At 52.4% G+C, this 105414-nt stretch overlaps 2 protein-coding genes across 6 annotated transcripts; one reads left to right on the plus strand and one right to left on the minus strand.

The window, feature by feature from the left end:
• Positions 1-9515: 9515 nt before the first annotated feature.
• Positions 9516-15721, minus strand: STING1 (stimulator of interferon response cGAMP interactor 1). Its single transcript, XM_054842303.1, has 7 exons — positions 15453-15721; positions 14873-15117; positions 14076-14256; positions 13058-13166; positions 12662-12900; positions 10861-11047; positions 9516-9993 (listed from the first exon to the last, which is right to left on the minus strand). The coding sequence occupies exons 2-7, from the start codon at positions 15115-15117 to the stop codon at positions 9800-9802; spliced, it is 1155 nt and encodes a 384-aa protein (XP_054698278.1). The 5' UTR covers positions 15453-15721; the 3' UTR covers positions 9516-9799.
• Positions 15722-34618: 18897 nt separating this feature from the next.
• UBE2D2 (ubiquitin conjugating enzyme E2 D2) lies at positions 34619-65026 on the plus strand. Of its 5 annotated transcripts, none has more exons than XM_054842306.1 (8): positions 34894-35116; positions 44523-44586; positions 48384-48452; positions 49126-49157; positions 49249-49326; positions 49415-49520; positions 61382-61475; positions 63385-65026. In XM_054842306.1, exons 3-8 carry the CDS (start codon positions 48443-48445, stop codon positions 63428-63430), a joined length of 366 nt encoding a protein of 121 aa, XP_054698281.1. In that variant the 5' UTR covers positions 34894-35116; positions 44523-44586; positions 48384-48442; the 3' UTR covers positions 63431-65026. The 5 variants fall into 5 exon arrangements, with proteins under 5 accessions (XP_054698280.1, XP_054698281.1, XP_054698282.1 ...); XM_054842307.1 differs by lacking the exon at positions 34894-35116 and adding an exon at positions 35754-35907; XM_054842305.1 differs by lacking the exon at positions 48384-48452 and having other exon boundaries at positions 34619-35116.
• The last annotated feature ends 40388 nt before the right edge of the window (positions 65027-105414 follow it).

The raw sequence follows: 105414 nt of genomic DNA on the forward strand, positions 1-105414 counted from the left end.
TTGATGAGCAAAGAACAAAAATGACTCCCTAAAACTAACACCTTGAAGTTACTATCTAAAGGCTAGAGCTGGCAGCTCTCTCTTTGCTAGTAAGAGGCTTGGCTTAGTAAAGCCCTGCCACAAGAAGGGACCCCTAAACCACCTGTGAACCCGAACTGGCACCCAGAAATAATTCCTGCTTCCCTACTTGGGGCTTTCGGTTGTTTTTCCATGTTTTTGTTCACCTTTCCGTGAGACCTAAGCACCGCTGGGAACTGTACTCCATCTAACAAATCTGTTGAAGGTGCTAGTGAAACACAAGCTGCAGCACTGTCAGCTTGGGAAGTTGGCACTACAGAACTACGAGCAAGGCTGAGGAATTCTGCAAAGTGCATATTTCAGATGCTTGGGTAACAATTTAATTAAAAATTGGGATGTTGGGATTTATGTATGTGTTACCCCCATGGATGCTACACCAGGATTTAAAGGCTCAAGGACTTAAAGGTGTGAATTTTCAGGCAGAGCTGTGTACTAAAACAGGCAGCACGCAAGAGCATTGAGACAGCCCTGTAAAGGCTTCTGGACTGTCAGAGAGTGGCTCTCAAATTTAATTTATACACACTCCCCATATATATTATACTGCTCCCACCGAACCACTGGGAGGAGGAAATGAAAGGGACTGCGGAGTCAGTAGCAGGTGCACAACGAAGCAGAGGCAGTTAATTAATAGACGGTTTAAGTCCAAGAGATGTGAGAGTCCAGCTGTGGCTGACAGCTGAAGCACTGAGCTGCTGTTTTCCTTGCTTCGCAGGATGCCAGACTTCAACCACAGACAGGCATGAACTTGGTGAACCTGCCATTTTCCTCAGCCACTTCAAATGAGCCCGCTTTCCAAGCAGGATTTTTGCTACATGAAAAGTTAAAAAAAATAAAAATCGATGTGATTGAAGGGCCTTTCTTGGAGAACAACCACAAAACTTGAAAAGCGCAACTTAGTGCACTTGTTTGAAAATGTGGATATTGTTAAAAAAGCAACACTTGAGGGCAGCATAGCACTGTTGAACCGTCATGGCTGCTCGCTTGCTGTAGTTGTTTCCTCATGAAAGGTGTACCCATCACCAACCCCACAAGCACTATTCTGCAGCAGACAACGCGCGCGTTTTTCTCCATCGAAGCACACAACACTCCCTGGCTGGCATGCACACCTGTTTCCCAATAACTTGTTTTATTTCAGCCTCACGAGGTGACCACCGCTGCACGAGCTGGTTGTAAAAGTGTTCTTTGCTCTGGATCTGCAGTTATTAACCAAACTCAGCTGCTCTTTAGAAACTACATGGATATGAGATTTAAGGGCACAAATAAAAGTAGGTCCTGAGGAATCTTTTTAGCTATTGTCAGACTTCAGAAATTGTTACCTTTGGCGGCTTCTCCCCCAGATACAGAAGCATCCTGTATTTGCAAGGCTCCATAATTTGACCTTTTTCAAACAATCAGAAGGTTTCTGCCCAAAGGCCTCAGGGCCCAAGTGTCAGGATGGGTTTGTAGCTCTCGAAGGTGGAGGGGTGGGAGCACAAGCAAAACTGAGAACACTTCCTACCTCAGCGCCAGTGATGGCCTTACCCTGAGTCAGGTTTGGGGGTGTTCTGGGAGATCAGTTTTGTTAATGCCAACATTTATAATCAAGCCACTGCATAACATTTTTAAAGCATCAGAACTGACTCTGGCTCTTCAGTGAGAAAGAAACATTACAGCCAAAATGCATACTTGGCATAAGACTTCAGCAGACAGTAGTTACTGGGAATGTAAGCAAAAATGAGAAATCTCAGCACATATTCCATGATCCAGTCGCATTTTAAGAATACTCTTTACCAGGTCCCACAAGCACAGACAGCAAGAGGGCGAAAACCAGCATCTGGATCAGCTGCTCATACTCATGCATCACTAAGTGGGAGTATAGCCAAGAGCAAGGACTGCTGCATCTTTTCTTTTAAGCCACGTGTCTTTCCTGAAGCTGCTAATAATGATACGTGAGTATGTAAGCATTTTGTACAGCACTTGATCAACTCCAGTTCTCACCACAAACAGTGAATTCAAATGACTCAGTAAGTTCTTCTGATTCTGAGTGAAGCAGTGACTTAAGCACAGTCTTAGGGCTAGAGAAACTGTGCAAATGCTTAAATCTGGACACAAAAAGGGTCATTTCCACATGGCAAATAGTAACGCACTCCCAAACTGTGAGTGACGCTGGATGCCAAGGAACTGATATCTAGATATGTTTAAGAGGACTTAAAAAATGTCACTGCTGAAGAAGATGTCACTGCCAAGAAGAGTCACCAGATTGAAGGAACCAGTCTGCAGTAAGGGCCACGTTCTGCTGTTGATGAGCAACATGACATGACTTTTAAAAGTTTTCTTGCTGTTCAGCACTGGAGCAGAAGCAATCCAAACCAGTTTCAGGTGCCCACATCCATTGCAAACCAGCAACAAAATGGATGAGATTTCCCAGAAGAACTGTATAGTGTTTCCTGCTTCAAATCATTGTGTCCCTCGCAGAGCACATCCCATAGCAGAGGACCATATGCACAGGGGATGCAATCACTCCCATGACCATGCATGATACTGCTCTGATACTGCTTCCTGTGAGCATCTGCCACATGAGTAACGGTTTCTTCATCTCAATGCAGGTTCTGCATAGTTCAGGTTGAACTGCAGTTCTGCACCATCTCCTGTTTGAGGGGATTTGCAAAAGGAACCAGGTGACTCCAGTTTATTGGTACGTTCAGTCACAACGCATTCAAAGTGGAAATTGGACAGTTAAAACAAGCAGGTACCTGCAAGAAAGATGACAGTTTGCTATCTTTTATGTGAATCAAAGCCCAGATGGGCCAGGTTTGCTGAGGTCAAACAGCAATGTGACCCTAGAGATCAGTGATTTGCAGTGGTGACAGGGAACCTCGTCCTCCCACACCAAGCAAACATTTGCCAACAGAGGGATGAGACCATTCCCAAGTCTCCAAAGCAGCAGAAAAACACCAGCAGGGAAGTTTCTCTGCTGATGTGCCAGTGCTTTTTTTGTGTCATAGAAAGAAGCAGGAAGCCAGGGACCTGGATGGCATGGGGCATCTTTTAATTACCAGTAGTTCTTCCTGAAATTATTTAGCACTGGGCTGAATGATGGTACCTGCTACCACTGTCATTTACAGGGGTGGGCTCTTGAGGGTCATACAGACACTGACCTCTCAACCCCAAAACCCAGCAGTAAAACAGAAGCAGAGGAACTCTCTTTTCTGGCCTTAAAACCCAGAGTCATGAAGATGTCAGCATTAGCTGGGATGCTGACAACTCTTACCTGCACCAGAGGTAAGAGTTAAAAAAAAATCCCAAAGGACACCTGGGAAAGGCAGCTTCTCAGAGGTGCTGCCCTGCTTTCAGCAGACTGCACCCTCCTGGGCAATGTGTTCGCCCTCCAAAAGGGTGCTTATGTGCCTGACGCCAGGCTGGTGAGGAGTGCCCGGTGCTCCTGCTGACTTCTGCCATCCACCATGGCCGTGTCAGTTGGAACTGGCTCCTGAGCCAAAACCACTTCTTGTCCTGAACCTAGCGAGAACAAGGCAGCTTTCAGCTTGATCCCCTGCTTTAAATATCACTCCATGTAGCTCAAGTCATCCTGAAAATTCCCAGGACTTCCAGTACAGTGATCTTTAATATACACATCCCTCCAGAGAATAAACTGTTCAGAAAGTTCAGAGAGATTTTAGGCAGTAAGGGGAATGCGACCAAATCCTAAATTCACCATTCCCAAACCAAAAGGCAAGAATTTGGGAGCACTCTGCTTCCATCCTCCCCATCCCTCTGTCCCAGTCAGTTGCTGTATTCATGCAAATATGAATGCACTGGTCTGCACTGGTGGCTTTTCATTTGAGGTAAAGGACAAGACGTACAAGAGCAGGAGTAAAGACACTCTTGTGATAGGCACGTGCATCTCTTGCAGAAAAACTGAAGATCAGTTTTTCTAAGTTCATGGTGAAAGCCTGAGCACCTGCTCTGCAATGGGTCTTTGAGACAAGTCATATATCAGCCACCCTGAGGTTAAAAAATAAGTCTTTTCTTTGCTGTATGGAGCAGGACGGATGGATCACTACAGACAGTTAATAGTGATTTCTGGTCACACACAAGGAGAAAAGACCAAAGCACGCCTCAGAAAGGACTGCTGACCTGGCCAGCTCCGTGATTGCAAATGAACAGGAGCTGGGCTTATTTACATCCAAATGCACTAACAAAACCTAATGGGAAAACAGCTTGGATGTGAGGAAGAGCTTCAAAGAGGCCTCACCCTTGCTCCGGAGCTGTGTCCAAGCTCAGCGGTGGCCCTAGCCCTGGCTGGAGGGAGGGTAAAGCTGTGCTGTGCCTTGCTTACCTGGACCCTGACTGCAAACATACCTCCCTGCTCCACTTTGGACCTGCCTCATTGTTGCTGGATGGTGGTGGACCTTGGACCTGCTCAGCTCACCTTGCTGAGGTATGGTGGCATTGCTGCTCCATATGGCTCAGGCATGGGTGTGCTGCTCCCTGATGCCTCTCCTTCATCCTGAGGGCAGAGAAGAGCTGCTCAGGCTCTGGAGCAGTCAGGGTGTTGGGAGAAAGGTAGGGTGAGAGCAGTGCCAGCCACCTCTCACTGCTACACCGAGCCCATCCATGTGTCACATCCCATTTGCACCGGGGATGAGCAATAGCTGGGGGTTGTAGCCCTGTACCAGGCACCTCTCCATGGCTTGGGGCCATGCTTCTGTCCCCACAGCTTGTGCTTTGGTGGCTCAGGTTGAAGATGTCCCCTAAATCTGCTCATTACCTCTCACGGCCCTGGCAGTCCCTGCATGTTTGGCTCCAGATCAGGGCAGTGCCTGGCTGTGCCCCTCGCATACCCCTATGTCCCACTGGCAGCCATGGTACTGGAGCATGGGGCATCGCTGAAGCAAGACCGTGTCCAAGCACTGTGTGGTGACCAGGGACATGTGGGGCTTTTGCCCCCTCATGGCAGGGGGCACAGTGGTGATGAGGGCACGGGGCTGTGCAGGGAGCACCACTGCCTTGCTGGTGCATGCCAGCAGCGGGCCAGGCTGTGTCTGGGCTGCCGACACCCTGCGGCACCTTCAGCCGCCCCAGAAGCTGGGGAGTCCTGAGTCAGGTCTGATGGGGAACACTGCAATTAGAGCAAAAAGTCAGCTGACTTGTGCTGTTAGGGAGCTCAAGGGGAAAATTATTATCATCTGCCAGCTTGGGCAGCAAGCTTCCACTTCTTGTGAGGTTTGATTTTCCTGCCTCTGATTCAGCTCTGCCTGTGATTCACTCTGCTAGCAAAGGCTTTCACCTTGCCATTTGCTTGGCCCTGGCTTTGCCCTTGAGCAGCGGCAGGAGCTGAGCCTTTGGCTGGCAGCAGGTTTTCTGCTGGAACAAGGTTGCGCTGTCAGATTTCCTCTGGTTTTGTGCCTGTCTTTCTACCTGTCCCCTGCTAATATGGGCTGAGCTAATCAGTTGTCTTCAGCCCAATCTGACTGAAGGTGGTAATGGGCAAGATAAGAAGCATCCATATGGGAAGGGAGCAGGAAGTTAGAAAGGAGACAGTGTTCATGCCCCACGAGGATCCCCACTGGATTTGAAGGTGCAAACCCTCGAGTACTGTGGTGGCGCTGGCTTTGCTGCTCATGCAGCTGCTTCTGGCTGTGCCCTGGTTGCTGAGCTCAGCCCTGATGCCATGCATTTACCTCTAATTTCAGCAGGTGCCCACAGCATATGCTCTGTGCCCTTGGGAACACTGCTCTGAAGCAGGAGGTGGGTGATCAGGACACACGTCCAACTGCCCGCGCCCCAGGGCCAGACCCCTCGGGTGCAGCACTCTGCTCGATGCACCCAGGGGTAACATTTCTCCTACCACGAGCAGGAGGTCCTTTGCCTGCAGCAGCACAGCTCTCCCCTCTCCGGCCAGTGCAGCACCAGGTACTTGGAACATCCGAGAGGCTTTGACAAAGGTCCCCGACGCTCCTGCAAACCAGCAGGCCAAGAGGAGCTGGCTCTTTGCAGTGGCCTTTGCTGTCACAAACCCTCCCTTAACAGCCCTTTCATCTGTCATTTTTGTCTTTTGCACAGATGCAGTACCCAGAGATTAGGCTGCAGATTAAGGTTTTACTGAATCCTGAAATGGGTTCCAATTCCCAGTCCCAGCGGGACCAACTTGCGGCTGAATCTCCTCTGTAAGCTTGCTGGGCTGGCATTGGGGAGAGGCATCTCCCACCGTGTTCTCCCATGTGTGTGAAAGGTAGAGCCCTGATATTCACCTGGAGTGCTTTGCTGAGAGGCAGCTGCCAGGTAAGAGCAGTTTTGTCCTGGGAAGAAAAGCTAGGGAGAGACAGAAGGAACTGGAGCTGTTTCATGAGTGGCTTTAGATGAGAGGAATAAGCTGTAGCTGAATCCTCTTTACTCAGGGTCACACTGGGGGCAGAAGGTCTCAGCACCAAGTGTACTTCCAGGCTGAGAGCGTGGTACCAGCCTGCGAGGGCCAGCAAACGCTGTCGTGCAGGTCTCAGAGGGCTCGCAGGCATCCCTGGAGCCTTGCTGCACTGGCACTGCATGAGGGGAAGGATGTCGAGGTGCTCGCTGGCCCTGGGCTTATTGCTTGGGAGCCTGAGCAGGTCCCAGGGCCCTACTGAATCCCAGAGGCTTCAAACGGTGGTTAAGGGCCTGAGTTATAGGCCCTTTGTGCCTTGGTTTGCCAGCTGGATGTAACAGTGCTGCTAGGTCTCTGGGTGGCTGCGAAGTGCTCAGCTCTGCAGGCTTCATGTGGCTGAGCCACTGGTGGCCGCTGGTGGCTGACTGCAGCAGGAGGGTTTTCCAGGCTGCCTTCTTCCCAGCAGAAATTGCAGTCATCCAAGCTTTCATCCATCTGCTCAAAATAGTACGTCCCATTTTTTCTCCATCCACTCAGAGGGCAATACTGGGTGGTGAGGCTACGCTTCTGAGATGAGCCCAGTGGGCTTTGTGGAGCAAACAAGGCTGAAGCAGCACTGTCATGGCAGAGCCCTTTGAGCTGCCCTTGGAGGCAGCCCAGGCAGGCTGCTCTTAAACCAGGCTCCCAGCATCTGCTGCTGTGTCGTGCTGCCCACTGGAGCTGCATTCTTGCCTGCTGGGAGGCCCATGCACACAGCCCCCCACCAGCACCAAGGCTCTTGTACCAGGTACGTGAGGAAGTGGTAACACAAATGTCTGGCTGTTTAGTTTGTCTCAGGGTTGTTCCCCAGGCACCTCTGCCTCCCAGGCTGGGTGTCTGGCTGGGGCACCCACCTTCCTGCTGAAGGGTAAAACATCGGCCTATTCCCAGCTCAGGGTGGTGCAAGTTGTCCAAGAGTGTCCCAGTGTGACCATTCCCTTGGGAGCCATGGGCAGAGGAAAGTGCATTCAGCATCTTTGGGACGGGTCTGCAAGCACAAATAGGTATCGGAGTAAAAGGAGCTGGGCAGCCAAGGGCAGGAGTGGGGGCGTGGGCTCAGCCCCAGCCTGTACCCACTCAGCCCTTTCCATCAGCATCTCTCCGTCTTGGGTGAGCCTGCTCAGCCACAAACACTTCCACCTTGGCCTGGGAGTGACAGAGAAACCCAGTGCCCTGCTGTGATCCTGACAGCTGCGGCTGGCCCTGGTTTTGTTATCCTTCAGTGCATCATAGCCCTTGCACAGGCTGTGCATGCTCACACCAGTGGAAGCTGGGCTCCTGGAAGGAGCAGCTTGCTGGGTGCTGCTGACAGGAGCCACGAGGCAAGGACATGGCAAGGCTGGGCAGCCACAGCTCCAGTGAGGAGCCTGAGCCTGCTGTTAGAGAGATCACATACCTGGCACCAGGCCATCGTCCACCAGGTCCAGACAGGACTTGAGGGACCCGAACGACATTGGAAAAATAGTGGCAGAGAGTCTGGCTTAGCTGGAGACTCACCAGTATCCACAGAGGTGGTAGCATCCTAGGGCTTTTGTGTGTCTGGATCTGGGCAGAGTCACCCAGGAAGCTGTGAGTTGAGCCAGGAGGGAACCAGGCATGGCACTCTTGTTGCCATCCTCAGCCACATGGCTGGGTCACCTCTGCTGGGCCCCTGGACTCCACAGTCCCCTCAGGGTTTCCATGGCTAGCCCAAAGGATGGTCGCAGCTGTGGCTGGGCCCAGGTGCTGGAAGTTCAGGCTGAGGGTGAATGGGAGCTTTCAAGGGACATCAGTCCTGGGAGCTGGGAGGGACCAAAGGGGTCGTATCCGTGTAGGGGTGCTGCAACATCAGAGGGTCACAAGCCAACTGAGCTGCCTTCTGCCCCTCTTCCCTCCCAGGGCAGAACTGGCCGGCTAGATCCTCCTTCAGCTCTTGGCAAAAGGGGAAACTGAGGCATGGAGCAGTGGGCGCACAGCTCTGGCCCCTGCTTTGTGACCTTGCCAAGCTGCACCACAGCAAAGCTATGCCGTGATCTCTGGCAAGCAATAAGCCCTGGAGCCACCATTCTGCCTCACGGCACACAGCTCTGGCCATGCTGCATCACTCGTGCTTGGTTGCCTGAGGGACTGGCTGGCTCCCCTGCCCCATGGCTGGCCCAGGTCATGTGGAGCACCTTTGGGATTTTGCTGTCTTCCCAGCTGGGATGGCTCCTGGCAGTAGCCCACCATGGGGACTGTATTTCTCAGCTGCTTGCTTGGCCCTGGCAGTGTCCCCAGAGGAGGTTCCGTCCCTCACAAGCTGGGTCTCTCCAGCAAATGTGGCATGGGTGCAGCCCCTTTTTTTAGCCTGGGCATCTCCAGCCAGATCCTGGAGGAGCATCTAGATGAGCAGAGCCAGGAAATTGTCTGTCTCAGCCATGCTGAGCAGACCTGCTGCACGTCCTCTGCCCTGCTTCTACCTGATGAACTGGGGCCCGAGTAGGCAGGGAGGGCCTGGGTTGCTGGGCTTGTTGGGGGTACCTTACCCCCAGGCACAGAGGGCTGAGCAGCCCAACATGTGATGTCTTGCACCAAAAAACCTCATGCAGGACTGCACCTTGCCCCTTTCCCAGAGCTCCAGGTGGTCTGGCACATCCTTTGGGGCCGGAGAAACACTTCTGCAGAGTGCTTGGGAGAAATATGGGCATGAAGGACATCAGCAGGCACCACAGATGGCTCTCAGCATGAAATTACTGGATAGAGCAAAGGCAGGGAGGTTTCCCACACTGTGGTACCACCGAATGTCAGAGTTCCCCATGCCTGACCTCCTCTTTCACCTCCACATCCAGTGAGGATGTTGGGGTGTGACTGCACAGTCCGTCAGGCTGGAGGGTACCCTGGAAGTCCTGCACATGCTCCTCGTGCCTGCAGAAGCCATCAGACTAGCCAGGCCATGCTGGCTGGATGTGTTGGACCCAGCGCACACATGCACACTTGTGGCTGGGATTTCCAAAGCCCTGTCCAACACTACAGGATGTCCAAGGCCAGACTGCACATCATGCCCGAGATTCAGGATAATGCAACTCATTCCAGAGGAAAATGCTTTATATGATATGAATCAAAGCAGATTTAAAAAAAAAAAATAATCCATGGATTAATATATGAGATATACATAACAAAGAAAATGGGAAGTATGTCACAGGATTGTGGTTTGAGTCAGCTATTTCCAGTGAACATGATGCAAAGGAAGTTTTGGTGGGTAGTTCCTGCAGGAGGCTGGGGATCGCTGCCATGGGTGGCACTTGCTGCAAGAAGAAAAGGCTTGGGGAAGGGGTACCGGAGCCCTGAGGCAGCGGTGTGGGGCTGGGCATCGCGGGCGCTTTAGAAGCCGTCACTTCGCAGAGGCTGTGGCAGGTCTGACTGACTTATCTGGAGGTTGAGCTCTGTTGAGCTGAGGGTTGTGTTTGGGTTGTGCGGCTGGTTCCCCTCGTACATGGTGTACTCCTCACGATGCTGCTGCTGGAGGTGCCAGAGGATCTCTCTGGACAAGAAGTGGCTCTCTGCTTCGCCCGACTCTGAAACAGAAGGAAGACAAAACCTACCCTCACTGGCCTGGCCTGAGGCAGGAGTCTGGGCAGGGAGCAGAGCAGAGTCTCTGGGACATGCCCCAAAATAGGGAAAATTTCTTGAGAAATCAAAATACGGTTCTCACTTCCCCCTTTTAGCACACCAGAAGAAAGAAAATAAAACACAAAGTACAGGAAGGAGAGTAAATTATAGGCACTGTGTGCTGGTTTCCCAGTAGTGCTTTTTGTGATGGGAACTACCTTGCTAACCCATCAGGGAGAGCGCTGAATTTCCTCTGAAAAACAATGAGATTAATTTCAGCAAGAATCAGCAAGCTGTTTTCAAGCTCTGCTGCTCTGGCAGAGGTGAGCAGAAGTGAAATTAAAAGGGAGAAGGGATAGCGTTGCTCCTTGTCCCCTGTCAGGAGGAATGCCACTGAGCCAGCACACACACCAACACTGATCCCAGTGCTGGGGAGGGCTTGACGGCCCCAGGGTTTCTCCCAGGAACGTCAGCAGTGAAGGGAGCTGCACCTTCTCCTGGAAGCCCGCTGTTTATTTAACCCTTGAGGGAGCGTTCTTGCTGCCCCAGCAGAAGACTGATTGTCTCAGATGCCTCTGGGGACTTCAACAGGGACCAGGTCTGTCAGCATCCTCCCCACTCCTCCAAGACCTGCAGCAAGCAGTCCTTCTCTGTCAGGAAGCAGCCCCTTCCTCCCACTGCAGCAGGGACCCCCATGCCTGTGCAAGTGGGGATACCGTGGGTACCAGGATCCTGCCTACTTCCCCTTGTTAGCTCTGATCTGAGGTCACTCGGGGCTGGAGGAGCACAGCCGCTGTGCTGGGCACTCCTGCCCTCTTCTCCTCTGCACTCACCCTCATACGCAATGAGCCGGTAGGTACCCGTGCACTCCTTGGAGCCTTTCAGGATCTCCTCCAACGTCCTGTAGAACAGCTTGGCCTGCTCCAGGCGGTCCTCCCGGCTGAAGGCAGCACACTCATCCTGGGACATGGCATAGAGGGACTGCAGCGGAGTGGCATACTCCACTGCGCAGTGCCAGAGCTGCAGGGACAGAAGAAAAAGACACGGGGTCAGGAGTGCATCCGGCAAAGGGCTGCTGGGGGCCCTGGTGATGGGCAGAGCCCTCAAGACCCCTCGGCAGCTCCCCGCCCTGCCCTGGTGCTGTGTGCTGTGCCCCCGGGATGGGGACACTGGTTCTGGCCCCTGTGTCCCCTTGCCCTGTGTTGAGCAGGGAAAGAGCAATTGGCCTGGCAGGGAGGCAGGTATGGCTGTGTCCCGTGCACCGGGTGGGCTCAGCAAGCTGCCTCCCTCCCGCAGGGCCCCAGGGTGCAGCCACTGGCTTTGGCAGCACTCCCAAGCCTGGGGAGTGATTTTTCCCATGGAGTTTGGTCCTCCATGGAGACGCCCCTTGCCCGTGTCTGATCACACCTTCTTGGTGGCTTTTCTGCTAGAGAAGGGGAAGTCTGAGCATCCTAACGGAGAGTAGGAGAATGGAGAAGAGGATAAACGTTGGCAAATGAATGCACAGCCAGAAGGAAGCTGATCAAACAAATGAGGAGAGATTTGTTAAGGCCATAAAAATTCTAAGGAGGAGCAGGGTTACCAGTTAGTCTTGTACTGGGCAAACTGGAAAGTTTAATAAAGTGTATTAGATGGAAGAGGGATGAGATCCCTGGGTAAATGCAGAGTAGCAGGAAGAGCTACCACCCTCGGAGGGCAGTTGCCACAGTGACCCGGAGGAGGTGCCAAGGATGGGAGCTTGCATCGCTGCCATGCACGCGTTCACCAGCGACTGGGTGGCAAGCTGAGGGACAGATTTTACTTACAACATGCAGCGGGTCAGGACAGGTCCATGCTGCAGAGCTGCTCGAGCTCACTTGGTGCTGAGTGACTCAGCAGAAGACCAGCAGATAAAACAGCGTCAGTGCATGCATCATAGCAGGAAGAACCCAATGCTGACTGTACTTCCCCAGTAGCAGGGCCAGGAAAGAGGCTCTGGAGTCCCTGCAGGCAGGGCTTTGAAAGCAGCAGCTCAACGCTCAGCCACCATCAAAGCACAAATTGGGGAGTCTCTGCCGATGCTTCTGTCCACAGCTGTGTCAGCAGGACCAGTGTGTTCCCTCCTCCAAGGGAGCAGGGGCAGAGGCCCATCTGCCTGGAGATGTGGCAGGAGATGAATGCAATGTGAGATGGAGGGATTTTAGGGCTCATCGGCCTGTAAAAGAGGTGACTGGGGGAAAGGGAGAGAGTCATATTATATAATGACTCACACGGACATTTTCAAGCACCTCTTCACAACAAAAGGAAATATTCATTCGTCCCATGGGAACTGGTGCTCTGGAGCCCACATCTGCTTTTTTTCTGCTCAGCTTTCTGCTGTTTTCTAGACTTAAATCGACTGCAGGAGGGGTTAAGTGAGCCCAACATCCCTGCAAGGGCTGAGCCAGGGGCGAGGCAGCCACGAGGAAGGGATGCAGATGGCCAGCACGGACAGGACCTCTCCATCTTGCAGAAGTCTGCTGAAAGCTGGGTGTATCTAATAGGAGAGGGGACACTATCCTGCCCTCACGGCCACTTCTGGGCTGGGATCTGAGGCCAGGAAGACCTTTGGGCTGATGCATGCCGCCTGCTCTCCCAATGCTGTGCTCAATATACCTTCTTGTCTTCATCCCTGATTGTGTAGAGGCTGTGCTTGTAGACCCTTTTCTTGGTGCCAGCTCGGGTCAGGGTGGTTTCAGTGAGGTCTGTCAGGTACTTGATATTGCTGTCAGCTTTCTCCAGGTCATCATAGATGTCACAGCTCAGAGGGACCAAGATGTGGAGCTTCCAGGTCTCCCTGTATGCCAGCAAATTGGGGTTGGCTCTGCTGAATTCCTCCATTGACTTTTTCACCCCTGGTGGAAGACAGCGTCGGGCAGAGGTGCCTAGCGTGAGCACAGCTGCTTTCTACCTTGCTCCCCATTTCCCTGCTAACACTGTAAAAGTGGGAGGATTGTTATTAGGAGCTATTTCTATCTGTAGGCATGATAATGCAGGGAAACAGCTACGTACGTGGCAGGACTATTTTTAGGTACCCAATGTAATAAGACCAGGCAAGCCCATGAGCGACGTTCTGCTTGGACCTCTCAGACATCTCAGATATTTCCACTGCTGAGGGCTTCTGTGGAGGGAAGGAAAGACAGACCAGTGGTGATGAAAGCAGCCACCTGGGCTTTTCTGCAACAGTCGGTTCTCTGCAGGGATCAGAGAGCAGCCGCCCTCTCCAAAGAGATCTGCAGGGTGACCAGCTCTGCTGCCTCCTTCCACCACCATGTTGGGCAGCGAGGCCAAGAGTCCTCGATGGCCCACACAGCCCCTGCAGATGAGGAAGCTGATGCTGGAGTGAGCTGGACACATTTCTGGCTGCACCCTCCACTGGGATTGCGTGTCCCAGTGCAGCTTGTGCATCAGCCCAGTACTTCCAGCATGCGGGAGGAGACATCCCAGTGTCTGATGGGGGATTTCCAGGGCCACCGGTGGCCCTTGCCAGCTCTATGTGTTCATTTAGGTGGAAACAGGTGTTGAAACTCCACACGCACCTGAGAGCTGCCCTCCCCAAAGCACCTTTCTGTAGCTTGTGTGACCCCACTCCCCTTCCAGCTCCACCAATGCTGCAGAGGTACCTGGAGCTTGGCTCTGCCACCCCCAGCGTGCCTGATAATTAACCCTGTGGAGACCACACAGGTCTACCCTTTCCCCCCAAGCACCAGCTTGATTGACAGATTTAAAAATACCCATTTTTTGTGTCAGCGGGGCTCTGGCTGCAGCAGGGCTGCTGCCAGTGCCCCGGGGTGGCAGTGCTCATTAAAAGGCAGCCTGCCCCTCCTGCCGGTACGTGTGGCAGCATGAGGCCGAGGAGATCAGCTCTTTGGGGCTGAGCTAACAAGAGTGTTTCTCCCGCTGCGGAGCTGCATGCAGGTGGGCTGTACATGCAGGGGCTGCGCAGAGCTGGGCCACGTGCCCCCATGAACGCTCAGGGCTGCTGCACTCCCTGGGATGCCTGGCCAGGCTAGAGATATCAGTGCCTTACGTGGAGCCCCAGAGCGAGGATGAGGAGCTGGCACAGGCTGGTCAGGCTGAGGTGCAGGATGAGCGGCTGCCCATCTCCATCGAGAAGAGCCACGTAGGCTGAGCCACAGATGAGCAGCATGAGTGCATGCCAGTGCAGGGGGAAGCAGGCGCTCAGGGCCCTCCAGAAGCTGCCATGGTACCTGGGAGGGAGAGGGAGACACAAGACAGGCTGGTGGCTGTCTGCCTGCCATCTCCATCTGCAGGCCACAGGGCACTGGTCAGGGGATGCTCCCACCTCCCTGCCAGTGCTGCTGACCGCCCAGTGCAGTTCGGAGCCAGGGATCCCTGTGAGACCCAGCTCAGTGCACCCCGGGGGACCCAGCCAGGAGAGGGCTTGGGTGTCTTGCAGCACCCATGGGTCTCAGAGATGCAATGTTGCCCCAGACAGTGGGGGGAGATCATCTCCAACAGCCCCGTGCCCTCTGGCACTGGGAGGTGGGGGAAGGCTGGGGGCTGAGATCTGCTCCCCAGGTAAAGGGCACATGAGGGAGCTACAGCAGAGAGGAGAGGGAGAGGTCCATGGGCATAATGGGGCAGCTGGGCAGGCAGGAGAAGGGAGAGGAGGAGGAGCTGAGAAAGACAGAAGGCTGATGGAGAGCAGCGTGTGCTGCTGGACACAGCAGAGCATTGCCACAAGAGGGTACACGTGGGAGTAGTAAGAAGGAGCAGCTCCCTCCCGACACCCAGAGGCTGCTACGCCCTTCTCCCCAGGGCGGCCCCAGGAGCCCCAGAGGCAGCCTCCTCCACCCTGCTCACCTGGATTGGAGGTGGAAGATCTCTTCAGCCAGGTAGCAGGTGCCCTTGAGCAGCACCCCAGTCTGCAGGGCCACAAAGTGGGAGGTGAGGCTGCGGGCGGTGGGCACGAGGGGCTCCCCGGTGATGTACAGTGCTGCGGCGCACAGAGCCAGGAGCAAGTACATGGCATACTGCGCTCGCCTTCCCCGGGCCTTGGGGATGAGCAAGGTGATGGGGTGGCTCGGCTGCCATGATTCCCGAGACATCTGTGGCAGAGAGGGGGGGTCAGCAGCAATTGTTGCCCCCTGTGCCCACAGCAGCGCAGTGGGGAGTGGAGAAGGGGGATGCACATGCACATCCAGCGCTTGCAGCACCCCAAAGCATGCAACAGAGCCGTCCCTTTCTTTGCATGCTGCTGAGAGGCAGCCACTTCTGGGGCCTGTGCACGCTGCACAGGCCACCTTGGGGCTGGCCCCCGTGCCCAGATGGGCTCGGCAAGGCAAAGCCTGGCTGGCCACCCCACTCCAAAATCGATGCCATCCCTATGCCAACCCTCCCTGCTCCGCAGCCATGGGGCCATCACTCCTCGTGCCACACTCACCAGAGCAGTTACCAGCCGCGATACCTGACGCTGCCTGCGTTTCCTGCACTATGGTTAATGGGCTCTGTGCTCCAGCCTGAGCAGCTGCGGCTCTTTTTGGAGGCTGCTGCCACAGACAGAGACCCGGAGCCTCTGCACCGTACAGGCTTCTTCTGCCACGGGTGGAGCTGCAGTTCCCGGCAATGAGAAAAATCAAAATGAAAGGAACGATTGTGGCTGCAGGCAGCTTGCGGAAAGCAGCAGAGCCCTCCCACACAGGACACCCATGAAGTCTCACAGCCCGCAGGAAATCCGGGTGCTGGCCAGCGCTGTCTGGATGTGGCAGGTTTCGATATTCATGAGCTTACACCTCTGGAAAGCCCCAACACGTCTGTCAGGTCATAATGGGGCTGAGCTGAGCTGGAATGAGGAAGGAAACCAGAATTTATTGAGACTGAATTTATTAAGTGCAGCAGGTTTCCAGGGGTGAAACAGAAGCAAATTCCTTCTAGCAGAGAGGGTGACTCACAGCACCCTGGATCCCCCCCACCCCACGCAGTTCTGGGAGATGCTGGCTCAGGAGGCAGTACCTGCAGGCATGGCGACACAGCAGTGGCTTCCTGCAGCCAGGCTCTTGCTGGCCAGAAAGGCCCTGAAGCCTCTCAGGTCCTGGTCCTAGTGACCACAGACCCAGGGCAGCTGAACTGCTCGAAGCTTTCTTTGATTCAGTTGTTATTGCTGAGGTTTGCCCTCAAGCTGCCCAGGTCCCTGGTCCTAGCAGTGGAGTCTGCAGCGGTGAGGCATTACCCATGCTAGAGGAAAATTGACTTAGGGCACACTTGAGCCATCTGAACATACACAAGCCCATAGGACCAGGTGGGATGTGCTTGAAGATGCTGAGGGAGCTGGCTGATGCCATGGCGAGGCTCCTCTCTGATCTCTTTGGAAGGTTGTAGCAATCGGGAGGTTCCTGATGAGTGGGAGAAGGCCAATGTCACACACAACTTTGAGCAGGGTGAGAAAGAGAGTTTGGTGACCTACAGCCTGGCCAATGTCACCTCTGTCCCTGGGATGGTGATTGAGCAAATCCTCCTGCAGTCACTGCCAAGCACCTGAAGGGCAAGAAGGGAACAGCCAGCAGGGAGTTACATCGTGCCTGACCAACCTGACTACTGGAGTGGCAAGAAAACTGGCTGTGTGGAATGGGGGAGAACCTTCACTTCAACAAAGCTTTCAGTGTGGTCTTCCATGGCCTCTGTGTGGCCAAACTGTAGATACAGGCTGGGTGAGGGGGTCACCGTCCAGAACGTGCCCTGGGTTCAATTGCTTTCCACCCAGGAATGCCCGTGGACGCAGGGAGGCTGCCAAGGGGCCTTCACAGTCCCTGCAGACCCGCAGGCACCTTTCTGGAGGTGTCCACAGGCTGCAGCGGGCACACAGCACAAGGATCTAGATTCAGACATGCCCACAGGTCACATTTAATTCAAGCGTTTGCAAACCCAGAGGTTTGCCAGAGGAGGAAGGAATAGATGCCCAGACAGACTGGCAGTGTGCTACTTGTGCTCATCTCAAGGTTATTGGAGTGGTACTTTTCAAACTGCAGCAAACCCGCTTTACAGGGCATCTGACCCGTGTTCCTAGCCTGGGGAGGGCCTGTGGATATAGCCAACGTGGTGTTTGCCTCTTCAACACCAAGGCTGGCTAAAACATCAAGCGAATCACTTCCTCTTCCTGTGCTGGGTTGTCCCTGGTGGCCAGGCTTCACTGACCAGCTCCAGCTGGCTCCTGTGGTGCGATGGAGGAGTCTGCCTGGCTGCCCAGACCACCTCCCATGGGTCTCTCCGCAGATGGGTGGCTCTCCTGCCCATGGAGCCTGGCCTCCTGCTTTCAGTTCTACTCCAGCACGCTAACACCTGTGGTATTTTTCTCTTTCACTTCTGCTCCAAGCCAGCCTTTGCCCCACAGCCCCAGACCCGCCTCGTACGTAGCTGTTGCTGGGGTGCTAACTGCGATAAAAAAGCAGCATGGAAGAGCCGTTTTGTCTGCCAGAGCCTGCAGAAGCAGATGACAAGGCTGGAGGGAGGCGAGGATCGGAGCAAAGAGGAATTGCATCTGCAGCTTGCAGGCCAGCTGCGGATGGGGACAAAAAGAGAGCTCCCATGCTCTCCACCATGCCGCATCACCTCCACACCACTTTGCTCCTGAACAATCCTCCCAGCCGCCCCCAGCCTGTCCAGGCTCCCTGCTACACTGTGGATGGGACTGTGCTTGTGGTGCGCAGCTCAGAGCAGAGCTGTGGTGCCTGGTCCAAGAACTGAGCCTGAACTCCAGGAATGAGATTTGAATGTCACCAGTGGAGGCTGGACATCTGCGATATCTGAGCTTGCCTGGGGACGGAGAGCCCAGTGCTGCTCAGTGCCTCTGCACAGCCAACAAGAAGCAGGAGCACCAAAACTGCCTCTTTGTCCTTCCTGAACTTTTGTCCAGCCAACAATTTGCATTTCAAGATTGTGCCTTGACTACAGTTCTCTTTTTCCCTGCTTGCTGCTAGTCCCTCAAGGGGATGTGTGCTGGTTTTGGCTGGGATAGGGTTAATTTTCTTCATAGTAGCTAGTACAGGGCTGTGCTTTGGATTTGTACTGAAACACGGGGATGTTTTTGTTCCTGCTGAGCAGTACTTACACAGAGCCAAGGGCTGTTCTGCTCCTCAACCCACCCCACCAGTGAGCAGGCTGGGGGTGCACAAGGGGCTGGAGGGGACACAGCCGGGACAGCTGACCCCAGTGACCAAAGGGATATTCCGTACCATATGACGTCAGGCTCAGCATATAAAGCTGGGGGAAGAAGAAGGAAGGGGGGGACATTTGGAGTGATGGCATTTGTCTTCCCAAGTCATTGTTACACGTGATGGAGCCCTGCTTTTCTGGGGATGGCTGAACACCTGCCTGCCATGGGAAGTGGGGAATGGATTCCTTGGTTTGCTTTGCTTGTGTGCACGGCTTTTGCTTTACTTATTAAACTGTCTTTATCTCAACCCATGAGTTTTCTCACTTTTACCCTTCCGTTTCTCTCCCCCATCCCACCCGAGGGAGTGAGTGAGCAGCTGCATGGGGCTGAGTTGCCGGCTGGGGTTGAACCACGACACGAAGGAACAAGAAGTCACGCATGATGCCAAAAGATTTTAGATGTATAAAAAAACCTGGCAAGCAACCTCCCCAGACCAGTGCCATGGCACTTCCAACCAGGCTGGTGCTGACACCTCTGAGATTTAGTTGGGCAAAGAAATCAACTCTCTGTAAAGCAATCTATAAATCAAACCTACACTGCACACCTCACTGAGATTAGTAGTTTCTCACCCTAGAGGTTTTTTTGCGGGGATAACCCCAGCACTGGACAGCTTAGTTCTTGCTTGTGGTCCAAACTGACTGTCCAAACCACCCATGGTTTAATCACTGTCCAAATGCAGCAATAACTAAACTGTCTGCTGAGCTGGCAAAGGTGCTCGCAAAGGCAGGGAGCCATAGAATCATACGAATCACAGAATACCGGATTGGAAGAGACCTCAAGGATCATCTGGTACAACCTTTCTTTGCAAAAGCAGGGTCTAGACAAGGTGGCCCAGCACCCTGTCCAGCCAAATCTTCAAAGTGTCCAATGTTGGGGAATCCACCACTGTTCTGGGGATATTATTCCCATGGCTGATTGTTCTCATTGTGAAAAATTTTCCTCGTGTCCAGTCAGAATCTCCCCAGGAGCAACTTGCACCTGTTACCCCTTGTCTTTTCCATGTGACTCCTTGTAGAAAGGGAGTCTCCATCTGCCTTGTAGCCACCCTTTAAGTACTGGACTACAGTGATGAGGTCTCCCCTAAGCCTTCTTTTCTTAAGGCTGAACAAACCCAGTTCCCTCAGCCTTTCCTCATACGACAGGCTTTCCAGTCCTTGGATCATCCTGGTGGCCCTTTTCTGGGCCCTCTCCAGCCTGTCCACATCTTTTTTGTACAGCGGGGACCAAAACTGAACACAGTATTCCAGGTGTGGCCTGACAACTGCTGAGTAGAGTGGGATAATGACATCTTTATCTCTGCTGGTGATGCCCTGGTTGATGCAACCCAGCATCCTGTTAGCTTGCTTTGTCACTGCAGCACACATATTGAGCTTGCTGTCCACCAGGACCCCCAGGTCCCTCTCCACAGAGCTGCTCTCCAGCTGGGTAGATCCCAGCCTGTGCTGCACTCCGGGATTGTGTTTTCCGAGGTGCAAGACCTTACACTTGTCCTTGTTGAACTTCATAAGGTTCTTGTTAGCCCACTCTTCCAGCCTATCCAGGTCTTCCTGCAGGGTGGCTCTCCCCTCTGAAGTGTCCACTTCCCCACTCAGTTCAGTATCATCTGCAAATGTCATCAGGGTGCACTTGATCCCATCATCCAGATCATTCATGAAGACATTAAACAGCCTTGGGCCCAGTATGGATCCCTGAGGGACCCCACTTGTGACAGGTCATCAGTTTGAAAAGGAGCTATTTAGCACCACCCTCTGCAGCCTGTCTGCCAGTTCCCCACCCACTGCATGGGCCACTTGTCTAGACCGTAACACATCAGTTTCTCCAGGAGGAGGCTGTGGGGAACCGTATCAAAAGCCCTGGAGAAATCCAGGTAGATAATGTCCACTGCTCACCCCACATCACCTGAGCAGGTTACTTTGTCATAGAAGGTGATACAGTTTATCAAGCACGACTTGCCCTCAGTCAATCTGTGCTGGCTTTTCCCAGCCATGTGCTTCATTCGACTTGTGGTAGCCCCCAGGAGCATTCCGTCCATAACTTTCCCAGGGATTGAAGTAACACTGTGTTGGGTTTGCGTGACAAGGTTTTGGTGGCGGGGGGGCTACAGGGGTGCCTTCTGTGAGAAGCTGCTAGAAGCTCCCCCTGTGTCTGACAGAGCCAATGCCAGCCGGCTCCAAGACGGACTCGCCGCTGGCCAAGGCCAAGCCAATCAGCGCCTCTGTGATAACATATTTAAGAAGAAAAAAAACAGTTAGAGAGAGCTTTTGCAGCCGGAGAGAGGAGTGAGAAGATGTAAGAAACTCTGCAGACACGCAGGTCAGTGCAGATGGAGGGGGAGGAGGAGCTCCAGGTGCCAGAGCAGAGATCCCCCTGCAGCCCGTGGTGAAGACCATGGTGAAGCAGGCTGTCCCCCTGCAGCCCATGGAGGAAGGATGAGGGGGTGTAGAGATTCCACCTGCAGCCCGTGGAGGACCCCACACTGGAGCAGGTGGAGGCACCTGAAGGAGGCTGTGGCCAGTGGGAAGCCCACGCTGGAGCAAGTTCCTGGCAGGACCTGTGGCCCCGTGGAGAGAGGAGCCCACGCCAGAGCAGGTTTGCTGGCAGGACTTGTGACCCCGTGGGGGACCCCACGCTGGAGCAGTTTGCTCCTGAAGGTCTGCACCCCGTGGGAGAGGCCCACGCTGGAGCAATTCGTGAAGGACTGTAGCCCGTGGGAGAGACTCACGTTGGAGAAGTTCGTGAAGGACTGTCTCCCGTGAGAGGGACTCCATGCTGGAGCAGGGGAACGATGAGAGGAGTCCTCCCCCTGAGGATGAAGAAGCGGCAGAAACACCATGCGACGAACTGACCGTAACCCCCATTCCCTGTCCCCCTGTGCCGCTGAGGGGGGGAAGGTTGAAGCCGGGAGTGAAGTCGAGCCCGGGAAGATGGGAGGGGTGGGGGGAGGTGTTTTAAGAGTTGATTTTATTTCTCATTCCTCTACTCTGTTTTGCTTGGTAATAAATTAGATGAATTCCTTAAGTTCAGTCTGTTTTGCTCGTGACGATAATTAGTGAATGATCTCTCCCTGTCCTTATCTCGACCCATAGGCTTTTCGTTGTACTTTTTCTCCCCTGTCTAGTGAAGGAGGGGAGTGATAGAGTGGCTCTGGTGGGCACTTGGCCCCCAGCCAGGGTCAACCCACCACAAACACTGATGGGCCTGTAATTTCCTGGATCTTCCTCTAAGCCCTTCTTGTAGCTGGGGAGACATTAGCCCTCTTCCAGTCTTCTGGGAGGTCCCCCGATCTCCATGACTTCTAAAGATTATGGAGAGCAGCCTCACCACAATGTCAGCCAGCTGTCTTACTGTCAGGTGGATATTGTCAGGGTCCATCGATTTGTAGGGGTCAAGCTCCTGTAACAATTCTCATACCAACTCTTCCTTCACTGACGGTGGGTCTGTGTTTGCATTGACCTAGATTTTTGTTCCCAAGGCCTTGGCCCAACAGTGCTGGTAGAGACTGAAGTGAAGAAAGTGTTGAGAACCTCTGCCTTGTCAGCACTGTGGGTGACTAATTCACCTCTCCTATTTGACAGTTGGCCAATATTATCCTTCTGTTTCTACTTGTTGTTTACGTACCTGAAGAACCCTTTCTTGTAGTTTTTGACATCTCTGGCCAATTTCAATTCGAGCTGAGCTTTTGCTTTTCTGACTGCATCTCTGCAGGCCCTGGCAATGCTCTTGTTGTTCTCAATGGGTATTCCTCCACTTTTCCATCTCTGCTATGCTTCCCTTTTGGTTTTGAGCAGACTCAGAAGCTCACAGTTAAGCCAAGGGGGTCTCTTGCTCTGCCTACTTCCCTTACCTTTAAAGAGGGTGAACTGTTTTTGTGCTTCCAGGAGAGCATTCTTGAAAAACTACTAGCACTTGCTAGCTCCTTTATCCTCCACGGAAGCTTCCCATGGAATCCCTCCCAACTGAGTTCTGAGCGAGCTGAAGTTTGCTCTTCTAAAATCTAAAACCTTTATCTTAGTACTAACCTTCAGCGTGTTCAGCAGGACCCCAAACTCCACAACATTGTGATCACTGCAGCCAGGACTATCACTAACTGAGATATTACAAAGCAGGTTTTCTGGGTTTGTGAGTAGCACGTCCAGCAGCGCCTCCTCGTTCCTGGTTGGCCCACCTAGCATTTGTATGAGGAAGCAGTCCCCTACGCTTTCCCAGAACTGTAGTGTTCTTCCAATAAATATCTGGGCAGTTGAAGTCGCCCATAAGAACCAGGTGCTGTTGGCACTTGCTTAAGCGACCCAAATATTGCTTTGTTGGCTTTATTGTCTTGGTTTGGAGGTCGGTAGCAGATGCCTGTTGTAAGATGCCCCTTGGAGATAACCCCTCTGATCTTGACCCAGAGGCTTTCACAATCACCGTAGCTGACTTCTGTACACTCAAGGTTCTCCTTAACATAGAGCGTGACAACTTCCACCCTTGGGAGCATCCAGAAGAGCAGAGCTGGCCCCTGACACAACATGGGCTGGTTTCTAGAAGGGCCGTGGTGTACTGGTTGGGGCTGGGGAAGGGATCAGCCTCCCCTGACATCCCAGTGCCGTGGGCAGAGTGGACAGCTGTAGCCAGGACTTGGTTTAGACAGGGAAGGGTCTCAGTGAAATGCCTGAGAATTTGTAATAACCTGGAAAAAGAATATAAAAATCCTGCAGCAAGAGGAGGTGAGATCCCTTGCAGGCAGCCAGATGCTGTGAATTTGCTTGAAGTCTCCCCCACCTCTGGAGACCTGCTGGCTGCTCTCTATGAGATGCCTTAGGTATGAGGTGGATTAAGGCAGGAGCTGGGCCTGGCCGCCGGCCCTGTGCAGGCTGGAGGCAGTTAGGAGCAGGTGCTGGATGCACGTGGCACGTCCCCAGCCAAAAGCCAGGCCAGGAACGCAGTGCTTTCCCTGGTATCTCCTGGGTAAAGGATTGCTCCCGGCGAGCGGGCAGGCAGCAGGCGTAACAAGATGGGCCCTGCAGCAGCACTTGCTCCTTGTTTCTTGCATCACATGCTGTTGCCCTGCAAAAGCTGGTAGCGCTGCTGGCTTCAGCTGAAAGGCAGGCTGCCCAGTGACAGCTTTACACCGGGAGGCCTGTGGGGATGGGGTTCGGGTGCCAGGGTGGTGTTAAAAGTGGCTTTGGTTGCTTGGCTAAAAAGTGCTGCAGTTGGTGTATTTAGTGCTGCAGTGGCACCACCAGTGTGCCCTCAGAGGTCCTGCACACTGACGGGGCTTGCTTTATTGCCTGCCCTAGCAAAAATAAAGTGCTCTGTGATATTCTGTGTTGCACTGGGTTGTGTGAACTGGATGTCTCTCTCTGATGCAGTGAGGAGCCATCTGTGTGCTGGGTAAAATCTCGCAGAAGCAGGAGAGCTGCTTCCTCCAGCTCCCAAGCACACGTCGTCTCTCACTCGTTCAGCAAAGCAGTTTTGTTGCGGGACAAAAGAGGTGACAGTCAGGGGAGCCAGGGAGGTGTCCTGGCCAAAGGATTTGGTAATTGCCCTGTCTCCAGATTATGCAGGGTCCTGATCTTCACTCATAAAGTCCATGTGGAGATGGGATGCTTTTCCAGGGATGTGCCCAGCTTGGGAGAGCCGTTGCCTTGCCTGGACCCCAGGCTGTGATGTCTCAGCAATGATGAGTTTAAAATCCTGACGGCAGCATGGACCATCCCTCCATCCCCAGATCGTGGGGCTGCTCTGAGTGCTGCATGCCCCTTAGCCATTAAAGTTCTTCCTTCCTTTGTGGCACCAGAACTTCCTGCCTAAGAGAGAGTTTTTATCCATTTAATAAACATTAGTGGATCAATCTGTGATTTATGCAGTCTTCTTTTGATCCCCTGTAAACTGTCAGCACCCACAGTGTCCTGTGGCACTGAGGCCCAATTACACGTTGGGTGAAGTCATTTTTGCTTGTTTTGAAGCTGTCACAGGCTAGTGCTGCTTGGCGTGCCACTGTTCTTGTGCTGGGAGAGACATGAACAACCAGCCCTTTCCTCCTCCGCAGACCACTGATGGCTTCAGACCTCAGCCACCTCTTTCCCAGGCTGCAGCATCTCAGATACTCAGTTGTTCTTTGAAAAGAAGCTGTTTTCTACTTGATTGTGCTGGTCAAAATACTTTGAATGGCTCCTCCAGGTCCCTTCCAGGTCTGACCCTTCTAGGTCATGTGTCTTAAGCTGCCCAGGTCTCAGCACAGATCCTTGGGGGGCTCCTGCTGGGACCCCTCCACTCACACACGTGAACTCTGGCTCTCTGTCCTCCAACAGTCAATGTACTTTCCTGCCCTTTGTCACCAGTCACGCTGGCACTGAGACTGCGGAAAGGGAAGTGGTGGGCTGTGTCTCCTCTGGCCTCCCACCACGTGTCCCCCGGGGACCCGACCGGGCTGAGCTGAGAACAAGTGAAACTAGCATGGAACGAATGGCTGTGTACGCACCTGCCTTTTGGTCACTTTGGGGGGGGGTTCTTTACAGGTATCTTCCAGCCTGCAGGACAGGCAAAGCTGGCTTGGGGATGGAGCCACCAAAAGCTTGTTGACAGCGAGTGGCTGGTCAGTGCTGCAGTCCCAGGGACTCCTGGAAGCTGCGCTTCCCCTAACGCATCCTGACTCCCACCTCTGCAGCAAGGACAATCTTTCCAGACAGGATCCTGTGACTGTGGAGCCACAGAGCATCTTCTGAACCGGGCGTGAGACCTCGAGTAAAATGGCGGTCTTTGCCCGGATGTTCCCCCTTCCTCTGCAGCAGCAGGCTTGCAGCTTCGCTGGGATCGTCCTGTGCAACGGGGCGGCACAGAAACCCCAAGTGAGGCCAGTTCTCCCTGGGGCAGTGCAATAAAGCCACAGAAGACAACCCGTCAGCTGACCCTAGAAGACTGTCATTCATACAGCCAAGGAGGATGAAAGGGGGATAAAACAACTTGGGGATGAAGAGAGGAGAAGGTGAGCGTGTGGTATGGAGGGAGATTGTCTCTCTGAAAAAAGTACTGTGGGGAATTGAAAGTGGGAGGGAGCAGCATGGGAACTGTGCTTGCAGCTCCTGCTCCCAGGAGGAGGCAGCCATGACGGGGAGATGCTGTCCGGAGGGGAGGAGGTGCAGGCACGAGTGGGGGTCTCCAGCGCGCAGTGCCTGGGCAGCGCGTGCCTCTCCAGGCACACAGCTGGGCTGAGCAGGGCAGCCCCTGGGGTGGGAGCAAGGGACAATGGCTAGGTGGAAAACGGAGCCAGAACCTGACTGACAGAGGGAAGTGCCAGGCTTTTCTTTTTCCATGCAAGCAGGTGTAATGACATGTATGAATACCCTATTTCTTTCCTGGTTTCTCCTCTCTCACCCACTTACAGGAAATTTATTGTTGCCTTCTTGGTCAGGACATGCATCCAAGGGAGATTTATTTGCGCTCTCATGGATAGAGAGAGATTTATAGGAGCCCGTCCCCACAGCACAGACAGGTAGACCCAGGATATAATGGCCAATGATGGAGATATAAGCAGGCTGACTAGCATGGCTGGGATGCTCCCTCAAATACCCACTGAAGACCAAACTGCCCAGGAGGTTTTTAGCAAGCTGAGAACATGGGAATGAACAATTCAGGGCCTGCCTATAGCTGACAGCACTGCCTGGATTTCTGCCTGAACAGCTCCTGTTGTTTCTCTTTGACTGTGTTTAACCATCCCATGACTGCCATGTCATTGTCCTCAGTATCCCATGAAGAGGTCTGCAATGCTGGCTGAGCTCAGCAGCTTCCCAGCCTGGGACAGAGCTGGAAGATCTGGGTTTATCCCCCTTCTTCTGTTTTCTGCCTCTGATGTCAATCCCCCAGCCTCCTGCTGAGATTGGCACGGCCGCAAGCTTGAAGCAGGGCAAGACTCTGTGATCGTTTTCTTCAGAAACATGCACCTCAAGGAGGGGAGTTGGAGAGGATGAGTCTGACCTTGAGCGATGGGGAAGCTTTTGATCGTCTTGGTCAAGCAAAGTCTTGGTATTCAAGTTTGTCTCCTCATCCCACACAGTGGCAGTGGCAGGCCGAGATCTGCACTGTGCCCCCCATGCTCACAGCTGTCTGTGGGGCTGTGCTGTGAGCTACATCCATGTTTGCATCAAAAACAGCAAAAGCCTACAATAGAAAAATCGGAGTTGGAGCGAAGATGGGGTGGTGAATATCAAAAAAGAAAACCACATCAACAATACAGCAAGATGAGCTTCTTGAATCTGTAAAACCTGGCAATACTTTTTACAGGTTTGGATCTTTTTACACTGAAATTTCCATTAAGACCTTTTTTTTATTGTAGAACAATCCATTGAGTTTAAAATTAAAATTGAAACCCCCCAACCCCTGCTTTATTTAAAGAATAAAAGTTTTCACAGTTTTTCAGACTTAGTTTTAAACACATTTAACTGAGAACAAAACCAAATCACTTTAAATATTATGTTAGGTTTTAAAATTGTGACAGTTCTGGATTTGATTCATTCAGCACAGGGCAAAGGGCTCTAGAAATGGAAAATCACTTTGGAGCAGGGGCACGTGACACTGTGGGGTTTGTTAAAGACCCTCCAACTTGTTTGGCCACTGCCGGACTTCTGCTGCAGGGTGCCTCTGCAAATCCAACCCCTCTACACACCTCTGCAGCTGGATCTGTGTGAGGGGCTCTGGCAGCTACTCTGGGTATCTGTTGACCAGGCAAAGAGGGGCAAGAAGGTGGGGAGGAGATGTTCTGCAAGCCCCAGCAGAGGCTGCTGCTGCTGGGCAGCTTCAGGAGGGCAGATGACAATGTGGTGAGGGGCTAAGGGGGCCCAAACAGAGACTGCAAGTATGGAAACAGGCAGAATAAAAGCTAACGGGGGGCAAGGAGAGAAGAAGGAAGGAAGTGTAGCTCAAGGAGGAGACGTCAGACCTGGCAGACCTGGTGAGCAGGAACATAGAACAGTCCTGGGTGCAAGGGTATGTGCTGCAGGCAGAGGAGGTGGGCTCAGCACCAGGGACTCTGAGGCTCGGCCGCTGGCGTTGCCTTCACAAACCAGACTTTGCTGGTGAATGGCAGGTTTGGTGACTGCTGATGGGAACCTTCTCTGGGACACCTCCAAGCAGCCTGAAATGCACCTGAGGCAGTTCCTCAGTGCTCCTCTTTGCATTGCATAAAAAAGACGGCTTTGTCGTCTTCTGGGGGGCTTCCTCCAGCCTCTTTCCTTGTGTTGGCATGAATGATTTCTAAGAGAACCAGATTAGCCCACAGCCCTAGACACAGAGTAACGCTGGGCAAAGGTAGAAATTACTTTTGGGTCAGATGATCCAGCTTAAGCACATCTGCAGGTCAGAGACCAGCTAGCCATTTGCTTGGCAGATGGGTGGGCAGAACTGCTTCCTGCAGCAACAGTTTGTAGTTAGTTCATTTAAAGTCATTTGTGAATTTGTGTCTCCTGCCTCCAATGCCAGAGACTACGATGCATAATAATACACAAGGAGAAGAGTTACGTCCTGCTAGGAGAAGCTTTTTACAACAGGTCCAGGATATCCAGCATCCTGAGAGAGCTAGAGATGGGCACCACACCTCTCCCATGGCAACGGTGGAAGTGCCACTGAGATTTATGGTATATGATACCTTCAGCCCACAGCAATGCATTGCCTGCTGGAAATTTTCTTGTGGACAAGGTGGTGGTAACTTGTGGATTTTGCTTTGTGGTTGTTTCAGTTTGTTCTTTGCCTTTCTCTGAAGTTTAAAATCCCAGGTTGTTCTGTAGCAGGGTGGCAGACTGCAAGAGTTTATAATGATGTGTTATGAGAAATACTATCTTCTATGTTCCTACACTCGGCAATCTCTTGGTCATGTTCAAGCCTGGGATAGCTGGTGCTGCAGGACAGATCAGCAGAGACCTCACTGCTGTGTTGCCTCCATGGGTGATGGAGAGCACATCTGTGGGGCTCAGGTGGCCAGTTTCCCTGCCATATACCATCATGAACTCAGGGCACCCCGACTGTTCCCAAGCTTCTGTTTTCAGTTGTGACTCGGAGAACAATCTTGAAAGGAGTCCAGTCATTTTCTAGTAAGACTCATCTGCAGATTTCAAAACTAATATGGGAATGATTCCATGTATTTTCTTCCTCGTTGTGATCTCCCATGTTCCACTCACACACTGTCATGGACACACACTCGGCAGGATTGGGCCAAGACTAAAAAGAGCATTTCTAGAGCTCTTCACCTGGACTGAAACCCCACAGAATTAGCTCCTTGATAACTGTTGCTGTGGATACTGATTCATCTGATCTCTTGATAGAGGACAAGGGAGGAACAATGCCATAGCTGACTTACAGGTTGCCCTGGCATCTGAGTGCAGCCAAGCCTAGAATTTGCAGCAGGAGAAAGAGGGAAAAGGTGTTTTATGTGTTGGGAGTCTCCACATGACATACATGACAACTTATGTATGTAAGTTTGGTCCAGAAGTTTTTTGGGGTTTTTTGGTTGGTTGGTTTGTTTGTTTAGAAATGTTTTGAAGTGAGGTGCTGAGGAATCCCCTTTGAGCCTGAAAGGCTTTTAGCTGCTGGCCTGGCCAACTCATCCCAGGATCTGCAAGCTTCTGCACTGGAATTGCCATGGTTCCTGCTTCTGTGGATAACTATGAACCAGACTGGACCTCAGCTCACTCTCCCATTGGTAAATGACTCTGTGGGGCGTAACACTGGGAAGGAGCTGTGTAAAGTTGCACATTTGGGTGGTACTGCAGGGCAGAGCACCTTTGGGACAGGAGCTGTGTGGCTATAGCTGAGAGCAGTCTGCACTACACCAGCTCTTCTGCCCGCAGTCAGCAGACAGCTGCTAGGGAGGAATAACCCCAGGCACCAGTGCAAGTTGGGGTTGACCTGCTGGGAAGCACTGCTGCAGAGAAGGACCTGGGAGTCCTGGTGGACAACAAGCTCTCCATGACCAGCAGTGTGCCCTCGTGGCCAAGAAGGCCAATGGTACCTGGGGTGCATTGAGAAGAGCATGGCCAGCAGGTCGAGGGAGGTTCTCCTCCCCCTCTACTCTGCCCTGGTGAGGCCACATCTGGAGTTCTGTGTCCAGTTCTGGAGAGTCCAGCCGAGGGCTACGAGGATGATGAGGGGACTGGAGCATCTCTCGTATGAGAAAAGGCTGAGAGAGCTGGGTCTGTTTAGCCTGGAGAAGAGAAGACTGAGAGGGGACCTCATCAATGCTTATAAATATCTAAAGGGTGGGTGTCAAGAGGAAGGGGCTTGGTTCTGTTCAGTGGTGCCCAGTGACAGGTCAAGGGGCAAGGGGCACAAACTGGAACACAGGAAGTTCCATCTCAACATGAGGAAAAAACTTCTTCCCTCTGAGGGTGACCGAGCACTGGAACAGGCTGCCCAGAGAGGTTCTGGAGTCTCCTTCTCTGGAGAGATTCAAAACCCGCCTGGACACGATCCTGTGCAACCTGCTCTGGGTGATCCTGCTCTAGCAGGGGGGTTGGACTAAATGATCTCCAGACGTCCCTTCCAAGCCCCACCATTCTGTGATTCTGTCATTCTGTGATTCTGATTCCTGGAGGAAACACCAAGGAGCAAGGGGAAAAAGTGGCCTCTGTGTCTGTTTTTTAAAGACACAAAGGTTTTAGCAGCAGCTATGGAGACAAGCAATTCTCCTCAGTTCATGCCTGCAGAAAGGGATGGAGGTCCTTTGCTGTTTGCTGAGGGGCAGAGGTAGAGCTTTCTTCTCCCTAACCCCTCACTTCGCTTTCTCCACTGCTCCAGGTCTGTTTTCCTGGGAGTCTTTTTTTTCCTTTGAAGCTTGCCCACTAGAGTGTGCCCAACATTGGTAAGTGTGGGTTTTTTCTTTACCAGATGTGTCCTACCTCCTTTAGCGTTACCTTTTTCTACCTTCTAACAAAGGCCTCACTGGTTACCAATGCCTAGAAAAATCAGATTTAGCCAGCTAGGGTGGGAAGTTTGTACTCCTTTAAATTTTTGTGCCTTTGCCTGAGCACCTCTATTTTTTTTTCCCCTAATAAAGGACTGCAGCCTGACCCTGTTGAGCAGAGCCGATCAGAGGAGGATGGTGAAGGAAAGACACGTGGAGGCAGGAGTCATCTGAGGATAAGGCAGGGCTCAGCTAACTCCTCCAGTGACTCTCTGCTGTTTTGTAGCGGGTGATGTTGGCACGGGATGACGTTGGCAGGCATGGACAGCAGATCACTCAGTGCATCTCTTTGGAACAGAAGCTAAGAGCACAGCACTGCCCCCAGGATGAGAGACCACAGTGCCCCACAGCGCCCTGGGTCTGCAGGACCAGCCCTCCCCCTGGGACAGAGAAGGCAAAGAGCAGTAGGTGGAACACCTCCTAAAATGCTGTGGTGGGGTGCTGCACAAGGGGCCAGCAGCAACTGGCGTGGGGAGACAGCATCTGCCCAAGAAGGAACACTTCCCCTGCAGCCGGGGCTGCTATGGATGGGACCAGCCATGAATTTTCACAGCAGATGCAGCCCAAAGCATCTTCTCTGGTGCTGGTGAGCAGAACTCATCCTTCTGGAGAAGAGGACCAGGACATGATCTCACATGGGATACAGAAAAGTGCATATGGGTCAATCCCACCATCTTCCTGTTTGGGCAGGAGCGGAAAGAGACCTGCAAAAGTCGCAGGTGAGGTGGAAGAGAAGCAAGGGAGAAAGGCAGCAGGTGGGATAAGGAAGTCCTAAAAAGGGAAAGTAGAAATCAAGAGACAGCAGGGAGATGGGGAGTGAGAAAGTGCTGCGGACAGGACCGTGAAGGGGAAATCTAAACAACAAATCTCAGCAAAGAGAGAAAGCAAAGGGGAAGAGAATGCAAAGGAGATGAAAACCATAGCATGAGGTGGCAAAAAGCCAGGAGGGGAAATCCTGACCTCGAGTTCAACAGGGCCACGTATTCCCTGGCTCTGCTCCCCATGATCTCACGTTAATCTTCATTTGTGCCTGATCATTCTTGTATCTCATGGCATTTTTAGACATGCCTGAGCTCCAGTGGAAAGCGTTTAATCTATCGCCACGTCAGACAAAGATCTAACTGTGAATGTTGAATAAAATACCTTCTGGATAAGACATGTCCCAGTCTTCAATTCCATGCAGCCTACACCAAGTTAACATCTATCTGTTCACAGCTACAGGCCAGATCTCAGAAGCTGCAGCTGAGATTTGCATTTCAGCAGTTCTAAGGGGACTGGCCTTGTGACCAACAACGATGAAAATTACTTTTCTACTTCCATTTCTTATCTCTTAGAGAAGTTCACGTCCATCTGGTAAAAAACAGCCGGTCATAGTTATCCCTGGCACTAAAACCACAACAGAACTATTTTGCTATCTCTTTTTATTTTTACAATTGTTTATTCTCTGGATTGAGTTTTACAATGCTTTACTACTCAGATGGGACTTTTCAAAGTTTGACAAGGAAAAAGTAGCAATCCAGACTGTTTCTCTTGCTACTGTGAGCCAAAAAAAATTTTCCAATTTGCGGTCAAAATCCAACACTTTTTCTAAGAATACTGGGAAAAGGTTACTTTAATCTTGGATGATGTGCAGCCTCTGAGAATGAAGTCCTCAGAGGCTGTGACTTGAAGGTATTTTGAAAACAGCCCCAGAAACACGAGCAGGTTGCTTCCAGAGAGATGCCAGAGGAGTGGGAAGCGTTTTGTGCCCCCAGCAGCCACCGGTATGACTGCAGTGCCAGGCATGATGTTCACCCTGTCAAGGGATGCGCCAAATTTGAGCGAGGCACAAAGCTATCTGGCTGTACTGCTCTTGGGGACCAAGGGAGCATCTCCTAGTAAAGAGGAATTTGCGATGTCGTTTCTCATAAGCAGGATCAGACTGCCAGATCAGGATCAGACATTGGCTGAGCAGTAAGAGAGGAAAGCAGAAAATGCTGGAAGAACAGCAGTTTTGCCTCTGCCCCAGGACTGGGCAGAGCTTTCAGGGCCAGGACTCTGTGGGACGAGTACTTGAGCATTTCCAGCTCCCCGTGCTGGTAGAGACTGGTGTGGCAAGGGAGAACTGTGGGGGATGGCAGAGCAACGAGCTGGCATGGGGTTGGTGCCTGCTCTTCTGCCATCGAGGGGTGTCCAGCAACCTAAAAGAGGGAAAAGAGCGAGAAGCCACAATATGAACTAAAGTAGTTAAAAACAAACCCCCAGAAAACCAGTTTTATGAATCTGTGATATATTTTCTCCATACCCAGTGTGAAGGAGGAAAGAGAAATTAATTCAAAACATACCCTATGCTAAATCCACCAGAAGAGAAAGCTTGAATTATTGCAGATTTCAGCATGAGAACGGAGCGCAGCTATTGCCAAGAGGCAGTGGTCCCCAGGCTCCTGAGAGGCCCGGGCGAGCACTACCAGAGATCCTCACCTCTGCCCTGAGCAGCAGCTCTGCAGCAGGAGGAAGGAGCAGGTGCTTGGGGAGGAGCAGGCATGAGTTTGTCATCACCAACACATCCAAAGTAGCGTGGGGTTTCCAAACCTTGCCTGCTCAAAAGCAGCAAGCAAACCAATCCTGCGGGTAGCGCTGCTGGCTACAGGCACCAGCCGGCAGAAGGGTGCTTTAGGAAAGGGACAGTCTGACCCCACGGGAAGTTTTGGAGCTGAGCTCCAAGCCCAGAGCTGCTTCTTGCTGCTTGGAGTTGAGTATTTTACTTACCTCTGAAGTGTCCTGTTTAAGCCTTTCATCCCTCTCTGCCAAGAGACGCACAGGAGGTGTGGGATTGACTAGAACAGTGGAAAACAACCCTGCTGCAGTACTAGGTGAGGAGAAGACAGACAATAACAGAAAATCGTAGTGTTATTCACTAAAAATGCTAGTTTCACAAGAGAGAAATCCATAGGAAACCAGGCTTTCCTGTAAAGGAACAAAACCTGATGCCTTCTTGGAAAGTCTTATGACTTCCAACCCTGATTAAAAATGCTCTTGGCATTTTTCTTACTCGACTCGGTAGCAGGGCTGCCAGCTTGGAAGGGTCCAGACAGCACAAGGGACTGGCCACCACAAGCCCAAGATGGAGGAGCAAGCGTCCAGTCCCAATTCACGATCCAAAGCCAGCAATGCGAAGAGAAGCAGGGCCAGCAAAAGACACCAATTTGATGTAGATTTTAAAATGTCTTACTATTACAAGATGTCCCACGGGTTTGTGTACGTGTGGGCAGTTTGGTTGTTAGGCAGAGGTACCTTGTTTGAACGTGTGCATGACGTCCTTACCCTGAGCAGTGTCCTGTTCCCAGCCTCCTTTGCTCAGGTTCTGATGATCGAGACCTGAAAGGAAGCAGCCCTTTGGTTGGAGCTGGCTGTTTACGGTGATCGCCCACTCCTGCTTGGATCGTGCAGTGACACAAACAGTGGTTTGGGGGCTCGGAGGTTCGCTGAAGCTGCACAGAACCCTTCAGCTCAATGGTAGCCATCAGGAAGATTATTTGATGAACTTTTTTTTGATACAAGCTGCTCAGTCATCTGAGAAAAATTGTTATTTTTGCCCATATCAGTGTTCTCCATGGGGATGCTGGATGGAACTGAATTTTCCGTCCATCTGTGGCCACCGGAGCTATGGATGCTGTCACTGCTGGAGAACCTTCGCCTCCCTCCATGCTGCTTGCTGGCCTGCTGGGTACTGAGCCCTCAGTCGCTTGCCTTGTGTTCTTCACTCAACACTGTATGCTCGGTAAGCCTGGTATTTCAGATAGTTCGCTATATAAATAAAAGCCTGTTTGATGGTTTAAAGCTTTATTACGCAGCCACGCTGTGATCTACCTGGTCCATGTGTCCTCCCAGGCCTAAAAATGAACTACTGCACGCCAGCCCGTGCCACTACCGACGGGTAAGGGATGCTGAGCCAGCAGCACCGCTCTCGGTGCCACTTAACGTGCTCCCAGAGGGCCTCTGCCTGCCCGGGTGCCCTCCCAGCCTCCCCAGGGAGGGCACACCGCCAGCCCGTGCCCCACAGGCCCCGGCCCTCCTCCGGGGAGGGGCCTCGGACCCTCTGCGGCCTCCACCCAGGCACCCGGGGCCAGCCACCATCTCCCGGGGCAGGGAGCGCCGTAGAGGAGGCGGCGGCGGCTCCCCCCCAGGCTGCCGGGGCGCAGGACCCGTCCCGCCCGGCCCCAGGCCCGGCCCTCAGCGCCTCAGGCCCTCACCGGCCCCACGGCGGCGGCGCGGCCGGAACTTCTTCCCGTCCCACCTTCTCGCGAGAAGCCACCGTCACGCGCAGCGTTAGCAAATCGCGCCGCCACCGCCGCTGTATCCTTCCGCGCTCTCCCCCTCCCCCTTCTGGAGAGTTCTGCACGGCGGCCACAGGACAAATAATCCCCGCCGTCCCGTCCCCCCCGCCCCCGCTCCTCCTCTCTCTCGCCCGGCCCTCCCACTTCGCTCCCAGCCCGGTCTCAGCCTCCATCGCAGCGTCCTCCTCCGCGCCGCCAACCGCGCGCCATCCGGCGGCAGCGGAGCGCGGCGGGGGTAGGAACGCCGCGGCGGAGTGATACGCGGAAGGCCGGCGAGGAGGCGCCAGCGCATAAAGAGGCGGCGGAGGGATGCGGTAGGAGCTGCGGCAGCGGCAGCGAGCTCCAGCCCAGCGGCCGCCGCCAGGGGAGCAGCGCGCCAGGCCGGCCCGCCCGTAGGCCCCCCGCCCCCCCCCCCCCTCCGCCGCCGCCTTCTGGGGGGGCCCCCTTCCTTCCCTCCCTCCTTCCCTCCCCCCTTCTCTCTCTCCTTCCCCTCCCCCCCTTCCCCTCCCCCCCCTTCCGCGCCGCCGCCACCTCCGCGCTCCTCCTCTCCCCCCCTCCCCCTCGGAAAATAGTCCCCGCGGGCTGCCCCCTCCCCGCCCGCCCCTCCTCGCCGCCTCGCGCACACAATGGCGCTGAAGAGAATCCATAAGGTAAGGGCAGGGCCCCGCCGCACCGCGCCCGGCCCCGCCGCGCCGGCCTGCCGCTCGCCTTACATAACCTGGGTAGACCGCCGCCGCCCCGGGCCCGTCGGGGAGGGAGGGAGGGAGGGAAGGCCAGGCCGGGCCGGGCCCTGCCCCGGCGGCGCGGGGTCCCGCCGGTGCCCGCCTCGGCTGGGGGCGGGGGGTTATGGGCACCTTTCCCCGCCCGCGCTGAGGGGACGGGCGGCCCCGGCGTGAGGAGAGGCGGCAGCCGGGCCTGGGGAGGTGGGAGCGGAGGAGAAGTTCCCCGCGGCGGTGTGGGCCGCGGCTGCCGGAGCGGGCGCGGGGGGCTCTGGCCCAGCCTGCCGGGGCGCTTTGTTCGTTCCCCCGGGCAGGTCCCGCTCCTCCTCGGGGCTGAGCTGGCTGTGCCCTGTCCCCGGGGGCCGTTGCCCGCGGTGCGGGCCGGAGGAGGTTGGCTGAGGGCGGCGGTGGTCGCAGCGGCCGGGCCCCTCCGAAGCAACGTGGCCCCCGGAGCCCAGGCTCTGGGGCCGCGAGGGGGCGCCGGCGCCGGGGCAGGGCCGCGGACCCGGGGGTGGGCAGCAGCCGCCGCCAGCTGTTGCAGCCGAAGGGGGTGCTCCTCGCCCTCCGGAATCGCTCGGGCCTGGAAGTGGACACGGTGGGGACAGCGAGGAAGGAGAAGGTGCCTGGAGGAGCAAGACGCTGCTCGCGCTGGAAGTTTTGGGGTGGCTCGTTCGGGAGCTTCGTGGTGAAAGGCTCTTCGTCCTCAAGGAGCGACAGTTTCGGTATTGGATACTGAAGCACTAGGCATAGTAAACTTGTCACGTTCAACTAGTCAAAATAGTGTGATTTATTGTTTTAATGGAGCCAGTGCTGTTCTACAACCTGAGTCATCTCATAAGAGTTGTAGGGAATGGCATGTGAGGTGAGCAGGAGGTGCACCACGCTCGGTCTCCTAGCCTTGGAGAAAAACACTGCTGCTGAATCTCCTGTAGTCCTAAAACTGTACTTTGCTCGATCATCATGGTATCTTTTACCAGGAAAAAAACCCCTCTATTCAAGAGAGGTTTATTGAGGTATACTTTTATTGCGTTGGTGAGTCAGGCAAGGAAATTTGTATCCTTGTCCCTGCAAAACATGTAGCTGTCAGTTTGGAGTCTCCATGCAAGGTTCAGGTGTGGAAGCCAGTCCTCCCATACGGTTTCTGGTCTTGATGATTATGTAAATCTGACTTTTGTATAGACCCAGATGTGAACTTGCTACCTAGTATTTAAGATCAGCTCACTAGTTCTGTTTTGTTACGTATGTAGCGTTGGATTTGGATTGTATGTTAACACTTTTGCTTTGATTGTAGGTTATCTGGAAGTTTTTGTGAAGCTTTGGGTGTCGTACTGATCAAATTAAAGCTGAGGTGGAGAAGAACATTGAAGAGAGCTTGAAGGCTCACGTATGCTCGTGGAGTAGGTAGAGCTGGAAAGGAAAGGATTTTGAGTATAATTTTAGCATATTGAAATTTCCAGATAAGCGTACGGTGATGGGTTACATAAGGACATTGTGCTCCAGCTGAGTATAACCTGTCTGCAATGTTCTGTCACTTATTTTGGTGACACTCAATATGATGTGAAGGCTGTTCTGCAGTGTGTTTGTGGGCTCACAGGTGTTTTGAAAGGGCACTTTCTCCTTGGCTTGTGTGCCTGCCATCCGAACAGACCTAGGGGGCATGGCAGGGAAAGGTGAGCAGGATAAATGTGACCACGGGGAGCAGGGAGGACACACAGATAGTGCAGGGCTTTTGTGGGGAGGGTGTATCTTCTATTGGGTGACTAGGGAAGCAGGGAAAGCTGCTTTGTTGTCATTCAGTGCATGCGGAGTTTCGGGATTCAGCACTCTCGGAGCACTTCTGTTTCTAGTCTGTGTTTTTTAGTAGGAGAGAAGCGGAATGTGTGGAGTCTTTGTTAACGCTGGATGCTCATGGACTGATTCTTCATGCTGCTTTTTGAAGATAAAGAATCCTGAGGGATAATGGGGACTGTGTAAGGTTGCGAGAGTCTCTTAAAGCCTTGGGAAGCGGCGCGAGAGCATCGCCGAAGCAGTGTGGTGTATATTGAGCTCTGCAAAGTATCAAGTATTTCAGGGGAGTAAGAGTGGTGGGCCTCGAGAAGGGAGACAGTAGGGCTGTAGGCAACATTTCCAACAGAAACAAACCATTTTTTCTAGCAGTCCAGATGCTTTAAAAGTTAGATGGGAGTTCAGCTCCAGACTAGAAAGGAGCGCTCTTAATTTGAGTTACTGTGGTTGTCTTAATTAAATGCTTAAGTAATAGTGACTGGTTGTTTACACTCCAGCTACTTTAAACCCTGTGGAGAGTGTTTGTATCATTGTCTTGTTTTTGTTCTGGTCTCTGGGAAAAGCAGCGATATCTTGTGCATAGTGACCGTCCTTGTTGGGATAACGAGGGGAACAGCAAGCTTCCGACCTTTGCTGTTGTACCTTGTGGCAGGAACAAAAGCCTACAGAATGTGGATTAAGTAGAAATAATCCCAACAGGCTCGAGTACAAAGAAGCGATGGGAAGAAAAGCTGCTGCTTAGGCATCTGTAGAGGGTATTATCAGCCTTGATATATTAGTGTTCAAGTCTCAATCTTGGCCGCTGTCTCGTGTGCTTGGCAGTTTGGGTTTTATGCTCGACTGCAGACTATGAGTTGTTCTCCAAAGTTTTCTGTGTCCTTGGATAATACAGAGATGAGAATTTGGAAACAAGCAGAAAATCCTGAGAGTAAACCTTTGATATAGTGTTACCTGAAGTGTTGAATCCCTCTGGGCTGGAAGAGGGGCAGAACAAGAAGCTGTTTGCAGCTGGGTAAGTAGTGGTGTTGCTGGCGCATGAGGAAGCGCAAGAGCCTGCACAGTTGGTCCCAGCGTGTCTCTGGCAGTGTGGTTGCTCTTGGGGTTGTCCAGAGACTCCAGCCGGGGTAATGCCTATGTGAAACAGCAGCTGTTCTTTAAGCAGATGCTCTGAAAGAGCTCAGACTTGAGCTGCTCTCAGGTTGCTGTTTCTATTATTCACCGCAGTCTTTCAGGCAGTGTTCTTCGTTCTTGCTTTGGTGCTTACTGGCTTGCAGGTCTAAAACTTGGAACTCTGCTCTTACAAGAAATGTTTGGGATGTATGCGATGGTGCCAGCCAGAGTCCCTGTGAAGTGTGGGGATAACAATGAAGGATAACGGTTCAACTGTTCTTTTTATATATATAACAATGACCTATTTTATGAGAAATGCAATGTGAGATTGGGATAGGAGTGATACTGGAGGACCATAACGAATAGTTTCTGTTTTAAGGCTTAAGCCGAAGCACTTTGGATTCAACCACAACCCCCTTTAGGAAATGCGTTACCTATAAGTAGGACCCTGTTTGGAGTTGCTTTGGATGGGAAAGCGAGGAAAAGGTTAATTCACTCTCTTTTATGGGTTTTCCCATATGAACTGTGTGATGGACCCTACAGTGAGGGGGAAGGGGAAATTGAAAGCTCTGCTTTAACCCTGAAGATAAACATTTTCTTACAGTGGAGGAATGGTGGCTTATTACTGCTTATAATGCAGAGGCCCAAAAACCAGGTAATGCTTTACAGAACTGAACTACATTCCATAGTGATGTCCCTGTTCAGCTGCAGAAAATGATGGACTTGCTTGTAGTCCAGAGCTGCTTGACCTTCTGAGATGCTGAAGTGTCACTTCTGCCAAAGTGAACACTATCTGCAGATAGGATGCATTAGATATTCTGGCTAATTGAATGATGTTAGCATTAACTGAGTTGTACGTGCACTACCTGTGCCGAGCAAATCTTGTGTTATTTCTGCGCTACCAGTCCTGCTTCACAGCAGCCAGTGGGAACAACTTGGTCCTTCCGTTACGGCCTCTTGCTGTGTTTGTGGAGCTGCCAGCACAGCCCATCTGTGTTAAGTATCTTGTGTGTCGCCAGTACAGAGACTACTGGTTAAGCTTTTGCTAGCTAGCTAGGCTTTTTGATACTCAGATTCCACACCAGGAGGAAGTTGTACATTGCTTTGGTGTTCTTGCTGTTCAGGCTTTAAAAAAAAAAAAAAAGGTGACGACTACATCAGAGCTTGTTTATAACATGTACCTTGGTTATTCCTGTACAGGTTGACTTTTGTCATGTTACTCACTTAACTGCTTGCCTTCTAACTTTTGCAGAGTCTTGTAAGAAGTCAAAGTCAGTGGATCTGAGCCGTTTCAAGTATTGAAAAAGCAGATTCTGTCAAAGGGAAAGGATTAAAATTGTTCTGAAGAGTAAAATGCTTCTGTTAATGAGAGGCTGTCTTAGAATGGCAGATACTCTGACATCACAAAAGTCTTGTAGACCAGGAGAGCACCTATGGATGCTGTAGGGAATTGGTGATCTGACCTTGGTGTGCACGTGCGAGCACTACCTTGTACAGAGGGACTGCTTGGCAAGTAGAGACAGAGCTGTGTGAAATCCCCGGTGGATATAGGTTTTTGCACGCGGTACTGCCTGCCACAGGTAAAGGTAGAACCTGCTGCCCGAGGAACATGCAGCAGACTCATGCCCACCTGAATGCCTGCATTCGACCTGTGCAGGTTGTTGGCAGCTGCTCGTCAGTGCTCTGGTCCTGCTGCTGAGGCGAGGCAGAGTCTGTTGATTTGACTTGGGCCCCGATTCAGTGTTGTTTGGCACTGCTCTGTTGAAAGTTACTACAATTCATAGTGAAGTGGCTGAGATAAATCACACTTTTGTAATGAAGCCCTAACCTGCCTGTCACAGAAGGGCTCAGGGGCTTCAGGCAATGAAACTTGCTAAAGTCGGATTAAAAGCTTGTTCTGCTGTCAGGTTGCTGCTGTAAGTGAAAATTAGGCTTATAATGAAGCTAATGATGTGGTCTCTGAGTAAATTAGAGTTTGATAACAGCTCAAAGTGGAGTAGGGAGGAAAGATCATGGAGTCTGAGCTGAAAGGACTTTGGATAACCTTTGACTGGAGTCGTACATCTAGTGTGTTGGTGTGATTTGGGGAACTCTGCTGCCTACGAAGGTTTATTAAAATTGCTGGAACTGACTGCTAAAGGATGCTGGCTTTTTACTCACTTCATTGGCTTCTTGATGTTGCCAGTTATGTTGGTTATTCTTACTAGAGGCTAGGCTGTATGAGCATTAACTTAATCCATAAAACTAGCCTTATCTTCTGGCTGGAGTAGTTTTTACCAGGAACATGTTAGTCTGGGGGAGGGAATTGTTTAGAGGAATAAATTTGAACTTCTGTAAAAGTGTCTTTGGAGTTTATAATTAAAACTAATTATAACTTGAAACATGGGCAGGGTGAAACTTCAAGGTAAGACTTGTGTGTGTTAGCATTTTAAAAACTTCTGATCTTTATGCAGTTTGTGAACTCCTCGCTCAAGATGTGTTTTAAATGCAGTGTGCTAGCTGCTGGAGGCTGGCAAGGGTGTTGCAGCTGATGGTAGCCCAGGTCTGAGTGCGACTGGTGGCACTGGCTTTCCCGTGTGCCGTGAGGCCTCTGGAAGCTGATGCCTTCCATGACTTGGGAAGCACAGTGAGAGGATTTGAGGCATAAGCACATTCCATCTTCCTTAAAGTGCTTTCCTGGAACCACTGAGTAGAGCTGCATTTTGTTGGGAGCTGACAGACATGATTAAATCTGCTTTTGGAGCCTAAATGACAGTTTCTTGTGCAAGTTTTGTAGCTTTTAGGATATGTAATGCATATGGATGTAATGGTGGTAGTTTCATACAACTTGGCCTTTGGGTAAGACGCCTCAAACCGTGCTTTGTGCCATGCTTCCGCTTCCTCATTTTTGCGGAGGAACTAATTATATTTTTATCTGTAAGATGGGTCAGGTTAATGGTATAATCTTCAGCAGCGGGCCCAACCCCAAGGGTGTTTTGCTGTAGGGGGGATGGCAGAAATGTTAAGTTCTGTAAGTTGGCTTTCCAGCTGAAGGCGAGGTAGCCTTCTAGGAGCTGGATAACTCAAACTTCATCTAAAGGCTGCTTGAGCCTTTGCTTTTCCTAAAGCAAAACCTTCTGCATGGATCAGAAAATGTCTCGAATAGTAACCAGCTATGGCTTTCTTCAGGGTTTGGTTTAAAATCAGCATTGTCAAGATCAGACTTGATCATTGACTAGCAAGCCTTCCCAGCTTGCAGGGAAATGGAGCAGGCCTTGCAGCTGAGGGTTTGATACGTACAGTAGTGCCTGGTTTGTAGATGATGTCAAACCGAATCCTGCTTGTATTACGAGTTCCAGTTTTATGTGAACTCCAGACTCATTTGTTCTGAGTTACAAACCAGCTGGTTCTCAGTCTCCCTCAGCAACATCTGGAAGCAAAGACCTCACTAGGTCTGGTGTTGTGCTAGCGGTACCTTGGAAACCGCGCAGGAGTGAGTTTTCAAAAGGCAAAGTAACCTCTCGGCATGATGCTGGAGTAGTGGATGCTCCTCTCAGTTTGTACCTGGATAAATGCAGCTGTATGTAGCTACTGTTCCTGTTTTTAAACTTGGCTCCGCAGGTCTGACAAGTGAGTAGTGGGAGTTGTACTAGCATGTCAGCAGCTTGAAGAGAACGGTATGTTAAAGCGATCATCTGTGCCCTGCCAGGAAATCCGGTAATGTGTTTGCCTCTGGTGTGCAGAGGCAACTGGCGGTCTACTGCAGCTGCTGGCTGTGCTCCAGAGGTGCCTTGTGGAGGTTAAACTAACGTGTTATCAGAGCTGTTGTTCTGCAAAAGCTGGGAGGCTTTGTATCACAGGGGCTTGAATTGGGAGTTGTTGCTAAACTTTTCCAAGTGCAAGAAGCTTATGCATTGCTTTTTACACTGGTCTTTTGATCTGTGATGTTTCAATCTGTGAATATAGTAGGGAAGGTGTATGCTAGGTTCTTAAACATAATCCGTAGAAGGTTGTGGTCTTACATGGAAAACATGGATTCTTACAATTGTACTCTGAAGAAGTCTAGTGTTGTTGCATCGTATTTATGCACAAAACAGGAGTGAAGGGGATGAGAAGTGGTAAGGAAGAAAGGTTTAGAGGTGTTTGGGGTTTTTTTAATAGATGTGTTTGGGGTTTTGAGTACTGTAGCATTAAATTGTGTTTTCCGAAAGATTAGAGTCCAATAGCATTTGGAATTGGACTGTACTCTATACAACTTTAGAAAGAATAAGTGTATTCATGTTTTTGTTTTCATGCCCATGCTTCTGAATTTGTGCATGCGGAGACTCAGTTCATTCTTTGTAGCCACGACTAGTCTGACCACGAAGAACGTGTGGCCTTTCGGGTGCCAGTGGAGTTGCGCGTAGGTGACTGCGTGTTCCTTTGCGGCTCTCACTGCATGGGGTGGCTCTCAGCTTACTGATGCTGAAGCAGAGCACAGTGCAGTCTGCTGCTCTATTTTTTTTTTTCAGGCTGTCTATCCGAAAACCTTTAGTGTATGTGCACTTCTCCATGGTGGAGCAGTATTCTGTTGATCAGGATGATACTCAGCATACCTGATGTTCCAGAGTTAAAGCAGAGAGGTGTACAGTGGGTGGTGTGAAGCGTGCTGGTGGGGTGACAGCGCATTACTGATCTTCTTGCTAGCTGATACTTGCAACCAGGAGGGAATCCTCACTTGGCTACTCTGACATCATGACTGATAATGCTGAAGGTCTTTCCTCCTTCAGAGGATATCTGGAGATGTTCCCCACCTTCAGGAGGGAGCAGGCTCTTCAGCAGTTGCTGCATGCTCAGTATCTACTCCTGTCTGAGTCCATGCTGAGCCACAAAGTGTGGGAGCAAGGTTTTCTTGGCTGAGCGCTGTAAGAAGCTCAGTAGGAGCACTAGGAAAGTCTCAGTAGGCTGTGGTGGCTGTGTGTGGAGGCTTTTGGCTGGGATCTTTAGAGACTTGGAGCTGCTGAGGGCAAAATCAAACTTGTGTATGCTTTACAGCAGTCAGGGTATGTGCAGCTTTGTTTCTCCACCGCAAGACTTCTGGGGGGGGACTCGATACTGAGGGGGAAATCCAAGTTTTACCTGTTTGATGTAATGTGACTTTCTTTTGTAACAGAAGAGGGTTTAGTTCATGTTGGCCTCCCAATTCGTGGGAAATAGAAGCTGGAAGTCCCAGAGATCGTCTATTCAAGAGCTTAAATATGTAAATAACAAAAGGCTGTTAAGCAACAAGCTTTTTCCATTCCTGCAATCAGCTTGTCTTGATGATTGTCCTTAGATGTTTTGTCTATCAAAAGCCTCAGATAAGTCTGGTATCTGCGACTCCAGTGTGGCCTGTTGCTGGTAACCCTTGCAGGCTGCGAGGGGAAAAGCTGAACACGCCGTGGGCCGGGAACAGCACGGGAATGTTTCCTGAATGCTAGATTTAGTTGTCGACGTAATGGTTGTCTGGTGTTTATGTTTAGCTTTCTAGACTGAGCTAGCACAGAAAAAAGTTAGTATGTTTGGGCCCATCATGCAAAGCAGGTCACTAGCTGAGCCAGAAATAGAGCAGAGTTTGACTTAAAGCTGTGCTCTACTTGCACTTCCCACTAAATGTCCACTTCCTGAGCAAATGGCTAATATGAGTTACTGGTGACAATGTGTGGACTCTCTTTCTCATTTGGGCTGAAGCTTTGCTTCAAATTGAAACTTGGTGTCATTCAGAAATATTCTGAATTACTCAACCTGCTCAGCCAGAGCAATTGAGACTCATAATAGGATTTCTTAAGAGAAAAATTTGACTGACATGGGTACTTGAAAAGTGAGGATTTCCATTCACGGGCTAGCAGTTTGATAGGTACAGAGGCCTTGTGTTTTATTCCACTTAACCAGCTATATTCACTGATGCATACATCTGGAGATGAAACAGGTTATTGAAGTTTTGTATAGTGCAAAAAGGCTATTGTAGGTGTGAGATGATAAACTGGATCGCTGTAGTTGGGGCAACCAGGGAGCTGTTACAATACAGGGTATAAAATAAGGCCGGTACTGAGAGTCGTTGGATTGAGGCCATCTTATCTCTCTGTGACCTAGACATAGTGGAGTATATAATTCCTTGATAATGCTTGGGATTTCTAAGTTATATTATCAATGAAGGCAAACCTGACAGACCCTGTGACTTAACAGCATATGGAAACCTAGAGAAGAAACTGATGTGTATGCTAAAGAAGTTACCTGGATTGAAGATGCAACTTTGCTTTCTGGGGCCCTGGCTATTAGTTTTGTGGTGTTGCCATTCCTGTGGTTTCGGGAGACCCACTAAATCCACTGATGTGAGTGTTATGTTCATGAGCAAGGATGATAGCCAAAGTGCCACTAGCAGCTTTTTTGGCAATAACATGATCTGTTTTGAAATGAAATGAAATAAACTGTTCCTGTTTTTTAGGAGTTGAACGATCTGGCACGTGATCCTCCAGCACAGTGTTCAGCAGGGCCTGTTGGTGATGACAGTAAGTATGCTGCTATCAGCAAACACCTGCAGTCCCTAACTTTTTTCTTCTTTCTTCTAAAATGGGATGTCCCAGTTCCTTATCAAGGGGAACCCTTCTGTTTCTTTTGATTAGAGTACTAGATACTACTCCCCATACTAATCTTGTTGCCCTTCTGTTTCTCTTAATACCTTCCTTGTGTATCACTGGAGATCTGTAACTCCCATTTTATTGATTGGGTAACTCTGCACTGAGGACACCTGAAGTTACACCTTTAGAATTAACTGTTCTGGCATTCTCATGGCCAAACCAGCGAGCAGCTGCATCCAGCTTTCTGAACTCTGATATCTAACCTGTACATGGTGTAGTCACATAGTCCTGTAGAAGTAAAACAATCTACTACTAATCCTAGATGCTACTACAGCAAGGTCAGGATTAATTGTATTTTACACAGGAGTTAGTTAACACTGCATTTTTTAAGAGGGTTACATATGGTCCTTAGGGGTAGGAGGTTCAAATGTGAATGGAAGGAAAACTAGTTGGTAAATTAAAGCTTGAGTTACTAAGTAATGTTGGTGTTGTTTTTAAAGTTTAATAGTTACTGTGGTCAAATGAGTTACAGGAATGCTGGAAACATTGCTTGTTCTTCAATCTGTTTCATGCTATTGTAATATAGAGCACACCAGAGTATAAGAACTGAAAACCAGATTTGGATCCTAATTTTTAGGCAAGATTTCACTCAATTTGGAATACTACTTGTGGTTTTCTCAATAAGCAAAATCAGAATGTCTAAACCCTGCTGTCATGACGAACATGTAGCTTGATTTGGGCATAGCTGCTTAGGTATGAGATGGGAAGTGCAGATGCAGCATCCTTAAATCACACGTACTACTGTGCTGGAGAACTGTACTCAGATCAGTTGGTCCTGCCAGGTTCTGTGTCGGGGATAGCCTAGGACGATCTTCTTGGCCTGCACATCAGCTGGTTGTCTTTCCTGTGCAAGGTTGTTGACCTGGTGTGCGATTTGGAGTTGTTATTCTGTCCTTTTGAAGTTCAAGGAGCTGTGTTAAAGCAGAAGAAAAGCAGTTATCCCTTAAAGTCCTACCCTCATTTTTTTTTCTGTCTAGCATTGTTTTATGCTAAGATGATCTAATGTCATCTTGTACATGTATTTTTTGCCTAGGCAGGAGGGTGAGATACATTGTGTGACTTGACTTAATGATGTTTATATGGATACTTCTTTATTTTAGCTGTAGGTAATGTTCCTCAGTCTGGTTTGATTAGTTTGAATGAGGTAACTTAGTTGTTGCCCTGTCCTTTATGGGATTTCTTGTAAGTCCTTTAAACTGCAGTGGTTTTGCAAGCTGTAAAGTCCTCTCCATATTGACTAGCATTTTACGCTTTTCTGGTGAACTACTTTTTTATCTTGGCCATAGCTTAGGTGAGCAAGATCAGTAGGATATTTGCAATGAGACAAGAACATGTGTAAATTCACCTTTTGCTTTACAATGGGCATTGGCATTTAATGCATAAAATGCCTGAGATGAGGGAATGTGTTTACACTTTCTTGTAGCAGCTCTGCTGTATAGAAAAGGCTATGTAAAAACACTTGGAAGCTCTGACTGGGATGACAGTTAAACAGCATGCATTGAACTTGCTATTTGGTGAAGCATCCAAGCTTGTGAGAGTAGGGGATATTTAAGTAGGGAAAGCCTCCATCTACGCATGAAGAACTCTAAGCTTAGGTATCCCTTCTAAAAGGGAAGAACTAGCTGCCAAGATATGAATAGTTTAGAAATGATTCAGAAAGTGAAGTGTATTAAAACTTATACATTCCCATAGAAATCTAGGACTAGATTTAAAAAGCACTTGAAACCTGAGAATGAAAATACTGAGATTAGTGGAGAAGCTACTGTTGAGCAATCCTTTCAAACAAGTGAAACCTGTGTTTGGATTTGAGGGTTTTTAGCAGTAGTGTCAAGCTTCTAGTTCCTCCACAACTTATTTTTGCTTTCAGAATAGTATTTCAAAGCAGCTTGTTTCATGGAAGAGAAATTACTAAGATGTAGAGCCACTCTGAGGCTTTTCTTCCCCTAAATAAGCAAGTGTGATTTGTGCCATGATAAACTACTTTGTAGTTTCCAAAGGCTGTGAGAGGTGATGGAGATCGTCTGGTGGAGGAGATGGAAACATAAGTTGGTGAATGCTTATAATGGAAAGTTACTACTGAATACAGAAAGCTTTAAAGTAATAGTCAATTATTCTTGTGCCACCTTTTTGAAAGACCTCTAATGAAAGACTGTTGCTATTGAGAGCAACACTTCAGGTGTTTGTAAGTGGATAGCAGTGGCAGCAACAGGAAGGTGCCCTCTCCGAGATACCTGTACTCCAGGTCTGCCTTGGTTGCCTTGTCAGAATGACATTTCTCAGAGTTCAGGACATGCTGTGCCTGCAAGGTGGTGTCTTGCAGCTAGTCCAGCCAGTGTAAACTGTCCCCAGTTGTAAGCTGCTTGTCCTTGTAGTTCACAAACTTTGTGAAGAGCTGTTCTACTTTGTTGATTGTAGGAACAGGATTTTCTTTCTCTTGGTCGTGTAGTTTTAGCCCTCTTCGACCCACCACTGGCCTTTGTTTTGGAAACATGCTTGGGACTGGATTACACTAGTATACCTCCAGAGTGCTATGCAGTGGCCTAGCTCACTTCCAAACACATACCTGCGCTTAGCTACTGCAAGTCGGCAACCCCCTTACTTTGTCCATAACTTTTTGAATGGCTAATTTCAAAATAAAGAATTAATTGGAATAAGCTCTGCATGATGAATCCATCTTTTAGTTCCTCAAACTTGTTCTGGATGTTGTGAGAATCTAAAGCTTAGGTTAAACAAGCACTTCAGTGTAGGGTGGAAGTTTGGCGCAAAAAAAAAGCCAACAAAACAATCAAACCACCCTTCTAGCTCGTAAAATGTTAAGATTCACTGTGGAAGTGTTTTCTTTCTGGTTTCTTGTTGGGTTTAAGACAATAGCTGGTTATATCAGCTTCTCTTTTTGGTGTGCAGAGGTATGCAGCTTAACATCCAGTGCTGTCTGTGCTCCAGTGCAGTCATGGTGAATCTTATCAGCATCTACTGATGCCTGTGAAATTCTTGGTGGTTTTTCTGTGATTGGCCACGCTCTTCACTGCTGGGTTTCTGCTGCCCCTTTGTCCCCTTCTTGGTTTCTCACTGTCCTGCTACAGATGATACGGACCCTGTGAAGTTGTCAGAACCTTTTAAAATGGGTGAATGCTACATATGAACACATGAGCCACTGTCTTGATTTCTGGACTCTACACTGAGTGTAGGGCTCTAACCAAATGCTCTTCTCCCCATGCTTTGGCAGGGCTGTTCACGCTCTGCTTTTTTTTCCCCTTCCTTGTATGAGATCATTCCCAGTTGCAGTGCCTGTACCATGTGTAATTAAAAACTGCTTGTGCTAGATTAGAACAAGTAATACCACTCTGGGCCAAAATTACTTTTGGCACAGGTAGCCTTGAAAGCTGTAGGCACCACTTGTGAGTTAAGTACGTAGCTGCAGGTGGCTTCAACTTCTGTGTCTCGAAGACTTACCTTGCAGTCACTGGAGTCTTCTGTACAGCTCCCCAGTTCTGAAGATGCCATGTAGCTGACGGGAAACTTCCCACAGTACTGTTCCACAAATCATTTGTTAAGCTGGTGCTCTTGGCACAACCTAGCAGTAGAGCCTTCAGAGAACACAGGAACCCCGAGAACTTCCTAACGTGCCTCATACAGATTAACAGCTTTGATTTCCTTATGTTCTGCAGCGTAAAGACATTCTTCACGAATCTTCTGTATTACCAGATTAAGATGTTCTCTTGGACAGATGCATACGAGTGAGACTTATTTTTTGTCCATTTAACCTAAGCGTGTACTAGCACATCCTGGTCACAAGTGTTGAGCAGACTGGCATTCCTGCATTCTGTTAAGACTTGTATTGCTTTCTGCTGCTTTAATGAAATTTTGAGGCCTCTGTGGAGACTAAGCTTAAACATTCAGTTGAGGTAACACTGGCGTAGGTTACCTCTTTATTTATGGTATATACAAAGCTTAGGCTTACCCTCCATTTAACTAAGGATCTGTGTAGCAGGGGTGTTACCTAAGAAAGGTATTAGGTCATACTGTACCTTTGCTGTAGCCTGCTCTGAGGGCAGCGCAGTCATTGGAAACTGGGCTTGGACTCAGGTGCTTCACTGGAAACAAAAAAGTTGAACTCATAAATTTGTCAGGACTGAAATGTTGACTGTAACTGCCTGGATTTTTATTGTAAAGTGATTTTTTGCAGGGCACAACATGTGTGTGGTATCACAGCAATCCCAAAGTGTGGAGCAAGTGAATGTGGAGCGTTCAGTACTTTGCTCTGTCTCTGTTTAATTCTTTGGCTTGCTTCCCTACAGCCTTTCAGAAGGCTTTGTTTTTAAAATAGACTTTTCTGTGCTGCTTTTTCTGGAAGTAAGTAGTTCATTACTTGAGCTTCTCCAAACTGAAGTAAATCTTTCTCTTTTTCAGTGTTCCATTGGCAAGCTACAATAATGGGACCAGTAAGTATGAGAGAATTGATGTTCATAGCTTTTTATGACCAGTTGTCTTGTAATAACTCCTCAAACTGTAATGATTCTTTCTCATGAACAGAATGACAGTCCCTATCAAGGTGGAGTATTTTTCTTGACAATTCACTTCCCAACAGATTATCCCTTCAAACCACCTAAGGTGAGTGGCTTGTACCGTAAATCTATTCATTACTATATGGTGTAATGTACATTTGTGAGCCTACACTGAAATTTTCCTTCTTCTGCAGGTTGCATTTACAACAAGAATCTATCATCCAAATATTAACAGTAATGGCAGCATTTGTCTTGATATTCTACGATCACAGTGGTCCCCAGCACTAACTATTTCAAAAGGTACCTCCAATGCTCACTTAATTTTACTCTGCTGAAATGAATTACTGATTTGATTTAGAATTTAAAAACTGCTGCATTTCTGTCGTCAGCCATTTCTGTGGTCGCTGCTTTAGTCCTGTGACTCGGCACCTAGCTTGCAGCCAATTCATGAGTGCAGGGTGCTCATGAAGTCCAGTTTCCCTGTGACCACAGGAGGACTGTTCAACTTGGCCAGTGGATCCGAGAAGTCTTGCTACAAGTACCCAGTCTTGCCACCTCACCTCAGAGTCTAAATGCTTTAGCTAAAAAAACCCACACCAAAATCAAACCTAGTACATGACAGTGGAAGACTTCAGTGTTCAAAATGCACACCAAGTAAAATGTGTAAGGGAACAGCTGTGGCTTTTAAAAAAACACAAAACCTGCTTTGATTCTGTCATCTTAAAAAAATAAATAGTCGCTTTTTCAAGGGAACAGTAGAACTCCATGTTGGTCTCTTTTAACAAAACTTTTCAGTGACACGGACTACTATAATGTTTTAAAACTTAACAAGCTTGCATTATCTGAATTTTTTTTTAAGCTAGAAACATCTTGATCCCTGTGAACTGTGTTAGTTTGTGGGGCACTGGAATGTCCTTTGCCTGGTAGAGCAATATTCCTATTAATTAATGCAAATAGGAGCTTTTAAACACCTTGAAAGAATACCCAGGATTGAATTTCATTGGTGGGTTTTTTTTCTGGCTATTGAAAGTGTAGGTGTATGGCTTGTAGATCTAGCCATGGCAATTAAGAATATTTTTGGTTGCTTCTGTGCATGAACCATGTCCTGACCATTCCATTTTTGTAGCCATGTGCTGTAATTAAATGCTACAGATACCACACTTAATTGCAGCATCCTTCACACTGTGTCCCAGCTCTCAGGCTATCCTGCTGCCTGTAATTCTTCTCTCCAACTACATGTGATGTTCCTGGACACTTTCTTTTTGATTCAGACTCTTGGTACCCCTCCCTTGCACATCTGAACTGTCTCCCTTTTACTCAACGCAGAAAAGTTCCTGCCTTCTCTGTCCAGCTACAGGCTTCTGCATTTTTAAAAACAGATGAAAAGGCAAAACAGTATCTTGACTTATCTCTTGACAGAAGTGAATCTGCTAGTGCACAAAGCTGCAAGTCTTCACTGTGAGTTGAAAGAACTCAAGTGTCAGTCAAGGGAAAATGATTGTCAGGCTGATGCAGCTTTCCTTACAAGTGCTTTCAGTCAAGTACTGGCTGCTGTTGGAAGCACTAAGTTAGTACTAAGTGCTGACGTCTATTATGCTTTGATTAAATTGCCGTATAACTGGTTAGAATACTGTAGTGGGAGAATGTATAATGTGGCACAGTATCTTATATTTGTTTGAGAGTCCTAAAATGACCGTATAGGCAGTGGGGTAGTAGATAGCACATTTGAAAATACTGGAGGATAGATTGGAATTAGGATGGTTGGAAAAAGATGGGGCAAGAATTTAAGAGGCTAGTTAAGGGCATCAGCAGACTGCCTATTAATGACTGTCAGCTTTAATCACAAAATATATCTTAATTTTGCAACCCAAATACACTTGCAGTATGCTCTTAACATCTCCATCTCCTTCTGTTCTCTGCCTTGAACTCTTTTTTTTTTTCTTATCCTCTTCAAACTGCGTCCTTGTAGCTTAGCTAAAGTAAGCCATGGGATCAGTGTGACCATTCTGTGCTTCTTAACCCTTTCTATCACCCTATCTCCCTCTCAAAGGACTCTCCCTGAAATTAGGTGTCTTCATACTGTTTTTTTCATGCATTGCAGAAGTGTTAATCTGAATGCAAAACCCTGCTATAGCATGAAAGACATACAAATGGCACCAGTGAGAAAACAATCTTGTCCATGTTCCCTCGGTGTTCATTTCATGAAGGAGTTAAAGGCAGCAAAAGAAGTTCAGGGGTGACTTTATAGAAATTCAGAATACTTCCCTCAGAAATAACAGGGATGTCTTGTCAGAAAATAGACCTCAGCTTGATAAGAAGCAAGAGTTGATACTTAAAAGAAGCATTCTTTCTGTCTTGAGCAACATAAATAAATTCCACAAAGGCAACTTCAATCATTTAGGGTGGAAATCTTGGTTTTGGTCAGTCTAGAGCTGTATGTTTGTAGACTTTAAAGCTATTTCAGCTCTCTACTAATTCTTTGATTAGCCTTATCAAAGAATAAGTATATTTCTAGTAGGAAAAGCTGTTGTGTCAGGTAATTAAAAGTGAGTAACAAGATAGAAGTTACTCAACATGAAGCTTACATCCCTTCCAAAACAGCAATTTAGTATTTGTAGTGCAGATTTCTTAGAGTATTTCCTAAACTGTGCTGCTCTTTAGGAGGATGCTATTGGGAGCAAGCTGTTTGAATTTAAAATCTGTAAGCAGATAACTAGAACACAGCTATTACAAAAAAAGTATTGACAGAGAAGTCAGGGAAGACTAGAAACAGTCCTTCTAGGAAACAGCTTATGATACACGGCTTCCTCCTCCTGAGGCATCTGGCAGGCAAGGTTGTCAGCAGCTTACATGGGCGAGATGTTATGCTGCAATTAATGTGTAGTACATAAACATGTTTTTCACCCTGACCTGCAAGAGGAAAGCTGAAGGGGTAGGCAGCGACTTACTTTTAATTTATAGTGCTACTTTTTTGGTGGAAAGACTGTGGGGGGAAAAATTGTGTTGGTGCTACTTAATCATCCTGGTTTAGTGGTAAAGATCTTGGCTCCTCACGCTCTGGAGGATGGTAGGGTGTTCCAGACAGCACTTGGAATGTCTCTGGAGCCTGCCCCGTCCTCTCCGCTGGGTAAGATGCTGAAGGCCCGAGTGTGGGGGCTATTGAAGCAGTGTTATTTGAGACTGCTAAATAAATAAGGAAGTTTCTCTCCCTCCCCCTGTAAGCAGCTTGGCAAAGTGATCTTTGCTACCGTAGTAGAGGTGACTAGCATTTTGGGGTTTTGTTCTGTCTCTCTAAATGTTTGTCCCTCCTAGACTTGTTAAAACGGGTTCTGAAGAATTGGGAGAACACTGAATGTCTCAGTAGAATAGTTAACTTGCTTATATTAGTAATTCTGAAGTAAGTGTTCCTAAAAGAAAACATATTGTAGAATAAATCATCCCAAAACAGTCTTAAACACACCTTGGTGATTAATTTAAACTCCAAAGCTTAAGCAAAATTCATAGGCTTAAATTAAAAATGTTATCTCAAAGTCTGCATAAATAAGAAACCCTGTTGCCTTAAGCAGGAGAATAAAGTATTTTAATGTGATTATGACTGTTCTCAGCCATTTTTTGGGAAACCTACTTTCTCCTGAATTTGGGAAGCAGATGTGCAAGAGTTAATGCTAAACTGAAGCCCTTCAGTAAAGGTTGGGCTGACTTGCTCTGTCCTGTCCCACTTCTCCCCACCACTGTGTCTTTAACTAATGAACCATGGAGCTTAATTAAAGTGCATTGGAAGACCCTGCCTGGTGAATGGCAGTGAGTGGCTTCAGTCTCGTTCATTCAAGAGTTGAGCTCACGCTGTTCAAACTCTGCCATGCCCAGTGCAGTGTGAATTTTCTGTGGTGCTGCTCTTACAGGTGTTCAAGAATCACTTTATTAAGACTTACAGGTGGGAATTCCCAAGTACCCCACAACCTAAATGAACTTGATCTTCACAGTGGAGTTCTCAATCAGGAAGTTGGTTTCTGATCATCTTGGCTTTTAGTTTGCCTGTTGCAGTGCTTACCCAAATGACTTTGTCCCATAGCATGGGTCAGTCTCTCCCATATGTGCTGAGTTAGGGTTGTAAGAGAGACCTTCAGTCTAGTGCTTCCAACTCCTCTGCAACTTTAATGCAGCTACTTGTGTAACTTCCCAGATGTTGCCCTTGCTGCAAAGAAGGTGGCACTAGGAGGACAGTTGCCAGCAGAGTGAGGGAGACAGTCTTTTCCTTCTGCTTGGCACTGGTGAAGCCACAGTTGGAGCACTCTGTCCAGTGCTGGGCTCTCTGGAACAAGAGATGTATATGTACTGGAGAGAGTCCAGAAGGATCATGAACATGTTGAAGGGACTGGAGCATCTCCCATCATAAGGACAGGCTGGGAGAGCTGGGACTGCTCAGCCTGGAGAAGAGGAGGCTCAGGGGGCCTTACCAATGCATATAAATACCTGGAGGGAGGGCGCAGAGATGAGAGCCAGGCTCTTCTCAGTGGTGCCTTGTCACAAGAGGCAGTGGCCACAAACTGAAACACAGGAGGGTCCCTCTGAACATCAGGAAACATCAGGAGTTTGTTTTTAGTGGTTTTTTATTTGTTTGGGTGTGTTCATTGTTTTTTTTTTCTCTGAGGATGCCAAGCACTGGCACAGATTGCCTTGGGAGGTCTCCCACACTCAAGATATTCAGAAGCCATCTGGACATGGGCATCCTCCTCTAGGCAGCCCTGCTTGAGCAGGAGGGTTGGACAACATGATCTCTAGAGATCCTTTCCAAACTCAACCAGCCTGTGATACCTTGGGCAAAACTTAACTCTTGTTCTCTTGTCACCAGAAATTGTTGAGCTGACTTAGCAGGAATTCAAGTTGCTTTGAAGCAAGAAGTTAAAACTGCTCAGATTTAAAGGTACACTTCCTGTGAGACTAGGTAAGATTGCTGGAAGAGTTTGAAATGGGACTATAGCTAAGAAATAGGATTTAACTTCAGCAGAGTCTGGAGTTGCTTTAATTTACTCAGATGCATCTTGCCCATTCAGATCAGAAGCCAGTCATTTGGTAGTTAGCGCTCCAGCTGGTTGGACAGTAGTGTTTTCAGTTGTGTCTTAATGTTACAAGCTTAACATTTGTCAGTGCAATGAAACTTTCTGATGATTGTATGCCTCAGAAGTTTCAAGGGTCTGGAGCCTGAAGCTCAAACATAGTGATCGTATAGGTGAATGGTCCTTCCAGGAGTCAGCTTTCTTCCTGTTTTTGAAGAGCAGTGATGTAAGTAGTAGTGGACCTTGATGTGGAGGCTTTTGGCTGTCAGGCTGATGATTAGCAAAGGAGGGGGCCTAGCTGGTGTGAGAACTAGGACAGCTGGATAAAGCCTCTGAAATGGAATTAAGAATTCCTCAGCAGCAGTGTGTGTCCAAAATTCAAATTTATGCTAGCAGAGATGTTTCATAATCCCTAGAGTATCAGGCTGAATTAAACCTGAGCTGACAAACTTTGTTATTTTCATATTAAGAAACTTGGCTGGAAGAGCTGGATGAAGAAGCCCAGCACTGCCTGTGGGAACGTGTGGCCTGGTCTCCAGGAGGGTGGCAAATTGCTTTCTAGAGAAAGAACTTACTGGCATAATATTTGTCATTCACCTGGGGCAGAGCAGGTGGGATGGACTGCTTCTGTCACTGTGAGCTCCTGATACTGGCATGGCATGCAGGAACTGATACTTCCCTGTTTTATCTGACTGCTCCATGTCAGTGCATGAGCTTTGTGATGATATGGTGATCTTGAGGCTACTGTGTGACTTCAGATAGGACAGACAGCTGAGTAAGTATTGTCCTGACAATCTGGCATATGAAGTAACTGTCTCATCACCTTCTTGGTACTTTAACAAAAACATTGTTGGTGCAGTCTTTATGCTTGCTTAGAGATGGATTTTTCCTTTGGTGGGAGAAGACCGGCTTGGGCTCTGCTGAGGCCTTTTGCCCCATGCAGGAGTTGAGCCTGCAGGAATAACTTTTTTTTTAAAAAGGCAATTTATCCCCATAATTTTATTGATTCAGAGTGATGTGCTCTTTGCCTAAAGATAAAAGTTAAGATAGCAGGGGCCTTCAAGGAGAGAGCTGAGGCTTGCACTCATCTCTTTGTGACCTAAGCCGCTTCAGTGCCTAAGAAAACCCTTTACTCCCAGATGAATTCTAGATTGGCTCTAGAGATGAGCAGTAACTGCACCAAAAAGCTGTTGAATCAGAACACAACCTATTAAGATGTTTTTTCTGGGTGCCTTGGAAGAATTGATGCTTGCTTTTTATCTCCCTGCTGTGATTCAACTCCTGAGTCTCTTCTATGCTGAAGTGTCCTGTAGATGAGTGCTTTAGTGCAGCAAGTTCTGTTTGCAATTTCAGCTAGATATAAATAGTAGTATGTGTAGTGGCTAGTACCCTATATTAATGGGACAGCTGGATGGATACTAGACCCATTCAGACTTTGCAAACAAAGTAAATGATTTGAGTTTTGAAGATGACTTCTGTATTGAGAAAGTGGGGATAATCATAAGCTCCTTAGGCAATCTTTGGGAAGCCTGTGCCTTACAGGTCATGTCTTCAGCTTCTGCATCAAAAACATCTACGCTTCTAGATTAACTGGGATCACTGTCTCGGTCCAGGGTGATCAGGCAGAACTAATACCTTTCTAGCGCTGATATCTAAGGAAACCAGAAGGTGTGGCTTTTGAGTCTTACGTCATGCCCTAGTAAGGCTTAAATAAAGTTTTCCAGTGACAACCTGGACTGTTGAGCTCCTGTAGAAATCAACTTAGCCCAGTTGACTTGCACATCAACACAGTGTGTGCAAAGGTGTGTTAAACGCTGTGGCTTGTACAGAGCTGCTTCTGGCTCCAAGAGACCACTTTGAGGTGCAACTACATGCTCTGGACATACGAGGGTGTGTCATAGCTGCATGATGCACTTGTCATCCCTGACATCAACAGAAGCTAATTGCCATGTATAAATCGTTAAGCACCTTTGACTTCCTTCCCCTGTTGACGCTCTGTGGAAGGTGTCTTTCTCTTCTGGCTGTGGAGTTTATTCCCTGCACCTGGAGCTGGGGGCTTGTAGCTTTTAAAAGAGTCTATTCCCCTCCTGAATTCCAGGAGCTGTGACATACCTCTTAAATTTGTGTGGGCCAATAGATGTTCCAGTAGACAGGTGGAAGTTTACATTGTTTTCCCTATTGCTCATTTGGCTAATGCTGGAAGGATCTGTGGAGAGCTGGCTTCATGAATTGTCCTGACAAATGACTGAGCTGCTTCATAGCAGAAGAAACTCAGCCATGGAGTTTACATATTGAATTTGCATCTACCCACACATTCAGTCAGGTGTGGCAGAACCAGGAAGATGAAGTTGCTCATTGGAAATGGCAGACTACTCTTCATGATGTAAGAGCACAGAAGCCTGAGAAGATGAGGTCGATCTTGCAGCAAGAAGCTGTAGCTAAACTTGTTGACAAGCTGTAAATGGCATGATTCTCTGCACAGAGGAGCTGTCTTGAAAGGATTGTCCTTTCATTTTGGAGTGTTGTGTGCTCTGTAAAGGGAAGTTTGCAGTGGAAACTGATCAGAGTGGTGCTGTGTTGCACTAGTAGACCTCATTTTGCCTCAAAGAGCATGTTGCTGGAGCATTCTTAACATTACGTGTTAAGTGGTTGTTCTGTTTGAGCGTGCGTTTGTATCACCGCTCCTTGGGGCAGCGAAGCCCGTTACTTTTAGAAACATTTTGTTAGCAGTCTTTCTGTTTGATTAGTTTGGTTCTTCTGGTTCTGTGGTCATTGCAAAGTACTCATTCCTTGCTAGTCTGTAGCAGTAGAAAGCCCACTAAAGAATAAGTTGTTCTCGTTGTCTGCAGTAGGTAGATGGGGATCATGAGTGAAGTATTAGAGTTGAATAGGCCGTGTGGTTGGTCAAATAAAGCTGAAGCAAAGCCAATTTTTGAATGAAAGGGACCTTTTAAACTGTTTTTAAGTTCCTTAACGTTTTGCTACAGACTGGACTGCTTTGACTGGTAAGAGTGAAGAGATGTGAAATAACTCTGTACTTGAACCCCTTGACTCAATGTGAAGACATCTATTTTGCTATTACTGACAAAAATCCAAACTTGAATTCTGAGGAGTGCACACTTCTGTACCTCTGTCAGTGGAAGACTCGAGAAGGGATGCTGTCACACTGATACCACTAGAGCAGCTTCACTGTGGTCACACAGGATGAGTAGGACAAGGTGTAAAACAATGTCACTTACCTGTCTCGTATTCAACCAGAGTCTGTGTTTTTTGTGAACTATTTTGTAATTGTCTCCTGCTAATCTTGTAGTCATTTGACTAGTAAATGTCAAGGCTTTGCTATGAAATTCATTGCAATAATACTTCACTGCAGAAGCAGGTGGTCTGGTGTTTCTTCCACAGTGTTGGTGTGATTAGTTACTATAGTTATTCTGATGCATCAAAGAACTCCTATACATAACTAATGTTTTTACGGATTACTTCCTCTCTTCTCTTGTACTTGGCTCCTAAACCTTGATGAGAAGGTGAGCCTCTTTTTCCAAGGGTTTTTTTGTAGTGGTCTGGAGGCTGCTTACATTGGTTGGTCTAAAACATGCAAGTGTATACAGTCTTCTGGTGGAAAACCTCAAGAGAGAAACTTTCTGAATTTATTTTGGACAAATAGCTGGGTTCAGCAGGCTATTAAAACTAGACCAGTTTAGATAACTCTCAGTTAATATTTCTCTTGCTGAGGCTATACAGATAAAAAGGGAAAGATGTGAAATTACCAGCAAGAGCAAGCATAATGGAGAATAGTTTTGATTAATGAAGACTTACAAAAATAAAACAAAGCAGCTGAATGTGGTGGTGCAGTTTGAAGCCAAATAACTCTGTTGATTTTTATTCAAGGTTTTTGGAGTGATGCTTCTTACAAAACAAGTGAACTGCTGAGGAACAAAATCTAGAAGTGTTTCTTGGAGTGTCTAGACTGCCAGAATTCATCATGGGAAACATTTAGCTACTGATCGAGTTCTAACAAACCACAGCCCATTTTAGTAAAGACTATTAGTGGCATGGGATTTTTTTGTAATGGCCAGCAAGTAGCAATGATACACTCATGTTGATAGCCTGTAAACCAAGAATTAAAACTCCTGGACTGGGGCAGGGGTTAACTCTTTCAGCAGAGGAGGTGCTGCTCAAGGCAGACGTGCGTCTTGCCAGACAAAACTGGCTTATGGGCAACGTCAGCCTGTTGGACATGAACTGCTCTGGAGGACATGAAACAGCACCCTGGTTATCTTGGTGCCTGCACTCACCAACAGCTGAACACACCTTTGGTGCTTCAAGCAGATGGTGGGGGGGTGTGAGGTGTGTGAGGAGGAACTTCCACCCAGTGCCGTGGGTGTTGGGGAAAGGGGGTTTTAGTGGTTGGGGAAGGCGGTCAGGGAGGACTGGACAGACTTGCAACTTAGTTCTGCTGATGAAGGGTGAGCCATCTTGTTCAGTGAAGTTCTTGATTATTAAAGGACTGTGGTAAGATAAAACTTGAGGGGGTAGTTGTAATAGTTGACCAGAAAACTTTGATTAGATTTCCTGTGGATTCTGTTAAAGGGAGGGAACAGATGTTAGCTGTTTCCTCATACTACCAGCTGAAGAAACTTCAGTGACCCAGGCAGTGGAGTCTGACAAATACAAACAAGCTACAGGAAAATAGCTGGAGAAACAACTGTGTTGAAGCTGAACTGGCAGCAGCTGAGCATAAGGGGGCAGAGAGATTCCTGATGGAAAGCACTATAGGTGCTAGATGTGCTGTGTCCCTTGCTAAGGGACAGCAGTTCAGGACTAGTGGCTTCTACATGCCTCCAGCATAAATTCAAGTCCTCACACTCTGAAGCTATGTTCTGAGAGGTAGTTGAGTAAATGGTCTGAGTGGCAGTTGATGGTAGAGAATCATTAAGCTCTTAACTCTGACAAGTGTATAGTAAAAAATGAGGAAAAGGATGAAGAGGTTGTTCTTTGTTTTAGAATAAGAAATATGTTAACTTAAGTCAGCAGTTTATTACTAAAACTTGTTCTAGAAGCTTTTAACTTTTGAAATTGATAATTCATTAGTGAAGGGTCTACAGAACTATGTAGGAAAACTGAACTAACTGGGTTTTTGGGTTCTTGGTCCTCTCATCACTGAGCAAGTGGCTCAGTTAAGACCTAGTGAAGCTTTCACTTTTGTTCTGCTTTGAAAATTTTATCCAGTTTGCATGAACATTGGCCAAGAAGGCCAACAGCATCCTGGCTTGTATCAGAACTAGCGTGGCCAGCAGGACCAGACAGTGACTGTCCCCCTGTACTGGGCACTGGTGAGGCCACTCCTCAAGTTCTGTGTTCAGTTTTGGGCCCCTCACTACAAGAAGGACATTGAGGTGCTGGAGTGTCCAGTGAAGGGTCTGGAGCACAAGTCTGATGGGAGCGGCTGAGGGAACTGGGGCTGTTTAGCCTGGAGAAAAGGAGGCTGAGGAGAGACCTGATCGTTCTCTGCAACTACCTGAAAGGAGGGTGTAGCCAGGTGGGTGTTGGTCTCTTCTCCCAAGTAACAAGTGACAGGACAAGAAATGGCCTCAAGTTGTGCCGGGGAGGTTTAGATTGGATATTAGGAAAAAATTCTTCACCAAAAGGATTGTCAAGCACTGGACCAGGCTGCCCAGGGCAGTGGTGCAGTCACCATCCCTGGAGGGATTTAAAAGATGTGTAGATGTGGTGCTTGGATGTGGCTTAGTGGTGGGCTTGGCAGTGCTGGGTTAATGGTTGGACTCAATGGTCTCAAGGGTATTTTCCAACTTAAATTATTCTGTGATTCTATGAATATCAGACCTGTTCTCCCCTTTTTTTTTCTCTGGCTGTATCTAGCTGTTCTTTGTTTTGTAATCTCTGTTTTAAACTGTCTTAAAAAAAAAACCCCACAAACCCAACCACCACCCCTGCCCTCCCCCAAGCAGAGCAGTGGAATGCATGTTGTTCTCTGTTATTCTTTAGCTGATGTCTTTCAGCACGGTGGCTCTGCGTCCTGCTCCACAGCACAGTAGCAACTGATGGAAGTTTAAGCAGATTTAAGGCAGTTTAGTGCCTTCAAACTAGTAACTGCTGCCATTTCTAACTTGCTTGGAGGATGTGATGTGACAACTCCGCTGTTGCTACTACTGGTGAAGGGACATATGGTGCAGCAGTGGAAGAAAAGCAATACAAAGGGGTGTTTGGCATTTCTTAGGGGAGGCAAGATGTCCCTGACATGCCTCATGTAGTGTTGTCCCAGTAATCTTTGCTTGTAACTTACCACCTTCTCATCTCTCCTACTTTGGTGTGAACATAGGAATGTGCACGTGCTATTTGTAGCTTTGCAGGCAGCCTCCTGACTCCTTATATGGATGAAGGCTGATGCTACACTGAATAGCATCATGAGTGGGATGTGGCTTCTGGGATATATTCAGTATTTATTTATACTGAAACTAAAGTTCAGGGCTTTGTGGCTGGTATGAGTGCAGTAAGCTGTGCTTTCTTGATTCATTTTGAATACTATTCTGCAGTTAATCCATCTCAACCTACCTTATGCTCAGAAAATAATTGGATAAAGCTTCTTAATTCTCTGCAAGACTAGATTTTTTTTAAAATAGTTCTTAAGTATCTGTGAGCAGCTCAGCTTCCTCCATCTCAGTTGGATCTGTCTGCTGTTTGACTTTTAGTGCTTCTGCAAATCACGAGTAATTAGGTTGTTTGGTTTAGCGAAAAGTTGAATTTCAAGTGCAAAAGCAGTGATGCTTTCTGAGAAGGCTTTCAGGTTCGATTTAAGAAATAACACTTCAGCCTTGTGATTTAAGGCTGTTATCAGATACTCTTGTTCCAGGAGGTTCCCAGTTGTGGTGATATTTAAAAACTTGTGGTCATGCAAAGTTGCATAGTTAAATGGTAAGGATTTCTGTTTAAAATAACTTGGTGAAATATGTGGGATTACTGATCCTTGGCATTTTAAAAAATGATGTTAATACAGCTAGAGGGGAAGAAAGTGGGCAGACTGACTTCTACAGGTGTATTCATCTGCGCTTAAACTCTAATTCAGTATCTTTTTTCTCTCCCTAGTACTTTTGTCCATCTGTTCTCTGTTGTGTGATCCCAATCCAGATGATCCTTTAGTGCCTGAGATTGCACGGATCTACAAAACAGATAGAGAAAAGTGAGTATGGAAGTTAAAAAAACCATGTAACACTCCTGGCAGAGCAAAATCCACACTTGAGCAGTAAAGGGGAGCTGAAAGAACCTGCTTCTTGGAAAAGAGCATGAACTTTGACTTGCCTGTTTCACCTTAACTGTGGTCTTTTTAGAGATTATTTTTTCTTCCTGCTGGGATCAGGAGTACAGCTATCTAACAGCACTGCCTTGCTGTAGGAAAAAGGTATATGTGCCAGTAAAAGTGAAGGATGTAGAGGCCTTGTGCTTCTGTGGGTTTGTTACTGCAGTTTTCATTCCACACAATGGTCTTTCATTAGTGTTGTAGCTGTTAATTATAGGTTTTCTTGATTTAATGGAAACATGAAGTGATGAAGCTCCTGAGTTGGATGTAACCAGCTTGTAAGAGCCATCACTGCCTGCTTTACCTCTACATAACCAGCAGAGGGAGAACAAGTTACTCTAGTTGGAGGATATTTCCGTGCTAGCTATTAGTGCTGGAGTCATACAAGCAAAGAAATAACAAAAATACCCTGTTTCATCTTCACTTGACAACACAAGGGAAGAATAAGTGGTGTAGAGGTGGGGTGGGAGGACTGCAAGCTTCTAAGAAGTAAACAGCAAGAATGGCGAGAACTCTAGCACTAATGAGAATATTTAAATTGCTTTATTTAAAAGCAACACCTTAATGACCATTGTAAATGCTTTCCTACCTCGCTGTTCCCTTCCAGATCTGATCAGTAGTGTTAATTTCTGAAGCTACATGGTCATCTGAGAACAAGATAGGAAGGAAGGGAAAATGATCCACAAACTTGCTTTTCTACTGCATACTTGAGAAGCAGTGTTAGAGAAGTTCATGCATCCTGTTATTTGAGGGCTGCAAGAGTAGCAGTATGTATTTCGAGATGCAGCTAACAGTGACTGCACTTGATGCATGCAGGACTTTCCTATTTTTTTTCCAAAAATAGGGAAATAAATTTTGTGCTTAAACATCACTGGACTTGCTTCTCGAGTAGTCTCAGAACAGTGAAGGAGCAAATCCTTTTGCTTTCATGAGTGGATTGTCAGATTCTTTAAGCTAAAGAACACTGTCTACAGACTAAACTCCAGCACAAGAACCTAGTCAGTGTACACAACTGGAAACTTCTTGTTCTAAGTGTCTTTACAATTTTTCTATAAATTCTGTAGAACAAGAACAACTCGCCTTCCATTGTCAGCAGCACAGCTCTTAGCAGTACTGTAAATCAGAATGACTGCTTTGTTTTACATAAGTATCCTGAGCTGCTTCTAGCAGTGGCTCTGGCTATAAAAGGGTATTTGGGTGCAAAAGATACAGGTGGTTTGGGAAATGGAGCATATTGTGCCTTGGGAATAAAAAAAAATTCTGTTGGACAAATCTTTGTGTCCTGATAGTCATTGAAATGGCCAAATGCAACATCTAGCATGAGACAAGCCTGTCAGGGTTTGGCAGCCTAGTAGATACCAGGTACTAGGCTTAACTTTCTAAGGCAAAAAGAAGAAGAATGGAGTGGAATGGGAAATGTGAATCTATTTTTTTCCAGAATGCCAAAATTAAAACCTGCAGTAATAGTTTCCCCAGGGATGTAGCAGTTTTGGGGGCTGAAGGAGGTGCAGGTAAAGACTTCCCTGAAACTTCTTCCCCTCAGAGCTGCGCTAGTTCTATTTTGTGGCTTGAATCGCAAAGATCTCATATTCCTGTTGTAAATATGACTAGTTATTTCTTTTCCAAGAAGTACTGTGGCCTTTCATGCTTCTCCTGTTTGCCTAATATTTCAATTTGCTCTTTAATTTTATAAATGCTTGATACTACTGGAGCCAATTTAAGTTCATGCCATGTGTAGACTAGACTGCTGTTTGGATGTTATGTTAAGTAAATCCTCTTTTTATACATACAGGTACAACAGAATAGCTCGGGAATGGACTCAGAAGTATGCGATGTAATTAAAGAAATTATTGGATAACCTCTACAAATAAAGATAGGGGAACTCTGAAAGAGAAAGTCCTTTTGATTTCCATTTGACTGCTTTCTATGAGCCCACGCCTCATCTTCCCCTGTGCACATGTTTACCTGATACAGCAGTGCTGCGTGTTGTACATACTTGGAACAACAAAATAGAAATACTGTATTTCCCCGTACCAACATTGACTCCTAGCAAAGAAGTGTGTGTGTGAAAAGCTGGTTCTTCAGTCATAACTTTGTGAGCCTAAAAGCATTCCTTCTTGATTTAAATTGGGTAATAAAATGTGACTGGGAGAGTTACGGTAGATCTTGTATTTCTAGGGACAGTGTTGCTGATCCGTGAAGGATTTTAAGTGGAATCCTTTTAAACTCATAACAGTTATGAAAAGCAAGGTGAAGAACTTGAAGCTGTTTCTGTATTCATTTTATTCTGAAGGACCTACACCTTAGGTAAATGTTATGACCAATGAGATAAACTGTACCCACATCCTGTGTTTAAGGTCTAAGTTTAACCGGTCAACATTTAAATGGATTTGAGCTATTAGTGCATCAAGTGATGTTGATTTGTTTCAACTCTATCCCCTCCTTCATACTTTTTTTGGTTTGTATGTGGTTTCTCAGTTAATACATAGCTAATAGCTCTTATTTTTCTTAAGTTTTTTTAACTGCTTAGGTCTTTCTGGATGTAAGGGTGAAAATCCATTTGACAGAAAACTTGTGTATATTTAAAGACCCAACTGCTCCCCTGGAGCTTGTACGTTCAAGAATGATTAATCTGTGTAATAAACTGATTACTACAGTCATTACATATAACTTTGTGTGAATAGGCTTTTAATTTTAAGAGCAGTTTGTTACAGGCTAAAACTAATGGTGGATTTCTCAAACTTTTGCATTCACGAATGGTTGCATTTGGAGGTCATGAAGCAGTTGTGTTTGCATCACACGAGGCTGTGCACCTGAACCAGACAAACATAAGCTTAAGCACTTACATGAAATCAGGATGTGTAGTGTGCCAGGAACTTGACTGTTAAACCAAATAAGCAGTTTACTAAATGAGAATCTGAGTGACATTTTACAAAGCCTAATGGTATTATTCCCACTTGCATGGGACCTAACACAATGCGTATGTACTGTAGGTAAGTGAAACCTTATGTAACTAAAATAATGGATGTAAAAGGGTAAAAAAGAAAAAACCTACCAAACACATCAGCACAAACTTTCATAAAATGTAGCTTTTACATAATTACTTTGCACTAAACATTTGCAAATGTTCATACAGTTTTAAATTGTACTTGTATGTGTCTTTTTTTTTTGGAACAAAGTCTTCACTTGAATCTAGTGAAAAATGTAGTTTGAATTTTTCTTTGTATACAAGTGTATTTGCCAGCATCGTTGGTGTGAAATAGGTGAGTCTGCAAGTTTATCTCCTCTTAGAATTGTAAACAAAGCCATCGACTATGAAGGAGAGGCTGTAGCCTCCAGCTCTCCAGCCACAGGGGTCTGTCCCATCCATTTTCAAATGCATCTTTACACTCTTGCACAAACGAGGAATAAATGTCCACTGCTTTTGGTCTAAATCTGTTCCACTTGTCTCATCTCTCAATGTCCTCGTGTCCGCAGCACTGGATGTAAGTGTTGGCAGTGTTTCTTGGAGTCCTCTGGCAGGTGTAGATGAATCTGGGGTGCGTGTGCAGGCACAGGGACACCGCTCTGGCCATGTGCCGCTGCTGTGGGGATGAAGCGGGTCTGAAGCAGTGGAGCAGAGCTTCACTGGAAAAGAAATGGAGCATGCAGCTGTGTCTCTTGACTTGAGTGACAATGTAGGGCTGACGGCTACTGGGGAGGGGGAGAAAGGCGGTGTGCAGGAATAGGGGCCTGCTGTTGAGTCACCTGAAACTCTTGGTGTTTGTGTTATGCCACAGGGCGTTGGTGTCTTTACTGGTTCAGAAATCAGCATGTGGCCTGTGGCTGAAGTGTGGCGCTGGGTGGGAACAAGTTGAGTTGTTGAGACGAGAATGTAAGGTAGCTGCCACTGGCATGCCTGGTTTTGTGTTAGCCTTTAACTGTGCCTGGCCTTGCCTTTTCCTAAACTAGCCTAATGTGCAAGCTAATGCTCCTGCTAGACCTGCTGTGACCAAGGGAGGGAATGTGGAGCTGTCCGTGTTCCGCAGTGGGTCACCAGGTACTTCTGAGAGGTACAGGGAGGGTGGGTTGGAGTGGTGGCAAACCTGCAGCAAGCTCTTTTTTTGGGGTTTCCCCCTACATGCTTTACAAGTGAGCCACCCAAGAAGGATTTTTTGTAGCAGATTTGGCTGGGTTTTGACATTTTGACAGTTATGGGAGGAGCTTGGAGGCCTGCACAGGAGAGAAAGAGAAGGGAGCAGTAACAAGTGTAGCAGTTGAGGAGGAGGATGGTGATGATGATTTTCCTTTCTGGTGGGGCAGAAGTCATATACGCTAGGTGGCAAGAAAAATACAGCCATACAGGAATTGAAATGGTCCTGAGTGTTGTAAGAGCATCTCAGCTGAAGCTGTTTTAATGCATCCGCCTGTGTCGGGATGGTTGTCTCGTACTTGCAATGAAGTGTTTGAATGGTTCAGGCTTCCTTGCTGGTGGCACGACAGAGGCTGTGGTACAGTAAAAGTGAGGGTGGTAATCCTAAAGTAGGGAGTATGTATGCTGCCCCTCCTGTCGGCTGAGCATTTGTTGTTGGAGGTTGTACTGTGAGCTAGATGAATGAGCCTTCTTTCTAGGATTTAACTTAAAACCTGATCCAGCTTTTGGGACTAGAATCTTGCTCTTGAGACCGTGTATTGCATGTGTTCTAATGTAAAACAGCACAAGAAGCCAGGGGCTCTGGTTGTTGCCTTTCTAGGAACTCTGAACTTGTCACGTCATGAACTTTTTCAGTCCTTGTCCAATTTTTTTACTTGATTTAGTATTTTAAGTTGACTACTTCACTTTGCATGGCTTTCTTTGCGCTGGGACTTCTATGGATGTAGACTGTACATGCGATTTCCCTTTTTTCCTGTTGTGTGCTAAGCAAATATGTTTTAATAAATAAAATGCTGGCCTGCTTGGATTCCTCCAGCTCTGGCAATGCCGTAAAGCTGAAACACCGTGACTGGATGCATTGCTTTTCATCTGAGCCCATCCACTGCAACAGGGTGAACCAGAAGACAAGTAACTCCGAGTTCAGCGAGCTGTACTACATGTAACTTGTGGGACCAGCTGCCTCCATCACAGCTGGTGTTACTTGACAGAGCATATACCTGCTGTGGTGTGCATTGCCTGTTACTGGAGTTTTCAGGGGCTGCTCGTGTGCTTGCTTGCATACGAGAGAACATGATCCAATGATTTCAGAAACTCTTGCAGCTCAGTGCTGAGTACCACTTGTGCAGGAGCTGCAAGTTGCCTTAACCGTCACCGTGGGTTAGAGTCCAACGTCCGTGGACCGATGGACTGGGATGGAGCTGAGTCTGGGCAGTGCTGGGGAGCTGATCACTGTGCTTGAAATACTCAGCTTGTCCCTTGGTAGTATGTGCTGCTACATTTCTTTAAGAGCTTTTTGGCAATGCAAGAGTGGTACTTTTTGGTGGCCTTTTTTTTGCGTTACTACCTTGCTGTACCAGTGCTTTCAAGTATGCTATGTACTGAAGCATCTACAGACCTGTCTTTTCAGTCTGTACACATTGAATGATGTAGAAAAAACAGTGGGACTAAGTTGGATGTGATCCTCTGTCCCTAGTGTGCTCAGTAAAGCAAACTGACCTGTCCCTTTGCCACTGAAGGCAGTGGCTTTCCTTGCTGTTGGTAGCTGCAGCCACTGACAAATGCCTGGCTGCATTTTTTGACAGTCTTAGTCATCATCTTGCTCTTCACAGCAGCAAAACGGCTCTAGAGCTGTTCTTGTTCCCAGTTCCGATGCACAGAAGAAGATGAGAAGCCTGAAGGAAGGACATTGGAAGTGGCTGCCCAGTTAAGGACAGGTTTCCTTGTGCTCTGAGCAGCTCTTGCTGGGGAGAGCATGGCAGAAGACCTGGGCATGTGGGAGGTGCAGAAGAAAGCTACTGCTCAAAGCAAGTTAAAGCTTCCACATATGTCACTTTGCTCTAAAGAACTGGGATAACATAACAAAACATCTCAGAATGTGCTCAGCACTCCTATGCTGGGTGGAGGAGCCCTTGGGCTCAGGCTCCAGGTGTCCCTGCTTGCCCAGGCACAGCTTGGAAGTCAAGTCCCACAAGAATAAAAACCCCATGGTATATCTGAGCAGAAGGAAGGCCATTCTCTGCAAATAACCTTGGAGCAGTTCTGCTCTCATCCCTTCAGTGTTAGGGCAGCCTACCTCTGTCTCCTACAGACAGTAGAAAAGTGTTTTGTCCCCCCAGTTACTGTTTCCTTCCATTCCTTGGCTCCTTGTGTAGTCTTAGACCAAGTCTGTGATCAAAGTTGGAAATCAGTTGTTTGGGGTTTGGCAGAAGCTGTTTCCTACAGGGAGTGCACAGGGACAGGTGGTGTGTTGAGGGCACCTGGGAAGGGTTAAAAACAGGGAGCAACCTGCTGTCCAGCTTTGTGGATGCGTGGAGACCAGCCCTGTGTGAGTAGCAGCGGTCGGAGGTGCTGGGCGGGATTCCTGCAGCCGCTGCTCCCTGCCCTCGCCTGGAAGCATGTGACTACATCTGTGCTAATGCCACTTGTACTGTTGTAACGTGTTGCAATTTGATCACCATTAAATAATCCCTTAAACTTACTGTGCCTTGATTGCTTTTTTTTTTTGCTTTACCTGTGCCTTTCACCCATAATTTTTTCTTTGGCTCATTTTGTTTTCTTTCCTTTTGTGGCCTCTCTCTCCCTTCTCCCCGATGATCCAGTTCTGCACTGTCCTCTGCTCAGCTGTCTCCAGTCACCTTCACCGTGGTTTTTTTAACTTCCCGCGGAGCCTGGCCTGCTCTCTGAACACGGACGGTATTTTGGGCTATGCCGAGTAGCCTTGGTGGTCTTCTGCCTACTTCTTGATGTAGAAACATGTGTGTTCTCACCAAGCCCAATGCTGCCCTCTTCCTTGTGCAAAACTGATGGAGTATCAAGCTTGTTAGTGCTTTGATTTCATAGCAAGCTGCTGCCAACACGTGTGTCCTTGATTTGGTGAGCTCGCTGTTAGTTCCATAGCTGGGATCAGCTTGGTGCAAGACCTCCAGGCACGTATGGCATTGGAGGAAACCAGAACCATCTGGACTGCTCAGGGGTTCCTGCAACTTGTGACTCACCCTTGTGCCTTACTCTTCCTCCAATTTGGCATCTACAGGTTTTGTTTTATTGTTGTGTTTCTGCTTCTCAGCACCCCCCCCCTTTCCTGCCCTGTGTGAGAATATTTCCTTTTTATTGTTGTATAGTTGGGTCAAAGCATCTCGGGGTGAGTGGGGATCAGATGTATTTACAATTCTTGGCCTTTCATGAACAAATGTATTTGTAATGAATACTCTTATAATGGATAAATCTCCAAGTTGCTCGATGTGAGATTTATCAGTATCTCTGCAAGTTGGTCGGCTGTATACATTTCTTTCTGGCTCCATCTACGGGGAAAGGTTGTTCAGCTTCCACTGATAGAAGCTCTTGCTGGTCTGGAGCTTCTTGTAGGTAGTAGCTGGGTCCACTGAGCCTGCAGAGCAGATTCAGGGTGGAATTGCAAAGGATTGGGTTGAAAGACCAAGTCACAGGGTGTAGGTGTAACTTGCTGTTTTGGATAAGCTGGGAACTCACGTTCGATGGTTGCTGCAAGCACTAGCGTTAGTTCTCGGGCTCTGCGCTGCCTTCCTAGGTAAGAGAAATAGTGTATTGGCACTGGAAGTCCAGCTAGACCCTGTTCTTTCTCCAACAATGACCAAAATAAAAGGCCTGTGTGAGAAGACAGGAACAGGATGGGCAGCTGTGGTGCTTGATCTGCATCTGAAGAGCTTCCCGAGGGGGAGTGTGGGTTCTGCAACCTCTCTGGTTATCTTGAATAGGCTTCTGCGAATGTGTCCTCTGCGTCCTTAGGTTTGTGTCATCTCTTACTGTTTGTATTTGATCTTGTCAGTGCGAAGTAGTTCAGTGGAACTGGTGACGATTGCAGGGTTTGGGGGAAGCACGGCTTCTCGCAGGTGTCAGCAACAGTTGGGTAGAGGGACCTTGGGTGACTTGGAACGGCATTGCTGGTTAGAGATGGTATTACAACAGAATTGCTGTTAAACTTCTGCCCTAGAAAACTCTTTGGTGATGCCTGTGATAGAAAAGTATTTTTTTCTTAACTGAAGGCAAACAGAGGGAGCAGCTTCCGAAGCGTGGTGGAGGGCAGTCTGTGCCGTGGTGCCCCTGCCCTCAGCCGAGAGCCTGCTTCGCTTCACCACCTTTTGGTCTTGACAAGAGTGAGTTTCCAGTCTGCAAAGACTGAAGATTTTGTAGGGCTTTTTTCTTGCTGGTCTTTGATGTCCTCCCCCCAACCAGAAGACAACCTAGTTTGGGGATGGTTTTTTTTTTTGTTTTGGTTTGATTTTTTGGGGGGATTTGGTTTTTTTAAATACTGAGTTGTGTGGCACCCTTCATAAGTTGGTACTGAAAAGAGGGCCCAACAGACCGGGGGGAGCTGTGGACCTGTGTACTCTCAGACTGTTGTTACACAATCAACGTGTAAAGCACCGCATCAGAGTTGCTGGGGAATTACCCCTGAAAGCAAAATTTTGGAAGAGAGTATGAAGCAGGGTAACCAGGACCACAATAGAGGCCAAAGTCTTAAACTTGGACGAGCTCGCAGAAGGAGGGAAGGTGTCAGGGTGCGAAGCTGTGGTGCCAGCGGTCTGGCTGTGGGCACGCTGTGCTGCAGGGCTTTCCCCGTTGTCCCAGCGCGGGCTGCTGGGGAGCATAAGCTCTTCATCCAAGTGTGTTTTCCAAGTTCCTCTGATATGAGGCGATAGGTGTCCTGAAGCCACAAACACTGTACCTCTAATTTCCCTCTTGCCTGTGTACGTGGTCCCTGTGTCTGGCTGAAATTGCGTGGTCCTGCCCTCGCCCAGCCCTGGCTGCCGGAGTGGCTCAGGAGACAGCCCGGCTGCAGCGTCTTGCTCCCCGCTCTCAGCAGTGGAGGAGGCGTTGGGTGGGGGGAAAGGAACAAGCCGGCCTTGGGCCACCACAGCTGGCAGCAAGGTGGGGAGAAGTGCCCATGGTAGTGTTCTGGGGGAGGGGGGAGATTAATTTCTTGGTCTGATGAAGCAAAGGGGAACCTGGAGTTACCATTGCAGAGGTTTCTGACCCCCTTTCCCTTGAACAAAACTAGTGTTTTATGTCTCTTTGCTCACTTGCCGAGGCACCCCCAGCAGTTGTGGTTCTTGGGAGATTTGATTTCCCTGCCTTGTGTCTGCTCTTGGGCTTTTAGCAAGTTTTAATAAAACTCTCGTATAGCTTGGGAGCGTGACTTATTTTTTTTTTATTTAATCTTGACCTAGAGCTTTGTGAATTGATGCAGTCACACTGTTTGTGGGGTCTGTGCACTGCCAGTTCAACATGGGACTCGGTAATTCTGCATTTCTGCAGGGCGTCATGCATGTCCCTCACTCCATGCTTGGGAGCAGCCCCAGGAAATTTAGCGGTCCTGTTGTGAGTTGTGTTGAGCAGATGAGTGACTCGGCATCGCCAGAGCTTCAAGAAAAACATCGCTGTACCTTATGGCTGAGCCTTGGCTGTTGCATGGCTTCCTTATGTGGACCTGCCTCCTGCTCAGCTGGAGGAAAGGTGCTCTGAAATGTCCAATCCCATATCCTCCTGTTGATTCTGTGCATGGCTTCCATGATTTGCACCCCTTCTTTTTTTTCTTTTTTTTTTATAACCCCTTGGCTGACACCTTGCAGGATAACAGCCCAGATTTTCAGGAAAACAAATGCAATTGAGCAGAGCAGTTGAAGATGCATGAGGGGGGTGATGCAGGATGGTGTTGTGACAGCCTGCTCCTGGACGTACCCGGGCTGTTTGCTGTAACTAAGCAGGTGTAAGCGGCAACTCAGCTGCAGAGATAAAGGCTGCGTGCACAGCCCGGACGTGGCACCTCGGTCCCTGGCGAGCTGTCAGCAGCATGTGCTGCACGCTGATCTTGCCGAGTTAGTGACTGGGATTGACCCTGGTGGATTTATCACTTGTGTAAAGCTCCGTGTGAGTTTTTTTTCCTGTTGTAACCCTAAATACCAACATAAAGTACTTGGTGTTTCAACTTGCAATCCCTTCTTGGAAAATGCTGATGAAAAAGCTGTAGGAACTTCTCCAAATCCACACTGGATGCCTCACGGGAGGATAGGCCTTTGCCAAGTGGATTTTATTGGGTTCGTTGTGGTGTAACTGTTCAAATGCTGCGGTCTGAGATGACGTACAACAGGTAAGCATAGATGCTCTGTATTTAAATGCTACAATTTTTCCTCAAGTCAAATCTTGCCTCAGCCAAGTAACTCAACTCACAAATGATGTGTTGGCCTCTCTAAGGCACCCACCAGGAAAACCCTACTCCTTGTCCAGAGGCTTCTTTGTAAGACATCCCCATGCCGGTGCCTCCTCCAGAGGAGCGGTTGTCCTGGCTGGGTGTCTGGGAGTTGATGCAGCCCCAGCTCAGCCCCATCGAGGAGTGGATGCGGCAGACCTGGGAGCACCTTGAGCCCCGTGCTAAGGACGTGTGCCCTGCGTGGAGATGACACGGGACGTGCCTCAGGGAGCTGTTGGTGCAAAGCCAAAGGGCCTTCACTGTGGGACTTGAACCTCTTCTGCTTTGACTGGTTCCTTTCATGCCGTAGCAATGTGCTCCAGCCCCACCGGGGTGAGTTGCATTGCCTTCCCACAAACTGCACAAAATTCCTTCAGGCTGCTCAGCCCCATTTGTCCTTTCTATTGCTGTCTCTTTTTCTCTTTTCTCCTAGGAAGCTTGACTTTCTGCCAGGCTGTATATGTCCCAGCCCTTACCCAAGCCCTTGGCTGCATCTGCAGCGTCTGAGCGCAGACGTCCTCTCGGCCAAGCCCTTGGCTGGGTAACAGCAACACTCTGGGCTGGCCAAGTGGCAAATGCAAATCCGAGGCCGTCGCTCTGGTTGTAGCTGACGGAGCTGCTCTGGGTGCAAGGCAGGCAGGGGGAAGGTGTGGGAAGGAGACACTTTGCTTTTGCCGTGTGCTTGAAGACCAGCTCTGAGCTGGGCACTGAGGGTGAAATTCCTGTCTCTGCCTGGATGCTGCTCCTGAGTCCATCCTAGGAAGGCACGTGTGCCGAATATCTGCTTTGACTGCGCTGTGGGGACGCTCGTGGCAGCCTGGGAAAGGGGCCCGGCCCCCGGGCGATCCAGCCTGCCACTGGGGCAGCCTGGCCCTTGCCTCCCCACCGCGGCTCAGCAAGGCTTGGGCTGATGCTGCGGAGGGTTCTTCTGCTTCACTTGCGGAAGGGCAGCCACAGCAAGAGCCATGGGACCATTTTCCTTGTGTAGGTTGGTATAGGACTGGGGGGGGGACGCACGGACCTGGAAGCTTCTTGGGGCTGTCCAGCCACTGAGGGAGAATCTGCTTGTACAACTGCTGTAAAAACTGCTTGGTGTTTCTAGGTTTGGGAGTTTTGTTGTGGTGGGGGTTTTTTGTTTGTTTGGAAGTTTTTTTTTTCCCCCCCTAGCTCTGCCTTTCAGCCTATGCCAATAACTCTTGCAATTTTGTTTGCTGGGAGAGGAGCCGGAGTTGATGATGAGACCAGGAGTCCTTGAACCTCTCAGTGTACATAGGGGATCTGCTGAATTCATGCCCCTTTCTTGGAGCCCAAGTCAAATCTGCCCTGAAGCTAAATGGCCCAGACTGAGACACATGGGAAGAAACCCAGCCAGAAACTCCTCCTAAAGAGAAACCATCCTTCCTGCCCTGAGGCTCCCTGTCTCTGGGTACCACCGGAAGCTTGAGGGCTTCCCCAGGAAGGATGGAGAACAATTTCCTTCCCCACAGCCTGCAAGGGCTGGGGGGGCTGAGGCAGAGCTGGTGCTGCCTCTTGCTGAGCTGGGGTTCACAAGCCCCTGCCTCATGCTGGCCCTGAGCTCGCAGCTCCCTCGGCCCCTGGCCAGGCAGGAGTGTCATGTCCTTCCTGCCTGTGGCTTTGCCCAGCAGAAGTGGGGGGATGCTGGGGCATCTGTTCCCAGGCAGCTGCCTGCAGTGGGGAGGCTGGTGGTGCTGCTGGCATGTGGCACGCTGGGCGGCTGTCACACTTTCACCAAGGGTCTGGGGGAGGCTGCAAGTGACCCCTTGAGTGCCAGGGGGTTGTGGTGCAAAAGTTGCCTCTGCAGCTGGGGAAGCAGGGATGTGGGAAGGGGCAGGCTGGGGTGATGTGGGGGGAAGTGGCTTGACCCCCCTGGGGAAGAGATGTTTATCACTTGGGTGTGATTTGTCAGGCCAAGTTTGGGCTTTCCAGCTGCCAGGGAAGCTGGGCACAAGGGGACTCCCAAAGATGCTGCGAGTTGGGGGGTGGTGAGGGGAAGGGGGCTGGGGGACAGCGGGGTGCCCCAGCTGGGGACTGGCCGTGCCACTGGTGAGCCCACTGCATTGCTCCGTGTGGGTGAAAAAAAAACCAGCTGAAAATAGAAAATAACCCTCCCAACAGGGCCAAAAATAGGAAATATACCCCCAGTAAGGCGGTGGCTCCCGACCCCCCCGTCCTCCCGGCAGCGGGGCAGGGCTGGGCAGCGGGACCCCCCCTCATCCCTCCCGGCGGCGGGGACCGGGCTGTCCCCGGGCGGGGAGCGGAGCCAGCGCTCTGCCGCGCTGCCAGGGGATGGCAGCAGAGGCCGGGGGAAGGCGGCGGAGGCCCGGGGGAGGCAGCGCTGCCGGCCGACGGACCCCGGACCCTGCTGCGGCCGCGGCCGGCTCCCCCCTACCCCGCCGCAGGGGCGCGGGGTCCCCCCCATCTCCTCCCTGCAGCCCCAGGCTGGCAGCGGGGCGGGCACAGAAACCCCTTTTATTTAGGAACCTGCTATTATTATTAGTTTTATTATTTTTTTTATTATTATTATTACAAAAAGCGAGCTGCAGTGCCCCAAATCCCGCCCCCCCCCCCCCCGCCCCCGACGAGTGTCTCCTGGCGATGCAGAGCGCTTGTCCTGCTGCTGTGATGGCGGGGGGACCGGCTGCTGCTCAGCAGCTCCTGGGAAACCCGCTGAGTGATACAGAGGAGCCCATGGGGTGCCCCCAGCGCAGGGGACGTGGGACATCACCTTATTGCAGTCCTCTCTTGCAGAGCCAAGGCCAGGATGGGGGGTGCTGGACCTGCCCACCACCCCCTGTCTGGCAGGAGCACCCGCAGCCCAGCCACCCCTCTCCCTCCAGCAGCCGTCCTGGCAGCCTGGTGCTGAGGACGTGGCGCAGGCAGACCAGTGCCGGCCATCTGCTGCAACCGCCACTGGCAGGAGGCACCTCGGGGCTCCGCAGTGCCAGGCTGGGGTGCAGCCAGGGTGGCATGTCCTCCCGGGGCCTTCGCACCTCTGCTAAGGGTCCTGGCATGCGGGAGCCCCTCCTGATGCCCTGTGCCCCATGGCTGGGCTCTGGCTTAGGGTGCCCCCATAGTGCTGGCTCCCCTCTCCCCAGCCTGGCTTGCTCCGTGTCCTGCCATCTTGTGCCTGTGAATAATTCACCGCCTCTGTCCCCGTTGTTTCCTTGCAGGTATTTATAGCCTGTGATCACGTCTCCTTGGAGGCAGCTTGCTTCGCGGCGGTGTAAATTTAGCTCCCGCCGTCTCTCGCATGTCATGCCCTCCAGTCCTTGCGGGAGCCCTTCTGCGCAGCTCCTTGCTGGCAGATGCTGGAGCCCCAGTGTTCCCCCCTCTGCTGCCATGACCCCATTGCTACCCCCCGTGGCTGCCTGTTGCCCACCCTGGACCATGGGCAGCGGTCCTGGGGTGGAGCAGGGACATGCCATGCCAGGCCATGCAGTGCGTTCTCCTCTCGGCAGCCCGGCCCTGGACGCCAGGGCAGCTCAGCTCGCCTCCGGCAGCTGCACGGGGCCGCTGAGCCATTCAGCTGCTGCTGCACGGGGGATGCTTTGAAATTCCTGGGCTGCCATCTGTGCTATGCAAATCCCCCAATCTGACGGCTGCGTGTGGACCCGCTTCCGGACCCAGCGACGGGAGCTGTTATTATCTCGCTCCTCCTCCATTCCAGCACCCAGCGGCAGATTCGGAGCAGCACAAACATCCCCCTTCCCTGCGGGAAGAAATCTGACATCCTTTGCCAAAAGGCCTTTGCTCTGCCCGAGCTGGGCCACCGAGTCAGGAGGGGATGGGTCGACCGTGGGGATGGTTGTGCTGCCGGGTCATCGGTCACCTCAAGTCCCCAGGGTGCCAGGTCTGGCTGCCGGGATCATGGCGCCCTGTGAGCATCACCACCAAGCAGGAGATATGAAGCCAGGGCTGGGGATGAGGGGCAGCAGGCTCAGCGCCTGGGGACAGAGCCAGGCGCATGGCTCAGCTGTGTTGCCCGCAGGTGGGCTCCGAGGATGGGGACCAGTGCAGACTGCAGTGTGCTCAGCCACTGGAGCAGATGGCACAGCCGGTGGGGCAGGGTCCGTGGGCTGAAGGGTGCAACAGGGTCCCTGGGAACCGGGCAGGAGGAGCACGCAGCCCCAGAAGCAGCACGGATGTGCCGGGTGCAGGGTGGGCACTGACCGGGTGCAGGGTGGCACTCAGGGCTGAGCTGTTCCCATAGCACAGCCCACTCCCCCACCCCAGGGACACTGTCCCCAGCCTGGGGTCTGCATGAACCACATGCAGACACAAATAACACTGAACCAAGCACCCTCTCCCCCTTCTTTCCCCACCGTGGAGCTGGTGTGCAAACACCTCAGTGAGCTGCCCCAGCTTTCCCCTGAGCTGACCCCGAGGTGGGTCGGGAGGATGAGGCTGTACCCAAAGGTGCCAAAATGGCAGCGAGGGGGCCACCTTCCCCAGCACAGCCCCCTGCTACGTGCTCTTTAAACGTCGAGCTGGTGGGAAGGCAGCATTCCCCTGCCAGGGTCGGAGCAGCCGTGGCTCCCTGGGGTGGCGAGGGAAGCGGGGGGCACGTTTGCCAGCACCGAGCTCGGAAGGTAATTAGTGAGCATCCTGCACTGCTCCCCACTGCGCCTCCGTCCCCCCGGGGACCCCCCGACCGGCAACGCGGGTGCTGCCTGCTCCTGCCAGCATTGGGGGCCGGGGGACCCGGCGGCACGGGGCCTCGTTAATATTTTAGGAGCTCTTTTGTCCACAGGGGATGGGGAGGCTCACTCGCAATCGCCTTTCATCTCTGTGAGGCCTCAGCGCGGGCTCCAGCCTCTTATCTGCCGCCTCCTCGCCGCTTTGCTACAGCCAGCTTGTTATGGGGCTTGGTTTGTTTTTTTTTTTTTTTTTTCCCTGGTCAGGGCTGGGAAAAAAGCCTGGCTGCTCCTGGCCAAAGGGCATCCCCTAACCATGCCGGAGCATCCCTGCCTGCCTCCTGCCTGCCGCCACCCCTCAGCCGCCTGTTTCTGAGCTGAGCCCCTACCCAGGCAGGGTACCCAAGGGGCTGGATGTGGCCCCCAAGACCCTGGGGAGGGCTCAGAGGTGGCTGCTGTGGGCCCCTGTGGAGGCAGGGAGAGGAGGTTTGGGGAGGGGGGTGGGTGTGCACTGCCCGCCAGGTCCCTGGCCACGGGTGAAGCTGGGGTGGGATGTGCTGGGGCGGCTGTGTCCCCAGGGCTGTGCCAGTGGGTGCACTGAAGCCCTGTTCCCCGTGGGGATGCTCAGGGAAACACCAGCCCTGGTGCTTCCCAGCCTGCTGGGATGGGGCAGAGTCAAGGGGCAGAGCTGGGCTGGTGTGAGGAGGAAGAGGGTGACAAAGAAGCTCGTGGCTGCAGGGGGGAACGGGGGCTGTGCTGCATTTCTGCTCCCCCAGAGCTGGAGAGCGTGAGCAAAGCTGGAAGAGCAGAGGGTGTCCTGGGAACTCGTCCACCTTGGACCTGGGGCTTTTTCCAGCCATGGCCTACGGACGGTCCTCTCTTGGTCCTCTCCTTGGTCCTCTCGCCAGCTCGGCTGACACCCGGCTGTCCCCAGCTCCCACTCTCACGGGCTCAGCCCCTCTTGGCTTCCTCAGCCAGCGTTGCTTGTGGTGCCAGTCCGAGATCACCGAGAGTTGTGGGCTGCTTGGGGTCCTTGCTGGGGGTCCCTGGGAACTCTCCAAGTAACCCCCCCCCACACACACATGGGCTCTGCTGGGGACAGTGTTGCACATCTCTTGCTGACTCTGTCCACCATCCATCCCATGTCACAGAGGAAGGATGCAGCAGGACTCACCTTGCCCTGGAAGAAACCCAACCCATGTGCCTGGCCATCCCCAAGTGTAGGGAACAGCTCTGGCAAGGACACGACGCAGCTGCCCACGTGTCTGTCCCACTGGGGTCAAACCCATCTGTCTGTCCCTTTGCCCAACCAAGAACTTGGGTCCCAGAAGGAGATCTGGCTGAAGGCCTTCAGGGGACTTTGCCAGCCACGTCCTGCCAGGGTGGCAGCTTCTTCCCATGGGAAAGTCCTTCATCATGCCCCAGTGATGTACGCTGGGGTTCAAAGCTCCTCCATCCTGCACCAGCTGCCGGCACACCGGCGGGGACCACTGCCGTCCCCCGGGGAGGCGGGCATCCCTCCCGGCACTGGCCGGGCTCGGGGACCACAGGGACGGCTGGCGCCTGCGCTCAGAGAGGTGGTGAGCTCACGGGTTTAATTTTCTCAAGGCTTCATTCGGCTCTGACATGTGATCCTCGTTACAGGAAGGACGCGGCAAGCGCGTTGTCCCCCGGGGCTGCCTGGCTCGACCTTGTGGGAAGAGGTAAGAGCACATCACGGCTTTTCCGCCCCACTGGTGTTGCTTCCAACGGCAATTTAATATCTCCCTGATAACCCAGGCCAAGTTTCAGGCACAGTTAAAAAAAAAAAAAAAAAAAAGAGGCATCTGCTGACAAAAGTACACGTCCTCAGTCGAAGTCCCCAGGTGTGGGTGTGCACGGCTGGCCCCATGCCGCGGCTGACCAGTGCTGCCCATCGCTGGCCCTGGGCCTGTCCTTGTCCTCTGGCAGGGAGCTGGTTCCCCCAGCCAGGGACCCAATGCCCTCCCGGGGAGGTGAGCAGGACTGCGGGGGCTCCTGGCACAGGGGCCATCTCCCCATGGCTCTGTGCCCTGTGCAGGGGGAATGGCCACCGGCCTCATCCCAGCTCCAGCCCACCCCATGGCGAAGCACCCTGACTGTCCCTGTGCCATCCCCCCAGCCCTTGCCCCGGGGCAGATGCACGGGGCCTTTCCCCAGCCCTGGGGCAGTGCCGGAGAAGGCGGGGATGCTCCCGTGGCTGTTGCACAGCACTGAGCACAGCTGCTAGCCATGCCGGTGGCCAACTCGGGCAGCAGGGATGGACTTTGGATGAAACAGGACTGGAGACCGGCTTGTCTGCTCAGGCATGGGACTCCGGATTTGGCTCTCTGGGCTGGTCTAGCCAGGCATGGCTCTCCAGGTCTTTAACCACGGCTGCCCAGACTTGGCTCTCTGAGCTCGGTTCTCCAGACTCAGTTTCCCAGCTTCCCTTCCTTGGGCGCAGTTCCCTGTGCTCACCTCTGCGACGTCTCCAGGCTTGGTTCCTTGGACATGGCATGCTGGACATGGCTTGCCAAGCTTGGCCCCCCAGGGTATGACTCTCCAGGCTTGGTTCTCCTGGCACAGCTTGCGGGAGGTGGATCTTCAGGCTCAGCTCTCCAGGCACCACTTGCTGGAGTGTGTCTCCAGGCATGGTGTCTCCTTGGTGGTTCCCCAGCCGGCTCTCTGGGCCAGGCTCCCTGGCCAGCCCAATGCCAGCAGAGGGCCTCCCTTACCAAACAGAGCACTGTGCCGACACAAAATTATAAAACACATTATCTATTTGGCAAAACTTTTTGCAGCGACCAGGAAATGGGCTGGAGTTCATTCTCCTCCAGAAGACCGGAGACAACGTGTCCCCCTCGCTTCTTTTTTTAATGCCAGCACTCGAGACGCTTTAAAGCTGCGGGAGTGTTCATCATTAAAAAGGCAATTGCGAAGCGAGGCAATAAATTTAACATCATAAAAGGCACTGGGAGGGTCTCGCTCATCTATTGCTCTTCAAAGAAAAGTGTTAGTTGCTTCCGAAAAAAAAAAATAAATTGGGAAGAAACAGGTGAGAGGGACAGGGGTGGCTGGCAGCCCTCCCTGGCTGCTGGGACGCTGCAGGGGAGCCAGCGGTGGGGCTTTGGCCGGGGAGACGCGATCTTTTGGGCTGGGGCTGCTGGAGGAGGGAGTGTTCGGGCTGTGACTCTGTGCAGGTGATGGAGAAGCGCGGCTGGACCTCCCGGCAGCTCTCCCCGCTGGCGTTTTCCTCTCTGGGTCTGCACATCACAGGGGGGGCGAGCGGAGGAGAGAGGCTGTGCTGTGAACATCTCCCCTTCTCCTGGCTGGGGTGGCTCCGTCCTCCACCCCGACGGCCGGTGGCAGCAGGAGGGGATGTGAAAAACCCAGCAGCCAGGGTGGAAACCAGGCAGGGACCCCCCCGCTCTGCCCCTAACTGCTGTGGCACCGGTGGGTGCCCCGGCTGGCTCCCACCACCAGTGCCCGCCGCACCGGCCCTTGCTGATAGCCATCTCCCAACGCCAGGCTCCAGCAGCCAGCGTCTGCCGGCAGAATTAGCCCGTCGTATTGGAACCGTTTGCTAAATAATTCAGGAGATTTCTTTTTTTTTTTTGGTGAGAAAGCTGTTTTCTTTTCTTTTTTTCCCCTTAAGGTCGTAGTATTTTCCAAGCCGGGTTTCAAGCCGGGGGGGGGTGGGGGGGGCACGGACACGCTCAGGCAATACCGCCATGTGTTTACAGCTCAGCTCCCGGCGTTATTTAGGGATTGTAAAACCACAGCAGCTCGCTCGCTCCCTCTCTCTCGCCGCAGCCAATTTTTTTCCTCCATGCAGCTCTCATTGCAGCGGCAAAGGTCAGCCCTGCTCCTTTGAAAGCAGCCCCCCCCCGTTATCAGATTTAGGAATCCTAGGGGGAGGCTGAAGTCGAACCGTGGGCAAAGCCGGCTGGCCGTGGCTCGGCGAGCTGGGGTGCCGGGTGCCGGCCGGGGGGGGGACGGTCAGGCTGGAGGAAGGATGGAGGAGGCTGCTGTGGAGGCGGAGGGGGGTGGGATGAGCCCCCAAGCCCAGGCAGCACCAGGAGCAGTGGGGCTGTGAGGGCCGACAGCAGCGAGAGCGTGAATAATGGGGGCGAAGATAATATAGCTGATTAGAGGCGGCTATAGCGAGGAGACGCTGAGCCGGTCTCTGGCCGGGGGTGGGGGGGTATGCTGCGAGGATAAAAATCTCTGTCAGGGTGAAGTGAGCATGGCTCTGGGGGGGTGCAGGGTGGGTGGGTGAGCCCCACGGAGGAGGAATGGGGTTCTGGCAGAGGGGTGAGCCCCACAGAGGAGGGTTGAGGGGTCATGGTGATGGGATGAGCCTTGTGGAAGAGGTTTGGGGATCGCATCAATGGGAGCCCCACAGAAGAGGGTTGGGGGGGTCACGGTAACAGGATGAGCCTCGTGGGAGGGGTCACAGCAATGGGATGAGCCCTACGGAGAGGGATGGAGGTCACAGTGGGGGGACAGGGCCCACGGCAAAGGGCTGGGGACCATGGCAGGGGGCTGGGAGCGGGTGGTCCCCCGGGGTGCTCTGCGGATGGATGGTCAAGGGGCATAGCCAGCCCTCTGCCCCCCCCGAGCTGGGCACACCAGGCACCTCAGCGAGGTGGGGGGGACACGGCCATCAATGGAGTGACCAGGGGATGGCAGGGCAGTGGCCCTGGGGGGTCCCTGGAGAGAGGGAACGAGGCAGGGGGGAGCAAAGGAAGGGGTGAGGGCAGAGCCCTGGCGTGGGGCAGGACCCCGGCATGGGGCAGGGGGTCCTGGCAGCTCTGTGGGCAGCCCCGGTGCCGGTCACTCCCCTGGAGCCATTCCCTGCTGGTCCTGTCCTAGCCCAGGCACCGCTCACGCCTTCAAACTTTGCCAGCAGATGGTTTTTAATTAAAACCAGAAGACGTTGCACCACGGCCCGGCCCTTCAGGGATGACCACTGCTCACATCCTCCGGCTTTGGTCTTCCTGGCTGCACAGCTTGATGCAGGGAGATGAAAGTCCCCCTTGCCAAAAAAGTACCAGAAAAAAGGCAGTCATAAAATCCTCATCCGAGGGTCCGGCGAGGTGCTGGCTACTGTCAGCCATGGCCGGAGCCGAGCGACAGCCTGGGGAGCGGGGCCGTCGCCTTCAGCCCTTCTAAAAATAACATCTCGGAGCATGGCGAGTGCCGGGCGCCTAACTGGAACCAGCTTTCCAAACTCCCAGCTGGAAGCGGCTTTCGAAGCCTACACCAGCCTTTCTGGGAAAGAGCAATTAAAAATAGCGAAGGACTGAAAGCGGCATCCCTGCCGCCCGTCCTGCCCCTGCCTGGGGGGGACACGTGCAGAGCTAGGTTCAGAGGGCAGGCACTTCCCCTCACTCAGCTTGGAAAGACCAGCAGGGCTTGGAGCAATGGGGATGGGGATGGAGGATTGTCATGGAGGGTGTTCAGCCTCCCCGATCCCGGGACAAGCTGGGCAGCGGGGCCAGACATCCCCCTGGGGAGAGTTGCTGGGGCTACTCCAGCCTTTTCGCCAGCCAGTTGCCAGCACACTGGAGCTGGAGCTGGTGTGCAGCTGGGGCCACATCCAGGCTGGAGCCCAGAAGGGCAAAGGCTAGGCTGTCCCTGGGGGGGGTTGGATAGAGCAACATCCTGCAGCCCCCTCTCCAGCCGGCCAGGGTGGGAGGGCAGCTCTGGGGCTGGGCAGGGGGCTCCGAGCAACCCGCACGGGCTTCAGCCCATCCTCTCTGGGTCTCAGCCCCACCACTTCTGTGGGTGCCCACGGGTGGGATGGGTGCTGGGCCCCTGCTCGCACTGAGGCTGGAGATGGCCCCATGCAGGTACAGCCAGTGGCGCTCGCCCGATGCCCCATGCCAAGCCCATCACCTCCTTGGTCAATGCTCCATCATGCTGGTGTGGAGACCACAAGCCCGAGCGTTCCTGCTCCCACCGCACCCCCAGCTCCACGATCACCCACCTTCCCCACCACCAGACTTGCAGCTCAGACCACCCCCGATGAGGCTTGGCTGTCCCCTTGGCTGGGCACCCCCTTGGATTGCAGGGCTGCTCTGGGCATCCGTGCTGTCACGCTTTCCCCAAGCTGTGAGTTCCCTGCCAGAATCTGCCTACGTTTCCTTCCACCTCCCTAACGAGAGCAAATGGGGCCAGGGCAGAGCCCCCGAAACGCCCCCAGCAGCGGTTCCCCTGGCGTTCGTTTCCTCTCCGCTGCATTCGTCTCGTTACGTTCTAATTCTCTAACGAAGGGCCATGAGAGAGGAAGTCTTGCGGAAGCCCGTCCTGGCAACAGTCTTCCTGCTACCAGCCCTCGCATCGGCTCCGACAGAACACAATTTCCTCAGGATTGGACGAGACCTAGTTTGTGTATTTGGACCGGCATACACCACGCAGCCCTCCTTCCCCTCAGGGAACAGGGCCCCAGGCACCCTCTGATTTTGCATTTAGCAAGGTCACAAATGAGGGTGTCCCACATGCTCCTTTAAAATACCAGCAAAATACTCATTTTTTCCTGTGCCATCAGCATTCAATGGATTTCAAGGCGCCTCTGAGCATCCCAAGCTCTCCCCACATGCAGCTGAGTGGCCACTGTTGGTACCCACGCCAGACAAAGTCCTTGTGGTGCCTGTGGGCACATTTTGTCATCATCATGGGATAGTGACTGTCCCGTCCCAGTGGGGTTTCTGAACACAAATGTGAACATCCACCATCACAGGTTCTCCTTAGCAGTGTGCTAATGCCCCCAATCACCTCTTCTTTATTGCTGCTAGGGAGAAACCCTTGGCCTTTCCGTTTTCTCCATGGTCCAGGGAGCTCCTACATCCCTTGGCTTCCCTCACCAACTTCTTCTAGCTCCTGCAGACTCCTTTTCCTGCCTCATCGCCTGATAATGGCCTTCAGATCTGTGAGAAATGGCCATGTGAGCCCATCGGGGCTGGGGCAGGGGGCTGGGGGAGGTATGGATGAACAGACACCACCGAGGTTGTGCAGTTGGTGAGGAGCAGATCTGCCACCCCTTGGCGTGGTGCTCAGCCTGGCTGCCTGCTAACCATCCCTGCCAGCTCAAACAATGGACGCACTGCCACTTCTCAGTAATAAAATCCTTCCTCCCCATGCATACACGCACAATCAGGGGCTTTTATTGGGTTTTTTTGTTTTCTTTTAGAGCCAGCCGCGTCCATGCAGTGACACGGGAGACACCGGGCAGGCAGAGCAATGTAGGCAGGTCTTCTCTGCTGCTGCCACAAGACCATGGTGTCCCAGCAGGGATGGATGCACACGTGAGCGGGCACAATTGGTTTGGTAATGAGTTTAATGGTCTAGAAGCCTCTTCTGGGGATGTGTGGGAAAAAGTAAAGCCTTGCAAAGTGGCAAACACTGGGGTGTCTGCCAGCCGGGAAACATCCCTGTGATGGTCCCGGCTTGCTGCTCAGCTGGGGTGGCCCAGCAAAGCTCAGGAGAACGGGAGGATCTGCCCCTGCACCCCTTCCTCAGGAAGCTTTGCTCCTGCAAAGAGCCAAGGAAAAGCCCAGGGCAGGGGGCTCAGCCGAGAAGGGGATGTCCCGGAGCGGATGCCCACAGCAGTGATGGCCCTGCAAGGTTCACAGGTGGGTCACTGCGGGGGGGGGCAGCTCACGGGGGGGGCTGCACCAGGTCAGTGGAGACCAGCTCTGGAGCCTGGCAGAGATCAAAGAGGGAGACGGGGCTTCTCCTGCCTCTTCTGTGCTCGCTGCCTTCCCGAGCACGGCTCGGCCCCGGCAGGTGAAGGCAGGAAGGCGGCAGGCAGCCACGCAGGCTGTGCAGGCAGGAGCACAGCAGGGGCAGTGGGAGTAACATGGTGGGGGGCCCAGCTGGTGCGTAGGCCCACAGAGAGGCTGCACGGAGGAAGGAGAAATGGGAAAACGGCTTCTTGAAATCCCCGGGCTCTGGGCACCGTGGGAAGACAGGAGGGGGGCAAGGCAGGGAGGGCAGAGCCCGTGGGGAGCCCCTGCCTCTGGCCCGGGAGGAGACGGAGAGCCAGCGTCCAGGCAGGGAGCTGGGCCGGAGGGCAGAGCCTGAGGGGCTGGACCCAGCTCCAGTGACCGAGCTCCACCGATGACCACGGGCACTGCCAATGGACTAGGAGCAGGACTCTCCCAGTAGCCCACAAACCCCACCGAAGCTTGGTCCCCAGGAGCCGCCAACATACAGACTAAGTCCCAGCACCCCCCCAGCCCAGGGTGAGGTCCTGGGCGGTGAGGGGCAGGCAGGAGCCACCATCCTGCCCTGCCCAGGGAGGAGCTGGGACCTGCCCGAGGAACTGGCTCCCACTCCAGCATTGTCAGACCTTCTGGGCTGGGATCCTCACTCCCAATGGACCCTCTGGCTCGCGAGGGGGGCGGGGGGGGGGGGCAGACCTCCAGCTCTACAGGGTGGCAGTGGGAGATCTCTTCCAGACCATCAGGTACATGCTCGGATGATACATGTATGGTCCAGGGAGGGGGGGCATGCTGCTAATCTGGATCTGTTCTTCTGTACATTGACATCCACCTGTCCATCCTTCCCCTCCTGTCCAGCACCATGCGTTTCTCTGATTGAGGGTGATGGCCAATGGCAGACTCCTTCCTTGCCCTGTGAGTGCCGATACCCATTCCCAAGGGGACAGGAGCTCTGGTGAGGGAGCACAGCCAGCTTGCTGTTGACCACAAGAACTCAGCTCTTCCCAAGGAACACCCCTCTGGCTGCTTTGGAAGCAAAGCCAGAAGCCCAGGAAAGTCATGGGATGGTGGTCAAAAGCTGGAGCTGGCCCCGCAGTGGCCTGGAGGCATTTTGTGTTGACAAGACATCCAGCACTGAGAAGACATCCAGCACACTTGGGACATGGAGACAGTCCCACTACAAGATGACCACTTGGTAATACCTTCAAGAGTCTTCAGAGCTGCCAGCTCGGCTCCTTGAGCATGTCACCACATCTGCCTTGCTTCAAGCCACCTGCATGGCTTCCTGCCTATGGAGGAGCCAGTCCCCTGGGGCAAATACCCCCAAGAGCTGCTGAAATGCCATGATCAGGGTCATGACATGGGCAACCACTTCTCAGGACAGCATGTCCTCCTGGGGACAGCAGCTGATGGAGGGTGGGCTGAGACTGAACTGTGAGCTGGGCTTGACCTAAAGGGGTTGTTTCAATGAGGTGCAGGAAAAAATAAGCCAGGGTGGGAGCCCTTCGACCATGGGAGACAGTGAGAGAGGGTGCGGAGGAATGGCAAGGGAGGAGATGGCACCCTGAGAGGAGGAGCCCGCGTTGGTGGGAGGTTGGAGGGGTGAAGGTGCCTCAAGGTGTATTTAATTCCCTGGATGGCTTCAGCAAAGGACGCCCTAGCAGCGCAGCGCAGCGCAGTTTCTCCCAGCTGTGCTTGTCTGCAATACAGCCATTCCTGCTTCCCCAAAATACTTGGGAGGGCTGGAGTAGGCCAACTCCACCACCCTCATCGATGCTGCAGGGAGCCTATTTTAAGCCTTGCTAACGTAGGAGGATTAAATTTGGCTGGCTGAGACACGTCCTGCTCCCAGCTGTCCCCCAGCCTCCCCTGAGGTTGGCAGCTCTGCTGCAGGCACAGCTCATGATGCAGGAGGCTGCCCTGGACCTCCAGGGTCGGCTGCCCTGCACAAAGGGAACCCAAAACTGGGGCATCTTCTCAGCCACAGAGGCACCCAGCTCGGAGTGACAGCAAAAGCTCTTCCAGGCATTGGTGTCAACAGGTTGACCCACAGGAACCTGGTGGGAAGCACTGTGGGATGGACCCTGGTGAAATGGATGGGTTTGAAGTGAGCCGAGGTCGCCATTCCCACAGTCCCCTCTGCAGGGACCAGTGCCCTTACTGGGGGGAGATGAGTGACGCGGGGGCGGTCCATGCTTTCCCCCACCCCAGCCAGCCCACTGCCAGGGTGAGGGCAGAGAGCCAGCCCCTGCCCTGCCTCCCAAGGATGCAGGTGCTCAGGGAACCCTGCCAAGACCAACTTGGTGATCCACCTCCACAGGCATCGGGCTCCCCGTGGCCATGCGGTCCTCTCGCTTGCCCTCGCTCCTCCGGACCCCCACATACGCTATACGTTCCTGGTCAAGCATGTTGTTTTATTAATTTATAGAGTGCTTGTTGCTGGAGGCCTTGCAGAAGAGCCTCATGGAAAATTGCATTTTGCCTGCACAGATTTATCTGCCCAGAGCCGGCAGTGTGTATATTTAAGCGAGCGTCACACCCAGCCATCGCTGGCTGCATTACCAAATGCCGTCTGGAGGCTGGGCAGCGAGGGACAAATGTTCGGCCGGAGGAAATGAGGCAAGCGGTGGAGGGGAGAGTGCTGATTTACACCCGGCGGGGCAGCCCACGACCTCCTCCCGAGCACCGCACCGGCCTCGGTCGCCGATTCCTGCTGCCACAGGGAACATCACTCGATGGCTCTTCCTCCATTTGCTCATTTGGAAGACGGGGGGTAATAATACCCATCACCTATTTGCGAGGCTGTTGTGAATTTTCATGAGCTACCATCTGAACGGGGCTTTGAGCAGGAAAACTGCTGTATCAGCTCTAGGCAATGATAAACAATACTCAGCATTTACATATTCAAAGCACTTTGATTAACTCTTGGGGTTTAAGGACTTGAGTCGATTCCCACCCAACCGTAATGGCAGCTGGACGGGGTTAGCGGCGGTGCTGGGTGCGAGCTGGGGGGAGAGCTGGGGCTTCACCCCGCTGGGCAGAGGCAGGGGAAACCCCTCGCCAAAGTCACGCAAAGCAACTCCCGCCTTACATCCCTGCCTAATAAAGGAGAAATAAGTAAGGCTTGTCCCCGCCTGCGGGAAGGGGCGAGATCCTGCGATGCGAAGCGAGTGCCGAGCATGGAGTATCATCGGTTCTGCCGCAAAAGCTGTAACCAGGTGTTAAATAGCTGTGAAATTCTAACTTGATTCATGCAGGAGTTGCCAAATAAAGGGATTTTTTTTCCCTTTTCGTAGATACGGTGTGACCTCCTCCCCAGCCTGCCTGCTAATGCCACGGGGGCAAAAAGCGGAGACCAAACCCAGGAGCACGATTTACCATTTTATTCAGCAGATTTTTTTTTTCTTTCTTACCAAGTCTTTTCAGTCCCCTGATTTTAAATGCCCCCCCCCGCCCCTGCCCCCCCGCGGTCCAGCAGATGATCAGTCTCCCCCGGGGTGCCCGCTGCAAAAGGATCCTACAGCATTATTATTAAAATCACTGTCAAACAAGAGCAAAACCTGGCGAAACTTTGGTCCCGCCGTCACCCAGTGACTTCGGATCAGGCAGCGGCCAGGGGCTGCCTGCACAGGGCAGGGGGTGTCTGCGGGGAACTGCTACGTCCGGGGCTAAAACCCTTCCTAAAGCCGCCAAGCCGCCCCGCCAGCTCCTTCTGCCCTTAATTAAAGGCACCCTTGGAAAAAGTAGCTCTCCAGCACTGGGGGACAGCCATCATCCCGCACCATGTGGTTTTGGTGTATCCCCCCCACCCCGAAGAAGATAAGGAGACGCTGCTGCGATGTCCAACACCATCGTTTTACATCACCACGGTGTTGCCGGCACTGGCGGGGAAAGATAAAAGGCAGAGGCACAGCCATCGCTCCCGGGCCGCTGCAAGCGGTGAGCTGGGCTGCGCTGGCCGCGACGCATGTGCACTGCAAGCCAGTTTCTTTGGTTTCCTATATTAAAAAGGTTTCCCTGCCGCCAGGAAGGAAACTTTGGGCAACGTCCCCTTGTGCAGCAGCCTGAAAGCAGCAGCCGGAGCAAAGCCCTTGCCAGCTCCGGGGATGGCAGATGCTCAGAGCTGGCAGGGATGGGGCGAGCGTGGGGGTCTGCATGGGCACAACTGCTCCAGTCCTCGTCCCAGTGCCGGTGGCTGGTCGTGGAGCTCTTTGCACTCGGTGGTGGAGACACCTGCGAGGAGCTGCAAGGCCCAGGGCGGTGGAACGGGACCAGCGGGACGGTCGGATCCTGCTGCCGTGCCTGAAACGGCTCCGTGAACTGGGGGAGGGAGAGACCCCAAGCGAAATATCCCAGCTGGTGCCTTCTGCAGGAGGGAGGACCTGGGAGGGCAGGGGGGTGGCTCAGGCTGGGTTTGGGGTACGGGGCTGATCCCATCCCCGCTGGGCACCGAGGACCCGGTGACAGGACACCGTCACCGCAGCAAAACTCGCTGCCGGCTCCCGGAGTCCCGGGGGCCCGTGTCCCCCCCTCCGCCCCCCCCCCCCCCGCCAAGCGGGTCCCCCCAGCCTGGCAGGACCTCCCCGGCGCTGGGCTCTGGCGTTCATCCCCCGCGCGGTCCCGGGGGCGGCGCATCCCCCCGGGGCGGCTGCCCGCTGCCCGCCGCTGCCCCCCGCGCCCTCAGCGCGGCCCCTTCCGCGGGGGCGCCCCGGGGAGCCACCAGCGGGGCTGCGGGGCGATGCTGAGCGGGGACACCGCGGTGGGGAGGAACCGAGAGCGGGGGACCGGGGGGGACCGGGGTGCCGGGTGCCGTGCCGTGCCGTGCCGCGGTGCCGCCCGCGCCGCGATCGATCCGCATCGACCGTCCCCGCCGCGCTGCTCCACTTTCCAGCCAATGTCAGGCGGCGGCGGCGGCGGCCCGGGGAGCCCCGCCGGTGGCACCGCACACCCCGCCTGGCGCGCCGCCCGCGCCGCGCTGCCCCGAAGAGCCGGCCTGGACCGCGCCGCGCCGCGGAGCCGCACTGCCGGGCCGGCAGCGCCGCCACGCACCGGGCAAACAACCGGGCGCCGGACCCGGCACCGAACTCGGCACCGGACCGGGCACCGAAACCGGCACCGAACCGCGCACTGAACCGAGCACAAAACCGGGAACTGAACCGAGCACAGAACCGGACATCGGACCGGGCACCAGACCGAGCAAATAACCGGGCGCCGGACCGGGCACCGAACCCAGCACCGGACCGGGCAAACAGCCGGGCGTCACACCAGGCACCGGACCGGGCACAGAACCCGGCACCACACCGGGCACCACTGCAGCGGGCACTGAGCCGGGTACTGGACCAGGCAAAGAACTGGGCACTGGGCTGGGCACTGCTGCACCGGGCAGGGCACTGGGCACCGGGCACCGGGCTGAGCACCGAACCAGGCGCTGCTGAAGCAGGCACTGAATCGGGCATCGGGCCGGGCAGTATCATGCCAGGAAAGAAACCAGGCACTGAATGAGGCACTGCATCAGGCAGAACCGTGCCAGCACCGAACTGGGCAGCGCCACACCAGGCACCGAACCAGACAACCAGCACTGTGCTGGGCACAAAACATAATTGGGCACTGTGCTGGGCAGCACCCTGGCAGCACCAAACTGGGTACTGCCGCACCAGGCACCAAACTGGGCGCTGAACCAGGCACAGTGCCAAGGCAGCACCACACCAGCACCAAACTGGGCAGCGCTGTACTGGGCACTGTGCTGGGTAGTGCTGTGCCGGACACCGCACTGGGCACTGCCGCACTGGGCACCATGCTGGGCACCATGGCACCAGGCACTGCACTGGGCATCACCACGGCAGCACTGCACCAGGCTGCACTGCACCAGGCGTAACCACGCCGGGCATAACCACTGCGCTCCACTGGGCACTGCACTGCAGTGGGCATGACAGTGGGCACCGCTGCACCCGGTACCGCACTGCCACCCTACACCACACCACCATCCCGCAGCATCACCCAACACCCTACACCACTACTCCCAGTCCACACCATCCCACTCTTCCCCCAGTCCCAACCCTGCACCCCACCCTGCCACCCAGGGTGCCACTGTGCCAGGTCTGCACCCTGCACCCTGCTGCCCTTCACACTTGCTCCCCGTGCCAGCACACCCCCAGGAAGGTGCACCTGTGCTCCCCAGGACACCAACACTGCAGCTCTGTCCCCTTAGCACCCGCGAGGGACTGCTCCTACAACCGCCCAGCCCTGCCACCCTGAGAGTCTGTCCCAAGGGTGCCCATGGTTAACTGGGTGCCATCCCCGGGCTGCCAGGATGAGTGCGGAAGTACCCCACCGCCCTTAATGCCTTTGGGATTTCGGGAAGGGGACTGACCCGCAGCTTCACCCAGCTTTATCCCAGCAACCTCCGCAGCATGGCTAGGCCTGCATTCCCCCCCAAGTGCCCGTGGCACCCGGAGGGTGCTGTGGCCGTCGTGCAGCTGCAGGAGGCTTGCCGGCTTGCGTTATTTCCGTGATAGCGCCGAAATATGTCCAAACACTGCCTCCATTATCTCCTCCTCAGTTCTCGGCATAAGCGGGAGAGCGACCCGGGCATGTTTTGAAACGCAGCCTTTGCGCTAGGTACACAAACCAGCGACTTTTGCTTACCACGGAAACGCTTGCTGCCGACTTAATAGAGCAGCTTTTGATTGTGTGGGTAACGCTTTCGAAACCTGTCCGCTGCTCGCCTCAACCGCTTTACAATGCAAACAGTTGAAAAATAAGGCTGGCCAGAGCCTGATTTGAAATAAGCTCCTAATAAAGGTCCCGCCGGAGGAGCTGCTCTTTGACCGTGTGTTAAGAGGGACGGAGATGCGTTTTTTTTCGAGGCATCCTTTATGAAAAAGCCAGGAAAGGGGGATTTTTAAGTATCTAATGCCACGACACTGAGAACTTCAGAGGATGGTTTTAAGGAGCAGGGAGTAGCAGGAGGGACCGGGAGAGAGAGAAGTGTTGGGAGCAGCAGGAAAAGTGGGAAGCTGGGGGCTCCCAGGCTGCGTTCGGAGCTGTGGGGCACCTCTCCCCACTGACGGACCTCAACCCGGGGCTGGCACCACCCGGCTCCTGCTGGCATGCCCTGTGCTGCTCCCCGAGGCCAGGAGTGCCCCTCCACTCCTGGGCAGGCTGGAGGGGCTGGCTCAGGTTGACTGCCCATGTGGGACCATGCCAGCACCCCGGCAGGGCCCCTATAGATCATATAGTGTCTTGGGTAAGTGCTGCCTGCAACCAGTCTTCCCAGCAAGAAGGCAATGGGTGCCAGCCGAAGCAGGCAGCGAGGGGGGCGGTGGGTCTCAAGGGTGGGTTGGAGCACCCCCGACGTGCCATCATCACATGTGGCCAGGGCCAGGGGAGGTGAAGCCAGGACCTCGGGGTAGCTTTGGGAGGTGACTCAGTTTCCCTGCACTGGCGCCGGCGGGGGGCCCAGCTGCCCCCGCCTGCTTGCCGGGAGGCCGGTGGCGGTCGTGGCAGTGGTGGTGGCCGTTGGGCTGGCAGGCGGGCGGTTGCAGAGGCTTCCTGTTTCTGCAGGATCCGGCTGGCATTGTGCCGCACAGCGAGGGGGGCAGAGCCTCTTCTTGCACCTGCCCAGAGCATCTGCTAGGGAGAAAAATCTCCATGGCAACTCTGCCGGTTCCTCCATCCCTGTTCCACGGGGGACAGGGGGCTCTGCCTCTGCCTCTGCCTCCCTTTACTCAGCCAGGATGTCCCCATGGTGGAGACAAGCCACCGGTGCCCTGGGAGCTTTGCTCCTGGGAAAGGAAGGCTTTGCTGCAGGGCAGTCCCTTGCCATCGAAGCCTGCAGATCCCTCCCTGTGGGGGCTCCAGGTCCCAGACCATCAGCGATGGGAGGTGAGATCCAGGCTTCACCACATTTAGGGGTTGGTTCTCCACTTTGTTCCCAGCTTCAGGGAGGGTGGATGGTTTCCCATCTTCCCAGACACATCCCATCAAGACACACCAAACCTCCCTGCGCTTCAGCTGGAGTTGAGACCTTTGCCCTTTCCAGAGGCGGGGGCAATTTTGTGGAGGTGACCTGAGGTCCAACACAAATGGGGCCAGGGCTCCTGAGCCTGGAGCTAGCAGTGAGCCTGGCTACAGAATGCAAAGTCCACACTGCTCATTTGGTCATCCTCCCCTGGGACCCTGATGGGGGTTGCTGGCAGTAATGAGGAGCCCCAGCATCTCCCCCTCACCTCATACAGGTGCAGGGGCAGAGATGGGAGATGCTCTCTTGGGCATGGAGGTCCTTGCATGTCTGGTGTCCCTTGGGAAGCTGAGCAGGGTGAGCACCCTCAGCCAGCTCCCATGCACCCCGAGCATCCATGGTCTTCTCTGCCCTTGCTGCAGGGGCTCGCCAAGGGACTGTGGGTCGGGGCTCCATGAGCTGTGGGAACTGGAAGAGGCCACGGGCGAGGTGGGAGGAGATGGTTTTCAGCCGAGACCGGAGAGGAAATGGAGGGAAATGAAACTGGAAGCAGCATTCGTGAGGGCTGTGGAGACTGTCCTCACATCATCTGGCCCTGCCGTTTAAAAAGGCACAGATGCACTGAGGGAAATACTGATTTTTTTGAAGGGCTGGAGCGACTCAGTCCTTGCAAACCCTCTCCTGGTTCCAGGAGCGACTGGGATGCTGGGGGATAACCCCACCTCTCCAAAGGCCACCAGTCCCACCAGACCCTCTGGGGACCTGCCAGCCCCACAGCCCCAGCCAGGCTGTTGGCACCTTGTCTGCTCCTTCCTGGGACAGCCGAGCCCTGGGGGACGTGCCCTCCATCCCTTGCCTCCTCGCTGAGCCCCTTTCCCAGATCAGGGCATTTAGGCAACTCCTCAGCGGCTGGAAAACCACAGTCCGTGTGTTTTTAAAAGGGGAAAAGCAAATTGCCGTGCCAAGTGATTGAACGAGGGAAGCCCAGCCCTCACTCTGGGTGAGGGTAGGACCATTTCCCAAGTGCAGACAGATTGCCCGCTACAGCAGGATGCCTGCAGGTTTCATTTCTGCAGCCAGTCCCCACGATGAGAGGCAGCCTCTGCCCTGGAGGGTTTGCAAAGGGAGGTTAAAGAGTAGGACAACTAAAGGAACAGCCTCTGTGTTTTATAAAGGGGAAAACTGAGGCACGGGATGATTTAAGGACTCAGTCAAGCCATGTGTGACATGGGTGGTAACTGATGTCAAATGCAGATGGCCCAAATCCCAGGCTCTTGTCTGAATTGCTGCTGAATTTTCCCAGAGGCAAAAAATAGCAATTTTGATTGCCTCTGAAGCACCCATTGAGGATGCTGAGCCCTCAGGAAGGAGGGAGCTGTTAGAGGAAAGTTTCCCAGGGCACCAACCTGAGCACAGGAAGATGGTCCAGCCAGGGGGAGCAGGGAATGGAGATGATGTCCTCCTCAGGACCATGTTTGAGATGGGTATTTGGGATCATCCGCGAACTGGAGCAAGTGTCAGCAGGCAGATCTTCATGGAGCATCTGCTAGGACACGTGGCGGTCCCCTTCCAGGAGGTCATTTGTGCCTGGAGAGCTCAGGGCAGCTTATACAACCTGCCAGTGCCACGTGTAGATGGCGTCCTTGCTGGGACGGTCCCTGTACCCATCCCCAGACTGGCCCAGGAGCATGCAGTGGTCAAAGCAGCACCAAAGCACTGCTCCTGGGATATGGACCCGGATGCTCTGGGACCCATAAATCTGACCCCAGACCCAGGGCACTGCTTGAAAGAACTTGGTTTCTACCTCTGGGCAGCGTTTGTCCCTTCCTGCGGACCTTGCTGGTGGGCTCAAACTGGGTGCTGGGGACGGGGTGTCCCTTTTCCTGGCTGCTTGAGGGACGTGTGTGCTCAGCCCGGCTTTGCCCCCGTCCCGGCTTACGTGCCAGGTGGTGCAAGAGTTTGGCCTTTGCTGCAGGCAGAGCAAAGCGCTTGTTGAGAACTGCCCATGTGTGAAGCTAAAATGAAGGGAATGTCACGTCCTGGAGCTGCCGTCTCCAGGAGCGGCCGAGGGGGCTGGGACGTGCTGGAGGTCAGCGCCACTGGTGCCTGAGCAACATGAGGAGCTGTGATGGGCTGAGCTTGCTGGGTTCACCCCTCTCAGACTTCATGATCTGCGTGGTTCGTGCAGAGCAAAAGGACCCTAGGACTTCCCCAGGGGTGTCTGGGCCACAAACCTTCCTGTTTCCCCCAGTGTGGAGGGCTGTGTCCCTCCCATCCCGCTGTGCCTGGACACCGGTGAAGGTCCCCAGTTGTCTGTGGAGGGTCACATCCTGACCAGGCTCTGGACTTTTCAAGCGGGTCTGAAGTGGGGAAGAAGTGTTCTTGGAAAGCAAGAGGTTTCATGAGCTAGCCCACGGTTGGGTGGCACGGGGACCCGTGGGATGGCTGGTGTCCCTGCTACGAGCTGTGACAGTGCTCCTGGCTGGGAGGCTGGGGACAAGGAGCTTGGGCACTTGGGACCTGGGCAAGGGCTGGACAAAATGCGCTCATCACCCCGATTTGGACCGGAATCTGCTATTTCAGTCGCTGTGACCTAATGCTCTGTAGGTGCCTTTGAAAATAGCTGGAGGGAGGTGGCAGGGGCTGGGTTTCAGCAGGGCTCCTGAACCTGAGCTGCACAGAACAGCACCACAGTCCAGCAAAGCAGGGTGGTTCGACGGAGAAACCCTGAGGAACTGAAATTGCTGAATGTGGAGCGAGGGAAAATGTTTGATCCAGATAATGCCAGAGCACCTGGTTGTTGCAGTATGTGAGAACAGGAAAAGATGGCAGAGTCCAAGGGAATGATGCTGAAGTCATCCGTGTTAAAAATGGCACTAAAATCAGCCTTTTCCTGTGAAAAAATTTGGCTGGAATGAAATTGTTTTTCCTGATGGCAGCCAGCTCCTTCAGGGGTTAACTGCAGCCCTGTCTAGAGAACTGTAAAAGGTGTTTCCGAAATATTTCCACTGCCCCGTTGTTTTTATGGCCAGGAAAGGCAGGGCAGGCCTGCCCGGGCAGGAGGGGGCTGCTGGCTGGCCGTGCAGATGGAAACCAGGTTCGTGAGAGCAAGTGGGAATTTCAGGCTGGGCATTGGGAAAGTCATCTGGCGGCGGGGGCAGCTGGAGGAAGGGACCCCCCCCAGGGATGCACTCCAGATGCCCCGGAGGTTGCAAATGGTCCTCCCTGGGTTGGGGGGACCGTGCGAGGCTGCTCAGATGGAGATGCTGGGGGTCACTTCTGGCCAGCCGCTTTCATGGAGAGTCTGGAGGTGCCTATGGATGGGGTTGGTTTTTTGGGGACTGTGGAGTTACATTCAGCCAGCCTCGTTCCCCCACCCTTGCTCGGTGTTGGTGGCTGAGACCTTCATGAGTCTCAAACAAGGGAGAAGATGGAGCGGTACCACACCCTGCTGATGATGGGTCTCAGAGCTGAAGGGGGCAGAGACACAGAGGTTTGCAGAGTTGAAGGCCACAGGAGATGCTGTGATGGTGCCCAGATGCTTTCCTCCGTGTGCCCTAGGCTTTACTGGTGTGCCCTTGGGTTTGGCTCGGACACATGCAGGAGACAAAATCCTGGGGGACACAGAGGGTGCAGGACACCCCAAAACTCACCCCAAAAACCACGTTGCAGAGACTGTGGCCAGCAGGCAAGCTTCGCTCTGGCCCATGCTGAGCATCCAGGAGGTTCCCCCTGGCTGATCCCTTCTTTCAGGCACTTCCAGCACTCACACTTGCGCCATGCTTACTCCCTCCTGCTCTCCTGCGCAAGCTTTGGCTGCCCCTCTTCCCTGAGCTTTCAGCCCAGACAGGTTTCCAAGTGCTTTGTGCTTTAGACTCAGGCCCAGAAATTCATGTCCAGGCTGCAGCAAAGAAGCAGCAGCCAAGTTTGATTTGGGCAAAAAGTATATTGAATTCCCTGACCTGCGCGACGCAGGATGTGCAACAGCAAGGTGGCTGAGGAGTCACGTCCCCAAAGCATCAGTGCGTTTGCAGGGGGATCCCGGGGGAGCCCAGCTGGGTGAGGAGCATGTGGGCTCCACGCTCCACTGTACCTGGGAAGGCATCCCGGGGCTAAATGAAGGAAAGACGTGATGTTTTGCGATGGGATTTCTGCAGATGTGTGGCTCACGGCCGGGGGTCAGCCTGCGCCCGTGTGCATGGCGGCCGGTAGGAGCAGGCATTCAGTGGCCAGGCTCACCCAGCAGAGTTGAGGGGAATTTTTATTTTCACTCTGTGCTTTTTCTCACTCTGAGAAGTAATGAAATGCAGGAGCCAGCATTAATGCACCATTAAGACTGCAAATTTCAGCACGCAGCCATCAGGAAATGCAAATACTCGGGTCTACCGTCAGCTCTACCTCTGCTGCGACAGTGGAGGAAGGGGCTGGCACGTGGCTGACCTTTGCTACCGTGATGAAATCCCCGATGACGCTCAGCTTCTGGCTCTCGCCTCCCTCTCCAAACCCTTTGTCTTCCCCACCTACATCTGGGCTCCCTGCTCTGCCAGCCCTGGGGGGCACAGGGGGGAAGGGGGTGGCACAAGGTGGTGGTTGGGCTGATCTGTGCCTGTCCATGGAGAGGCTCTGTTGCTTTGGGACGTCGTGCTCAGACCTGTGGCTTGGGGTGCTCCCGGGGGGGGGCTGGGGTTCCCAGGGGAGCTGGATGGGGGGAGGCAAGCTGCGCTGTGGGTGCTTCAGCCGTGCAGGGATGTGTCCGTCCCCAGGCCACTGAGGGTGAGTCTGAGGAAGAGAAAGAGAAGGTCTGTCAGCACAGGAGGCTGCAGGAGCCCTTTATGCAGCCAGCGAGCTCCGCTTGTTCTACCTCGCGATTGTACTGTGCTTCGCTGGCAGGGACCTGTTTTTCCATAAATTTGGGTGGAAGGGAGAGTTTGGCAGAGCCCTGGGCTGCAAGGAAGGATTTACGGCTGCTCTGGCTGCTCTGCGTTCTCCTTGCAGGGCTGGGGCTGCTGCAGAAATGCCCTGTGGGAGGAGGAGGTGGAGGAGGTTGAGAAGGTGGAGGTGGAGGAGGGAGCCCGTGCTGGCACCCATCTGGGGAATGGGGTCCCAGCCAGTGCCAGATCAGCAGAGCACAGGGGCTGGAGGAGGCAGGATGAGGAGGGACTTCCTTCATCCACCTGCGAGTCTGCGGCAACCATGGGGCTGGGAGCTCCAGGGCAGGGGTGGGACCCCCATGCTGGGCTGGAGGTGGGTGATGCTGCCCAGCATGGGCACAGCTAGACACCAAGTCTCCCAGCAATGGGGAACTGATGGGCACACACCTTGCTCACCTCTGGGAAGCCACTGAAATCTTCCAGATCCAGCCTGGCCATGTGCCATGGGCACCTGGAGCACCTCGGGGCACCTGGAGCTCCTCATCCCCTGGAACACCTCGGGCAAGGCCACCGGCTGCCATGGGTCCTGGTGGGGAATACTGTCTTCCTCAAGCAGGCAGCGGCACACTTCTAGGCGCGTTTGCTGACAACCGATGGGTTTCCACCACTGGCCTGTTGCCTCCTGCCCAGCTGGCAGCCCAGCAGGTGGTCCCAGGTGCTCCCCCCGGCTCAGGCAGTGCACGTCCGTGCATCCCTCCTGGAACACATCGAGCCCAGAAAGCATCTGGGGCTGCTCACATGGATAAAAACAATCTCCAATAGCTTCAGCTCGCTCTGGGCTATCAGAGGTGATGAATTGTGCTGCCCCAGACTGCCAGGACAGAACGTTTTCCCTCTTTCCACCCAGGGTTTGAGTTTTCCAGGCAGCCTTGGGATGCCAGGAGCAGTGCTGGAGCTTTCCCAGCGGAGCTTTGTGGCTCTTGATTCCTCCCGTCTCTCCTGCCTGCTCTCTTTAACTTGAAACAAAAGTCGCCCGAGGAGGAAGACGCATCTCAAATGTCCCTCGTCTCTCCTTCACAACGAGCGCAAAATAGGTATCGGCCACATTTCCAGATGGGAACGTGAGGCCTGAGGATGGATAAAGAGTTTTCCAAGGCTTTGGAGCAAGGTGTGGACAGCGCTGAGAATAGCATCGCGAAATCTCAACTGCCAAGCCCTTAGCCTAACCAGAAGGTTATTCTTCTTCCCTTATGCTCATACATATCCATTAGGATGAGACCATATGTGTGAGATGTAGATGAATTTCTTTCCTCTTGACAAGTCCAGTTGGTCTTCCTAGGTAAGGAGATGGTGGTCTGTTCCCATCCAACTCTAGGCTGGCTCTTTGCCGTGATTTCTTGGGTTGTGTTTGCCCCGGAAGAAATGGATCTACAAGTCAGAGATTCATGCCTGCCTCTTCTCCACCCACTGAGGCTTTCCATGCCAGACATTCCTGGGCAGCTGCAGAGGTCCCCCCTGAGTGTGGGGAGTGGGCGAGTGCAGGGAAGCCTTCAGCAGAGGGGAGCAGCAAGGTGGGATGGGGTGGTGGGGAGGAGCAACTGTCCAGGAGCACCGGGAGCCCATTGACCTGTTCCCAGTAAGGACCAGTGTTCCCAGTGGGGTCACAGAGAGCTTCCTGGGGAAAAGGCAGCTTCTTCATCAGCAGAAGAGTGGGTGAGCACTGGCTCCTGCTTTTCAGGTGGCTGCACAAGGTGTCTCCCACAAGACCTTGAATGGACCCTTGCATGTCTCAGCTTGCCCAAGAATTTGGTTCTGCCCTTGCAGTTGAACTCTGATGTTGAAGGGTCTCTTGAAGATGGAGCGAGGAGAAATATGTTGGAGGTTTCTTAGGTGGTTAGGGATGTGATGTGAGAGACATGCAGTTCTTGCTCAGCCCCTAAGCTTCCTTTCTGGAGGAAGAGTCATCTGGAGGTAACGGGTCCTTTTGACATCTTCCAATCCATTACAGGCTGCAGATCGGCATAACGGTGGCATCAGCCTGGATGATGGATGGTGTTTAGGTGATCAAGGGGGGACAGCTTCCTATACCCATAGAGTCAGATCTGTCAGCTTCTTTCAATAGCATCGATCACACATTGCTGCTGATGTCTTTTATGGGTGGTAAATGGGAGCAGAGAGGAGTGCGGTGGGCTTGGGGCACTGCTGCAGCGTGTAAGAGGGAGTGATTGTTCCTCAGGTGGAAGATGGTGGAGCAGGGCAAAGGAGCTCAACCCAAGCAAAGTACCATTTGAGTAGTCCTTTCCGCAAGGAAGGGTGTGCACGGCTCATGTCCCTTTTCTCAGAGGCCTCGTGACCATGGGAGGTGACAGCATCCCTTGCTACCAGCCTGTCTCAGCCTCACTCAGACTTTCTTGCTGCCAAACTGGGTACTCAGTGGGGTGACCCGTCCTGCCTCCGCAGGGATGTGACGGATGATAGGGGTTTTCCTGAGGAGCCCGGGTTTTCCTAAGCCCTTAGGATTAAACCCTGTTCTGAGGTTACCGTGCTTCTGGGGCTCCTGACAGATTCATTTCTTCAGAGCATCCCTCCAGGTTGGTGTCCTCGCTGGCAAGGGGCTATGCTCCCAGGGCTCCTGGTGGGCCACCTCCCCAAAATGATCCCTGCCATGGTGCAAAGGGTTCCCTGTAACATGGGGATGGTCCCCTGCTTAAGCAATCCAGAGATCATCTCCTTCTCCTGTGCCCATGGACATTGCTGGCTGCTGGCCCACGTACACCAACGCGTCTGGAAGGATGCTGCCATGAACCGGGTCTTACGCTACAAGCTCCAGGCCATGGCTTCTCTGTGGCCTTCAATAAAGCACAGGCGTGCTCTGATGAGACTCATCATCATCCTCAGGAACCCAAACCCCCGAGGCTGCCTGCTGAGGCTGCCTGCCAGGAAGGTGTATGGGCAAGACCTGGGGTGCAGGCAGCATGGAGGTTGGTGTGCTGGGCAGAAGGCGATGTCCTGGCTGCCATACTGACGAGGAGGAGGCCAGCACAGCTTTCACAGCGGTTTCTCTACAACTCCTGACTCAAACATACCCACATTAGCTTTTGCCATAAGTAACTTCTGATATTTCCTAGGGAAATCATTAACTTGAACGTATTTTTCTAAAATCGCGGTTGCCCTGACCCATCGATGTTTGCTTGTCTGGGTGGATGGCTGCTGCAGGCAGAAGCGGTTTGAAAAGCCCCAGCCAGCCCCACAGTGGGGCTTGCGAGGAGGGACCATGTCCTCTTGTCCCAAATGCTGGGGCTGAAGGGCCTTGTCCCACCACAGGACTGATGCTGGATTCGAGATGGTGACACAGCGCTGGCCAGGAGATGAAACATGGGAGGACACGAGTGGAGCAGGAATAATTTTCCCTCTGAGTCTGGCTTGCTCTGCCTTTCAGCTCCCACCTGAAGGGCAACCACCCTGGTCTGAGAACGGGTGTTTTCATGCCACTAGTGTCTTCCCAGACCTGGCTGCTGAGCAGCAGCTTGGGGCGAGCCAAAAATCTGCAGGCGCTAGGAAAGCTCCCTTGTTAATGTGACCCAGGCCCAGCGTCCCCTGCCTGGCCGTGCATCGTGGTGCTTGCCTGTCCCTCTCCCGTTGGCAGGGCTTGGGCAGCGCTTCCATAAACCCCCGGCAGCAGATGTAGGCAGCAGGAGCCACCAGGAAGGCATCCGAGCCGTGCCGACGTGCCCCGGCCCTGTGGCTGCCCGTCCTGCCTGCGCAGGCAGATGGCTTTTGCAGGGCGCTCCGGATGTTGGAGCGAGGCTATTTTGGACCATGTGGGCGTCTGAATTCCAGGCGAATCCCCGGCTCAAAAAAAAAAAAAGAAAACCCAACAAAAACCCCAACCCCCCAGTGCCTGCCAGGGTCCCCGGAGCTGGAGACGCTGCAGCTCCAGTGTCCTCGTAGCTCTCCTGCCGCCTGGCAAGTAGGCGTGCCCGCCGCTACGCCCGCTCGCCCGGCAGCCCGCCCGGCGCACGGCCCCCCCGGCTCCCCCAGCCCCCGTCCCGTCCCGCCTGCTCGTCCTGTTCCCGGCAGAGGCTCCGTGCCGGGGCAGCCGGGTGTCCCTTGGCACCGATGTGAGCAGCCCCTCGGCCCCCCGAAAGGGCTGATTTGGGGGGGGGGGTGTGGGTGTGTGTCTCGCCTTGCCTCCCTGCTGCGGGCGGGGGGGATGCTCGCCCCCCCCCCCCCCCCCGGCCGCGCCGCGGTGGGAGCGGGCAGGGGGAAGGCGGCCGCCTGCCCTTCTCCCAACCGCCGCCGTGGCGTCTGTTTGCTTTGAGGCCCGGGTCCCTCCTGCCAGGACATTCCCGGGCAGCGGCTGCTGCCGTTTGCGGAGCAGCCGGGGGGACAGACGGCCCGGGCTGCACCGCACTCCGCCCTCCGCCCCCCGCTGCAAAGGCCAGCCCCGCACCCGCGTCCCGCTCCCCTAACCCCCCGGACCCAGGCTGGGCTTCCACGAGGGGCATGAACCATGCAGCAACCCCGTGGGCAGCAGGGGCTCGTGTCCCCGTGCGTGTGTCCCCCACGACCATCCCCCCAAGCCCTTTCCAGGAAGGGGTGGCCAGTCCCGTGTCTCCCCCCCCCCCCGCCCCGCCGAGCGGGGCCGGCGTGAGCCGCTGCGGCCAGAGCCCGCGTGGGGGACAGCTGGGGTTAAAAATTAACACAGAGCCTCAATTAGCGGCGGCAGGGGCCGGCCGGGGGCCACGTGCTGCTCGGGGCACCCCCTTCCTGGGACGAGGGCTTTTGCAGCCGGGAAGGTGGGCACTCCCGTGGCCCCCCGCCCCGGGGACGAGGGGATGCCATGTCCCCTGGGCTTGGCTGGGCTCAGGCAGAGCCCCGTGCCCCCCCGGGGCAGCCCGTGGCAGCTGGCCGAGCGTGATGGTGGGTCACTCTGAGCCCAGGCGCGGGGGGCACGCTCTCTGTGGTTGGCACCCAAAAAATGCCAGCTGCTGCAGCTCCCCTTGCCGGCACCATCGGGGCCAAGGGGAGCAAGCTGGTTTCTAAAAATACAAGGGGTTTGTGCCAGCCTGACTCCAACTTGCCGGGACAGGGGGGGTCTCCTGGCACAGCATCCAGAGGAGCTCATCCAGCTTCCCAGTGCTGTGTCCCACCAGGTTCCCCATCCCAGGGGCTGAAGGAATCCAGCCCCCTCCCCAAAATCAGGCATGTCACCAAGGTCTGGGGCGCCCCGAGAAGCGTCTGGCTGGATTTGGGTCCCCTCCACCAGGAGACGCCCCGCACCCGGCGCGGAGGAGGTGACAAGCGAGTGCCAGCTCTGTAACCCACTTGGATGGCAGCGGCCTGGCTGAGGGGGTTTGGGTTGGGTGTTTTGGAGCGTGTTTGCACTCCGGAGGCTGTCGGGACGTGTCTCCGGCTCACGCAGCCTTGGCAGCCCTCCAGCTGCTGTCCCATAGTGCCCTGCTGCCACCCGGGGGGGCCATGGACCTGCGTGACCCCCACCTCACTGCCGCAGGGTCGGCCTGCCCAGCATCACCTCCACGTGCTGTATCCCTCTCCGAATTATTCCCGGCCTCTGCCTGGAGCCGGGCAGAGGTCCCGGATTCGCTCCCTGGCCAGGGAGGAGGCAGCACAGACCCCGCTGTGGGAGCCTTGTGCCCAGCATGGCGGGGAAGATTTTGGCACCAGTTCTGGCAGGCAGAGACCGGAGGCAGCGCTGCTGTTTGCAGGCAGGCTTTCCACCCTTGCCATCCGTTCCTGTCCCCTGTGGCCTCCATCCCCCATCTACCATGCCCTCTATCCTGCCCCCCTTGCCTTCCATCCCTGTCCCCCTCACTCCCCATCCCTGTCCCCCTCACCCTCCATCACTGTCCCCCTCACCTTCCATCCCCGGCCCATCATCCTCCATCCCTGTCCCATTTGCCCTCCAACCTCGTCCCTGCCATCCTCCATCCCCAGCCCCCTCACTCTTCATCCCTGTCCCTGCCATCTGCTGTCCCTGTCCCCCTCACCCTCCGTCCTTGCGCCTCTCACCCTCCATCCCCATCCCCTTTGCCCTCCATCCCTGTTCCCCTGTCCCCCACAGCCCCCAGCACGCCAAGGGATAAGGGTCCAGTAGCAGGATGGAGGCTCACGGGCCACATCCCCAGGAGGATGCCCTTGTCCCTGTGCCACGGGGATGTGCCAGTTTGGGGGCACTGGGGGACCATGTCCTCCCCAGGGCTGGGGCACTGGGTGCTGGGCAGTGGGTACCAACTCGAGGATGCTGGGGAGCCTGGAGGTTTGCTGGGGAGCACTGGGCTGGAGCCTCAGCTTTGCTGCTGTCACTGTAAGCAAGTCCCTGCTTGGCTCTGTGCCTCAGTTTCCCCTCTCTTAGAGGACTTCAGCTTTCAATAAAGGCGATTTTCGTTCATGTGAGTTTTCCACACGTGCTGAGCAGTGAAATCCCGCTGCAGCCAGGAGAGGACCTTTGGTGGGCAGCAAACTCCAGGAGCAACCACTGTGGGCCCTGCCTTTGCAAGGGGGACATCAGTGCCCTGCAGCTTGTGGTGGCATCAGGGGATCAGGGTGCACGCGAGTCCTTAAAAATAGCAAGAAAAGGGCAAATGAAACTCCCTGGGTGAAGCCCACCTGAGTGAGAAGGTGTTGTACGCTGGGCAGCATCGCCGGTGTTGCCGCAACCGGGCTGTGGCGGCTGGGGTGCGATGTTGGTGGGATGCTGTCCCCTCTTCTGCGTCACTGGTGCCACCCGCGTCCTGCGCGCCTGGCACGAGGCTCTTCCGCTGCCTTTTTTTGGGGGTGAGAGGCTGAATGGCAGAGGCAGGCAGGCGAGGAGCACTGGGGAGGGCGAGCAGAGGAGCTGAGGGTGCCGAGCTGGGGCCGGCAGCGATGCCAGCCGGGGACCAGGCACAAGGGGTGCCCAGGAGGACGGAGCAGTGCCCCCCCACATCGCTGCCCCCCAGGAGGGACATTTTTGGGAAGCCAGAGCATCGTCACAGCACCTGTGTTTGAAAATCTCAGTTGCTAAATATGTGAAAGGCGCATAATTAACGAGATATGGATCAAATACAACCAGCGCATCCGTGCTGCTCGCCCCCCCCCAATCTTAGATTTTTTTGTTTCATTTTGAGGCAGGAGAGGGGTGGGAAGCGATTTCGCATTCCTGTGAAAAAAAAAAAAATCAACGGCAACACAAACCCAGTTTCATTTTTGTCAGGTTTCTGCTTTCGGGAGGTTTTGGGTATTTTGCTGGCAACCGAAAAGGCTGTAGGAATTGGGGGTGGTGGGTTTTTTTTGGGCTGTTTGTCTCTGGAAAGCTGCTCTCAGCTGAGGAGTGGGGGTTTAATGAATTTTTTAAACTTCCAATTTTTCAGTGCCCACCCCTCAAAGGGAAAAAAAAAAAAAGAAAAGAAATCTCCCCCCCAGCAGCACAAAAAAAATTCCTACCAAAAAGTTGAGTAGAAAACTTCTGGGCCAAGCATGTCCCCCCCGCAGGGGCCAAACCTCGGGGGGATTTATCCACTGCCTCCGGGGGACTTATCGGTAGCATCGATTATCTGCTGTTTGTTCAGGGGGATTCCAACCGCTGATGCACCCTGGGGACCGGCAAGGTCCCTCCCGGTGGTGGTGGCAGGCTCGGGGGCTGCGGTTGGGGTCCCCCACCCCCGGAGCCAAGCAAAGCTCCCTGTGGACCCAGGCGCAGTGGGGGGGCTCTGCACCCCGCTGGTCCCCCCCCTGCACCCCAGGCACCCGGGGGATGACCCTCACTTCTGTGCCCCGCTGTCAGCCACACTCCACGGGGGGGGACGGGGACGACAGAGGCATGTGGGCACATGCGTAGGGACACCCCACGGTGGGGACAGAGGGATGGGGTGCATGCAAGGAGGCACCCCGGGGGGGACAGAAGGATGGGGCACATGTTGGGGGGCATCCCCTGGGGGGTATAGAAGGATGGGGCACTCCACAGAGGGGACAGAGAGGTGGGGAACACTCTGGGGTCACCCCACGGGGGGACAGAGGGAAGGGGGCCACCTGCCGAGGTGAAGTTTCATGGAATGGGGGCTGGAGGAGCACCCTGGGGTGCCACCCCACGGAGCACATGGATGGTGGGGCGCAGGGCAGGGTGACACCCCTGGGGCTGGACGGGAACAGGCACGTGGGGGGGGCAGGGGGGCACGGGGAAACACACAGGGATGTCACCTCTCGGGGCAGAGGGGGGCGGGGGAGGGACAGCGGGGGCGTGGGGGGGACA

The sequence above is a fragment of the Grus americana genome, chromosome 14, assembly GCF_028858705.1.
Source record: "Grus americana isolate bGruAme1 chromosome 14, bGruAme1.mat, whole genome shotgun sequence".
NCBI classification, from domain to species: domain Eukaryota; kingdom Metazoa; phylum Chordata; class Aves; order Gruiformes; family Gruidae; genus Grus; species Grus americana.

Coding starts and splice junctions, on each gene's coding strand:
- STING1 (XM_054842303.1), bottom strand. CDS start 15,117: ATGTCTCGGGAATCATGGCAGCCGAGCCACCCCATCACCTTGCTCATC. Junction 14,257..14,872: donor ATCTTCCACCTCCAATCCAG/GTGAGCAGGGTG, acceptor TCTCCCTCCCAG/GTACCATGGCAGCTTCTGGA. Junction 12,901..13,057: donor CCTAAAAATAGTCCTGCCAC/GTACGTAGCTGT, acceptor GTCTTCCACCAG/GGGTGAAAAAGTCAATGGAG.
- UBE2D2 (XM_054842304.1), top strand. CDS start 44,290: ATGTGTATGCTAAAGAAGTTACCTGGATTGAAGATGCAACTTTGCTTT. Junction 44,410..44,522: donor GACCCACTAAATCCACTGAT/GTGAGTGTTATG, acceptor CCTGTTTTTTAG/GAGTTGAACGATCTGGCACG. Junction 44,587..49,125: donor AGGGCCTGTTGGTGATGACA/GTAAGTATGCTG, acceptor TCTCTTTTTCAG/TGTTCCATTGGCAAGCTACA.